Raw genomic sequence first — 144,179 nt, 5'->3', positions numbered from 1 at the left:
CTTTGAAAAGCAGACCATTTCTTTGAGAAAAAGCAAGCATAAGTAAGCTGAAAGTTCCTATTTGTTATGTGAGTCACCTGTGGCTACATATTTATTGAAAAAGAGACCTGTATCTACACAGAGATCACCCTTGATTAAATTCAATTAAAAAATCTCTTGGCAATGCTTCCTCTGTGCATTCTTATTTCAAATCCTATCAAACCTAAAGTCTTAATGAGGTCATTTATTTTTCCTGCTCTGAGAAGAATACAGTGAGTGAAAGAGGGTGAGACATGAAAGCATTGCACTCTTTTTTCCTCTAGCAAAATAGATCCAGCTAAAGGAGATGAACATTTCTCTAGTGACACTGTTCTTCAGAAGCTGTGCAGATACATCCAAGATGTTTATCCCTCTTTAAAGCAGGTTTCCTTTATGCTCGATGAGGTAGGAGCAATTATTTTTAGGTGCTGCTTCTGTTAATTACTATTACAGCTAAGCGTTTGTCTCATATCTTCTTCAAAGTCATCTGGTGGTTGCCAGTGTTTGTTTCCTGTTAGAGCAACACCCATAGTCTGTTTTTCAAGTTTCTTTAGCATAGATATGTGCAGCTGGGGACTAAATAATCTGTAACAACTTCCCTGATGACCAAAAATTTTTGACCTCCTACAATTTCTCTTCAAGTTATGTTGGCCAGTACTTTAATCCTCCCTGTGGCTGCCTTTGAACTCCTGCTAGTTTTTCTGTACATTTCATAAAATGTTATGGCAGAAATGAGAGTTGGTGCTTTCACAGAAGTTACATTGGTATGAGAAAAATAAATAATATAACTTCTCAGGTACTGCTATGTATTCCTCTGTTTCTACAGCCAAGGACTGACTGCCTGAGTCCCTTGTGCCTAGCATCATACTGGCAATTTATTTATGCTTTGATTATATGTTATTAACTGTAAATCTCTTAATAAAGCTTGTAATCAAGCTTCCCTTTCCATTCTGGTATATTTTCTCTGTTCCTCATTGCAGGACTTCATTAGAAAGCTTGTTCTTTCCTTATTCTTCCCACTTGTGCTGTGTTAGTGAAATTTTCTCTTTATTGTTTTACCATTCCACTAATTTTTCAGTTATCTGTGGTCAACCAGTCTTTCAAAGTTTTGGAGAGGGTTTTTTTTTCAGGTTATTTGTGGATGTGTGTATGTATATATTTATATAGATATCTATGGAGAGGGATGTGTTTACTCTGTTTATACACCCTCACACACACAGACACACATATACATGGACATGTGTGCAGAAAATGTATGGATAGGACAGGGCTAAAAATCAGCCCCTGCAAAACCTCAGTAGAAACAGACCTAGCTGAGAATGGGTTATTGTCCACAAATCTATTCGATGGTTTCTCTTATCTGGTTCTGTTACTCACCAACACTTTGGTATCTGCTACTGCCAATAGAGGGATCCAGATGTGTAAATTTACAGCTGTTGACGTCTCTTTGTTGACTCCACCATTATTATCTGTGCTGTACCATGAAGTGTGGTAGCTCCCAGAAAAGCTGACTCTCTTGTAGGTGAAAGGAAATGCAGTATCTACTGGCTTTGACACTTAATGGAGAAGGAGTTCTATGAAAAATATTCAGACACACATGATCAACACAAGAAAAGTCCTCTTGGACATCACATTTTCTGTTCACACTAAGATCTGCACAGTAACATTTAACAAATACTGTTCTCCTGCTCAGCTGCTGTATTATTCTTAAAAATTTATGTTAATGTGAGTAAGTTTACACCTATTGTGAAAAAATAAAGATATTTCTTCCTGTCTTAGAGACAACAAAAGGAAGCTTCTTGCTCTTTTTTTTTTTTTTTTTTTTTCAGGAGATAGAAGTAGATTTGAACTTGAATGTCTTCTGTTCCAGGACTTACATCCATTCATGTTCTTACCTAAAAGATTTTAAAAGGCTCATGCAGCAACCTTCTAATTTTCCATCACATCACTGCCCAACCCACAAGTAATGGCCTGCTCCCTTTTCTTCCAGCTGATGTTCTTTCCAAATTGTCCTCAGTGTGTTGGAGTCTAAATTGCCACTGGTCCCAACCTTTTTAATCCATATCCTGAAAGCAAAACACCAGCCTAGTATTGTGACTTTCTAATGTGCAAGCTAGAAATATAATATTCCCTCTAGCTGTACTACAAATTTGAATTTAAAATGTTGAATGAGATTGATGTTTTATAAAAGGATGAATGAAGCACCCTTTGATATTCTATTGTGAGTCTTGTAATATTTTGTGATTTACTTAAAATCTCAGATCCTAGAAAATAATTGTGATACAAGTGTTTCAACACCAAAGAAGCAGCAATAAACAACTTCTCTACCCTCCTATTTTCAGAGAGTTTCTCATGTTTATGGAGACACAGAAACCAAAAGGTATGAAAATAATTTGAGTGGGCAATATTTTTGAGTATAAATCAGTTGTGCTTTTTTAAACTAAAAATATTCTTGCTGTATCTATTATTTTTATATATTGCATTATATGAAGTGAATTATTTTGTATTCCTTGTGTTGTTAATATATGGTTTCTCAGTCACCCAAAATATTGGCACTTGTGTCATTCGGAGATGAGACATCATTTTTTAAATTACTTTCAGAGTCATATTGTTGCAACTCCTGAAAATTTTGGAATTTGGAATTGCAGTATAAAGCTGTAACCTTTCACCTGATTTTTTTTTTTCCCTCTCAGTTTCTTCTAAGAGGAGATTATTCATCTCAGGGCAAGGAATTCAGGTGGTATTGGAAAATCGCCTTACTCTTGCCCTTAAATGCATCAGGTTCACCAGAGGAACAAATCTGGTTTGTCTCCAGTTCTGAAACATGGCATGAGGTAAACTTTAGTGTTCAGAGAGTTCTAGAATGTTTCAAGGAGCACAGTGGGTTTAATATTATCTCTTAAAACTACAGAGTGTGAACACCTATTAAAGTCACGTGTTGAAGGAGACCAATGGGTTGTGATTGACATTGCAGTTAAAGGCAGGCATTAAAATGTGCAGGATAAAGCTACACCTTGACCTGAGAAAGAGCATTTTGGAGAAGCAGGGCAGGTGTCATGGGTGTGTACACCCAGATTGGCACTCAGCAATGGATGTACACCCTCTTGGTCCCCAAGCACAGGGGAGGTACCACAGACATGCAAAGCTCTTCAGATGAAGAGATAAATGAGTGTGGCAGACAAAGTTAATGAGAGTCAGAACCGTGTAGTAATTATTGTAAGATAATATTATGGAATACTGTAAACAAAGTGCTCTCTCTCATGTTTGTAAAAGGTTTGTGTTTGCAGTTTCCCATCTGACAGCTGGACTGTAACACTGTGTGTGACACTTGCAGTGCCAAACCTGCTGTCCCACAGCTCCCTCCATTTTCATGAGTACCTTCATCTGGCATTCCTAGACTCTGGATTCCTTTTTGTGTTTAGTTCTGGAAGATGAGCTCTGATAAGAACTGCCTGTCTTTGCCAGTTCCATGACCCTCACACTGCACAGAGCTGTGCTGGGATGCTTTTCTGTCTGTGCTGATGGAGTGCCATGATATGTGTGTCCCACACTGGCTTGGGTGATTATCCCTTTGGTGGACAAGCTGTATTTTTTTATTACTTTGATTTGCTACGTATTGCACTCCTTAACTTGTAGGCTCTGTATTTCTAAATTGAGTGAGCAAATAATAGTCTGAAAAAATTAAAGCTCTCAGTCTGGTTGACACAAGCAAAGGAAGCACTGGGCATATCTTCAGAAGCACTCTTGGCATTTTTTATTAGATGGTTTTATACAGATGATATATCACAATTCCTTTCTCATATAATTACATAAAAACTGTTCACTTTAGCTCTGCAGTATTTCATCCATATACATTTGCATGTGTGACCTCAGAGGGAAAGAATTCATATAGGAATTTATAGGAAAAGAAAATCAGTTTCATACATTGCAGTAGATAATAATAATAATGCTTACAACATTCAGGCAATGATTCAGTAAAGCACTTTACTACTATGATTTTTATTCATTTACTGAACAGGAGCATTACTGAATGCAGTTCTTAACAAAGGCAGAGGTATTGGAGATGGTGGAAAGACAGGCAGAAGAAAGAGCTATTTAATCCCCAGCATCTGGAGGTTCCCACTGTGAAAGAAGTACAAGTAAAATAGTTTATATTTACATATTTACGCATAACATTATGTTTTTTGGTTTTTTTTTTTTTTTTTTTTCTTTTCTTTTCTTTTTTTTTTTTTTTTTTTTTTTTGTTGGAATAGATCAGTACATCTCCAGTCACATCACTGATGCTGGACTGACTTAGATAATGATCTGGGCAACAGAATTAAATCCTTTTGACTAAATAGAGTTGAGCTTGCAAGGTGGCCAACTAAGCAAATGTTTAATAAATCCTGAAGTAGTATGTCTTAACATTCCCATATTATGTGAGTTTTGAACAAAATGCAATTTCTTTTTATCATAATAGATATTTCACTTTCATGGATAAGATCTAGCCAGTCTGTACAATTGTTTCTTTTGAAGTACAAGCTGTCTTTGTAGCTTCAGTACCAGATTCCCCAAGTTATTTACTGGGGGAGGTAGGTGCATTATCAGGTTTTGCTTCCATATGATTTAATGCAGTGACAAGAGTCTCTAAGGAAAATTCAAATACCCGATAGCAGTTTCACAAGACCATTATCTTTTGATTGCCAAACTTTAAAGTATTTCCCAGACCAACTGATGAAGTAAATAATTGCTCATCCTCTATATTATTACTGCCACCCTGGATCTCTGTGGAGGACTAAAGGGAAACAGAATTTTCTTAGGGTGAATTTTATGAACAGAAAGATATTTGTCTAGTGCTTAGCCAAAAAAAACGAATCACTGAAGGAACTATTTACTCCTAATTTTTCTGTTATTGTTCCAAAGCCTTTATTCCACTCTTTCTTCTTTCTGCCTGTTATGTCTCCTCAGGTTCTTTAAAGAAAATTAAAAAATCAATCTGAAAAAATATGCAGGCTACTGAAACATGTGCACCCTCTCAGTTATTGTAGGTCAGGATGATCTGGCAGTGTGGAGTGACATGCTGGAATCAGCATTGCTTTGGTAAGTGTTTATTCTTTTTTTATGCTTGTGGGGAAAAGACCACAAGTAGTTACTTTCATCAGCTTTTACAGAACCTGGTATTTCAAATTAAAAATAGAGCCTTCCACGACTTAATTAATTGATCCAAAGCAGACTGGGTAGCTTGACTATCATAAATTTAAAGACTTGTTAGAAGAAGAAGAACAAGTAGTAATTGTTTTTTTTTTTAAATTCTGTAATCATAGCCTCTTTTATAATGACTGTGGCAAAATGCTGGACTGTGTTTTTGTAAAATGTTATGCTCTGTGTACAGTTTTTAGCTAAGGTAGTAGGTTCACATTAATTCTAGCAATCAAAAGTCCTAATCATTGCTTCTAGACTATTTGTGAAGCATCAACTGCAAAGCAATCTCATAGTTGCTAGAAGTTTTTGAAAACTCCAGCAGAATCTCTAGCTCACTCATGTGAATGCAGCAGAGGAACAGTAGTAGCATTTCTTAGCTTTTTGTTGTCAGATCTGTTTTTCTGATATTTTGCTGTTTCTTATTATATCTATTATTCTTTATAATGTACATAGATTCAAATGGATCCGAGAGAACATCATGGAGCTGTGTCAGGGGAGGGTTAGGGTGGATATCAGGAAAAGGTTCTTCCTCCAGAGGGTGCTGGGGCAGAGAACAGGCTCTCCAGGGAATGGTCATGGCCCCAAGGCAGCCAGAGCTCTAAGAGCACTTGGACAGCACTCTCAGGGATGCACAGGATGGGATTGTTGGGGTGCCTGGGCAGCACCAGGAGCTGATGGTCCTTGTGAGTCCCTTCCAGCTCATGATATTCTGTGATTCCATGAAAATATATTCTGTGCACTACACAGACATTGCATATTTCCCTGGGCACATCTTTGACACCTCTGAATTTCCAGCTGCCTTACATGCTTTCCTTTGGAACCGTTCACCCAAGGTACAGAGAGGTTATTTGCTGAAACCCACAGGCAACACTTAGTCTGGTTTCCCTGACAGAAATAAATACTCTTTTGCTCAGTGAACTATTCCAAGAATTAACCTAAGCTGCAGTTTGCAAATCTACTACCCAGTGTAAAGAAGCTCTTCATAATTTTGAATATCAACTCTCTTTTAGGTTTGCATTAGTGTGCGAACAGACTTCATATTTAGCTTTGTCTTAGGTACTCTGGAGAGTGTTGTTGAGAGATACCAGTGTCAAGAGAGATAACAGAGACACCAAAGGAGTGCACAGGTGTCAAGAGAGATACTAAACGCACAAAAAGAAGGTTCCATTGAGCAGCCCTGAATAGTGTGCTTTGCTTTGAAATATTTAGATATTAGGAGCTGAAACAGGCTAATTTTCTACTCTGATGGCTCCAATAACAGCAACATTTGATGCAGCTGCTCAAGTCCATTCCAGCTGGTTTTTGGTAGAACCAGAACCTGGAACCAATCTAGGTCCCCAGCCAGCTAAGACAACCCAAGGGGTTTCTTGACCTCCTTCAAGGTCACCTGAAATTTTGCATAGTACAATGTTTGTTCAGATCTGCAATTAGGCTGAGACTTTTTAAATCCAAACAGGATCCTGGTTTTGTTTCTTCTCAGAACCTTCTGTTTTTAACACACCCAATTTACGCATGAAAAAACACTTTTAAACCAAGTGCTATTGCTACAGACAGATTCTAAAGCAGGTTCACTAAGCCAAATTTCATCATAATTTTCCCTTGAGCAAAGCCATTGTCTTCAAATTATGCCCTGAGTAACTTGAGTGCCACTTGCAATGCGCTCAGTCCTAGTGGGTTTTGTTTTACAGAGATGAGAGGAGGAGCAGACAGCAAAAGCTCAGTGTCCTCAGCAGTCACAGACCTGCCTCTTCAGTCACTTACAGAAGCACATCTATGAAGGGAGATGAGGGGATGATTTCCTGCAGCCTTTCCAGTCTGTTTTCAGAACAAGTATTTTCATGGGTGACTTTTGGGTCTGATGTTGCATGATGCTTTGAAATTAGTACGCTAATTTTTTGGGGGATGTTATGGTTTGATATTGGTGTAATGCCAGCGCCCCTATGAAAATATACTTTCTTAATATAAATGCTGTGAGCTGGTATCAGGAATAGAGTAGAGCAGGCTTAAGTTTAATAACAAAGGAAAAAAAAAACTTTATTAAACTACTACTACTATAAAAGACACACACACTAAATCTAGGATGAAGACTTTCTAAAACACTCTTCCTCCCACCCAATTTCTAAAACAACTACTATGAAACATTACCTGGGATTCTTGATTAAGTTGCTACTTTTTAGATAATTAACACTCAGTCTATTAAGGGAGAGAGGAGTCTCTCTTGCACCATAGATCCCCGCAGGAAACACAGTTGCTATTTCTTGTGTTTTTATGTCACACATGGCAACCAACCGGAGAAAATGTGCTAGTGGGACACTTTCTTTTCTGTGTCACAGTGCTCTCACTACTATGCACAGACTGTTTCTAGGGTTCTTTTAAGGATGCTTTGCTATGGACTAAAAGAGACAACAGTTCAACTTCTCATCTTGGGACTACAGTCCTTCTCCATTTCCCCCCCTGGGGCCAAGGGTTTAAGAACAGAGATCATCTTTTTCCTGAAGACAGAGGGCATCACTATTCTTTTTTCAGCTTTTCCCTGTTCTTGCTATTCTTGTGCTGGTGGTTGTTGAAGCAGGTCTCTGGTTCACTACTGCATCCCCCTAAAATGCAGTTTCTATTGCAGGAGAATTTGGTTCAGTTTATGGTTAACAAGAAAAGTCTAGCTAAAAGCTACTCTATCATCTCTTCCTACCTAAAATTTTTTTCTTCTAACATCTTAGGTCCCGAACTGTCTCTCTTCTACTATAAATTGAGGAGGAGTAATATTTTATAGTATTCATTTTCTAGGATAGGGTTAAAAGTTCAGTCTCTCTGGATGGAAATCTCTGAAATCTCTGCCTAGAACTCTAACTTCTCTACCGGGCATCTTCCCCCCCTTTTTTTTTCTCTTCTGCTGGCAAATCTTTATGTGTTGTCAAGCTCTCTGTCTCTTTCCCTCTGGGGAGGGCAGGGGGTGAACAAAGGCATCTCTGCTTCTCTCTACTTTTCTGTCTGTAGGAGCTGGCCCAGCTCCAGTTCTTCAGCCCCCTCGGCCTACCTCCCTCAGGCTGCATGGCTTCCCCTCCCCCACCCAGCCCGTGGCTGGGCAGGGGAGAGTTTGCACTCTTTGATGACTGGAACTAAAGAGATAGTTTTCTTGGGAGTTCTTGCTTTTAACCCCCTGTGTTCTCAGAGGCATGTTTATAATTTCAGTGGTCACTCTAGGTGCTAAAATCTAAACTTGACTACTGATTGGTTTGACTCAACTTCTTGAAAAAATTTACTTTCATGTCAAACTACGACAAGGGGGAACATAATTTTGTTTTAACTCAGACGATTTACAAATATCTTAATGGAACATATGAACTAAAGAAACCTGCCTTTCTTGTAATACTGTAAGCAAAACCCCAGGTCATTTTAAGTGTAAAATTTGTCATTTTAGTTTATTTTTCCATGTGGTAATGCTATCAAAACTACAGGAACACTTTTTTTTTTTTTCTTACCAGCATTACAAGTTGTCTTTTAGGTGGAGGAGATCCTTTCAGATGAGTTTGTGGAAAACTGGAAAGATTTTCAGAAGGTTTTGCAGTCTTGTGATCCTGAGTGTACTGGCACGATGAACAAAGTCCTACAGCTGTGTTGTCCCTCTTTGCCAGATCAACAATTTGGGAGGCAAGTTGATGGTGTGTGAGCTGTAACAGGCTTAAGGTAAGTTCTTTTCTTACCATAACTTTCTTCCTGTCTTTTAATATGGCAGGTATAGCTGAAGGTATTGAGTCTTTTGGTTTGCCTTAGGCATATCAGGAAGAGAAGATTGGTGGAAGAGACTCCCCATTCCTCATGTGATAAGCTTGTGAATTATTTAGTCTTTGAATGTTGGAAACTTGTGTGTTTGACATTATTTCAGCATTTCAGAGGTGAGACAAGCCTATTCTCAACAAAGGAAATCCATGCTGCAGATCCATGACATTATCAAATATTATTTAGCATTAACAAACACAAAGAAATCAAAATTAAATAGTCTTTCTTCAGTAGACTGGATTTGAAATTTAATATTCTCAACATAAAATGTAATTTTCAATATAAACAGGATTCTCAAAGTGAGGAGTTGTCATGGTTTGAACTGGCGCAATGCCAGCGCCCCCATGAAAATACACCTTCCCAACTAAATGCTGTGAGATGTTATCAGGAACAGAGCAGAGCAAGCCCAAGCTTAATAACAAAGGAAAAAAAAACTTTATTAAACTACTACTACAAAAGACACACGGACTAAATCCAGGATGAAGACCCTCTAAAACACCCCTCCTCCTCCCAATTTCCAAAACACCCACTATGAAACATCACCCGGGATTCCTGATCAAATTACCACCCTTCAGATAATCAATACGCAATCTATCAAGGGAGAGAGAAGTCTCTCTTGCACCACAGACCCCCCAGGAAACACAGTTGCCACCTCCTGTGTTTCCATGTCACACATGGCAACCGCCCAGAGAAAATCTGCCAGTGTGACACTCTCCTCTCCATGTCACAGTGCTCTCACCACCGTGCATGGACAGACTGCTCATAGGGCTCCTTTAAGGATGCTTTGCCACGGACCCAAAGATACAACAGTTCAGCTTCTCATCTTGGGACTACAGTCCCCCCCATTTTCCCTTGGGGCCAAGGGTCCAGGAACAGAGATCATCTTCTTTCTGAAGACAGAGGGCATCACCATTCCCTCCTCAGCTTTCCTCTGTTCTTGCCATTCCTGTGCTGTTAGCTGCTGAAGCAGGTCTCCTTGGGTCACCACTGCATTCCCCTAAAATGCAGTCTCTATTGCAGGAGAATTTGGTTCAGTCTATGGCTAACAAGAAAAGTCCAGCCAAAAGCTACTTCATCATCTCCTCCCACCTAAATATTTCTTCTTCTAAAATCTCAGGTCCCGGACTGTCTCTTTTCCACTACAAATCGAGGAGGAGTAATATTTTACAAAGCCCCCATTTCCCGGAAAGGGTTAAAAGTTCAGATTCCCTGGATGGCTGAAATCTCTGCTCAGCATTCCCGACTCCCACGCTGGGCATCATCCCCCCACTTTCTCCTTCTCCTCTGCTGGCAAATCTCCAGGTGCCGCCAGGCTCTCTGTCTCTTTCCCGCTGGTGGGGGGACAAAGGCATCTCCGCTTCTCTCCACCCTTCCGTCCGCAGGAGCTGGCTCGGTTCCAGACCTTCAGCCCCCTCGGCCTACCTTAACAAGGCTGCATGGCTTCCCCTCCCCCACCCAGCCCATGGCTGGGTAGGGGAGGTCTGCACTCTCTGAAGACCGGAACCAAAGAGACAGTTCTCCTTGGAGTTCTTGCTTTTAACCCCCTGTGTTCTCAGAGGTGTGTCCATACTTTCAGTGGTCACTCCAGGTGCCAATATCCAAACCTGACCACTGATTGGTTTGACCCAACTTCCTGAAAAAAAATTCACTTCCATGTCAAACCACGACAGGAGTCCAAAGAGCTACAAGCATGAGTAGCATGGGTCAAAATATCCATACCCCAAAGAGAGAGATTTATATTAAGCATTTTATTGCAATAATATTTCAGTTACATGATCAGGTCAGTTTATAATCAGGTCTAATCTACTCTCTCAGGAGCTCTGGTTTTCCCTGCTTACAGCCAGTGACTTTCAAAAGGATGTAGAACTCTCTCTTACCTTTGAAAACATAGTAGAAAAATCAAAGAAATAATTTCCAGTGTGACTCTTACAGCCTGGTGGCCTGCTGATCATTCTGAGTGAGGACCAAACACAACAGCATCAATAGGAAATGGTTTTTGGAAAACAATCTTTTATCCTGAAATATGAATGAGCCTGAGCGTGATCAGTGCAACCAATTCTACCACACACATTTTCCTTTCTATAAATATCTTAAGAGAAAACTTAGGGTGTAATGCACCAGGTTCATGAAAATCATGTTCCCAGCACAGTGTGCAATAACTATGTGCTTTCACCATTTGTCAGTTTTATAGCTCTGTGTTGTGTAGTATATAATTAGTCATTGATCATGAACAAGTAATTATCCTTTGAATTACCTGAGATTCGACAGTTATACAATTTTCTAAATAATGTTTCTACCATTATTTGTGTCAATGAGAGATCTGTACTGTAAGAAAAGTCAGGAATTGGAGCCACTTTGAATCGGAAAGCAGCCCTTCGAAACATTACCTCTAAGAAAATAATATACAGTAAAGAACTAAGAGGCAAACTGTTATGGTTTAATTCATTCATCACTGTGGTCAATGGCTGTTCTGCTTTTGTTTTAACAGGATGAACCAGAAGCCTTATGAGATCCTTCTAGGAAAACGCTGGGCATGGAGACTGCTCCAGCAAACTGCAGGGAGGTGTGGGTATGACAAGATTCAAGATGATCAAGATTCTGTTGGGGTGAACATGGAGCACATTTACATATTTGCATTATTAAATAGTGGCATTGCTGAAAAGTGCAGGTATTCTCCCATGTGCAGCGTCGTAGATGGGATGAGTTTGGAATCCTCCTATAGGAACAGCCTCTGAATTACACACCTGAAAGACAGGGCTTGTGCTCTGTTGCCAGGGGCATTCAGGGACATACAGTCTTCTACTGGCCATGTTTAGAAAACAGGGTCTCCTTCACACCATATCATTAATTTTTCTGTAGTAAACATCTCTTAAGGCACCCGCTCATAGCAATATTGTTCATCAGGGTCATGGTCTAGGCAGCTGATGACTGCTCTGGAGAAGAGATGTAGTTCTTAGAATAAGATGAGAGAATTCACACTCAGCAAGATAAAAATTACCTACTTGATTGGAGTAGTATTTGGTATAGCTAATTAGGTTAGAATGGCTCACCCACGGGTGAGGAGATATTTCATAAAATCCCCTTTGTTTAATCTCCTTTTAGACTTCTCACTCTATATTTAGCCTGACCTCTTAAACATGCATTTTGCCTCATACCTTTTTATCAATCTTAGTTCCAAGTGTGGCATTAATTTTTATGTTAAATCTTATTTAAGACATCCTAGGAAAATGTTGTGGATTATGTAGAGAAACAGTGGATGGCACTGTTCATTCGCTACTCTAATGTGGTAAGAAATACCAGATTTAAAAAGGGTGTATTTTAAAATAATAAGGAGAAAGAAAAAAAAGAAAAGTAATTGACTCCTCTAAATGCATACACACTGGCTTAAGACTATCACATTTGTGCTGGGAATGCTGTAACCAGATTGGGGATTTAGCACGGGTGCTTTAAGGGATGCAGGGGTTTTGAGCAAAAGGTGATGCAGTGACTGAATTACATTCTGAATTCCAGTGGTTCAGCTACATCAGTCTTATTTATTTGAAATTATACTTCTGCTTTGGGTGGCTCCTGCTATAATTGGACTTTTGCATTGATGTGACTCATCCGGAGGCACTTGAGGACAATGCTGCCATCGCTACAGCAGAATAACTGGCATGCTTGTCCCAGATGGCTTCCTGGGAGATGGCATTCAGACTGGGGAAAAGAGGGAACAATTTTTAAGGGCGTTTGGAAGCCTTTTATGGATTAGAATCACAAAGCAGATGTTGCTGTGTAGTGTTCACAGCCATTTTCTGTGTGAAGGCTACACTTGTTTTAGCTAAACAGAGCTTCACAACTGCTGGAAAATGGTGATTCTTTCCCCTCCTTGTCACCCTCCTGACACTTCCTCTCCTGCAGTATATATGGTGTGGATTTGATTTCTGAAAAGAAATGAAAGCTTTGATTTCTTTTATCTTCTTATTTTTCCCCTGAAGGAATGCATAGGAAGGAGGCACTTGACATGTTCAGTTACAAGTGGGATCTTTTACCACAGGTATTTTTTTAGTGTCTTCTAAATAGAAATTGAGTAAGTGAAATGTTGAGAATGGCATATGTCCACAGGAGCCTTCTGCTTTCATTCAAGACTGCTCCAAAGCTTCATGAACGTGAATGAAATCCTGGAAGGTTAAACAGCTCAGGAAAGCAGTTACACAGTGATAACCAGGGCTCTGATCCTTGAGCACTGCTAATTTACACAGGAGTGATTTCAGAGGGTCATTTAACAGGGAATATCAGCTCCAACTCTCCATTTGAAGTTCCCCTCAGGATAACACGAGGGGCTGAGCAAACAGCGTGCCTGGTTAAAGCCAGGAGCACTGACTTAGCCTGCCAGGGATTTCAGTTTATATTCATACACCAGGCATTGAATGAAGGCAAACAAGGGCTTTCATTCATTATTTCCAACTGATTTATTTGTGCAGTGCCTGTGATCTTAGCTCCCTCTGCCACCAATGCAGCTGATTTGACAGTTCAGTGTCAGGTGAGCGAAGCTTCTTCCCAGTATCCACCACACAATTTAAGCTTTAATTATACAGGGTATTCGCAAAGGTTTGTATTCTTAGGCCCCTTCTAGAGGCAATAGAGCTCTTCCAGGTAATGATACAGTGCTTAAATTAGGTTCCTGTTATCTCTGTAGTTAACAGAAGGAGCCTGGAAAGGCAAGTTTCCAAGGATGGCTTTCTTAGTAATGCCCTTCGCATCTTATAAAAGGCATCTTTAGTCAATCAGTAGTCAAGTTTAGATTTTAGCGCCTAGAGTATTGAAAGGAAATTTATTGCTTTGATCATCTTTGCCTTAAGACATTTGTATTATATATTGTTCTCAACTTCCCAAATTATTTTATCTTCCTATTTTTCCATGTTATATAATAAATAGAAGGATAACTCTTCTTGTAGAATCTTTTATAAGATGCTTTTGGATAACTTAAAAATTGCTGTTCTTCCTGGTGACTTTAAGTGGTAGCAGCTCACATATATCAAAATAAATGCACCAAAGAGAAGAAAAAAGGCAAACATAGCTTTTAAAAGTTACTGTTATTATAGACAATTTTCTGCTTAATATAAGGAAAAAATATGTGTAGAAATGAGACTTTCAGGTAGACTGAGGATACATGTTGTTTTTCTAATGGTAAGTACTGTCCTGGGCTGATCTCTCATTTCACAGAGATGTATTCAAAATTTTACAACTCTCAAAGCATTGCAGCAGGAGAGAAAATACATATATCATTCACCAAAGACTCTGGGATTCAGGTACAAATGTTGAGCTCACTTTACAGGGCCCACAAGGATTATATCTCAGTGTCTCACTCAAAAATTGGGGTTTTGCCAATGATGACAGCTGAAGAGAAAGCTTGTGGTCTTCAGCAGAATCAGCACAGCTCATGGTTCAGGACGTGGATTTGAATGTTCTCAGAGGATCAGGAGCTGTGTCACATCTGATGGCTGTGACTGCTGCAAGCCACAGCCACACCCCCATGGCACCTGTGGCACCAATACTAGTGCCCAGGCTACACATAGGTACCACCTATTGATTTGCCTCTCTTTTAAATTTAAATATATGCAAATGCCTGCCTAATCATAGGAGAATGGGGAACAATGACACAGCAGACACCAACAAATTGTCCCTTGTTATAGGGTGACCTTCTCCTAAAAGTATTTATTCTTGTAGTTGCATGCTAACCTCCATGTGGGGTTAGAGCCAGGACACAGGCCTTTCCTTTCCCCTGACCCAGATAATGCTTTACTCTGATATGTCCTTGGAGGCACTCTCTATCTTCCCTTGGTTTTTGGTATTCCATAAACAGAATTCTATAAAACATATGGAATTCCATGAAACAGAACCCTATGCAATGCTCACTTTTCTGTCAACAGCTTTCAAGACAGGAGTATACCCTGTCTTGCCCCAGATTCTCCTAATTCTTCCTAATTTCCTCTTCAATGATGTGATCTTTTTGTGTTTCTTTAGTCCTCCAGCTCCTCTCTTGAGTGAGAATTTGTGACCAGTAATGGAAATTAACATTACATGAAGTCTCTAGAAAAGCAGATCTGGCCTCTGCTACTACAGTGGTGATTTTGGACCAATGGTCTGTGATGGGTGGAATCTTGATATTTCCACATTTTTCTACCTGTAAGTTCTTTAACAGGTTGGAGTGCTTAAAAATCCTGTTCCACATGACCTTCATTAATCCTCAAAACTTCTAGCAGGCTGCCTCTGTCTCTGAAATGCTTTCTAAGTTTGCAAGACACTAGGATATATCTAAGACCTTATGGTTGGCTCCTTCTATGTAATATTTTTGGTATTTTTGGGCACTGAGTGTTCCTGCAGATGCCTTCCAAGATTGCCTCCAATATGAGCTGTACTTTAGTCAAGAAATCAAACTTTTTTTTTTTTTTTTTTTTCAAGTGAGCTGAGTTTGTCCTTTCTGTTCTTGAGGTCAAAAGATCTTTGAGAAATTCCTCAAAGTTATTTTTAACTGAGGTCCAACACTATCCTTACTGAAAGCCTGTCAAAGCAGAGAGCTGGCAAGATACAAAAAATGCAGATGACTCACCAAGATGGAATATAGCTGCCACTAGGACCCAGTACACTAAATTCAACATAAATCACTGACCTCACTAATAAACAGCTCCATCCCCAACTTCTGCTGAGCCACCACCTGGAGCTTTATCCACAGGCTTCCTGGCACCTAGAACTGGTGTGTCAGAGCAGAGGGTTAGGCTGGGTTGCTTAGGCCTGAGAGAAGAACTCTGTGAGCCAGCCTCAGTGAGATGGGAATGTGCAGGGAGGCAGTCTGGTGCCTGACACAGCTGGGAAATGTGCTTGTGGCTTATTACTTCAAGGTGGAAAAGCAACATTCCTCTCACTGCACACTTCAAGCAGCTGGGCAAGACACAATTCTGTGGCTAGCCCAGAGGAGCACATATGCTGGTTGCTTGGCTAGATGCTAATGCATGGAAAAAATAATGGATCTGCTTTCCCAGCTAGAAGCATGAAGAGTTTCTCTTCCTTTTGTGACTGTCAATTTCACAGGACTTGTAATAACTGTGTCTGAAGGCCCCTAGCACTCTCCAGTTTGACTGAAATTGCTAAATGGACACCAAATTCAGGGGAAAGGCTGACAGATGTGAAATGAAAAAGCTGATTGTGTTGTTCTTGTTTTCCTAGGAAGGTAGGGGGAAAGTGGTGCATGTTGGAGGGGAATATAATTTAAAATATAAGCTTGCCCGAACTCAGGATAGATCTCAAGGATCCCCAGTGACTCTTGAGTTTCTTAACAAGCTTTGAACTTTTTGTGACTCTGTAATTACTGCCTGAAAGCAGGAATAAATTTCCTAGAAATATGTCAGTAACTTTCCAGTTCTTCTTCTTCCCTCTTTTTAAAGGTAGGTAGTGCCTTTGCATTTCTGCATAGATATAGGAGACAATTTTTGCTAGTTCTTTAAGAGCTAATATGAATACATAGCAATATTCTGTAATTTGTTCTTTCCCTATTTGTTATTGATATTCATTGTTCAAGAAACCTGCTGATATTTGACTTTTATTAAAATTGGATACAAAAGAGGCTCTAAGTGTTTCATACCCTTAATGCAATCTGTTGGTAGTGTACTTTCTTTGTTGGCTAGAAAGCCAAAATTTTCCTGATCCCTCTTATTTTACAAATGCTTCACTAATAAGAATTCTTATTATTCCTTTTTTTTTTTTTTTTTTTTTTTTTTAATTGAATCTCACATTGTGTTCTGGGCTTTCATATTCTGTCCATATATACTGTGCTGGTATGCTTCACTGCTGCACCTCCAGGTATCCTCAAGTTATTTTTTTTTTAGACTCATATCCCATGAGACTACAGTTCCTTGAGAAGGTAGAAATCTAAATTTTTTCCCCCATCTCCTTCTGCCTTCCATTTGTAAATGTAATAACATTTTCATTCCATCATCATTCCTGCCTAAGCTGTATTTCACCATTTCAAGTAGTTTCTCTGCGTTAACTAGACTAAAATATAGAAAGACTTACCCTTCGCTGGATTTTGTGGATCAACAGGAAGTCAACTGCCACATTCTAAGGATCTTTTGGACAACCCCTGTTCTGCTGTAATCATTACTCAACCAACTACAAACAGCTCTTTTACCCTTAGGGGAAAAATATCTCCAAATCTCCAAGAGCTTCAAATCGAAATACTATTGTCCCTGTGGCTAATGTGCAATAGTCATCCCACCACTGTAGCACTGATATTCTCATAGGTTTTTATCCATAGAACTCTAAATAAGGCTTAACTGTATGATTCCAGGATCTACCAAGAACCATAAAGACTTCCAGATCCTGCTCCTTATGCCACATTTCTTATATTCATGTGCTGAAAACCAGCATGCTTGATCTGTTCTGTCTTGTTTTGTCTCCTCTATGCCCCTGTGATACATAATCCAAGTCCAATTAATTTTAGGTCCTCAGCTAAGTGGCTGTTTAATCCCTTCTTGCGAGCTTTTCTGGCAGCTCCTTTCTTCAGTCTGGTCTAAGGCTTGCCTCCTAGGTTATAAAGCTGATGGACAAAGAGAGCTCTTCTGTGAACAAGATCCTGACAGGGAAGGTGGATTTTAGGTGACACCCTGAGTGTCACTCACTCACTTCCAGAACACAAGGCTCGGGCTTGAACTTCAGCAGGGAGAAAGGGTATAAAGGACATTTGAGTTTGTCTTCATCACCTGTCCTTTAATTACCTGTTCATTTTGCTCAGGGATATCCATGGCAAGGCCCATATTAACAGGCAGAAGCATCATAGAACAGCTGGTGATGTTTTGGCCACCTCTCCCAGTCAGTCAGGGTAGCAGATATGTCAGAAGACCAGGGGCCTCCAGCACATGAGTTCATCTGAGATCCTCGTGAGGGAGTCACCAGTCACTGTCATCTTCTGATCCCAGTTTTGGAGGCTTAATCTGCTGTGTGCTACTCAGATGAAAGCAAGACTCTTCTCATTAGCATATTTTTAGAATAAGTGTTAAAATGTTAAGATTATATTCTAATTTAGGGAATACTATAAAACACACTTAATAAATCTATAAAATGAGACTGCTGAATATTTCTGCATTTTGCTTATATGGAAATACATGCTCTAAAATTTAACAAAAATAATTGTTCTAACTTTCCTTTTCATGGGTTATAGTAAATCCACAATGGATGTAAAATAGATACAAGTGGGACACATTGCATACACTTTAATTTAATTTCATTCATTAAATATTTAATTGTTATATATTTTAATGGCTCAGTGATGCAGCTTGTGGTATTTCAGCAAGAAGGGTATATCAGCAAGAAGGTCCATATCTATGCACTTTCTTATAGGGCCCAAGAAGGAAAAGTATTATGAACATTCCTCCAGAGGGAAAAAGCGTGGAAGTGATTTACTTGGAATCCCAAAGGACAGGAAATGTCAAAAGATAATTTTTTTTTTCCTTTTAAATTCAATGGAAACACTTTCATTAACTTCTTTCATGTTAGCTTAGCCATCTCATGCTAACTGAGGAGGTATTAAAGAATCAAGATGGCTCCTTAGCTGATGGGGAAACTTGGGCTCATTAGAAACTAAGCCTGTGATTTGGGGGTCGAGTATCTCCATTAGCAAAGGAAATCATTCAGAACACTATTAGTCATTCTTTAATTTTTTTTTTCTGTAAAATAAATGTTTGCACAACACAGGCCTTGTGATCAATGTGTGTTCTAACTTGATGAACCTATCATTTTGTTTTGCATCCAGGTTTCTTCCATGGCTATGTCTTGTTTGCCATTAGAGAAGTTCTTGCTCATTATTGCTGAATCAAATGTTTGAAACTACAAAATAAGTGACGATCATGCATGATCTTTCAATTTTGTAATCAAACAGGTTGAAGACCAAACCAACAAATATGCCCAGGATACAACTGTTGATGAAATAATTAAAAGGCTGAAGGACAGAGAGATACAACAGGCAGCAACTATTAAAGACAGTAGCACCAGAAGCCACTGAACAGTGAATATTTGTGATCTATTTGTTCTTTTATTACACTGGGGATGATGCATTTCTCAAGTTTTGGCAATGCATAAAGGATAAAACGTCACCATGTACATGCAGCCAGGGATATACATCACTATTTTGTGACGTTCTTGGATTGTGCGAGCTCAGCAGAGTCCAATTCCATGGAAAACTCATAAGGTTTGGTAAGAACAATGTCAGGGCAACCCCTGGGATCAATCCAGGCTGGGGATGAGCAGAGGGAGCAGCCCTGGCAGAAGGACTTGGGGGTGCTGTGGGTGAGAGCTGGCCCTGCCCCAAGCCAGAACCCCCCTGTGCTGGGCTGCACCCAGAGCCCCAGGGCAGCAGGGCAGGGGGGATTCTGCCCCTCTGCCCCGCTCTGCTGAGACCCCCCCTACAGGGCTGCATCCAGCCCTGGGCCCAGCACAGGAAGTGACAGGGAGCTGCTGGAGCCAGGCCAGAGCAGGGACACCAAGGGGATCAGAGGGATGGAGCAGCTCTGCTGGGAGGAAAGGCTGAGGGAACTGGGATTGTTCAGGCTGGAGAGGAGAAGGCTTCGGGGTGATCTCATTGTGGCCTTGCAGTGCCTGAAGGGAGTCCACAGGCAAGGACATAGGCCTGGGGTGACAGGACAAGGGGGAATGGCTTCACACTGACAAAGAGCAGGCTTCACACTGACAGGTTTAGATTGGATACTGGGAGAAAATTCTTCCCTGTGAGGGTGGTGAGGCTCTGGCACAGGTTGCCCAGAACAGCTATGGCTGCCCCATCCCTGGCAGTGTTCCAGGCCAGGTTGGATAGGGCTCTGAATACTGTGGTCTAGTGGAAGGTGTCCCTGCCTGTGCCAAATGGGTTGGAATGCGCTGATCTTTAAAGCTCTTTCCAAACCAAATCATTCTATGATTCTAAGACTGCCCAGAAACTGTCTTCCTGCTGCTGTTTATGATCATTCAAATGGGATGTGCTTCCCTGCAATAGTCATGTTCTGCCCTGCTTGTGCTGAGTGAAATAAACCTGGAATGAATAGGGATGGGAGCTCTGTGTGAATAAAGTGGTTAAATAAGTTTCCTTGTCAGAACTGAAGTGGCAGACTACCTTATGTCTCTGGTAACTGCCTGGGCATGTATGTTTTCAGAGGAAATGCAGTCTGAAACTGATTCTCCATCACTTGTGGTCTTTAAGGATCTCTGCAACTTTGGTAAAAGAAAGGGGGCTTGCACTTCGTAGTCTAGGTAGTATTCCAGCTGTGAGTTTTTACATTCTTCCTGCTTTGATTTCCCTGACACTTCCAACAAGAGGTTCATCAATCCCTGTCCTGGCAGCACAGCTGCTTTTCATCCTGGCTCCGTAGCTGAGCAGGTGAGCCAAGGCCCTTGCCCACCTTGGTGGTATGTTTGCCACTGCTGCTCTCACCCAAAGCTTCATTTGGAGCAGCCAGGCAGCTGCTGCATGGCTGGGCAGAGCTGCTTTTCCTCAGAGGTGACACAGGTCACTCCAACAGCAATAGCCTGGTGTGACAGTGGGAAACATAATACCATACCTGTTTTCTGATTTATTATTCCAGACCAAGCCACAGAAGTGGGCAAAAGCTGTTCCCAGCATGGAACTGGGTAAGCTTTGTTTATCTGAATAACATTATGCTACAGTGGCATTGCAGGAGTGGTCAGAATGCACCCTCTGAGGGGTAATTATCTTGGCATGCCTGAACAACCCAGAAATGCAGACATAACATCGCCAGTTAGGCTTTGCAGGGTTATACTCTTGGTTCTTCCTGGGTTTTTTTTTGGGGTGGGGTTTTTTTTTGTTTTTGTTTTTGTTTTTTTGTTTTGTTTTGTTTTTTTTTTGTTTTTGTTTTTGTTTTGTTTTTTTGTTTGTTTGTTTGTTTGTTTGTTTAATGGAGGGCATCCAAGAAGGGCCCAGGCTCTGCTCCATGGGATCTAGCAATGGCACAAGAGGAACAGACAGGAACTGATGCCCAGGAAGTTCCACTTGAACACGAGGAAGCAATTCTTTCCTGAGCACTGGAACAGACTGCCCTGAGAGGGCAGTCCTGCACAGACAGCCCTGTCCTGCTGGAACAAGAGGGCTGGAGCAGAGGAAGCACTGAGATCCCTCCCAGCCTGAGCCATTATGGGATTCTGTGTGAGGCATGTTGGTGAAGGAGGATGCCAAGCTCAGCTCCTTTTCCAAAGAGCACCTTAGTATCTCTGGCTTGGCTGACCTGGCTTTTCTAGGAACTGGGCAAGTAGGTGCAGACCTTACCTTTGCACCCTTGGACTTATCTGACTTTTAATGCAGTTCAAAATCAGAAAGATGGTAACTGCAGCTGTGTTAAGGACCCTGAGATAACATCACCATTTCTATGTGTGACTTCATTCCCGTAAAGGTTTCCAGTACCTCCTCCCTGTAAGGTCGTCCTCAATCCCTTTCTTTTAAATAAACAGAAACTTTGCCTTTTGTGAGCACAGAACAATGACCTAGTCACACAGTTTAATATGAATTAATCGTGCATGCAATTTCAGCAGAGTTTTATCAGGTTTTTTTTTCTCCAGATGAAAGTGCTCATAGTTGTGACTGTTGTCACATTACTATTGTGGCTGATTCTCTCCAGCTTTGATTGGATTTGTGCAGCCAGATTTCTTTATCACTGCTATTAAGCATTTGATCTGATGGTAAATACTTGTTCAACTGAACATAAAATGTGCTTGCTTATCCAGAAGCTTTACATTCATAGAAAGGAATGATAATTTGCTAATTATTCTCAAATTTTTAGCACTCCTTATGCTGTTCAGTTATTTAGTGATTTTTTTTTCTTTTAATCTGTATAATTAAGTGAAATATGATGGCAAGAATAATCAGGAAGTTAGGACAGAGCTGTGCAGGATAGTTATAAAAAATACATCCAAATCAGGAGGTCCAAAGCAGCTGAAGGCAACAAAGAATTATGGAGAAAACCCTCAGCAGCAGGAGGGGCTGCAACTACAACATTTTGGGGAAACAGGAGGTGAGAGAAGTGCAAGAAAAACAGGGATAGGTAACACTAAGAGGGGCACAATGGGAGACTGCTACCACTCAAGACTGCCACTCCTCTTAGGTGCAGAAAGACAGAGAAAAGAAAGAGAAGGGCACATGGAAGGAAGATGAGAACGTTCCTTGCCAAAACAGTTACCTCAAATGGATCCCTAAGTCTACTTTGAAGGAATCATGCTTCCCACCTCCCTGCAGTTCTGTGTGGTTCTGGGATCTGAATCCATTCTGCAGCATTTCTTGTCCAATTAATTATTAATTATGGCTCATGAGGAACAGGGACAGCAGCAAATTCTACAAATGACACTTTTCCTCAAGTTTGCTAAATGAATTAATGTGATTTCTTCTGGCACTTGTTGCTTTCCAGGTGAAGTTTTATCTTAACCTGTCGCTCAGTGCTTTTGCTGAAAGTCTCAGAAATATAGCCAAATTTTGCTCTCTGGCTCTTCCTGGACAGATTTGAAGTTATACACAATAGAACTCTATTTAAATACCTTACTGTCGATGCAAGGAAGAGAGATAATTTTCAGTGTAATTTAAAATGGAGCCATAGTATAAAACACATAGATATTTATTACTCAAAACCAGCATATTTAGAAGAAAGTAGAGTAGTTATAGGAATTACTTAATTTCTCATCTAACATGTGTTGGAAGATCATGGCATGCCAATGGATGACAGTCAATTTAAATTACTGTTAGTTGATTGAAGTTAGGGTTACCAGATGGAGGGCTGAGTTATCTGGATTTTGTGGCAATACTGGAAGTTTAAAAAAACAGTTAACAGCAATAAAGCATGAAAAAAACCTTTCCTGAGAGATATAGAAGTTTTCTATTTCAAGTGAAGGTTATTGGTGAAATTAGGAAGAGATCAGTGATATGATTTTTAGCACACTGCTTGTATGCTTTGGCTCCTGATCCAGCTAAGCTGCAGCCAAGAGGGAGGCTGAAACCTGTGGGATGGGAATGAAGATCCACAGGTAATTGCTAAGAAGTTGTCACCACTAACAGATTGCAAAAAGTAAATGACTGATTGCTCTGCCTTGAGAAGATCCTCGTCCTCAGCATTTTGAAACTCTTACTCACAGCCATGGAATTATATTATATCCTAAATTATACTCCATGGTTTATAGTAGTGATGTTCAACAGCTTTTTCTACTCTGTGTAAAAGCCCAGAAGACAGTAACCAGTCCTTCAAGGAAAGAAAGACATTTATGCCCAGTGCTATGGGCAGTACATACAGTGAGAGCTCTGTGGTGTGGCCTGGGTTTAATTTAAAATACTGCTTTTGGATGTTTAAACTGTTAAGGAATGTTGCTACTAGAGAAAGCTGAAATGCTGTTGCCTATAATGCAATTGATGATTTTATTAGGGTATCAAGAATCCCAGTAAGAAGGTAAGGTTTGCTGTTGGTATAGGTACAGATGTGTTGTCCACCCATATAATGAGGATGTGGTCTTCATTGATTTACAGTTGCTAAAGAGTGAATAAGAGTATATTCATAGTTTGGGAGCACATTTTTTAAAATCTCAGCTGCTTGCCTTACCCCATCAGTCATTTCAATGTTTTCAAGGCACTGCAGTCAAGGGCTTTCATTTTCAGCCCTTAAAGACGAAATTCATGGAGTCTCAGCCAGTTGTTAGGAGTGGAAGCCTCAGTGTAGACTAGAGTTAGTAAGTAATTATCCATTCCTCATTTTTTTTTTTATTTATGTTTCAGGTTTAATTTTGTGGGTGAAATTCTGGTGCCACTGAAGACACTTTTGTCATTGGTTTCAAGGCCTGTTTTAGCTTATGTATTGTCCCTCTGTAATTTTTTCTCTGCATTTACTTTTTTCATGCTGTTTCTACTACATTCTGCTGTCATTATTTCTCTTTTAGGAGTAAGACAAGAGAAAGAGCTGACTTGTGGGTGGCTGACATAATATTCAGGTTTTTCCTCATTCAGATCTGGAAGTTTAGAAGTTTGTGAATATAGTTTGTGAATGCAGCCAGCTAATCAGGTATCTACCAAACCATGTGCACTTTTACATCCAGGAGCACAATAAAAGATTTTTGAAACAGGTTGACCTCAGGGAAAATGAGTGTGCCAGCTCTTCGATTTAAATCAAGGATCAACAGTGTTTTGTCTGTATTTAAAGCTTTTGCCAATTATGAGAATCACAGCTTTTCTTTCCATATGTTACTATATCACATAGTTGTAAAAGGAAGTGTGACCCACGATTAATATAAAGTAAGTCTCAGAAACCAGAAGGCAAAGGAAAAAATGCTCCTAACTTTTTTTCTTTTTTTATGATTCACTGGGGTAGAGGGTGGTCTGTAGTTACAGAAAAGGAGACCTGATCTTCTTCTTATAATCTCTAGTAGGAAGATAACATAAGTGCAAATGTTCTTGACTATATTTCAACAGAAACTCAAATTAAAAAAAAAAAAAAAAGAAAGGATAGTCAAGTCTGTAGGGGAGAACAGGGTTTAAAGGGTAAAATTAGGAGAAGTTAAAATGATGAGTGAAAACTATTTAGTGATTTTTTTTTTTTTTTTTTTGAGCAGTTGTACAGGCTCTGTATGCCAGCGTATGGAAATCTTTTAAAAAGAAATGAAACATTCCTTTATGAAAGACCATTATCTTAGTGGGTTTTTTTATCACAATCAAGAGTCAGGTGTAGTGAAATGTCAGTGTGTATATTTTTCTTTGCAAGTTTTTCCCAGTTTAAAATCTGTCATGAATTTCTTCACTCCCCTTTGTGACTCATATATTGCAGAAGACTCCTAAAATGCTCAAGAGGTTACACAAGATGCCTTTTCTCTTTTTCCCCACAGAAGCAAGGCAAAACAGGCTCCTAGAGTACCACTACACAATGAGCAGAAGGGATCAGATCTCAGTCAGTCACCAAAATATATTTTCTATGGCCAAAAAAGAACCTTAGTCCTTTAGGACTGGAAGTACATGAGTGCCCTGCTGGGAAAGTGGCTGTGGGATAATAAACTTGTGACAATGCAAAGCTGTTTGTGTGGGACTGATCCTTGCCAAAACATCAGGCAGGAGAGTTTCAGGGGTGATGCTCTGTTAAGCCAAGGGGTTTTGAGGGCAAATTCCCTGATACAGCTCACATTGGTTAGGACTGCAGCAGGGATTTCTTCAGCTTGAGATTTCCTTCTTCATCTTGTGCTGGGGAAATTACAGCAGCTGAAGCCATTACAGCAAATTGGGTGGACACCACTAATGCTGCAGGAAGCTGCTGGACTTTGTCAAGCTGTGCTGTAAAGAATTCAGTTGCAGAATTGCTTGGTTTGTTTATGCTTTATTACTGTGCTATTTATCTGTAATATACTTTCAATATTTGCTACGCTTCAATTTCATTCTTGCAGATGGGAGATTGAATGGGCCAGGAGCTACATTATGTAACAGCCCAAACCACAGAGCAAATGATACTAAATATCACTGCATGACTGCTGAGGAATATTTCAACCTCCTTAATGATATGCTGATGGATGTCTGTGGGGTAAATACATCGAGCTTTGGCTCGCTTTTGTCAGTGAAGCTGGTAGCTATTTTGAGCCAAACGTTTGTTTTAAAACTTGGTTTGGAGGAGCTGTTGGGAAAGTGGCTCTAAAAATTATGTTGGATTTCAAGGCTTCAGTGTTCTCAGAAACTTCCAGTTCAAATACATTCAGTTTTCAATGCAAAACCTTTTTTTTTATTCCTAATTGTTTTCTCTGCAGTCTCTGCCAGGAAAATACATTCCGGGTTATTTTTTCCCATCCTTTTGTGAGCATAGCTATTAAGTATTCTGCAATTAGAAAAGAGTATCTCTGCACTACTCATTCATGGAACAGCTCATCTATTCATGAGAATGGTCCTTCAAGAAGGTGTTCTTAGCCCCCAAAGTTTGCAAGATGGTGATCTTAATCAAGAGTTGATTTTCCAGCTTTTCTACATTTGGTTGTTATTTTCTGTAGGGCAAAGCTAAAAATGCTTTGCATTCTTAAACTGCATTAAAACACTTGCCTGTTGCCAGTACAAGTCGAGAGCAAACCTTTGCTATTTATGTTTAATAAATATGCAGTAGACCAGTTAAATATATTTAGTTTAATATATTTAGTTAAATATTCCTTGTTAGGACACCTATTCTGCCTTCTGTGAAGCAGACAACAACGGTGACAGTATCAGCAAGTCCTAAACAGCTTTTTGCTTGCCTTGAGGAATTCCTGTACGCACTGGGTTTGTTGGGAAGGAACCTGACCTCCACGTTACATTAGCAAGAGTTCTGTCGACTGTTTCACACCCAAGCAGCTAAGGAAGTACTTCCTTGGCTCTTGCCATCTCGCAAGCAAGAAAAAGTTGCACAGCACCTACAATAACCTGCTGTGTTTACAGAAATGAATATACAGTGTGAACACTCGTAGTGGGTATAAAGATGTGGTATTAAAATACATCTTTATCAAGCTTAAGTGGGGAACTCTACCAAGTTCTCAGTGATTTATGGCTCCATTCAATTAGTCATTGAGTCCTTTGAGTCTGGATTAAAATGGCAGAACTACCCCTGGTGGCTGTTTCAATCTGTGAGGTCATACATATAAATTGGCGCCTGAGCTGAAGCCTTAGAGCTGAGTGAGCCTCCAAACTGGACAACTTTGTTGCATCTTGGGGCTGGGAACATGGTTTGGGAATCAGCTGTCCTTTTGGAGGGAAGTGCAGGCAGGGTATTACCTGTCTGTGAGTTCTGGCACAAATATTGCTGCCAGAGTATTGCACAACAGTGGAGCCTCGTGCTCCAGAGTTTTAAGCCAGCAGAGCACCAGGAGCAGACAAGATGAGGAGAGATGTGCAGAGGCCCCATGGAGTGGGTGGAGGATAGCGAGAGTCACATCTTCCTTTCCTGTGAGAAGCAATACTGCTTAAAATGTCTGGAATTTTAAAGTTTGAGCTTAAATTCTGTGATAAACAAAATGTAATTTTTTTTATTAAAAAATCATCCTAAAAGCTCAGTGTTAAACTCTGTTTAGATATGAAAAGAGAGACAAATTCATAAAAATAATGACAAGTTACAACAGGACTGGAAAGCTCCTGATCAGCAACTCATCTCCACTGTAGCAGTGATGATGCGATATATACACATAGGCTTATTTCCCAGTTTTATTTGTCTCTTACTGCTTTACTGTTGGCTCTAATGGTAGTAATATTTACCTGCTTGGTTTGTTTTTATTTTTTGCTGAATTGGACAACTGAGTGAATCAAAGACATCAGTCTAAAGTAAGAAAGGAAACTGATGTCCACAGAATCATTAAAGCTGGGAAAAAACTTCCGAAATCATTGAATCTACCCTCTGACCCAACACCACCATGGCAACTAAACCATATCATAGTGCTACTACATTTGCTCATTTTTTGAACATTTCAAGGGACAGGGAGTCCGCCACTTCCTTGGGAAGCCTGTTCCAATGCTCAACTACCCTTTCAGTGAAGAAATTTTTCCTGTTATCCCACTTGTACCTCCCAAATGATAATTGAATCTTCCTACCAGTTGGAATCTAAGATTACTAATTACTGTTGTGCTCTTATTTCTGTTTCAGTTTATACTTAGCTAGAAATTGAAATATTTTTACTTTAGCTCCAGAACTTCCCCATTTCAAATATTCTTGCTGATTCAGAAGTTTAACAAAGAGTACACAGTAATGGGAAGCCTGAAGAGCACTTGCATTTTCACAGTTAAGTTTTCAGACTATTTTATTGGTCAATTATTTATGTTTATGGACCCTCCTCTCAAGAATTGCTTCCCAGGTGTGGCAGTCTTTGTGCAGCACATGGATTTAGTCAGATTTCTGTGCAGTGTCACAACCTGAGTCTCCTGTATTCCTCTGTGTGCTTGGATTCAATCAGAACTGCCAGCTCCAAAAATTTAGGCACTTGCAATGATGGCTGAATTTGCAAATGTTTTTTGCTTTTCTCCCCATTTCTAGCCATGTCTTGGTGACTCACAGAGATAGTTTTGGTCTACATAATTGATGTAAATCAAGGAAAATTTTCCTGGAGTCACTCCAGGATATAATTGTTTCTGAGATAATTAACATTTCCTTCTATGTGTATAAATGATCCATGCTGGCTCTTGAGTTTGAGGGAGAATTGAACAGCATTGATTTGAAAATAAATAGGGAATTACAAAATTTAAAACATCTTTGCTAACCTGCCGCCAGGGAAATAAGGCAATATTTAAAGAATTAAGTTTACACAGATGTGAAGTAACAGTCTTTAATGTGTATCTTAGAAATTAGAAAACAAAACCACTAACAACATAGAGAAAAACAAAAGGAAAGGAAACTTGTGGGGATTAAAGCTCCCACTAATGTAAAACATACTTAGTTGTTATTTTATTTTTTTTTCTTCTCTGTGAAAAAAACAGATGATAACGGATGCAGAGCTAGTTTGTGATCACGCTCATTACTATCTTGTTATCAAAGCAAGAACCAGATGGTATGACCTGGTAAGGATAAGAAGAATGTTTTCTTTAAATAAATAAGCAGCACTAATAAATTTCAGAACATCATGCAATGGTGATCTTCAGATTCTATAAATATTCAAAGAGACCTGTGAAAAATAGCTCATTAATGATAAAAACTTACTCTGTAATTAAAAAGAAATCCACTGTCTGAATAATATGCAATTTTTGCAACATCCATTACGTAGTAGATGCTATTATGGTTATTTCTAAAACTTTCTTCATGTTCTACTGTTAATTTTATTTAATGTTTCTGCTGTAAAGAGGGGTAATGGGCTACACCTGAGGCCTGACTACTGAGGCTGTACACAAACACAGCTTTCTGCTCTGCTGACACTCAGTGCTTCCCAACACAGAGAGCCATTGAGAGTCATGCTTACACCATGCAAAAAAGACTCATAAATCTATCCTATAAAAATATTCCCATCTTTTTAAACTTCTCAAATAGTTGAAATATTTGGTCAACAAGAAATATATTTCAATAGTTGAAATATTTGGTCAGCAGAAGAAAAAAATGAATATGATTTTTTCACTAACTGTGTACATTAAACAGTAGTATTGATAAACTAAGTTTACAAATTGACTGGTAAAACCACCAACAAACTCAAGCAACCACCTCAAACCTAGAGCAAAATCTAATTAGTATTAGATATAGAATGAGTTGGAGAGAAAATCTGCAGGTCTGTCATTTTTCAGCCCATTACCTGATCTACTCAAAGGTATCCCTGCTCATTGCAGGGGATTGGACTAGATGGCTTTTGAAAGTCCCTTCCAACCCAAAGTATTCTATTATTCTATTATTTTCTGTTTCTTTCTCAATTCCCATTATTTATTCAGCTCGTAGAGAGATCAGACCTTTTGCCAAACTTGTTGGTTCTTGTTAGTGATGATTTCTTTTGCATTCCAGAATTTTAAAAGGTTTGACAGTGAAGGAAATGGCATTATACAGCCAAGGGACTTGAAGAAGTTCTTGTTCCCATTTGGCATTCCGATCACCATGGAAGGATTGAAGCAGCTTTGGGCAAGGTATAACAACTCTCAATGATTAGGTCTTGCAATAATGCATCTTTTATAGGATTACAGAGCCTTTGGTAGTGCAGTGAATGACAATAGATTACTCTGCACAAGAAATCTTTATTTTGTAATTGTGACCTCAGTACATGACACTTTGTTACAGGAGGCTATGTCTTATCATACTAAGTTCAGTTAGATCCATCAGTTTCCAATGAATTCAAAGAAAGAACTTCCTCTTGGCTTCAGTATTTCTGATCCCTTTAATTGAACATGCATTTTCTTCTGAGATGGGACTATAGGTCACTGGTTAAATTAACTTATTTTCCAGCAGTTTTTCTTATACACACAAATGCCCAGCTCAGGGTGCTCTGGGTTGAAGTCAATTCCAGATATCTCAGGTCAGGTGGTAAGTGCAAACACAGCTTCCATCCAGGAGTTCTGGGGACAGTCCACATTGCACACCTGGATGAAGGCACAAAGTCTTCTTTTCAGGGCAGTACATTTACTTGCAATATTTTCAATCTAAATAAAACCAACACAGTCAAAAGAAAAATGCCACTTACCAAATACTTAACAAAAGAAAGTAAGGCAGGTTCATGCTAGGTAAAGATTTCAAGAAATATCGTGAAAGGATTTAATAGACAAGTAATTTGTTGTGAAGTGGGGGAGAGCTTGTCTGCCCTGAACAAAGAGGAGTTGCTGTATAAACTATGTTTATAGTGGGACAGATGTCAGCTGTATGTGACATTATATAAAAAGCTACCTTCATTACAGGTCTATTTTGAAAAGTAATCACTCTAATATATAGAATCTCAGTGTATTGCATTTTGGTTACAAACTGCATTAACTCTATCGATTTTTCTTAGCATTGATTCATTTATGAACTATTTTCTACTCCATTAGATTTTACTTCCCATTATTATTCCTTATTCCTATGGCACATTGAAGAGTGTCCTTTTCATGCAGTTATCTGCTGCATAGCTTCACTCCCATTAGCCACTCCTTTTAGAGAACAGCTAAAATCTCTTGCATGCCTGATATGTTTGTAACTTGAATAAAGGAATTAGAGTGAAGCTGAAGCTAAATTAGGCATTGCCATGCATCAGAGCACTGACAGAGAGAGAAACTCCAGAGGAAACAGCCTATGGAAGGATTTATACCTAAGAAAATATGAAAAGTGTTTATAAAGCTAACCTGATGTTTCTGAAGGACGATTACAACTCTGACCATCTTGTATGGCCACTTTGAGACACTTGAGAATGGATTTTTTAGAGATCTGCATCTCAAACCAGACTCTGAAAGACTGCAGCACTGAGAGCTGGAGAATACTCCCAGCAATTTGCTCCTCAGGGTAGTATTTTTAGAAGTGACTCTGTGATTACAATGCATAAGCCCCATCTTTTGAGCCTCATGTAAAGACACTCATTCATTTTCAGTGTGGTATGGCACCTCTGTGAGAGCTAAGCTGTTAAGTCAGTTAAGGACATCTGTAATGCCTTTCTATGGGGAACACATGAATATTTAAAAAGAGCATTTCTTTTTCAAGGTATGATACAGATGAAAAAGGATAACTAACTCACCAAGATTTTTTAATAAAATGGGAATAGAGTTTCCATCCACTGACACATCACAGATGACAGCCATGCACATTTACAAGCATTCATTTTGTTTATTATTAGAATAATAAACAAAAGAAGCATTTAAAGCTGAAAGAGCAGCAGGACCAGTGTCACGATCTGCTTATTGCGGGGTGTCGTGATGGTTCTTTTCACCAATCCCAAAAGTGCAAAAAGGCAAACAACAAGGGACTATCAGTTAATCACAACAAATGCACCTTTATTAGGGGCCAAAACAGTAAATGCGATAGTGGGGATCAGAAAGGAGATAAAAGGATAGAGAGAGAGAGAGAGAGAGAGAAGAGGGGTATGGGAATAGCTACCAACACAAGCGAGATCCTCAGTGGTCCGGACGATGGGGATGCGTCTGTCGTGTCGGGGAAGTCTTCGAAGTTCTGGTCGACTCGGGGGTCCAGTTATAGTCCACAGAGGAAAGAGGGGGGAACAAGTGTAACAATGAAAGTCCATTGTAATCGCCACGCGGGAACAACTGAGTCCACAGAAACCACCAAAGCAAGACGAATACAATGAAGAATAAGTCCATTAAAATTACTGAAGGGAAACAGGTCATGTCATTAGTGGTCAGACCACCAATTTCCCCTCCTCCCTGTAGTAGGGGTCTCAGTCTCAGTCCTTGGGAGGAGGGTTCTCATTCTTTGTTAACGAGGCAGATGAGGGGTCTTCAATGAAGGACCCCGGGAGTCACCCCAAAAGTTCATTTGGCTTAAGAACGGAGATTAGAAGCAGGCCGCGCATCAGGCTGTCCCGTGCTGGGTCCATGTCTGGTCTTTGCCAAGTCCTTGCCAACTCCTTGCCAAGTTCTTGCCAGGCCTTGTTTGGAACAGCTAGCATGACGGTTCAGTGGTTGCACCTGCACTGTGTCCTGTTCTAAGCCGGAACTGCAGTGGAGGAAGGGATTCTTTCTCGTGGCAATCGGAAGGCAGAATGGAAAATGAGGGGCTTCAGATGGGCTCTTACAACCAGCTGCTCTTTTTTTTCTATAAAAAAAATACATACTCAGCATGTAAAAGAAATTACAAATCAGACTAAGTAAGACTGATTTAAGTCAGACTAACTTAGTATTTAACTCTCAGTGTTTGTGTTTAGTTTGTCAAGATGACACGGTGAGCAACACAAACACAATGTTACTAAAAAAAAAAGGCTCTGAAAAAGAGTCTTGGAAGGTGCTGGACCAAGCTTAGCCGTAGTGTTATTCCCTTGATTTGCTGGAGATGAGCCTAGCTTGTGTGCACTGTTCTTTCACAGATACTCTCCATGGGCTGTATATTTTACCACACAGACTTCATCTCATGGCAGCATCTTTACTGGCAAAGCAGAACGTCCAGAGACATTCCCAGACTGCTGCTGGACTGCCACACCTCTCACTTGTGAGAGCTAATGTTCCCCCTGCTCCCTCCCAGCACTGCTTAGGAGCAAGAATGCCTCAAGAACAGCTCCTCCTGGGCAGTTTGGAGGCAGCTGCTCTCTTTGGGTGGCTGAGAAGATTCACTGGCAGAGATGTGCCAGGTGTCCTCTGTGCCTGGGCAACTCTCTGGCCTGTTGATTGGTATCAGCTCGTGGTTCTAGTCCCAGTACTGCTATCAGCTCAGACTGAAGGAGAAGAGCAAGAGCAGGTCTCTCCCCACCAGACTGCTTCAGACAACCTTGGGTTGGACCTGCTTATGCTCACCAGGGGCTTTCCTTGCAGCTGGACTGGGTGGCTGTGTAGGATGCTGTGGTCCCGTCTCACTTCCTGTCCCTTGGATGAGGGATGGGTGACAATCACAATCAGCTTCATGTACCTCTAGCAGCTCCTTAAACTGCTAGGAAATGGCTCTGGAGTGCAGCAGAACCAGGCTTGACAAGGATGGACCCTGGCTCCATGTGACAGGAACAAGCACCTTTTGTCTGAGTCTCTGTCTGAAACAAAATCAACACTCACAGTTCACTGTTAAGAGGTCACTGCTCCTGAAGAGCATTTGACAGATAAATGACAAAATGATATCCCACATGCAGTGGAGTGCTTGCCCCAGTGAGTCAGCAGTGATCAGCCTGCTGCTCCTACTCCTATAAGATCCCTGCACCTGCCAGCAGATTGAGGCAGCAGGAGAATCCTCTGCCCCACGACAGTGCTGTAAAAATTTCATCTTTCTGTGAACAAACACCACCTGGATGCTTTTCATGTTTCTTGCTTGTGCTTTCACTCTTCTCCTGAAATGTATTATATTTTTTATTTATTATTTAGGAGTATAAACCCTCAGGAGCAAAATCCATGTAAAAATATATCCCCAGGAGCATAGATTTTTTTTTTCTTTTGTGCTTGGAAAAGGTCTGGAAGTTCTAGAAACTAATCAATTATTGTTTATAAGAATGATAACTCCCGATGACATTGTTGGTAAAGTTGATGCACTCATAAACAGAGAAGAGCATCCTTGTCTTGCAGATGAAGAGCTAGCTTGGGAAATCAGCTCACAACTGCCCCACAAAAGAAAGACAGAAACCTGTAAGCTGAGACAGAAACCTGTAAGCCTTTTTTCCTTCTTTTTAAAATTCTGTTTTTCAGTATCCCAGATTGTCTGAAAGAATAAGAGCAAAACTGCCCCCTTTTTTTTCCAGCATCATGTCTCTCCCACCTGCATTGCAGCTCTCTGGCATAAACTGCATTTATGACACCCGCAGGTATCAACAAGAGTTCCACCGATAAAGAATTGTATAATATAAAGCAGAGATGGTGAGGCAGCTGCTATGTTGCAGGCATTGTTTATTATTGTGTTTGATGTGAAACTGCCTCGTACAGGGCTTTTCCACTCCATTTTTTTGTACCAGCCTGTTATCTCTAGTCTGACTTGGATGAAGAGCTCTTCTGGTCAGGAACCTTCTATTTCTTTCCTGTTAGTGCAATGCCAAGTACAAGGCAGCCCTGCCTGCATTGCTATAAATAAGATTCGGCTCTGCAAGTCAGGAAGATTCTGTGTGCTGCAAGCAGAAATTATACAGTGTGGCTCCAAGAGGCAAATACTCCTTTTGAAGCAGCTGGAGAGTAATTATATCAGTGGAGAAGACACGCCAGGTAAAAATGAATGCTGGCAGGTCTGCATCCTTCAGAGTTATTTACTGTTGTCAACCTATTGTAGCAACAACCATGGTCAGAACTGCAACAATATTCACAGATCCACATTGCTTAGTCTTTATTTGGAGAAACAGAAATTGGAGACTGGGGCACATAGACCTGGATGCAGTTATGTATTAGCAGCTGGAGCCAGATGCTCCTGGCTGAGGTTGAGCAGCATTCTAATAGATGGATGTGGAATGTTCTGATCCCTGCACTGGAGACTCCCTCATCCTGAGTGCTGACAGTTTGCAGAAGGGACTTTCATAACCCTTTCCAAAATTGCATTCTAATTATTTATTAGATTCTGCTTTTCTTGATTTTTATATATAGGATACCCAGTTCTGATTTTAATATTTTGAAATGTGTCATCTGCAGCTTTGTCTGGGAATGAGTTCACTGCTTAATCACTCATGGTCTGCAAAAGTAAGTCTTGTTATTGATTATCACCACCTTTCAGTTTTGCTGAATATTCCCTTTTTGCCTCCCACATTCCTCACCCACCTCCTGGATACTGGCAGCAGTCCTGTGCTAGCAGTGCCTGCCTGGATATCTGAATTGCAAGAGAAGTTGAATCCAGACCTCTGAACTTCTCAGATTTCATGTAAGGCTGTGGAACGCCATAAATGACTCTAGAGCTGGAGTCATTGTAAGTGGATGAAAACATCCATGTGTGTGTCAGCCTCCAGCTCCAGAAGCCCCTCAGAAAGTTGAGCTGTGAGAAGCAGAGGTGGGGACCACCCCTCTGGCTCTAAGGTGGGTGTAAGGAGATTGGCTCTTAGTCAGCAAAAGCGATGAAGGGGCTGCAAAACCCAGCCAGGGTGCTGCACATGGGCCTCAGCCCACACTTCCTTCTCAGTGTGCTGGGAAACTGATCCCTTTCACCTTCCCCATTCGGACTAGGAGGAGATCTTTGCCTGCAGTGTGGATTTGCTGTTTGCAGGACCTACTTCAGCAGCATTGGGAGCAGCACCCACTCCCCCTTCCTTGCCCAAGCCCTGGTGTTTTTCCCTGCCAGTGACTGCCTCCAGCCTGTGTTCTTCTCCTGTCTTCCTGCAAGGGCTGTGTACCTCACCCTCCCAGCTTTGGAGCAGTTTCAGGGCCCTGCGATTGCATACTGTGAGGCAGACAAAAGCTCTGGGCATCTTACAATTCAAAACATACTGCCTTGCACTTTTTTTTTTCTTTTGCTTTTGGAACAAATTGCCCAAATTAGAAACTGACATTGAACAGTGTGCAGTGGCTCTGCAGCTCTTCAAGAAAAAATATGAAACATTTGCAAGAAAATATTATTTTTTTGGCATTGCAGCTTGATCTATGGTTTTAATCCTCATTTTCCCCATGTAGATATTTATTGCTGTGAGTGGAATAATTACCACCTGGAAATCTTTTATTAGACCAAAAAATGTTGAATACTTCAATTTTCCATAAATATGAATCTCAAAATCTCAGCCTCTACTTTCATTGGGACTATTCTGTGAAGATTTAAGTGGAAGATGACAGCAGCGATGAAGAGTGGCTCTGAAAGTAAATATAGTTGAAAAGGGGTTGCTGAGTTTTCCTGCAATGAGGGTCCAACGTGGACCCAACGTATCAACCTTTCAAAACCCACCCCTACAAGATGGAAGGGGCTGTGCTGAACAGACTTTGGGGCTGGCAGAGATCAGTGTTTGGCTGAAATCACAAATTGTCCTGGCTATGGTTTTTAGGATTATGTCCTGCTTCCTTGGTGTGGCTCTCCTGGTCTCTTGCTGGGCCTCAGTCCCCATCTTCCTCTACCACTGCCCCATTGCTGTAAAGCTGTGGGATTTAAGCAGCAGCACGTCAGCTCTAAAAAAGCAAACCCTCCTCTGACAGGAGATTTTAGATTTGTTTCTTTGCTGGAAAGTCTGCAGGCTTCTGAACATAATAAAATTTGAAATTTAGAGATGTAATTAGCAGATGTTGGATCTCTAGGGCCGGGTATCTATGAGGAGGCTGAGTTAGAGCTGGTTAGTCAGTAATTAGGAACATGGAGATTGGGGAGGGCAAAGCCAGCAGGAATGCATTGCAAATGCACCTTGATTGCAGAGCTCTTCCATACTCTTCCCAACACGAGTCTTGCTGTGAGTGTAAGCCCAGTGCCACACAGTATCAGGAGCAGGATGTGAAAGAGAGGAAGGAATTACATAGAAAAAGAGAGATTTGAAAGTGGGAGAAAAAGTGAAAGCTCTTTAGGGGCTTTTAGAGCCTCTAAATCACATGGGCATTATTACAGTCTCCTTGAAAAGCCTCACATCATGCCTTGGAACTTATATCCAGTGCCCAGATTAATCATAATGAACCTCACAACTATTTTCTGGAATATTGCAGGAGTAGGAGCTATCAAAGTTTTTAATGGCATAAAACTAAGCCAGGGTGAGAGGGCAATCCATGCAGTTACAGAAAGTAAGTTGAAGGAATATTGCACTCACAAGGAAACTTGAACTTTTGAAAGACACAGATTTCATATAAGAATTCAGAGGGAGGAATCCTTTGAGGAATTTTTGGCTGATCTTAAAATAACAGATCAGTCAAGTACTTATGATATTTCAGAGATTCCATTTTAAAGGATCAAATCAAAGATCCAAAGATACAGAAAAGATCCTAGAAAAGTAGGATAAAAAATAAAGTATGCTAGAAAAATGTATTTAGTCAAGCTAGGACAGTTGTAAGGGACAATATGGAAAAAAGGAGAAGGGGAGAAGGACATACTGTCTGTCAGAAAAGGAAACAAGAAAATTTTAAAGACTCTTAGAGCTATTTGCAAATAGCCAAAGTGATATATGTGAAAATTTATAGATTCACATTATGTTCAGGAGTTTAAAAACTCTGCAGCAGCTATAGGAAATACAGTTAGGAAATACAGTTATTTTGCAGGATCTTGCCACTGAAAAAGCAGAGGCAAAAGAGAATATCCCCATATCCCCAGATCTATGTCATGCAATGCAACAAAATATTACAAAGAAATACTGTGCAAAAGCTTCAAAAGTAGGCTGCAGACTAAGAATATAAACAACCTTTAAATTTAAAACTGGTGCTCAGTCACTGCTACCTCCAAACACACTGCAAAAGATCTGACCCAGGAATCTCTCAATGTAGAGGAAACACTATTGAAACTGAGGATGTCTAGCAAGAATCTGACTTGTATCAAAGGACTGAATGATCTTAATTTGAAAAAATAAACAGAGCAATTTAAATTTATAGGCAGAAAGAGTAGTGTTTGGTTTTTTAAATATGCCTATCCCTGGGCCTGGTTAAAGCATTGAGTTGAGGAAAGATCTATAAAAAGGAGACACAAATTGCAGAGCTGTATTTTCACAACAGTGTGTGCTGCTAGGGGCATCCCTCTGGTTGTGAGAGAGAAGCTCATAAAGGCACTGCATTCTTTAGGAGTAATAGTGGGAAGTTTGAAAATGAGCTAGTGAGCAGCAGCAAGATGAAAAGAGAAGTGACTGAGATGGTTCTTGGGACCAAGTATCTGCTTCAGGACAGCCACTGTCCTGTAAAGGATGTTTTCAGGTAAAAGGGCTGCATACCTTTTTATAAATATCAGTAATTTTTTTACAAAAATTTAAAATCCAGATTGTTCTGCTGGATCTAAGCAAACTTCCTTGTGTCTGCCAAGGTGTTTAACACCTTGCATTTTTAGACCACTGGACAAGAGGTTTTGCTTTCAAAGACTTCCTTTAGGCTTAAAGTTCATTCTTGAGTTTTCACAGGGAGAGCCAATCACTTGAAGAAACTGTCCTGCTTAAACTGGAGATGTTGAGTAGTGAGAAAGCCATTAAGGAATCTGAAACAACCATCTGAAGGCCTGAGAATGTGATTAGACAAAGAATGCAAATGTAAGGGAGGAGAAATATCATAAAAGATGAACTGTCTACAATACAAGCCCAAGCCATTACATCAATGCCACCCACATGGATAACAAAGGTCTCCAGTGGCCACTTTGCACAGGAAAGTTACGTGAGAGTTCATTTCACAGGAAATCTGTGCAAGTAGCTTTTGGTTTAAGACACAAAATGGACTTACTGAGCATTAAAAGCATTAACAGAGACAACCCCTGGCCTTACATATAGTGGTACTAGAAGACACTTGAAGTCTTCAAAAGATGGCTTACAGGCAGTATTATTAAAAAAAAAAAAAAAAAAAAAAAAAAGGGAAATGTGTCGCTTGTGTTTATAGGACACCTGTCAAAACTAGGACCGAGGCCCAGACTGAGAGCAAAGCTCTGGCTCTCACTAATATGGAATATTTCTATAATCAGCAGCACTCTGGCTCTGCTCTCTGGTTATAAGGAATGTCACATATTTGCTAATCCACCTGTATGGTCAGAGCTGAGACAAACCACCCTGCAGGCAAAGGAAAGACCAGCTTCCAGAATGTAAAAATAGTGTGACTTCTGGTGGTTTGTTTTTTTTTTTTTAGGTAAAACTATTCAGCCTGATAATAAGGTTGGAGAAATACCTACTCATCAAAGACACTTTAAAGAGCATTCAAGGAGTCTCCAGACATTTTGAATACAATGCTGAGCTGAGCCAAAGCTGTTAAAATACAGTTCAAGCAAGCTGTGAAGCTGAGAAGTAATCCATACTTTTCAGCTGAACTTGAGAAAAATGTTGAAAAATGGTTTCTTGCCAGTGAAACTTGGTTAAGGAGAGAGTTAGTCCACATAACAGTGAAAGGTACAGTGGATCTGAAGCACATAATATATAAAGTGTTAACAACTCACCTAAGTCATATTATAATTCAGACTTTTTAAAGGTGGGTGATTGCTTACACAGTGGTGTTTCCTGGATCCTGAGGGCTGTGGGGAAATTGCTCTTTGTTCCTGTGAAGTGCAAACTACAAAAGTTTGGATTCTTAGGAGAAAAACTAGGCAAGGAAAAGATATTGTCCTTGTAAAGGCTAGACTGAACTTACAGCTTCTTGAAAACAAACAGAAAACCAAGGATTCTGCAAAGCTGAGAGGAAAACAGCTGAGAACAAATTGCAGAGAGGCTTTTGATTGAGTCAAGATGCAGAGAATCACATTACTTGAGTTTCCAAATTTGATCCAAATCCTTGATGTCAGTGAAATGTAAGTGACAAAATGAAGGGGGAGAAGAAGTCAAGACTTTGAGGCTGGAATTCAATCATGTGCAAGAAGTGATATCTCAGAGAGGTCTGAAGGTTCTGATCTGAAGTCCAGCACATGGACATGGACCAGGCTTTGTTCTGCTACAGGTTTTGGTCAGGTCCACAGGTTTTGTTGAAGTTGTTTTGCTGCGTCAGAGTTTCAGGAGCCTCAAGAATTGCAGACAGTTATAGTGCCAAACCCTTGTAATTTTAATAGCTGTAGTACATTTTGTAACTCTGATCAGGACAGGTTTTAAAAGAGAGAACTATGTATTGTATCTGCAGTTCTGAATGGAGAGAGGAACCAGTTCATTTCCCAAGTAACATTTCTTTATAACAAGAGGCCTGAGCTATACAATTCCATGTACAAATTAAATGGAGGGCATATTGGATTTAAAGTTTATTTCTGAACAATTTGGCAGTCTTTGAATAAATTTTATGAACTTACCACACCCAGATAAAAAAGCTCAAAATCTTCCCCTGACCCTCCACCCTTGTTTTGTGTATTTGTTTGTATCTTTTTAGCCCATTTGATAAAGGAGTGAAAATAAACTTTTGCTGTCTTTCAGGGATAAATTCATGGATTTCTTTCAAGATTTGTATAAAGCCTTTCATAAAGGATAAAAATAGAGATGGCTGTGTAAAAGCATGTGGCCTGCACAAGACATTATAAGAATTCAAGCCTCATCTTGATGATGATGATTTCAGCAGTTTTCTAAACAGATTTGTATGATTATCTCCTTAGGACCTCTTTGTTCACACCCATCAAAGCCCATAAGCTTCTACTGAGTGTTCAGTAAATGGAAAACTCTGCCAAAGCTAATGGAAATACCCACAGGTTTAAAGCTGCAGATGTGTGAAAAATATTTTTGCATAATGAATTGATTTTGCAGGCAAAAAAAAGTTAAATGGCTTCTTACTTTTTTTTCTTTTTTTTTTTTTTTTTTTTTTTTTTTAAGTATTCTTTGAGTATGTGCATTTGTTTGCTAGGTTGTTTCACTTGCTTTATTTCAGTTTAACTGAGCAAGGGTGTGCAACATCTTGTTCAAACTGGAAACACAATTAAATCAGGCTACAAGATAACATTAGCTTTCAAATGATCAAGGGCTGCTGCCATGACAAGCTATGCTTTTCATTCTCTGTATTAATATGAGAAAGAAGAAAAATCTCTATTGTAGAAGCTGAAGAACACAAAGGACTTGCTCCAACATTGAGTACTGCAGTTCTCTGCACCAAGCCAGCCCCCAGAGGTCATATGCCTGGCAGCACTGGGTTTTGTTCTTCAGTGCCTGCCACACCAGACTAATTTTTGAAATAAAATTAACAAAGTCTTTTCACAGTTCACCTTTAATTGGGTGATCAACTTTTTATGAATTGAAACCTTAATAGGAATCTGCTGCTTGTTTCTTTCTCAAAGACCTCTTGATGATAAACACCTCCATTCATTGTAATTTTGTCCAGATTATTCCTTTCTTGATCCAAAATAGTCTTTTCTAAATAATACAGAGTAGATTAGCATATGCATTTAGTTGTATTACTAAAATTTTAATGCCTACTTGGCAATTTATTTCTCCACTGAAATGGTGTTGATTATTTCCTTTTCCACACACTGTCTCCAATATTGGAGCCAGCTTGACACGGGTAGTATGTGTGAGTGCTGTGCAGCTGCAAGATGCAAAATCAGGGCTCTTGAATGTTTTTTTTTTTTTGTTTTTTTTTTTTCTTACTAGCAGATATGGGGTCTATAGTTAATTTCTTTTCCAGCTTGTTTTATAAAGCTTCATCTTTGTTTTACTGGCTCTCCCTATTAATTAGACATTCTTGTAACTGGATATTCTGGTGATTGGTAGTTGAGGCATTGGTCCCTGGTGATTTACTGTGGAAACAGATGATAAAAGTGTGTTACAGTAATTCATTTTTAAACAAGAAAATCGGGGTTGTGTGGTGGGGCCATCTCCTCTGACAAATCTTGACTCTCTAGGACTTGCCATGACCATAATTCTAAAAAAAAAGCTGAATGCAAAACTGAAAAAAAAAGAGTGCAGGCTTTCCCCTGCAGCATACACATGTGTCTGAAAAACCCATAGTTCTGATAATTGGCTATAAAATTATTAAAGTCTTTTATAAACCTCTCCAAAGATGGTAACTCTAATGTCAGTCTGGAAGAAGGAATAGTTCCATGGCAGCCAATGGATCTGTATCAAACACGCCTGGTGTAAATGGTATTCTGGAGACATTCTGGTAATCTTTTAAGAGCAGGAAATTCCAGAGTCTGGCTGCACTGGCTTAATAAAGGGAAAATGAGCCCCTGCTCCTGTACCCATTGTGGTGATGGGCTCTACAAGCTCACTGGGCTTGTTTGGAGTCCTTGTTTAAAATATATCAGGTGCCTTTTCATTAAGAAACCACAAGTCACAGGACATTGAAAGTAGCTTTTCATGTAGTGGTCAGTGCTATTCATCTTGTCTTAGTTTTTCATGCTAAATAACTTTTATAGTCACATATTTTATGTATAAGTGAAACTTGCCTGAATTCCAGTCCTTCTATAGTAAAATATGCAAATAAAAATTAATTGAGTTTGGTAACAAAGTCCTCTAAAAAAAAAAAAAGAAATCCTATTCCCCAAATCATATGCAAGATCTCACGATTCCCCTTGCTGATTATCTGATGCAAAAATATATCCAGTGTTGTTTCCTGGAGCTATCTGCAGTCAGCTCTGTGTCCTACTCCATTTCCAGTGTGACAGAACATGGAATTCTCCAGTGCCTCTGATCCAGCAGATGTTCCATGTGACAGATAGAAATTTGGGAAGCCCTGAGTGCAGCCTGCAGTGCCCATGGGATGGGTTCCCAGGTATAGGAAAGGCTCCCAGGGACAAGATGTGCTCCCAGGTATGGGATGGGCTCCCAGGTATGGGATGGGCTCCCAGGTATAGGATGGGCTCCCAGGTATGGGATGGGCTCCCAGGTATAGGATAGGCTCCCAGGTACAGGATGGGCTCAGTTCTGGCTGACCACAAGTGAACGGGAGAAAACCCTTGCTGGACACTTCCCACCACAAGGCACCAGCGGCAGGGCCAAATGCATCAGCCCTCTGTGCAGCTCACTGGGCACTCCAAAGAGGGCAGGGCCTGTGCCTGAGAAGTGAGGCTGAGCCCTGCCAAGAATGTGTTAAATTCTCTAGTGGCCATGCTAAGTGAAGTGCAGGTTGAAAAAGAAGTTAAGCCCTTTGTCATAACCATAGGCAGAAGTGTTGTATGGAATAAAGTTTGGTTACTTCCCATGTGGTAGAGAAATCACGAGGATAGATCTGTGTTGCTACATCCAGAAAACCAACCACAGAAAGGTGCTGGATATTGTAGTGCAGGTCTGGCAGCAGCTTCCAAGGCTGCCTGTGGTTCTGCTGCTTCCTCTCAGAATGATCACAATATTTAGGAGGGTTAAGCAGCACTTGAGCACCTGTGAGTCACAGGTGTTTTTGTAAAGCTGAGAGGCAAGGGCCAGTAGCAGCACTTAGCACCAAGAACATCCATTCCTCAACAGAGTCTGTTAGATTGTTTTTGCACTGTGATGTGAAAGAGAATTCCACAGACAAAGCTGGGAGACTGCATGGCCTCCAGCCACAACAGGGATGGTGAGCCCATCAGTAAATGGGGATGCAAACACTGTGCTGTGTTTAAAAAGCAAGGAGTTATTGCTGATGGACAGGAAGGTTTTGCTCTTGGGCCCAGGCTAAAGCAGGTCTCCTCCTGAGCATCTGGAGATTGGCCTGGATCTGCATCTGAGACTGTGATTGAATTTAAATGACAGGATGGGTATCTTAGACCTGATAAAAAGCTTGGGCTGGAACTAACAAGATTTATACACTGACACCACAAGCATACCCTGAAGTGCTGCTGAAGTACAAATAATGCATCATAATAATTAATCAGTTCAGATAACATGAGATAATGACTTTAAATCATTGATATCTCATTCTGTGTTTTTCCCTTAGCTTAGGAATCAGCATTCATGACAGCAAGCTCTCTTATTTTGATTTCCTGAGAGCAATTGAGGATGGCAGAGCATCTGAATACCAGCAGAAACAAAAGCAGGCTGCACCACCTGCAAGCTTTGCAGAGCTCAGCGTAGAGCAAACCTTAATAAAGATAAAGGAAACAGTTACATCATCTTAGGATTTGTTGTATAAGGTAAGTTTCATCTTACTTAATGTCTATTTTTTTCTGCCTAGCTGTGTACTACCCCAAAGGCTTCAAAACTTTTCTACTATTGAGTGCTACCAACAATCCTGGCCTTTGTAGAAATACTATCTCCTGACAACTGCAGGCTTCTTAATTGAATGTATTCTGGCAATTCCACAAAGCAAACATATCAAATCAAGCCTAGAGGTTTTGTGACAGTAAGATTTGAAAAGGAAAAAGCAAATAGCAAATTATCAGGGCCTTCCTCTCTCCCTTCCCCCCAAAAAAAACCCTTTCCTCCTCCAGCTGTCTTTAAATTGTGTCTCAAACCTGTAAATATCACATCTCCTAAATAACTCTGTTGATTTTTCTAAGCTGAGATTTGTTATAACTAGATATAATGTGCTACTGCAGGCAGGCATTATGGTTTTATCAGGCAAAAAAAAGCATGTAGCAACTGAGGATAAAGACATCTGATCAGATGTGAGCACATTATAGTGGTTGCAGAAGTTATCACCTGTCACCTGGGGCTCTGCAAGTGTGTCTGCATTTATGCTCTGGGCCACTTCTGATTCTGACACAGACAGATAAGGTGCATTAGCTGTCAAGCAGCATGTTTCCTGGTTTCCCCACCTGTAAAATGAGAACAATAAAAATAACCACTTCTCCCTAGAATTTGGAAAGCTCTGAATGAAAAAAAAAAAAAAAAAGCTGTATGCTAAGTAGTCTTAGACCATTGTGTCTCAGCCTACTGAAATGCAGCAGCCTCTAGAGGAAATAGCTCTTCCAGCCACAGCAAGATTGTTATCAAGCATGGGAAAGAATAATCAGAAAAGCCTTGAAGAAAACATTGCCATCACAAAGAACTCTAGAGCGTGTCATCTGCACCTGCAGTTTCAGGCCCAGTTTCAGCTCATGTTTTTAGAGGCAGACCCTGTATCTCCAGCAATGTGGTCCTGCCTTCTGCCTTGGTCAAAACCAGCATTTTCTCCTGGCGCTGTGACCTGGGGCAAGGAACATCAACGTTGTAAAAGCCTGACCAGCTGTGTGTGGCCACGGGAGACCTGCTGCCTGCACAGGGGAGGGGAAGGGAACAGTCCCTGGGAGGACAATGGGGATAGAAACTCCCTGTCATCAATTGATGGATTATCAATGGCTTCATTTCTGAAACCTCAGTCTGTGCAGTCAGGGATAACACAGCTTTCAACAAACACACTGCTAGTCATGTCCCTGGAAGTAGAACCCGAAGAAAAGAGTTCCAAAGAGATGCTGCTGCTTTACAGAAATTTCTTTTCACACTATCCAGAGACTCCTGGAGTGTTCATTCCAAACTTATTGGGGTCACATTGCCACAACTTTGATCCACAACAAACTGACTTTTCTAGACTTTGGTATTTCTGCCACTCTCTTGAACTGCTGTCTCCAAATTTCTTCCCTAAACTGTTTCCCCAGGGAAACCTCTGGAAAACTCCCATAAGGAATAGCCTGGGAATTTTGTGAAAGAGAGGATGAGAAGAAAGTAAGCCTTCAGGATAAGTTGAAGTTAATGAGGATGAAAGGCTACTGAGTCCTTTATAGAGCAGAAAATGGACTTGCCTCACCAACAGTCATGGGGGGGGAAGGCAAATAGCATATGCTCAAGTGAGTTTAATTAAAAAATATTTTTATGTAAATTATTAAAGGCAGCCCTCTAATATTTTTGTTTGCTTCATCTCTTGTCTTAACTACTACCTTTTTTGGAATGTCTGGATATTTGCTATGATGCCTTTTAGCCTTTACCGCAGGTTGTTGTTTAGTTCCATACTTACATTTACACGTCACAGAACTGCAAACTATTTTTGGCTCATTTCAACAATTACAACTTATTTTTAAATAAAAAGCATTTTTAAATTTTTATTTTTAAATTTTTAAATTTTTATTTTTAAAATAAAAGGACACTTCAAGTTAAATGTGGTTCTGAGAAATGTGTTTTGTTTCTTCATGCAAAAAACACCTGCAATTAAAAGGCATATGGATCTCAGGTGTTTCCATGTGAACTGCTAAAAAAGACTGCTCTTTTGGAATGTCTAGGTTTGCTTAAATAATTTTAATTCTTGCTTTTCAGGCATTTTCTCTGTTTGAAAGATGACAGTGGAGGGAGTAAGCACTGGAATTTCGGCAAGTACTTGGCCATTTCCCCTTTAAATGATGAGACAAACAGATCAGGCACCTTCTCAAGAACCTCAGCTTTTGTAAGTATTTCACAGTACACTGGAAAGTGTTCTGGGAAATATAAACTACTTCAGACATCAGAAGAGCCAACAAGCTATAACACATTTCTTTAAAAGATAGGATTGGATGTGTTAGCAATGACTGAGTAAGCATGTGATTCACATATATTCACATATTTTCAAAAAGTCACATATATTTCTGTTGACTTCTATTTAAATCCACAAAGCCCTTACCTTCTTTCAAGCTACTCTAATAAGTTAAGTTGTACACTCACTCAGATTTTGGTTTGGACATGCAGCAAGCTGGAAGCATGGCCATGGATGCAGCCAGATTGCCCCACATGGGTGATGCAGGACATGGGCTATCCAAATATGCCAAATGATCCCTGATGGACTGGCAGGGGCATAAGAAAAATGAGTGGAGTGGGAATCTCACCAGGTTCTTGGTGCCAAACTAGAATAGCAGAGCAGGTGTAGGAGGAAGGTCAAATACAGAGATGAATCAAGTACAGAGAAAATCTTGGCTGCAGTCATGGACAGGATCTTCTGATGTTTGGAATATGAGAGTTGCAACAACACAGATTAAACCAGATTTGCTGTACCTCTGTGCAGAGGTCAGTGCCAAGAGTGTCTCACTTGGTGCAGATTGCAGGAGCAGATACCGTAGTTCGTAATCACATCTTGTTATCAGTGCAGCCGTCCTTACCATGTTTACAAATAACAGGATCATTATCAAAAGTGTAAACCAAAGAAGTCTCTGTGCTGTTAATTTTCACAGTCCTTTCTTCTGTCTTCTTCCCTCTCAGTCTGCTTCATCCAGGAGGAAGCAGGTGTGAGTAGATCTGAGTTCAGGAGTCCAAATGATATTTCCTTACAGCTCATTTCTGAACCTGGCTAAGGATGTGAAAATTGGTTACTAGAAAAGCGTATTAGCTTGCATCTTATGTCCTAGGAAAGGAACCAGGTTTCATTTTTGTAAGTACATGCTCGAAGCACAAGTAAAATGAGAAAAAAATAATAATCATCATCATCCAATGGCAAGCTGTACATCTCTATTGCTATGGCAATACTGGAATGTTGTGCTAAACAGAGCTATACAGAGATTAAACCTTCTGTCATAAAGAAGATGCTGGAAAACCAGTGAGACCTGTCTCAGCCTCTCCAAATCCTGAGTCAAAGTCCATCAGGTATCAAAATTACAGGGCTTGAGTGATGCACAAGAGAAGGAAGAGGAAGAACCACAGGTTTCAAATGAAGGAAAATCCATAAACAGCTCAAAAAGTCTGTAGTGTGTTTCTAAATGTTTGTAGTGTTTTACAGGCATTTGTAGCTGGTTAGAGACTTTGTGTCAGTTGGCAATAGGCAGTTTTACCAAAGTGCTTATTGTAAGTGTAGCTTTATTAAAAATTTTATAAGGTTGCTTAAATGTATTTTATTCTCTGCAAATTCAGCATTAATATTTATAGTAGTGCAACTGTTACTTTGTCCATAATAATAGTTATTTAAAAAATAGCTGGGGACTTAAAAATATTTATGCTTTCAGCTTATTGAAATTAAAATGTAGTCTTAACAAATAGATTATATGGTTCTGATGTATGAAATAGTGGGATACCTTCTAAAGGTTGCAAATGCCACATTTCCCTTTCTTGCTTTTATGTTGGAATAAATTCAAGAAAGTTTCAACTGAATTATATCAACAGAAAGACCACTGGTATAAACTATAACGTATCTGTATAATTATTGAAATAATGTATTTTTGTCCTGTAATATTGACCCAGCAGCAAGCTCTTGGGCTACCTTTAGAACAGGCAGCTGCTTTTGTTAGGGCAGGGTTGGCTGTGATGTCTTCTCCTCCTCCAAGGAGGTGTTAAGCATCCTTAACAACTCTTCAAACTGCATAATCCATGAGGTCAAACTCTACAGGACTGTGTGTTTTTACATGAAGTCTCTTTTAACAGTCCCCTAATACTTTGCACCTCAACTAAGCAATAAAACAAAGTGCCTCCACATCTTTTAAGAGGTACTTGGTCCATGACAGGGCTGGAGCTTGAACTGCTTTTTAAAATACTGAGCATTCACCTTGAACAGCTTGTTGTGCTGTGGTAGTGGTAGAATGGATAATCCATCATTAAAATCCAAAAGTAGTCCATAAGGGAATATTTTTGAAAAGACAAAGCAAATACAAACCAGGTTTGCAGTGCTGGTTCAGCTTTCCAGGTGCTCTGAAATCTTTTGTTTTCATTTTGAGTTCAAACCAACATTTCCCACCCATACCTCTATAATTTCATCCCACCCTGGTTCACACATATCCTGGGCTCCTGTGCAGGTTGCAAGAAAAGGTTGCTTGTTAAATTATTCACTTCATCCAAACACTCTACAATTTTAGCCTGTAAAGTATGTATGTAAATTAATGAGGTATGCAACTCATTCAGGCACATTAGGAAAACTGATCATTATGCTATACAATTTGATCACTGAAGTATATTAAAAAGTAACAAGTAAAGTATGCAGCTTGATCATTAAAGTATGGAAAATTTACTGAACTAGGAAAGTATGAGCTTGGGATGACTTTTGTCTCACATGGCACCTCATAAATAAAACCCATAACCACAAAGGAAAATATTCACAAGCCCAAAAGCCATACAGGTTTAAGTTGCGGGATTTTTTTTCCCTAGAAAACAGCTGAATAAGGAGAGATGAAAAAAAATCTTGTGGAAATTATTTCTAAATGTTTCATGTGTCACGTGGATCTTCTGATGGCTTTGACATATGTTGATGAGCTTTACATTATGATTAACTGTCTAGAATAGATGTTACAGCATCTGTATACGAGCAGGGTGCCCACTGAAATACGTCCGTATAGAGCTGTAAGGCTGTGCTGTACAAAAATAGAATTAAAGAAATGTAAAACTTTTTAAGTAGTGTGACTGCAGCTCAATATTCCAGTAGGAAAGAATCATGGTCAATGGCATTTGGCTTGGATGTTGCCAGCTAACTGCAGAGGAGCTTGAGGGAGGAGACAGACAGTGCACTGGCTTAGGTGGGATTCCAGGAACCACCGGTGGATTCTCTAAGAATATTTGTAAGAACTCAGCCCCTGGAGCTATGAACACACACTTTTCTTGGCTGGTCTGCCAGTCTTGGGATTAGTAAGGCCTGAGTGGAGATCTTCTGTTTTGGCACAAGGGGCCAATGCTGTCAGAACTAATGACAGCTGCAGTCAGGATTCAGGCTTCCCCTGGAACAGAATGTCCTTCCCCAGTGTGAGCTGTTCCAGAGGTGGAAGCAGAAGAAGTAAAGTGTTAAAAGCACTAGTTCAGGGCATGCTGGTCAGGCCTAGAACAGCCAGGTGTTCATCCAGGATCAGCACAGCTGCCTGGAGAGGGGAATGCATGGGGAAAGGATGGATTATGATCAAGGCCAGATAACTTAGAATTTGGTCTTCCTGGAGCTGAGGCTGCTGAGTGATTTGCTGGAAGCAGAGCAAACCTGCCACTGTTGAGTCCAGCAGTGAGGAGAGAGAGGGCAGGTCTGGTTGAGATGACAGGCAGAAGTGACAGATAACCACTCCTGCCTGTTCAAGGGCAGGAACTGAGCTAACCAGGGGTTTGTTGACACTTGTGTCTTTCAGCTTACAAAGGGAATTGCAGGAATGAATGGAAACAGTTAAGCAATATTTTTTTTTTTTTTAAGTCTTTTCATCTAAAATGACATTTGGAAATCAGACTGAAATCCAAGACTTTGCAGAAAAATTTGCAGAATATTTCAATATCAAATCAGGCATTTGGCTTAGCTTCATCCTGAACTTCCCATTTCCACATTAAATTCTCTATTTTTGTTCATGTTTACCTTCCTTTTCTGAGTTTCTTTGCAGTCTATCTCATGCTGCCAAGTGCCTTCTTCAGCAGCTGAGTGCCTTTTGTTTTCAGCCAGTGCCATCAAATCAACCTGCCTGCAAAACTGCAGGCTTGTCTGTTCATCCATAATGCTCTTCCTGCTTCTCCTTGGACCCGTACCTGTGAGAGGATTCCTCCTGTACATTAAGTTTGCATCTCTTCTTCTAGTCTGGCACTGTGAGAACTGTACCTGCAGGTCCAAGGACTGAAGTTCCTACTATTCCTAAATCAGCACAGAGAACAGTGCAGACACACCAGCTCCACGAATGGAGAGTGGCTGTGCTGTGACTGCCCAAACACCCATTCACCTGCAAGCGATGAAATGCACAGAGTGCAACTCTACAACTGAATCTGGAGCACTCAAAACCCCCATGCAAGGGAGAAGTGACATCCTCAGTGATGCCTCAGCTTTGGGCTTTGATATTTTTCAGATTCTGTGCTGCTTTAGTGTGTAGTTCTGAGCTTCATATTAGGAGATAGTAAGCTCTCTTCACAGAGTAGGTAGACAAAACAATTCCTTCTCTAGCTGAGGACCAAGGACAAATAATCCAAATTTCAGGCCCAAGAGCATAAACAACATGGACTGAAGGGAGAAAAACAAGAAGGATGGGACTTCATAAGCTAAGGCTATAATTGTACAATTAACTCCAATATGCTAATGGACCAGAACTTATGAGAGACCCGTGACCAGTCATCCATTTTGTGATCATTTTGGGTTCATCTTGGGTGTGGGCCTGGCTGGGCTCCTGTGCTGCCCAAGGTGTATCAGTTGAGGCCTTCTAATAAATACCTACTTTGTTCTTTAGCTCTGTCTAGTCTCTGTTCTAGGTCAGCCTCCACAAGGCATTATCTGTGTTTCCACAACCTTACTTCCTAAATTCAGGTTACTATCCTATCCCAGCCCTTCTTTCAGAAGTGGGGACATGAATTTGATTTTTCTGACCTGTTCTACTGTGAAATTGCAACAGGAATACATAAAGAGCCTCACTGTAGCTTCTATTCCTTTACCCCCTTCTATATGTATTATTCAATACAAAAGTTATTTTAATTGCATTTAGAAGAATAGGGGTTTTTTTCCCAGGCAAGACAGAGGCATGTGAGCTACTTTTGACTCATTGTGTCAAATCATTTTGTCAAACCATCATATATTTTGCATATTCCAAACACTCCCAAGAATATCTTATCCTACAAGTGTGACCTCAAAACATCAATCTGTGTGTTGCAAAGACTTGGTCAAAAGGAAAATGGTCCATTACAGAATGACCCTCAATGGAGTTTTCATCTTTTTCTTGTAGGTGGGTTTATTATTGCAAGCTCCTGTTGCACAGCAGCTATCAAATCCTCAACAGGTGTAAATTAGCAATCAGGTTAATGGAGCCAGACTGATCACTGCCAGGTGAGGGTACAGCTCCAGGTGTAAACCAGGGATAAAACACAAGCTTCTCTACAGTGCTGAGACTCTGAGAGCTGCAACAGGCTGGCTGGTGAATTCCTTGTTGTATGAACATGAGAAGAAAATGCATTTCCACCCCAATCGATGCACAGGCAACTAAGCCTACTGCTTCCACACATCTTCAGGGAAGAGCATTTATATAAAATAACTTGAAGATTTGTGCTGTGAGGTTCAAGGAGGACCCATGGGCTGAGCTCAGAAACCTCTAAATCTGTGTGAGCTGTCAAAAGGGTTATTCCTTCTGGCCAAGGTCATTCTCATGTACGAAGAGGAAAATGCATTTTATTTCAGGGGAAGATACAAGGGCCTTTTATGTAAGCTGTTTCCCAAGGTCTTTGCTTTCTGAGCTTTTCCAGAAAGGGAAGGTCAGACCTGTAACAGGGCAATGAATGCAATTCTGGACAGGTCCAGAAAAATTCTAATAAATCTCGATGTACTGATTTACTAACTAATTAAGAATTCATCTTAACAGAAAATCTTCCAGAAACAGGAAGGAGCTACAAGACTGGAACTTCACTGAGCAGGTGTGGGTGGTAGAACCTTCTTTTATTACTAATCAGCACAGTTATGTCATTTATAGAAAAGGACATGAGGCTGTGCAAGGAACTTTCTAAAGAAGAAAAATACAGCCCTGCTTGAAACAACAAGCAAGCTCCCTAAGGTGCCCCATAAGGAAATCCATGGCCCTGGATTTTGAAGTGACACCAACACAGAGCTTGATGGGTGAACTGGGCACATGGCAGTGAATAGCCAAAAATCACTAGAAGCAGAATAGCCCCTTTTCTATCCTGTGGAAATTCCACTATATATGTCCTGTAAACACTGCTGGGGCAAACACTGCACAGCTTTGAAGAAGCTCATTCCTGCTGCTCCCTTTCATGCATGTGCTGAGAGACAGAGAAACCCACACAACAAGGTTAGTTTCAAATGCAGAAATGCCACTTATATATCCCGGTGCCCTGTCAAGAGTCTGAGATTTTCATCTCCAACTCTGTTATTTCAGCTAAAAGTGATTATTTTAGCTCATGGATGATGGAGTCAGGGATATACTCTGAATGTACAGGAATTTTCAATCTATGGTTTGCAAGAACAAGTGATTTATTTTTTTATTGGCTCTCCAACTATTTTAAGATCAAATTGCACTAGGGTCTCCTGAAAAGTTCTTGAGAGTAAATAAATTAGGAAAGACTGCACTTACAATATATGTTTCTTTAAAAGATTACAGAAGTAACACTTTCCCCAAGACTTCATTAAAAGAATTAAAAGCAGCAGTACAGTGCTTTTTAGTTGCAGCAATGCCAGGCAGGTTGAAGGTGCACAGTCCAGTTTCACATCTGCATGGACAATTCCCCTTCTCCTATTTCTTCTCTTCACAATCCAAAAGTAATGCCTGTCCCACATGCATGTTTTCTCTAAAATAATACTGAAATAGTGATTTTTTTTTCAGTAATACTGAAAAGTGGTACTTGTATCTCAAGATAGAGGATTTTTTTTCTGATTAGGAAGCAGGTTTCTTGCAGTTCTGTAAGAAACACATTTTCTTCTCCATCAAGCTATAATGATCATGTGAGATGTGACAAGGAAACAGGAGTGCAGGACCAAAAGCCATCTGTTTCTTTTTTGGTGTTTCATATTGCATGGAGAAAGAAGGTGGCAAAGATTCTATGCTTCAGCATGGGGGTATAAAATTTAATTGTAATATTTAACATGCTGTAAAGAAATAACTTTGAAACAAAAAGCCTTTTTTTTTTCTCGTTGCTGTTTTTACCAGGACCTCTTACCACAACTATAGTAAAACTGGCTGCTACTTGTGTTTGTGAAAACTTTGCTTTCAAGATATTTTACATATTTCATTTAGACAGCACAGTGGGTGGAAAGTCAGCTTTCATTCCCAAAAATAAGCAGCTTCTTCTTCAGAATTCTGATAGTGTTTTTTAAATTGTTATTATTCTTATTCTTCAATATTGTGCCATTCTTGAGACTTATTTTATAAGTAACACTTGGTTTAATTTTAAAAAAATGAAGTTGCTAATTCTGGAGGTTGAATGCAAATGTTGAACAGATTTCATTGATTTTTAGCTTTACAAAATGTAGCCTTTTGCATGCAGTTAGATTTTTGGCTTTTTCAGGTGTGTTCATGTCACAGCCTAGCAGTGCTTTACTCTGCAGTTTGTTACAATCAATTGCCTTTTGTCTTATTTATTTTTGCCTGCCATATGACCTTATCCTGTATTTACCCAAAGTGTGCATTTCCACCCTGCAGAATGCATAATGGGAGTTTAGTCAGTAATAAGCTCCAGGGGCAGGTTTTAAAAGCCACACACCAGTGTTAGATTTGAAAAACAGAGAACTGTGTGTATCCTGTGCTGACATTAACACACTTTCCTCCACCCCTTCTCACACATTCTCTACCTTTGCAGCCCTCAGCTGCATCATTTCGCTGCACTAACCCTAATGAGGATGACCAGATGAAAAAGTACTGCCCTAAATATACCTGACCTTAGAAAGGAAAGGGACATAATTGTCCTCTCTTTCATCTCAGGACTGAAGTGCCTTTTCAATGAAAGAGATTTCCACTGCTTGCTAAAGACTATTCAGATGAGAGGAATACGTTTGGGATTTTTTAGGATAGTTAGCACTCACTGCCCTTTTTTTTCTGCATTAACAGAATAACCCTCTTTGTAAGATCACCAAATTTTTTAGACCAATTTTTTTAGTTTAGGTCAGTCTTGGAATCCTGTGCTTTTGTTGGCCTGTCACCAGACTTATAGTCTATTTTTTCCCTTAACTGCTTGCATAGCCCCTTTTCTCTTTTATGGTGCAAGCCAGAATTCGTGGAAGCAGGTTTTACTGCAGGATCTCAGAGGCCACCTTCTCCATGGATATTTCACTCTTCAACTGGCTAAATGCCACACCAACGATTTATAATTTATTCAGTGGATCCATTAGTGATTTTCTGTGTATGTTTCTTGTCTAGACTGAGGAAGGGCAAAAAGTCATTCTGCCTAAATCTGCTTGGGAGCTGTCAGGGAGAGCCATCCCCTCCCAGATACCAGAAGTACTCACTGCTGGTTTTAACACAGTTGCACAAGCATTTCAAGATATTTACTCTTCAAAAGATAATACAGTATCAAAAAGAGGAGTACATATGCATGTAACTGACATTTCCAGTGGCTGACTGAAGGACAAGTAAGAAAACTATATTATTTCTTCTTGTTCATTTAAGTGTACAACTGGGTAAATTGGCTGTGGCTAGAGACATGTGTTTGCATACTCCTGTGTATAGGCAAGCAGTTTAAAAAATTGGATGAAATGAAAATGTTTTCAGACTATCATTCCATGAACATTTGTTGCTGCATTTGTGCGACATTACTTTTTTTCCTTATCTCTGAGTATTATTATGAAGTATAATAATCACAGGGTTTCTGAAGCAAAGTCATGGAGATGCTATTGCTAATACTGAAGGTGTGAATTTAAAGCACAGTAGTTCTCTTTCTCTAGCTCTTTATCTGTGTATTTTCTATCTTAAAAGTTTCCTTTTCTCAATTTACATTTACAATTCACTTCCAGTTGATGGAGGAAAAAAAGCCTGGGATAAAAAGTATTTCCATGGGAGCTAATGCAAATTTGTTTTTCCCAATAGCTATTTTGTCCTGCCCTCCTTGGACAAAGAAAGGGGCAAGCATTTGACACTTCCTGGCCACCTCTCAGTTACTTTTCCTGCTTAAAGATTCCACCAGATTAGCATTAATAGTTCCCAGAACCTTAAGATTACCATGACTTGCTGAAGTCAGGGCAGCACAAACCATGTGATTAGCCCAGTGCTTATCTCAGGAGAACCTTGAGAGGCCAGTTTGTCCTAAGGGTCTGCTTCTCCTGAGCTTAAAATGAAAAAAAGACGTTTGTTTATCTTTGCCACTGTTGGTTCAATGTGATTTTTTTTTTTCCTTTCACTAAGGTGAAGCAGAGGGAACCTTGACTGAAAGGTTTCAGGTTTTATTTAAAATCACTCTCACCTTCCTGCCCATGAATTCATCATTGCCATTGGGAAGCGAACTGAAGGACAGGACACAGAGCCTTCAGGCTTGTACATGACTACAAACCACTGCTCTGGTACTTTGCTTATTGCAGGTACACCCTCTGAGCTCTTGTTCCAACATTTTGGACTATAAATGGCAGGCAGTAAGTGCCTGCTTTGTAATTACAGCAGTGTGGTTGCACAGTCTGCCATGTTATCAGACACTGCTATGGAAGTGCAAAATTGCAGATGGAAGCACTGAAAACAAACTAAAAATATTTTACTTTTCCCCCTTGAAAATAGCATAAAACCCCCCTAAAACAGCCTGTGTGCTCTCGTCCCAATAGCCACACTTCTGGTGAGTTCCCAAGAGCAAGTGCTGAACAGAACCTGAAGCCTCAAGGTCAGGTGAAACAAAAGTGGCAGCGTGGTCCTGCTCTTTGCTCCTCACTCTGAAATACCAGGCAGAAATGCCAGGGTGGGCCTAAGGCTGACCTTGGCTGAGGCAGGAGAACAACTGCCTTCCTGAGCTGTGGAAGATCTCTTTGGTGCTTTCCCTTTTGGAAGCAGTGAGGCAGCTGAAGAGTCCTCCAGGCTAGATCTTGTCTACTTTACACTCAAGAAGAAGCAAAAGGACACAGGAGCTATTTTATACTAAAAAGAACTTCAGTCAAGTGAAGAAAAAAATCTTGATAGAAACTGTCATCCATAATAGTAACTAGAGGCAGGCCTGAGGAGCCTCATTTATATAAGCACCAGCCTCTGTGTGAGTGAGATTCAAGCCCTGTATTTCCAGAGATATTTTGATTTTGACAGGCCCCTCAAAGATATGCCTACATAGATCTATATGAAGATGCCCCAGGAGAGCCTTCCAATCTGGGTAGAGGTTTTGCCACAGCTAATCCAAACCCCTGCCATTCTGACTGTTCTCATGGCTCAGAGCTTTTACAGAAGCATTGCTGACAGTCATAGTCAGGGTGACTTCACAGAAAATGTCTTCTTTTATCCTTTCCTGGATGATGGCCACTTACTGTTTGCCATTAGCAAGGCTCAGCTGGAGTCTGTCTCAAGTAGTAGATGAAGAATCTCTTTCTGAATTTGGCTTCTTGGTCTTCTGAATTTGATACTGTGAAGCTAAGGACGGTAAGGATGGTAAACACACTGCAAGTGAGGTGTTGATTAATATCTCACCTAATGACATCCTTTTTTACCACAGGCAGTCTTCTTCTCTCTACTTCAGCTCCCTTGACTTGCTTGTACGATCTGCAATCCCTCAAATGGCTAAACTTCATTGAGTGTTGGAATAGCTTCCAACTGTAGCTAACCCAGTTCATTGGGGTATTGCTCTATTTAATTGAAGTTTGTAATACACTTTGAGATCCTCGTGTGAAGTGTGAAGTGCAATGACAAGCACAAAATAGAATTGTTTATAATTCATAATGTGGTAGCAGCCAGGCCAATAGGGGAAAGTTGAAAAGAAATTCAAAATGTATCCTTTGTCCTTTGAAGTCTGACGACAGCTTGGCACATGCATCAAAGAGGTGACTAGTTTCCTTTAGGGTTTAAATCTCTGCCGAAAAAGATCAAATCAAAAGCAATCTGAGGTTCCCAATTAGCTCTATATTAAAAATCAATAATGAAGACCCTAAAAAGCAATACTGATAACTCTTGAAACAGTCACGAATTGAGAACAGCTCATTTAAGGGCAGGCTGTGATAATCTTTGCTTTGATTAGTAGCTTAAGTCATGAGACCCATTTTACTCCGTACTTGTGGAATAAAGCACTGCTCAGTGGAAGATCAGCTCAGCCTCAGCCTTACAATTCCATACATGGCTCAGAAAGTGCCAGGCCAGTAGGAGCAAGAATGCCAGCTCTTCTGTAGAGATAGTGTTGTTTGGCATATACAATATACATGATCCTAAAGGCTGTGAAGATTTTCTATGTTCCTTTTTTCTTTTCTTTTCTTTTCTTTTCTTTTCTTTTCTTTTCTTTTCTTTTCTTTTCTTTTCTTTTCTTTTCTTTTCTTTTCTTTTCTTTTCTTTTCTTTTCTTTTCTTTTCTTTTCTTTTCTTTTCTTTTCTTTTCTTTTCTTTTCTTTTCTTTTCTTTTCTTTTCTTTTCTTTTCTTTTCTTTTCTTTTCTTTTCTTTTCTTTTCTTTTCTTTTCTTTTCTTTTCTTTTCTTTTCTTTTTTTTCCCTCAGGGTGAAATAATTTGTTGGAGCAAAAACAATAACTGAGGAACTTTAATGGCCTTCTGAGATGGTGGCATCACTCAGGTGCACCCCACAGCATGAGAAATTCCCCTCAATGGTACTTAGCCAGGATGTAAGTACAGCATATATTTTATTTACATCTCATGTTGAAGCATTATTCTTCTATACTGCAGCTCAATCACTATGTCTAATCACGAGGTTTAGAAGTTTAAACAGCACACTAAGGGCTCAATTCAATTAAAAATGTTCTGGATTTTCCTTTTTTCCTTGTTCTCCCAGTTTTGTGCAAGCTTCAACAGATAAACTGTACTTTTTTTTTTAATAAGATGGACCCTATATTTTTTTCTATTCCAAAGCATCCTCTCCCTTTATTTTTGATATATTTTTTCATATCATTTGGACACAAAATTTGTGTGTTCAAGCATAATCAGGTTTCTGAGAACAAAAAAACAACCCCAAATTAAAAAGACCTAATAGCTGCAAAAGCAGCATAAAAAAAAAAAATACAGGCAGCTTATCTGTGGTCATCTAAAAAAGCTAGGCAGAGCTGCCAGATGAGGTTTTCCAGTAGGTGTTTTTGGTGGCCTGTCCTAAAACATGCTGCTGAATTTTCCCACTTTCTGGTGGATGCCAAACTACAGCTGTTGGTGCCTGAGAGTCTAAGCGATAGATCTGCCATGAGAACCAGTGATCTGAGAGAGGTAAGAGGATTAGGAAAGTAGTAGTTTCATTTCATTTTGGCATGAGCACTTATAGATCCTTTCAAAAATGCATTTTGGTCCTGTCCACTGCCATGCTGGCCTCAGCCCAGTGGTAGGCTTCACAGAAAAGTAGGAAAATCATTCCAGGAAGAAAAATGAAACATCCCCCTTGCAGAGTTGCACCCATGTTCTTTAGCCCAACCAAACTTGCAACAACAACAAAAAAATATTTAGAATTTTTCATTGCCTGGAACATGCTTGAGTTTTCTGACTACTTCTACATGGAAATGCTTAGTTACTGAAAAAGAAATAACAGATTGAGCAAATTAAAGATGCAAACAAATTGCCAGGGCTGGTAAATCTAAACATTGGCCCATTGTGAGCTCAATTATTGCATTAACTGTAGGTTCTTTCTTAGAGAAGCCCAGACAATCAGCTGCATGTGTCCTTTGTGATTTGATCCAACTTTCAGAGAAAGCAACAGAAAACTCCTTGTTACTATTTGTAAATGGAAATATAGACCGGGCAGTGTGAGTCAATAGGAAGAGAACTTAAGTATCCCAGAAACTTGGGGCTGTTGGAAAGATCCCAGCCAGCCTGAACGTTGATCATGATGAATGCTCCTGCAGCATTCATTCCATGGAAATGTCTGTGAGGCCTCAGCAAGCCTGCACCAGTGAAACCCTCCAGGCAGCACTGGGAAATCTCACTAAAAAATAGAGGTTATGTATTGGATCTAGAAGCCAACATAGCATGTGTGCATATATTGTAGTGTTCTGGGCTGAGGTTTTGCTCCTACCTCTCCTCGGGTCCTGCTGAGCCAGCAATGTAAGACATGGAGTATCAGGATCCTCCCAAGCTATTCCTCCTGTGGCTCTGCACAGGATCACTGCAGAACCCCTGAGCCCTCCCAGTGACAAACCAGTCATCTCATAACTCAGTGACTTTGCACAGGTTTGTGTTTGGTCTGAGATGGCTTCAGTGCTGTTTGTGAACACGGTATCTGTTGCTTAATAACAAAGAGCTCGGGGAAACTGTAATGATTTACAGATTAAGCCAAAATAATAAAAATGGTCATGGCCCATTAAATGAATACTGTCATTGTGAATATACTAAGAATATACAATACACCTTTTTTTACTTAGAGTTTTGCAGACCAAATGCAAATCAGACCTAGAAGTGACTCAAGTGGTTGTAAGGTCCCAATCAACTCACTCAATAAGAATTCTGAAAGGGCTTACAATGGCTTATGTACTCTGAGTTGGACACACACAGGAGAATAAGTTTTTGCTCTACTAACAGGATATTTCATGACCTATTTCTATTGTCACTTTATGCAAGGATTTTCCTTCCTATTTTTTCAGTCCCATGATACTAATGATTTAGTATTTATTTGGTAAATCCTCCATCTGGAGCATTTAACTACTTGGGATCATGCTCTGTGAATCAAAGTCACATGGTAAATTTGCCACATTTGCTAAAATTTGGGAAAACACAGGGCTAATGGTTTAAGAGTTTTTGTTAAAATAAAAAGCAAGCTAGAAATAAAAAGTGCACGAGGGGTATATTAGGATGGCTTCAACTTTCAGCAAGTTTTGCCTCTGCTGCAGTGTTAGGAAAGCCCAGAGGAGGCTCTCACTTGACTGCTGCTGGTGGTTTCTAAAAGCCAGCAGCCAGGACCGGTCAGATCACACTGTGCCCAGAAATGCCCCACAGTTGTGCTCCCCAAGCTGTGATGAAGAGGCAGAGGAGCCCGAGCACAGCAGCCCCACACAAGCTGTTCCCCTCTGCCCACAGTGCTGCCCCAGGGTGCAGGAGATCAGAAGAGACACAGAAATCTGGCTCTTGTGGTCCAGAAAGGAAGGCATCAGTAATAGCATCCCAATCGAGTTCTGTAGTGGGAACAGTGCCAAGTTCCAAATCTGCTCATTCAGCGAGCATGCTACATTTTTAGGCTGTTTCTGACTGTGCCTAATTAGTTTAGATATGGTTAGTAGCAGCATTTTATAGAGAAATTACATTACTGAACTGTTTTTAGATGTAGAATGAACATATTGCTACGAAGGTATGAAGAAAGCATCATTAGGAATTATCAAGTATTCACTACCAGTAGGGAGAGTAAGGTAAAGCCATTAAGTTTTGCCTCAAAGTACCTCATTATCTTACATAAGGTTTCCTTTATACACAAACTCTGTGAATATACATCCCAATATTCTGGAGAGGATAAAGCAATAATATTTAAATCCCTATGCAGATGTTTCAATATTTTTAAAAATTTATTCTATTCAGAAAAAAATAATGAAGGTCTCAATCCATGTCTGAGCACCTTTATATAAGGTAATATTCTGAGTTAAATTTCCTCATGGATTTCTCAGTCCTTTCCACCTAAGTACACAGATACACATCAAAAGGAATAATAAAAAGCCCAAATAAAGCCCTCTTCTTTTGGTGGCATGCACAATTCCTTCTCTTTCTCAAAAGCCTGAGAGAATAAACAGCCTAAGGCTTCATGGAAGCATCCAGACTCTGAGCAATGAAAATATCCCAAGCTGCAGTCACCATAAATTGCTTTCTCCCTCCGTTCAGTCTGCAGGGGTACTCAGTACTTTGGGCTGGAAACTGCATTATTTGTGTACCTGCTCATTCCTTTGCCTGTGACAGCTCCACTGACATGTACAGCTGGCACCCAATTACAACAATAAATACCAGGAGAATGGGAGAAGCTGAGATGGAGATGTATTTTTTAAAGAAAGAAACAGGTGATAGATGAGATCCATAGCCTGCCAGAGGACCGGAGCTTGCTTTGGGAAAAGCCCCTTACTCATCACTCCAGTGTTAAGGTTGTGGAATTAATTTTGCAGTTCAGGGTAAAGCAATGTAACAAGTTGAGCCAGATTAAAACAACAGGTTACAACATGTCCCAAGGGAAAATAACCCCAGCAGTGGAAAGGTTCCAAAACTGCTAACACAGGAAGAAGTGTAGGAAGGGGTGGGTTTTTTTTTTTAAATGCCTTACCACTCCCACTGTTGGCTTATGCATTCAGTCACTTTAAAGCAAAACTTCAGTCTGAAAAATGAACACTGATGAGAATTAAAAGTGACTGAAAAAAGAGTTGAAACAAGGCAAGCGTAACACATGTGAAAACACTGAGCAGAAGTAACACTGACTTCAGAATCAGTTTAAAATAATAAAAAGTTAGGGCTTTGACAGTGATTAAGTAAATATACCATCTGCACTTCCCAAGAATATCAAAATGTTATAGGTTAAAATAATCTTGTGTAAACAGAATCTTGCAATAATTTGTAAACAAGTATTCAGCAGCCAGTCACAGACTAAGGCATTATTACAAGCCAGCATCTTTTCATTCTGCATTACAGTTCTGCCCAGTTGTGTTCATGATGCTGTCAGTAAATGCCAGTCATTTTCATCCATCTTTGTTGGCCCACAAAGTCCTGGACCACAAGCCAATTCAGACCCAAATGCTGCACTGATGGACACAAATGAAGAATTTTTTAAAATTCTATGATAAAGCTGTATGAAATGTTAAATATTGAAGATTTCAGACAAGTCAGTTGCATTTATAAATAATAGCCTAAAAATTATAGCTGTCTAATCTAAGCTTCCTGATGGAAAATTTTCATTATTTTCTACTAGGTAAGGGTTCTGTCTCCTCTGCAAATATTCAGGTACCTTATATCTCCTCAAACAACAAATACACACCCACATATTCTGAATATCAGTGATTCTCCATCTAGATCCATGAGACCTTTGATTTTCACTTAACTTTATTAATTCCACAATTTTAATAGACTAATAATAATAATCACTATCTGTTTAGGAATAATTCTGAATATTTGCTATTCAATTGCAAGAAAAAGAAATCGAGTGGGGTCCTGAAGCTATTTAATGCTGTGCATGCTAGGACACCTCCAGGACGTGAAGATTACCATTTGTGGTTAAAGCAATGCCAACAGCTTTCAAGCCAAGCTCTCTAACATGACATAAGCTAGGGAGAAAAAAAAAATCAAAAAAACCCAAAATCAACACTAAATCTTCATGGATCTATATCAACAAGCAATCTCTGATTCTAAAATCCTACCAGACAGGTATGAACCTGCTGTTTGACAAAAAGCAAGTGATTTGGGGCTGTAGAGATCCCTTTATCTCCTAGGTAACTTAATTTACTGAATCAGGGAAATTAGCTTTCTACTAACTTCTTCTACTAACACTGCTGTTTATGGCTGTTCTATCTGCAAGAGGTAATCAGTGATTTCTGATGCTGAGTTTGAACAGGGAAAAGGGCAGACTAATTTGAGTTTACCAGGAAACTAAATACAACCAGCATAGGTACACAAGGACACATCGGGTTGCTGGCCAGTTGCCTGGTTTAAATTCCTCAGTGTAACCCAGAAGTAACCCTCAGAAATTAATGCAATATAGTCTTTCATGTGAGGGCACTGAGAATATATAAAACTGCTGAAGTGCTGAAAGATGTACCAGGTGAAATACCTGAAAGATGTCAGGCACATGCACCTGTGTTTTAGCATCAGGTGAACCAGGTGAACCCTGTTCCAGCTGGGTTCTCACTTAGGAAGGCTGAGCATTTTTTCCCATGAAAAATGCTAAAATTAAAATTAAAATTGCATCATGGACACTGTGATATGTATCTGGGGCTTTGCACAGTTTGGGTGATTGGATTATTTTTTCTGTTCTCTGAATGCAGATCATCACCCAAGGAGGATAGAGAGGAAGATAATTCACCTTTTCATCACCTCATATCCAGACAATAATGAAAGCCCTCTAAACATTTCATTTTTGTAAATTAGCTTCTCTGCACGGGGTGCTGCCCACTCCCAGTGGAAAGTGGACAAAACCACTCCATATCCTGGTGTTCTTATGTCCATTCAGGGAGACAGTATTAGCATGGCAAGAGTAAGAGATAATAAAGGAAGGTTTGATTCTCTAATAGTTTGGGAAAATTAAGAGTGAACCTAGATCATCAAGTTATTTTTTAAAAGAAATTTTAGTGAAGTAAACTAATGATTTTACTTCTTTCTCACTTAAAGCACTGGAATAAGTTTTTAAGTTGTCTCTGTGTTTTGTAGGTTCTTCATGAGCAAAGAACTGATATAATAGAAGGGGAGTCACCCAATTAATAGAATACTATGATAGAACTTCAAAAATATCCCATAATTATTTTCTCTGGGCATTTGTACAGTAGGATTTGGCCAAATGCAGGAAACTCTAGATAAAGACGGTGACTGATTTATAATTTCAAACTAATAAATTAATTGAGTATGGGTTTTTTTGTATCTATTCATAAGAAAATTCAAAATAGTTTTAAATTCTTACAGTGGTCCTGTATTGTGGATTCAATCTACACAGCGAGGGAATTAATTTTGCATAATCCATTTATCAAAAAAGAAAAAGACAACAATTAACATTGTCAAAATAATGCTTCCTAAGACATTTCCAAAAGCAATTAATTTGAGGAAATTATTTTTAAATTTTATGCATTTTATTACTGACACACAACTTCACTAAAAATGTTTACAAGACATATTATTGAATTTTCTCATTTGCCATTTTCCAATTGTACTACTTCTAATATATTTGCCTTCATTATTAAAAAAAAAAGGATCCTATTTCTCAGTGCATCTTTTTCCCCTGCTTGCAGTGCCATATATGTATTCCTAAGTCCATGTTTATATGGACCAAGCACTGAAATCTGGGCAGATGCCAGCTGTGTGTGGACACCACACCTTTCTCTATGTTGCAAATGAGTGGTCTGGCTGCTTTAAGACATCGTCAAAGGTATTGGCAAAAGCAAGGTTTAATATGAATTGGTGGAAATGTGACTTTACAAAACTCAGTGGCAAGGTCCACTCCATTACTTGTTGTACAGATTAAAACATCCACAGGAAGATCAAATTAGAAGCAATTTGGAATGAATTACAAGGAAGCTGGGAATGCAAGAGAGTGTCAGGGCACAAAGGATATGGATGCAAAGATACGGGTACAAAAGGTTTTAGCAGCATTTAATCGCTTCAACATTTGCAAAGCAATTCAGTAAGATTCACAAGAATTATAACAGTGCCTTAGCTATGGATTTGAGGCAGTAACATTCATATCAGGATCAGCTCACACACACACACAGGTAAAACCTGTGTATCCAAAGGCACCTTCCCAAAGTTCCCCCTGGAATGGGTGAAATACTCACATCAAATCTCCAGAGTTTCCCAAAGGGAAGGGTTGCACCTCAAGGCCTGTGGAGGTGTGGGCTGGGGGGATATTCTTGTTGTCACTAGCAATCCTTTGTGTATCACAAGCTTGAGGGTTTGGAGCCGCACAAAGGGTCCCACTCAGAGGGAGGTGCTGGCACAGCCACTGCAATCCAGGAGATCTCAGAAGGCCTCACTCAGGACTGAATGCAGTTTATAGGGTCTCCAGATGATAACTTTGGTCACCACTAATTTTCCATCCTGGTAGTAACCCAGGCTGGTAACTATTGCACTTCTCCTGCCCAAAGTGCAGCATCAATTGTAACATTTCATTCAGGCTATAACTCCCAGTGGTGCTATTTCATTCAGGACACAATTCAGGTAGGAAAAAAAAATTGCTTATCCTTTCTTTCCCACTTTGGGTGGGCAGCTGATGGGCCAACCTCTGCCATTCAGGAGCTCCTGGTACAATCAGTGAATGCCTCATGGCCCCGTTGGTTTCCTCAAGGCATCATTCACCAGTTTGGTCAAGGCTTATCAGGATCTTCTGAGATCACAGAGCAGGTCCAATGATGGGGAAGGGAGGAGAACAGGGTAGGGATGTACCCACCACAGTCTATTGAATATATAAATAGACATACACACACATATATGTATTTACACAATAAACAGTAAATTGAATTGCAGACAAAAAACTCTGGTTAGATTACCAGTTCTAGAAAGAAATCCTCTTTGAATACCTCATAAGGTACTTCGATCTTGGCAAGGAAAAGATAATTGTTTGACCATTGAACTCTTGTGATAATTAAAGGCTAACATGATCATCAACAATTAAACACCCACTCTGAAGAATTACTTGATAAATATTTTACTGTCTGGTTCCTAAATCAGTTTTCATCAGAGCACCAAAGGGCCCTTGTCAGCTGTGCTAATTTGGTATCTTTCTTTCTTCCAGGTACAACACAAAGAGAAGTCAACAGATATCATGAGGAGGGAAAATGGAGCAAGTTGTGGGTGTACAAACACACATAAAAATATATATTTATATCTCAAAGAAAGTCTTTGGAATGGGGAAGGGTAGAGGAATATAATCTTGTTTTTCTTATTATTTCTAGTGACTGTATGAACTATTGCATGAATCTGAAAGATTGTCAGTGCAGAACAATGTTACACATAGGGGTTTATTTTCTGGGAAAATGTTTATTTGCATTTGGAACTTTTCAGGAAATACTGTGAAGATTTTAAATAAAAAGCTTCAAGAAGGCCTATGGTTGGGTGTTTTCTATTCTTCCTCTTTTAGCTTCTAAAATTTGTGTAATTAGTACTCTACTACAAAATATATACATTTGGAATTGGAAGTATTTGGAAAATAAACATTAAAAATTGCTTGCTAGACTTTTTTCCCAAAATTGATGCCTATCTGTACGTCCCTGAAATTGCTGCTTAGATAGCTGATTACCAGAGGAAACTGAAACTGACGTTATTTAGGGATGTTCTCCCACAATAGATCATTACAAAAAATTTCATTAGTTCCATTAATAAAAAATAGTTTCTGTTATTACTCCATGCAGTATATATAGTGAATTTATCATTCATATTAATTAAACAATGAATTGCTACTTTGATACCCAAGATTAACACAAATACCGCATTAATTATTTTTACAATAGTGCATATAACCAAGGAGAAAAAATTAACTACTCAAGGTTATTGGGTATAATTGCTTGGGTGTGCCTTTTCTTTGTTTGCTTTTTGTCTTCCCCAAATCTCCTGTAGTTCCTGTTTGATAACTGGTTTTAATTTTGTATCAAATACAGTAAGATTTCCATCCCTGCAGTGGTTTCTGGCATGGAGTGCGGCTACTTGGAGGGATGCAGGAGTTTTGTCCCTTGCTCTGCAGTTTTCCACCATCTTCAGGACAGGCAATGCAGCAAGGGGATGGATGGCTCTGAGCTTCCACACACACCCTGCCAGAGGATTTTTCATTAGTTCGACTGGCAGGAGTATCAAATCCAACAACTCCAAAGGGATTAAAGAACAATCTTTTCACTGTAAAAACAAATCAAATCATGCTGGGTTCTCTTACTGAGTTCTTAAAGGCAGAGATGTCACTTACCAACTGTTTATACAACCTCCAAAAAATAAACCCCAACAAAACCCCAGCAAACTGAATTTCATTTGCCAGCATTTTGAGACAACCAAGGCAATTTTTCATATTAAAATTGCAAACTGCTGGATGGATAAGCTCTGTAATACAAGAGGTGTTGGGGATTTTTTGGCAGCTGCTCCTGTTTTCCAAGGGTCAGCCATGCAGCCAGGAGGGGCTGGAGAGAACCCTTGTGCTTCCATCCTGAGATTCATGTGAGCCATCTTCTGCATGGACAACTGGCATGGGGTCTGCAAGGCTAAAAATAGAGTGTGCTTCAGGAAAAAAGATCAAACTTCCTCCAAATGCAGTCATTTGTTTGATTGAGACATTACTATGTGAAGTGCTTGTATCTTTGTGCAATTACTGTTTTTATCAGAATGATGTGCAGCAGGTCATGAGCAGTAAGGGATGCTCCAAACATGGGAAAATGAAAATCAGATTTTTTAAAAAAGATCAATTTTCCAGAAAATCATTTCCTTCTATTTTTGAATTTTTCTAAGCTTAAGGCTGTCATGCAGTGGAAAGAGCATTATTATGCTGTGAAAAGAGTCATAAAGAGAATTTTGTATTATATCAATACTTAAAATATGCAAATATGATACCTTCACAACACCCCAAAATTATGCTTGGCATGAATTCTTAGCAACAATACAAATATCATCATCTTCAAATAAGCAGGTATAACATGCTGCTGAAATAGCTGTAAAAGCAACCTCATCACAGCTCTGGGAGAATCCAGATTTCATCTTTGATGTAGGTAGATTTTAAGTAGGAAAGGGAAGAAAGTTGTCTTAAGCATCAGGGTGTATTGGAATGAGCCTTAATGGGATGAGCAACTACATATTTAATGTGGAAAGGAGACCTGCTGGTTGTCAGTGTAAAAACAGAGTTGTAGTGCTGTGCAGGCAGAGACATGGAGGCTGAGTGCAGCCTCCTCCTTCCCTCCCAAATCCTCATTGAAACAAGGTGGCCTCCAGTGCCTCAGGTTAGCTGGAGCCTGTTTTGGACACTAAACCTAAATTGGCTGTGTTTTATAAAAAGGAGAGGAGGAAAACAGAAAAACGAGATCTTACACAGATGTTTAATTGTGGGGTAGATATCTTTTTTTCACCAGTGTAAGTAATTTCACAGGACTCCTGATCTCCTTAAATCAACAACCACTCCTCTGGCTTTGGTAGATTTATGCCAGTATTTGAAATCAGGATCAGATCTCAGCACTCCATTTTCTTTTTTTTTTTTTTCCCTGCAGGTTTAAAAAAAAAAATAGCAGCTCTTTCTGCTCACTCCAGAGCAAGAGTGGCAGGAGGGTTTTGCCTAAGGAACAATGCATCTTTCTTGGTACACTGTACAGAATTCCCATCTCGTGCATTAGAATAGATGTTGAAACAGTTCTAATTAACATTTTTAATTTGCATTTTAATTGCCTGCTGGGGTGTGAAATGACATGCCTAGGTAAAGGAACATTTTCCTTCTTTGCAGGGGTGTGCAAAGGCCCAGTGAGGCTGAAGCACTCTGGCCACTGGTCATTTTGCAACATTTATCACAGCTAAGGCAGGACCTGATCCAAATCAAAATCACTTTAGTTGAAAGGATTCACATGGATGTTTGTTTTCTTGTTTAATTTTAATGAATGGGACTCCCATAACTATTTTCTGTCTGAAGATACACATCGGACCTTGATTTTAAAATGGCCAGTTGCAAAGATTCAGTGCAATCATTTAAAGGTTGATTTGGTGGCTAAACTTTGTAAAGAAAGTGCCATATCCATACATATGAATACATAAGTTTTTAAGATGGTGTCCTTGTCTCAGATATGAATTTGCCTCTGTGCAGCTTCCAGCTGGTGCACCCTGCAGTTACATAAAGGTCACAGCAAAATCAACTTAAACCTCTTCTGTTTTCAGCAAGACAGAGTGATTTTTACCTCTTAGGATAAATTTTCTGTCTCTTTCCTCATTTCCACAGGCTTTCCTGGAGTCAATTTCAGCTCCTCAAATTCATGCTGAAGTCAGGGATGTCTGAACTGGGCATTTTCAAATCTCAGGTATGGGGATACCAAAGGCAGAGGACGTGCAGCCTCCCTCTGCCAGCTTTGCCCAGTCAACTGCTGCATTTGCTCTTCTGGGCACACTTTATACCAGCCAGACACACAACAAAGGCCTCTTTTTTTAGAGCTCTTCCTCCCGAGGCAAGTCACTCCATGTCCTTGTGATGAGGGATTCAGGTTTATACATGTCCATGCTGAAATGTAGAACCAATTTGCTGTACCTGATTTTCTAAAACACTCTGGACTAGAGTGTCTCTGTGAGACATCCCATTCAGTATTTCCTGCAGTCCAACACTTAGTTCATTTTGAAAGCTTCATTGACACCTTTTGGGGTGGGGGAGGCAGGTTTCCTGATCAAGATGTAGCACGTAATTCATGTCAGGGCAGGAACCCGTACCTGGATGACCCTGCAAAAAATAAGGAATCATCTTCAAGATGATTCCTTATTTAATTACATCCTTTGGGGTGGGTTTTAATTCATTTATTGTGTGCCATGTCTAAATTATATCATTCTTCTCTCCTTCTCAAAATACCAAACAGAGGTGCCAAGTCATGTACTTTACAGAAGTCTATTACCAAGTCTATTACCTTAACACTAATTCATTTGTCATCCAACCTCGTAATCTCATAAAAAGATATCAAATTAGTTTGAGAAGATCCATCTACCTTAAACCCACCTTGATTAGCATTTAATTTTATTAGTCTCTTTTAATTCTTTATTGCTAAAGCCTTGCACAATCAATCCTATCACTGCTTTTTTTCCCAGAGATCAAAGTCTGGGTAATGCTCTCTTGCTTTGGCTATTCTCTCTCCCTTTTAAAGATACTGGCACAATTTCAGCCTTCTCTGCATTGCTGAGACTTCTCTCATGTCCTAGTGTGTCTGAACATTCATTCATTATTAGCAGCTTAAAAAACCTACCTTCTCAGATAATATTCTGAATCGAGACATTTGGCAATTGCCATTTAACACGCTCTTTCAGGACTGCTAGGCTTAGAAGTAACTGTTTGCAATGTCCCACCAGCACCACATTCCATTTTGTCTGCAATAGCGATACTTCCAATGCCACCATTTTAATAATACCTCCCATTTCCATTTGCTTTTGTATTCTTATTATTACTGGTTCAAGCTATTGATAGCCCCTTTGTGTGTTTGCTTTACTTGTTCCTTTTTAACAAAAATTCCTCCCATCATATATCTTTTTTCCGAGTCTGCTTTTATTTACCCTCCCAAGCAGGGTGGGGTTTTTTTGAAACTAATTTCAGTCTCTTTTTATTCTGGGACTGTTCTTTGGCAAACTTGATTAAACAGTTTGCAAATACCATCTCTATTTTCCTGCTTAAATGTTTTTCCTCCTGTCCTAGGTTGACTGTATGATGCTTTTATCCCCAATCGTCTGTTCTGTTTATGCTGAATAATAAGTTTTGCACCTTTAAGACTTGTTCCAGGAGTGAAGGGAGGGAGAAGAAGCACGGAGTTTGTTTTCAGAAACTGCACTCACTCCTCCACATTCCTTCTCCTGGACTGTGTTGTCTGCAGATGGACAGACAGCGAGACACAGTTCTCCTTTGCTTTTTAGTTAGTTTCAGCTAGCTGAGGCAAAGAAGTTCCCTGGACTGTGGTTTTTTCCTTTTCTTTGGACCTGCTCAAACCTGCTCTGGACTGAACACCAAGAAGAGCACCGGCAGCTCGCACCTGTGGCCCAGCGGGCCAGGCCTGGGCCGCGGCATTTCCAGCGCTGCAGGGACTGATAAGAGACTGAGTGAGCCGAGCTGCGACCCGGGCAGGGGGGGATTTTTCTGAGTTTGTCTCTATTTTAAAGTGGCAAGAAATTTCATTGTTTAATATTGTTTAGGTTTTCTTATTTAATAAACAGTTTTTTCCACTTTTCTCCAGGGAAGTATTTTTCCCCGAACTGGTTGCGGGGGAGGGGCCAATTGAATCTGCCTTCTAGAGGAACCCCTTTGGGGATTCTCTCCCAAATTTACCTTGAACCAGGACATCTCCTCACTGGTGTGTTAACATTTGGCTTTGTGAAATTTCCCTTTTGAAAGACAAAGAGTTTATCTGACATGGTTTATCTCCTTATTTTATGTTCACACAGTGGATGTGACCAAAGTCGTGCTGCTGATACCTCAAGCTGCTTCAGCACCGTCATTCTGTGAACAAGTTCTCCCTTGTCCTCCAAGATGAGACATGATGTAGATGTCCCTGCTGGAAGTAGCCTTTCTGTCAGAAAATTGCCATCTGGAGACTTCAGAAATTCTGGCGGACTGAAATTTCCACTTTTTACCGTTCAGAACAAGCTGCCTCACAATGACAAGTGCGGGGTATGCTGCAAACAATTTTGATAGGTGGTTAAGTAGTGGTCTTCCTCTATAGGGATAAAAGATCAATTTAATTTCTTTTTATGCCAAGGTAACCCACCTGGTTGACCAAGTGAAGCTGGTTGATGTAACTTTTTTGGACCTCAGCAAAGCTTTCAGTACTGCCTCTCCTAGGATCCTTCTGGACAAGCTTTCCAGCCCACAGCTGAATAAACACATCCTGTGATGGGTGAGCAGCTGGCTCAGGGGTCTGGCACACAGGGTGACAGTGCCTGGGGTGACACTGAGCTGGCAGCAGTCACTGGTGGGGTCCCACAGGGCTCCATCCTCGGCCCTGTGCTGTTCAATATACTCATTAATGACTTGAAGGAATATTAAGTAATTTTGCCAATGACACCAAACTGGGAGGAGTTGTTGACTCCCTCGAGGGCAGAGAGGCCCTGCAGAGGGCTCTGGAGAGGCTCTGGACAAATGATGGGGCTGGGCAGTCCCCACCCTGTGGGATTCCATAGGGGATTCTGCCCCTGAGATGGGGCACCCCTGGCTGCATAGACAGACTGGGAAAGAGAGGCTGCAGAGCAGCTGCAGGAAGGGACCTGGGGGCTCCAGGCTGTGTCCAGCTGGACATGGGCCAGCAGTGACCTGGAGCCAGGAGGGAGAGCCCTGTCCTGGGGCACCGGGTCCAGCATGGCCAGCCGGGCCAGGGAGGGGATTGTCTCCCACTCCGCTCTGGGTTGGGGCAGCCTCACCTCCAGTCCTGGGGGGCAGTTTGGGTGCCACAACATAAAAATCATAAAAAACACATAAAGCTTTTGGAGAGTGTCCAAAGGAGGCCACAAGGATGAGGCAGGGTCTGGAAGGCAGCCTTATGAGGAGTGGCTGAGGGCACTTGGTCTGTTCAGCTGGAGAAGAGACTGAGGGGAGACTCCTCGCAGTCTGCAGCTTCCTCACGAGGGAAGCAGGGGATCGGGAGTTGATCTCTTCTTACTGGTGACCAGTGACAGTACCTGAGAGAATGACATGAGGCTGTGTCAGGGGAGGGTTAGGCTGGATATTTGGAAAAGGTTCTTCCCTAGAGGGTGGCTGGGCTCTAGTACAGGCTCCCCAGGGCAGTGGTCACAGCAACAAATCTGCCAGAGTTGAAACATTTGGACAACATCTCACACACATGGTGGGATTCTTGGGGTTGTCTTTGTCATGTGCAGGGCCAGGAGTTGGACTTTGATGATCCCTGCAAGTCCCTTCCAACCCAGGATATTCTATGATTCAATTGAGTGTTGTAATGGTGTGAAGTGTGTATCACCTGGAGGGACACCACAAGCTTTGCTTTGTAGGTGGAATAAATATTCCAGCTGACTAACTTCATAGTTGCCAGCATCAACATTTTATAGTGTGAACCAGTTTCATTTCCCTTTTGCCCAGTTGATCTTTTCTAAAGAGTTTATAAACAACTTAATCAACATTCCTGTCATGTATCATCCTATTAGGTTTCATTAATGTCAGCTAGTTTCTAATGCATGGTTCTAAACAGGCAATTGCTATTCCTTGCATTTATTACCTGGGCTTTTAATCTTGATACATAATCAATTTAGGAGTTTCTGCACAGCACAGTCTGTCTCTATTATATGCTGCCAACACCGAGAGTTTGAACAGTCTGAGGGTTTGGTGGTCCCTTCTTTTCAGACATTTCTGTTAATTGAAACCTCCCCTTGCATTTCCAGACAGCCCTATCTTCTGCAGAAGTGGAGCTCTTCCAAGCCATACAGTTTTTCTTGTGCCCTAAGAAGCAAAAATTACTTGACTTATACCTTCCAGTTAAGCAGCATTTTCACTATCAGGTCCTTGCATCTTCTCATTTCCTTCATTTTCCTCCAAGCAGACATCCCTCTCCCTCAGTCCCATTCAGAGTGTAAATTTTATACAGTTAGATCATGAATCAGTGCAGCAATGTCTTCTGTTTTCAGGAGGTATTGTCCTTTGTGCTGTGGTTCCAGCTGTCAGTTTATCATTTTGGTGCCAGCCTGTCCTTTGTTGGATATTTTCCCTCCTATTCTCCAAGCAACAGGAGCTGATCTTCCTCCCTGGTTTTGTCTTTTCCTGCTTCTTCCAGGTACCCACTGAGGGGATGCTATCTGCCTTTCACTGTCCCAGTATACAAAATTCCTTAGACTTCACTTGGGGAAATAGCGAGAAGGCTGTGCACCATATTTACTTATCAATCATCAATTGAACAACTTCTAAAGCAAAACCCTTCCCCAGTGAATGGATCTTTTTGCTTGCCATATGTCCAGTTCCTGCATTTGAAGTCTCATATCCCAGCTAAAGCTTCCCCAGGGAAAGGAGGCTGCTCTCAAGCAGCCCAGCAAAGGAAAGGTTCAAGGTTCAGCACAGTGGGTGTCACTCTTGGCTTCTTCAGCTCAGCCAGAAAAGAGCACAGTGCAAAGATGAACATGGCTTCTCTTGAAAACATGTTGAAAAGTTTCATAAACCTTAGGGGTTTTTTTGTTGTTGTTGTTGTTTTTTGTTTTGTTTTGTTTTTTTTTTTACTTATACTTATTTAGATACTCATTTTACTGAGCTCAGTGCTCATTCTTCTGCTGAATTGAGAGGGACCAAGACCAGCACCTGCTTCTTCAGAGTGGGTTTTCTTTTTGCTCTCCTAAAACAACCAAAGTAAATCAAGCTATTGCACTGAAGACATCAGAGCAGCAGGAATAGAACTGGCAGACCCCAGGGTTTTGCTGTGGCTCTCCTTGTGCATTAAGTGGCTGGGGTAGCCAGATGAATGTAGTGGCTGCCTGGCATTGGCCACCACTCTGGACATCACCCTGAAGGATGCCACTGTGTCGCCACATGGGCTGGGGAGCAGGGCAGGTGGCTTCCCTCAGGAATGCAGGGCTTGAGCTTCCCATTCCACAGGACAGAGCATTTTACACCTGAGGGAGGTCAAACGCCAGCACGGATGCCCAGAGGGGTGATGAGATCTGCACCTTTGCAAATCATCAAAGCTTAGCTGGAGCAGCGCTGAGCAGCTGACACTGCTGAAAGCAAGAGGTTAGACAGGGTATTTCCAGAGGCGCTCTGACCTGAGCAACTTGGAAAAGAGACTTGGGTCATTTAGCACCTCACAGCTGCTCCCCAGATTCAATGGGCCCTGGGCTTCTGACAGGGCCACTCCCACTGGTACCAGCACCCTCTTCTTGTGGGAACAGCTTTGCAGCTCTCTGAAGTCATGTACACCGGAAAGGAAAAGCCTCTGAAATCATCAAGGAGTCAGGAGAAGTAACTGCCTCTTACAACTACAAGGACCTTTTAAAGAATAAAAAGTCTTTATTTTCTCTTTATTAAAAAAAAAATTAAAAACCACATACCACCCTCCTATTTCAACTCTCCGTGTGGGCTGTGAGTTCCTGATGATTTTTAGACCAACATCACAACTGCAGAATATAACCACTGTTATTAATGCCAAGCAGAGACGACTAATACAAGGCTGTTCTTTAAAGCTCTCCTTTTTCACTCAGAAACAGAAACAAAGCCAATAGGGAGTACAAAACATCACCATCACTTCTGAGAGCCCCATTCAAGTAATTTGCTTTCATACATTTTGTTGCTTTCTATCTCCCAGCTTTGAGTTCCTTTTGTTGTTTCTAATAGATAACACCAGCTTCAAAGTTTAGAGGAACTGTTCTTTTTCTGCCAGTGTTGTCCTTTTTTTCCTTTATTCCTTTAGAAAATGTTGATTTTTAATTTTTTTTTTTTTTTGCAAGTTAAAAGGGACTGCTTTAACAAAGCACATCCAGGATCCAAGAGAGACAAGTGTCTTGCGCTGTGGCATCCTGAGTCCATGGAGAGAGGGAAGGACCCTGTCCTGACCAGCAAATGCACACAGCCTTGTGGATGGCAGAGAAAGTCCCACTATTCTGATTAAAATCTGTGCACCAGAAGCTCTTGTACCTTTATTTTAAGGGATGGCATAACCTTGGTAGCAGTTGGATTAAAAGCAGTTAAGAAATCCCCTACTTTTAACTCGGAAGAGGGCACAAAATTTTGGAGTTTGTTGCAGTGTTTGTGAGTGCTTGGTGGCTTCAGCTGTCATGCAACCAGCTCAGTGTTGACTGCAGTGCAAACACACTGATACAGAGCTGCAGCCAGCTGATGAAGTGTCTTCATCATAGTTTGCTGAGTGCTTTGTCTATATTTTCATGATTTATTGCTTCCCTGACTTTCTTAGGTGTTAGAAAGAACAATGAATCAATCCAAGCATTTTCAGAGTGGGGACTGCTAATTGCATGAGCTCTGTTTACCACTTGAGAGCTGCAGTTTTGACAAGTCTCTTGACCCCATGTTAATACACATGATTAATTATTGTTAAGGGTGTCTGCAGAAACGAACTGGATAGGTAACTCTTCAGAGCTTTTCTTTCTTTCTGAACAAGCAATAAACATAATTATGTTTACACTGCTGGAACAGGTGGGGAAAGAAGATGCTTTTGAAAGCTTGGGGGTAAACCATCGCTGCTCAGAGATGGGCATCCAGAGAGCACAGGCTGAGGTGATGGGGAAGCAGGTTGGAAGCAGTTCCTTCTCAGGACTCCTTGGTGGCTCCATGGCAGCTTTCCCTTTCCTGTGTGTGTCACTACAGAGGACTGCAAGCAAGGGCAGAGGTGCTGCAACCCATGGTGTGGGAATGAGGGGTGGGAAGCACACAGGCAGGCCACCAGGTTATTGGGGTGCCAGATGTTTGTACCATTTCACAAACTGATGGAACAAGCTCTGATGCCTTGAACCCCGCTGGGCCATTTCTCTGGAGAGTTGCCCTGCCCTGCCATTCTTTACCTTGCTGTCCTGCTCTGCCTTTGCTCTGTCTGGTATTGGAACTCATTCCCCCCAGAAAAGGGCTCTTCCTTCCCCATGGAGGGGATCTACCCCATATGCAGCTACTGGCTCACTTGGAGAGGCTTGGGGTGATGCCAGGAGTTGTCCCCAGGCTCATCCCAAACAGAAGGACCTGTCTCCTTTTCCTACACCACTCCTGGCTTGTTGCAGGTCTTTGGAGCTAATGCTGCTGGGGAAGGTGTTGAGTTTTGCCTGTGGGCTCAAAAATAAGGCCAGGATGGGTTGACCCTCACCCTTGGGAACCCCCAAAGAGATATCCAGCGTGGGGGTGTCCATGGCAAGATGTTTGTCAGGGAACCCCAATGTGAGTGTTGTGAAATGGCAGGGACCACCAGGAGTGACCATGGGAAGCACAGGAGCTGGTGACAAAGGCAACATAATCAGCAGCTGACACAGTGAAGCAGCACTTTAAAATACCACATAACAGATGCAACCAGAATGGCTGTGCCATTAAACAGCCTTAGAAAAGAGTAGAAAAAAAAGTAGAAATACAGGTTTAATTGCCTGTTTTGAACTGATTTATCCTGCATAATTTTATGATTTCTAGAAAATTTGGCCCAGGTGATCATGGTGGGAGGTAAAGTTGGCAGGAGACCCTGAAATTTGCCACTGTGGGTTACTAAACAGCACAGAGGACAGAATCTCTGTCTGCACAAAGGCCTTCTCAGCAAACTGGAGGTGCAGGGCCACGCAGGACCTGACCTTGTTGCTTCCTGTCCCTTGTGTTTCAGCACGGCAGCAGCACCAGGCTGAAAGAGAAACCCAGGACAAGCCTCTCTGAAGTTCACAGCACACAACACCGTGGCCACCTGGCTCTGTGCCCTGCAGGGGTACAGATGGAGTCCCCTAGTCGCCTCTATCAGCTTCAGCCCCACTTGCCCCAGGCAGCATCCCCACCAGGACACATGCAGCCATTCCTTTGTGGACAAGGGGGCATTCGTTGTGAGAGGGCACCTCAGCACCCTTTGAGACCCCTTCTCACCTTTCCTCTGTGGAATGGTTTATACCACCAATCTTGATATCTTCCGGTATTCCCAATTTGCACTTGTCAGTGAGCAGGGCTAGCCCTAGCCCCACAGCCAGGCTCTAACTGCAGCGGGGAAGGGGCACTTGGGGCTGCACTGGGAGGAGGGTGCACCTTTGACATCACCCAGCCTTTCCTGGGTGTTGGGCAGCTCATGTGGTTGGGCAAAGCTTCTTCCTTACTCTGATTTTGAAACTTCATTCTACCACAAGCCACTGCAACATGTTTATAGCAAGCAGCATTTTCCCATCTGGCCCTGCTCAAGTTGCTCACCCCATTCAGAACACAGAAAGAATGATGGGATAAATGTAATGAGACTGCTGGAAACAGCCAACCTGTCTGCATAGTTGTTTCCCATGGCTGTCCCCCTGTCCCCAAGGCCATGCAGAGGAAAGACTAGAGCTCTGAGGGAGAGAATGGGCTCTTCTCCCACGGCAGGAAGCATCTGTCTTCTAACCAGGTCCACATGGCCTGGGTGAGAGCAAAGAGCACAAGGACTTGGTGTGCACAGACCCAGTGACATGTGGTGAGGTTAATTGCTCTGCTCAGTTTTAGTCCATTGTGCTCTGGAGAGGGAATACACTTCACTGGGCGAGGGGAAAGAATGCTGACTGATTTGTGCAGAAGAAAAGCCTGTTCCTTTAATCTATTTGAAAGCTTTTGTACATCAAAGTCCTGGCCAGAAGAGCTATCGCTGATATAATTGGTGTAGGCAATTGTGAAGATTTTGATAAAGACCTTTGTGGAAGAGCTATTCATGGGGGACAAAGAAAGGTCATGGTTTGGGGAGCAGCTAAGAAACAAAAACCCCACAAGCAGGATGAAGGCTGCACAAATGTCACACAGCTCCTTATCCCAGACAGCAGTACCCTCAGCTCCCCACACGTGGTGGATGAGGTACCCTTGAGCAGCAAAGCCCAGTCAGGGATGATGAGGACTTCCAAGGGCATCACCAAAGCCAGGGGAACAGGCCAGAGAGGGGGAAGATCCCCACCACAGACACAGCCTGGGTAAGGCTCCCTGAGAGGAAGGGATGGTGGTTGTGGTAAGTCCAAATCAGTTCTCACCTCTTGAAGAGAAAACCGAGCTAGGGCCATGGGCAGCTCACTGCAGTGGTCCATTGGGGATTACAAATATATGCTACTATCCCCAAAACTCCTAAAAATAATGAAGATATTGGATAAAACTCAGGGGAGAAAGTTGCAGAGAACTGTGTCTAAATGGTCAGATAGGAAGGAAGAGGAGGTCCTCTCCTGGCACTGCTGCCTCTCACCAACTCCCAAATGACACATCAAAAAGAGAGGAAGGGAGCATTTCTGAGATAGGAAAGAAAGCAAGTTAGAAACAGAGTCTAGCCAGAATTGAAATGATTTTAATTTCACTTTTCACATAAAGGGACAGTCAATAAACCCAAGCAGCAGCAGCACACGTACAAGGATAAGCAAAATAATGTTGTTCTAATGCACTGTGCATAATCATCCAGGGTGCTCCCTGTTCCAAATTATCACTAAAATTGCAGATGCAGAGAGACTTGCAAGAAAGGGACAGGAATGTACCTGAAAGGAAAGACCATTTGCAGTTATATTTGCTCTGTGTGAGTTACTTGAGCAGAGAGCAATAATATAGCTTTTAAGAGAGAAATTTTCACACAAACAGCAATAAATGGGATGGGGGCAAAGATCCCCTGGGCAGATTATTCCAAAAATTGCCTTCTAAGTGATGTCTCATTCCTCCTTCCTCTGAAGTATTTGCCTTCGCTGTAGGCAGCAGTCAGTGACTGGAAAAGACAAACCACTTCTTATCTCCTCTGCTCCCTCCTGCAGCAAGACCAGAGCACCTTCCCACCTGCTGTGTCCCCAGCATGACCCTGAGACAAGGTTTTTGATCCTTCCTGGGGCAACAAAAACAGCTGCTTGGGTGGGTGCTGAGTTCCAGCCTTCTCCTTCCTTCTAGTCAAGGAACATTTCACATCCTCAGACATATGTGACTGAGAGAGGTAAAAATAATCTTGTCATATTTTTTTTTTCCATTGACATGCAGTGATATCTCCCCTATTCATTGCTGAAATGAACCAGAATTAATCTCAGCCAACAATTCTGCCTGGTGATGGGAGTGCACATATTAGTGATACACACCAGCACACCTTCCTTCAGGAGTGCTGCTACCTGGATAAATATCAGAGAAGGTCAGCAAAGGGGAGGTGGGGCAGGAAATTACTCAAGAGGTCATCCCAAATTTAAATAGAGCTGAAAACTGCACAGCTGGATTTGTGGAAATTGTCCTTTTCATGGCCTCCCTTATCTGAGGTAGATCAGAAACTCAGGTCTTTCTGTGCCCACAAAATTATTCACCTGGCCTTAACCTCCCTCTCAGTGAAGATGTGTCCTGATACCAAACTCAGAGCAGGAACTCTCCTTCCCTCAAACGCTGCCCACTCCCAAAAGTTGGCATCCCAGTTCCCAACCTCTCCAGAGCTGTGCTGCAGCACTCCCACAGTAGCTTTTCCCTGCCTCCCAGGCACATCTGGTACACTCTCCCACCAAAATACATCCATTACAGGCAGTGATTCCTGTTTTCCCCTCTCTTTGCAACACCAACCTTGAGCTCATTACCCTCTGCAGGAGATGTGGTGGCTGGAAGCTGGGGGACAAAGCAGGGCACCCTCTGCTGACTGCCCTCCATAACAACTTTAATGTCCCACAGCCTGCCTTCTACCCCTGGAGAAGAGGGCAGTCATTCCAACATGGAGCTGATCACATGAGCTTCACATAAAGAGACCTTATTTTTTGTTGTGTGTTGTTTTGTTCTTTTAAGACTTTATTCATCTAACATGCTTGACCAAAAATTACAACACTCAAGTTATACCAAAATGATTAAATAATCTTTAAGCTTTCATACCTCAAGTACTTTAAATGATATTCTGAAGTAACAGTTGCTTTCATATCCTTTCCACATAAAAATACACAGTATTTGGAAGATACCTTAAGAAAAATTATTTTAAAGAGAATATTTTATGGTTGACATAGAAATTTTGCTGAGGCTAATAAAAGGACCTCTTCCCTTCACTTTAACATTTAAGTGCTGTGAGTGAACGTAAATATTTCAGACTTTAACATACAGCCAATTTCCTGCCACATTTGTTGCAAACCACTTGAATTGTGACTAGACAAGCCACTTTTATTCTAACTACATGCTATTGTTCATCTTCCCAATGATGACAAGAGTTCACATTCAACTATGAATTGCAGTTCTTACTATTTAGGAGCTGATCCTGAAATTTCTGCACCAGTAGCTCTGGCAAAAGTGGCCCCATCTGAATTAATGGCAGACTGCCCACCTTGCTCAGAATTGAAGTTCACATGGCCTGGTTTTGCAACACAGATATTTTAAATTGTTTATTTGTGTAATGTACATGCAGCTGCTACGTAAAACTGACATTTACATCCATGTAACACACACAATTCTCCAATGCCTGTGTGCAGGTGTGGGCTATGCACAGACCTGCAACCAGCTCTGAGCTGGCAGTGCTGTGGTGTGCCCAATGTATGTGAACAAGATTAATGTCTAGATGCTGTCAGCCCCAAATTCAGGATGCCCATGTTCAGAATACAGCAGTTAAATTATCTCCATCAAGTCAGAAGGACGTGTTTGTTAGTTCAAGGCAGAAATCTATTTCTTGCAGGACATGTCTGAAGCCCTGGGTTTTTTTTGGTGGCTTTGTAACCAATTCTTAAGCTTCTGCCGAGGACAGGACTAAAATTCCAGCAGCTTCAATACCTCTGCTAGCACTGCAGGAGAGCTGCACAGGCAATACCATGGCTGTGGACCATCTCAACCAGCTCCTGACACGTCCCCTGCTTTGTCTGGTGACAAAAGCAACACTACTGGGTTTGTGCTGGGCCTCTCTCAGCAGTGTCCATGAGTGGGCAAACAGCAGTACCAGGTCCCCTGAGGTGACCTCTGCTCTGCACACTTTGGTGTGTACCCATCACTCACAGCCACCCAAGAGCGAGTGCCTGAACTACACCTTGGGTTGATGCCTTCCCCTTGACATCCATGTTTCCCAAGGACAAAATGATCACAATAACATTTAACCACTCCTGCCAGGGCCAAATTCAAACCAGTAATCTCATCATTGGCTGCATGTCCCATTAGCAGTTTTTAAACCAATGGTCCCAGTGGCTTTTATTTAAAATACCATTACTAATCATTGGGTGGGCTCTTTGCAGGTTCTTTCTCTTTCTTTTTTCCTTAAATACAATAACATACCGCTTTACCACATGAAAACACAGTTATATTTTTCTTCTTTTTTTTTTTTTTTTAAGGGAAATGTCATCCTTTTTCTTTTTTTTTTTTTTTCACAGGCAAGGCTAGGTTACAAATTCCTGAGTTTATACTGCACTTAACAGTCTCCCTTCTTGAGTGTTGAGCTGTTTACAGCATGCTGGCAATATGCACCATTTCCCTTGCCATCTGTAATGCCAGATGTAGTAAAACTTCATTTCAGTACAGTGAATTAGGGCCTGTATTGCATTGGTTTTGAATAGATGCAAAGACTTAGACCTGGAGGACTTGGAGAAATAGCTTTCCTCCTGTGACTGTCATTTGTGCACCATCTTTTATATTTGCCATGTTGATTAAGGGAAAACATCTTTACCATCATTTTTATTTTACCAAGAGCTCACTGAAAAACATCTGAAATGCAGAAGTCCTAGTCTAAACACTTACATTTAAACTGCAAACTTTCTTAAAGAAACACTCCCTTGAAAGACATCGTTCTTTTAATAAGTCCAGTATATGGTATGTACAAAAGCCCCTACTAGATATATATATACATATACATATATATATATCTAGATCTATATCTATATCTAGATATAGATATAGATATAGATATGTAGAATGCACTCACTTTTCTGTGTTCACAAACATTTTAATGGTGAAATGTTAGTATTTAATCTGTTTCTGGCACCAAAATGTCTTTGTTCCTTGTCCACTTTTGTTACTCTAAATTTATCTGTGAAGAACTAGCAGGGAAAAAAAGAAGGATTTTGCTTTTTTTGTTGAATGGTTCCCTATTGGGATTTTCAGCCAGCATTATAAAGTTGCTTATGTGTTGGGTACAACTTTAAATCCTCATTATAATCATGTGTTCCTTGGAGTAGGTAAGTCAATAACTATAGGCGGATTAAGTGGCTGGTAATTCACAGTGCACACAGAAGCATTCACATAGGTGGTGGTTCCATCTGCCATGACACCATAACCTAAAAAGGAAGAAAAATTCCGGTTACTCTCATTATTCCTTAATGTCTTCTTTCATTTTTAATTACCTTTATCATACAATAATAAGTGCCACATTTTTTATTACTCAGAAGAAATTTAAAAATTATCTTTGTGCAAAACATAAATGTTCCCTGAATCAATACCATCTTTGTCCTACAGAAGAACTTTTAAAATTTGATAAGAAAAGCAAAATGGGCCCTCAGTAGCTGGTGGCTATTATCTCTGGCAGCCAGCACACTAAACCTCCTTAGAGAGATACTTTTCTCTGCAAAGATTTTTCTCTTAAAACCTTTTTAGTTTTGGAAAGGATGCTTCTGATCATTTAGTCTTGCTGTCATCAGTGCAGCAAACTTTCGCCAATTTTAATCTTCCCACCTTTTTTTTTCCTGCCCTGTGTTGAACATTGTTTAAGCAACCAATGAAGAAAAAGCATTGCTTGACTGAGGCAAGTACGTGTGCATGTGCATCTGGGCAGGATTTGCCTAGTAGGAACCTCTTCTTGCTATGTCTTTGAACATGTTAGCCAAACTTGATGGAAAGGCACTAAAATGCCTGCGGAGGCTGAGAAAAAATGGCTTTATTATTGAATGCATTGTCTAACAGACAAGGTGAATTCACACCCTAAAACCAGAACATTTCCACAGGAGAACACACACATCTGTGTGTCGCACCAGCAATGAAAAAGCTTCAGCTACATCTCATGTCTGGCTAGACATCCAAGGCAAACAATTACAGAGTTAAATCTGCAGAAAACCAAACTTTCAGCTCTAATTCCTGTAGAAGTACAGTGAAATGCTGTTTCCAAAAGTGAAGAAGAAGCCCTTTGACAGCCTTGGTGTTATGAAAGAGAAGACACACTCTCTGTTATCAAAAATCTTTAAGTGAATCACTAGGAGAATCATAAGCTTGATTATATGAAGGCTAAAAGCTTAATGTTGGAAACTTTCACTGAAATATTATGATCAATATGAAGAACTGCATTCATCATCAGAAATACGTGATTTTGGGGAAATCACCTGGCAGAAAGCATTTGTACTAAGATTCAATCTCACCTTTCATAAAGTTAATAGTGAAATGTATTCATTGCTATTCAAACCCTAGGTACTTAGGACCCTATGTGTTTTCTGAATGCAATTTTTTGTCTTTCAGAGCACTGAAAATTGCATAAATTGCAAACAAAGAAACAGTAGCCAAATCCCTTCCTCTTTGGTTTCTTAAAACACCCTGAATAATGCAGGGCCTTCTGCACCTCCCATGAAAAAAACACACTATAATTAGGGCCCAGGGAGGGAAGAAAACTCTGTCAGGTTCCTGTCACAGGCATTTCTTTAAATCCCTTTCTGTTTGCCACAGAACGACTGTTCTGAGGAAAACACAAAATGCATGCAGGACAGTCAGCACCGTGACTGGGATTTTCTGTCTCCTCAGCTACACATTTGGAGAGAGCAGACACTCTCCTTTTGCTGGAAGATTCCTAATGCTGCAGCTTTCACTCCTGTCCCACTGCCAGCAGAGTTTCCTTGGCCATGACCTCAGTGGAGTACTGGCTATACTGGGAAAACCAGAATTTTAGCCAGAGCCCCTGCCATGCTGCTTGTCCCTTCCATGGGTGGATCAGCAGCAAGTCCATGTGCAGAGGTATTTTCTGGCAGACATGATAGTGAAGAGAGGGAATAGGGAAGAAACATTTTTTAGAAGCATCTCTTCCCCCTAGATGTTCCGTAAATGACTGCTGCGTATGTAGCTATGCTCACTCTGAGGAAGAACTCATCTGTTCAAATCATGCATTCGCTCTACAAAGTGCAGCTTCATTTGCACAGGCTTCCTGCAATGGAAATTCTCCTCTGCAGAGATTTAGCATCCCACTGAAAAACAGGCTCTGCAGTTCCCCATTTGTTTTCTCTAAATTATGATAGTTAACAAGAAGAGTACCTTGTTTCTGTGTTTTGATACCTACTGTGCCAACTACATTAATTCACAGGATTTACTATTCTATGGAGGTGCCATTCTGTTCCCTCAAGAGAAAAGTTGGACTTGGTTTTAGCAGATGTGATTTTGTTTACCTGCTTGAAGCTTCATGGCTTGCTCTTTGCTTATATCCCCTGCAACTCTCTTGGCTTATAATTTCTGAAATGACAATGAGTTTGAACTGTATTCACCAGCTCTCTTGGTTGGAATATCAAAGACTGCTCCAGCAGCATTATTTGTTTATTCTGTGGTTTAACAGCACTTTGGACATTAACCAGGCATTAACAGGTCACCGCAGATGAGACACACGAGGAGAATGGACCTAGTCCTTGAGCTATGAAATAATGATCTGAACATCTTATCCATTAATTTTACACCACCAGCCATGTCACTTCTAATGTGCTGTGGTGAAAGCCCCCAGCAGCAAGTCAGAGAGGGATATCTTGGGAAGGGTTCTTCACAAAACCAGAAGTAATTAATGCCAGCTCCTCCAGTTTTTTCATCTCTACACTGCTGAGACCCACAGAGATCCTATAGCAAAGGCTGGAGCAGACCCAGAAGCAGAAAACTGGCAGTTGTGGAGTACATTTTCCTTCCAGTAAGTTAACACTGCCAAAGATGGAGCAGCTGATACACACATACATGCCAACGGATCACTCCTGCACAGCCCACTGCTTTCTGCTTGGGGCGCTGCTTGAAGCCTTGCTGCCTTGCTTTGTGAACAGGACAGACAGCATCTACCTTTCCCTTTGCCTGGAGATGAACTCCTGCTGTCACTGACTTCAGCACAGCATATCTGCCACCATTTACTGGCTTGTGCAAAGGGAACTAATTTTTTATCCCAGTTAAATATCAAAAAGTCAATAGAACCACTTGTTTTGTCTGAGCACAAAATGTTTCCCTTGTTAAAGCAACTAAATGCATTCCATAAATATCTTGGAACTTCTACACCAGTCAGTGGTGATATCCCTCTTGATTTCAACTTCATATACACTCTGATGGGGAGAGACAACAGTTATTGATCAAGCCTTAGAAGCACCCCTCAAAACATTCCTACCCCTTTTACAAGCACAGAAGCTGACACACAGAGATCTTACATGAATTATTGTGAAGCACAGATTCTGCTGAGGAAAATAAATCCCTCCATCCTAATATTTAGTCACTTCCTGTAACTGCTGGACTTGTGTTCTTATTTTAAAATTCACAGTACTCATCCCTGTGAAGCAAACATCAACCTGTTTTATAGATGCAGAAAATGAAAGATAAGCTCAAGTACAAGTATGAAAATGTGGATATCAGCCAATCTCACCTCTATATATACAGCTAAATATTGTATCTGAATTCCAAAAATGCTTCAGTTCAGACATTCAAGTTTGAAAATGCTGGTTAAGCCTTCTCTGTTTGCCGTTTCTAAATACATATATATAAAAAGACATATGCTCTGACCTTCATGGATATGTCCAAAAACATGAAGCCTTGGCTGTATTCGTCGCTGGACTGTGTTCAGCAGCTCAACACATCCTACCCGTTGCATTTTCTTAGGAACCCAGTCTAGAAAACCTTGGGAAAAGAAAGGAAAGCTTTAAGAGAAGACAGGTAATCCACAAAGCTGTGCTGTTATACAGCATTTTTGAGATTTCATGTCTCATGGCTTTTTATAAACAGCCACAGAAGAATTGAAATGGCAGAAAAACTGTGTCTGCCTTAGTATGCAGAAGAGGAAGGAAGGAAAAATACTGGCTGAAAACCATAAAAACTCATCTGGATAAAAAGGACTATGATAACTCTTTCCAGTTTTTTTCAAAGAATAAAAATAATCACAGCAATCAAAGCATTTTTTGCACTGTTATTACTGGGATAACTAAATGCTTTACCCCTTTTTCTTCCTGAAGAGAATGAGGTGTAAAGTGCAGTAAATCCAAAGGGAGCCTCTCAGGAATTTAAAAGAACATTTAAAATTTAACAATTTAAAATCAGTCCTGGGACCCACTTTTTTTAGATTGGACACTTGAACCAATGTAATGGAATCTGTGCTGCCAATACTACAACTATATTGTTATCACTATTGTTATCACTACTACAGTAGTGGAGCTCAGGTGAGGAATCCACTACATGCCCAAAAAGTTACATCCTCGAGTTAAACCACTTCATGGCACAGCAAGCCCCACTTCCCTAAACTGATGGATCTCAGATGGGATGAGAAACTCAGGCCTTTTGCAAAAAATATATTTAAGTGCTGCATTTACTTGCACAAAAATTGTGTAAAAATGTATTTCTTATGAAAATAGACAGAAATGTTACATCAACTTGCCTCTTTGTCTAAAAATACTGCAGGGGGAAGTTTACTGCCAACTGAAGTCCATGTTTCTTTCCAAGTAGTAGTATAAGGAGGATGTTGTATTGGAGTGTTTGGAACAATCAATCTGTTTTCTCTCTATTGTTCAGTCTCATTTTCATCAGGCTCAGATTTGGAAACCTAGAAGATAAAATCTTCCTGGTTTTATTTTGTTGTTCTGACATTTTCCCTGTATGCCTGTCATAGCTTTGCATCTCTTGGATTTTCTGCAGTAGTGTGAATATATTGTGCTTTTAGCCAGAGGTACAGATCCTGGACCTGGTTTTTATACATTTACTTTTGATGTCCACTCAAGCATGACTAAGCAGCCAACCAACTGATTTAAAAGACCAGAAGTGTGGTATTCAAGTTCTTGGAAAAGCTCTGATTTGCTAGAGCTTCAGGGTAGGTTCACACATTGAGAAATACCTCTTTAGCTGCCAGTGCTTGAAAACTGGGCTTGGTAAACTGTGAAGTTTTACCAAAATGCCAAAAGTTTGCACTTGTTTCATAGCTACTCAGAGAGCTAAGTTCAATTTTCAGAAAAAAAAAAAGTCTGGGAATGGGGCATCCTAAGTGCCAAAAAGAGGAAGTTCTGATCATGGTCAAAGACCTGAAGGTGCTGTTTGGCACCTGTCAGGGAATGTAGAAGGCCCTGCTGATCTACAGCCAGGGTGAGAAATGCTCACTCCTGCTGAATTCACATGCGCCATCGAAGGGAGGTCAAAATTCACCAGAGAAAAACATTATTTATGATGTCAAAGTGAAGCCAGCAATTCCTCTGGAATAAAGTCATGTGGGGTTTTTTTGTGGGTTTGTTTTTTTTTTTTTTTCAGAATAAACATATTATAGCCATAGGTTTTATTACTCCAATGATTTGAAACAGTTAATTGTCAAAATGTCTGCAGTGAACATAAAGCCAAAAGTATTTCCACTTCAAAAACTTCACAAACAAAAATCCATAAAATTAACTTCTCCATTAAATTAAGCATTATTTATGTTGAAAATGTTTTTGTTTACATGCATTATCACCCTTCTGAAGCCTTTCCATATGTTTGCAGCTTATTATGTACACCTGACTACACAGACTAAGAATAATTAATTACACCTAGCTAACAATTAGAGTTCATCTTAGGGATTTTTTAATGTTTGATTACTTGAAACAGGGTTCTGCAGCTGTCAGGAAAGTATAAATCTTTGTCACAGACTATCAAGCAGACACCTGCAAATGGAGACTTAAAGGTGAAATTAAAATTAAAATCAAAGAAAAGAAAGTGAACTTTTGGAAGAGAAATAAAAGAATCATAAATGGAGTTCTTTAGGAAAGAAAAATATGCTGATATGGAAATGAGCATTAACACTGATGTCATAATCACAAATTCTATATTTCATAAGCTATGAAATACGTGGCATATCTCTGTTAATAACAATAAACAGGTTACTAATAAAATGGTCAGAAATAGCCGTTTTAACCTTTTTTTTTTCCCATCCTGTGTGAACCTCCCATCTATCTCTGCCCTGATTTCATCCCAAAGCACTACTGTAAAACAGAAGAGAAAAATTACTTGGATTTTTGTTACATGGCTAAATGAAAAACAAAGTTCATTGACTCTTAAAGGTGCTTCTGCATCTAAATCAGACCATTTCAAATCTATGTAATAATTTAGTATTAATTAGTTCAGGAGGATGCACACTCTTGAAGTGAGGGAATCAGAGAGCAGCACAGAAAACGGATGATGGGCAGAATTTAGGCAGCCATGCTGGAGAAAAAAAACCCAGAATTTGAAAGTGGACTGATTGCTATTTGTGATCATCAGCAACAACTCTAGTGAGGTTGTGAGTTCCAAGATCAGAACAACAGGAATCAGCTTTCTGGTTAAAATAATTGGCTGGGAGGCTCAAGAAGTATCTTGTCTCCCAAAGGGTCTGTGGACAGAGCTGCACAATGAGGTGGTTCTGTAAGTTAAGCAGGGTGTTAAGTTCTTCGAAACGTCATATATTTGTTGCCATGGGTGTCAGGGAGACCAACAGCTCCTGCCCTCAGGCAGAGGGTTCTGTGCTTGAGCTATCTATTAATGCATCAATAAGAGAGAGACAAAGAAACAGGAACTTCTAAAAAAAAATTCTTGGGGGATGATTGAAGATAAAGAATTAAAAGAAAAAAAAAAGAACACATACTGAGCCATGGAGATGGGGGGAATTCACATTACTCCATTACAATCACTGGAGATGGGTGGCCCTTCCTCAGAATTACTACAATTATTAATTTACTTTTCAATTATTAAATTAGCTATTAAATTTATTACTAAAGTCTGTCTGTTGAGTGCCAGCTCTGCAGTGCTTTTTAGGGGTCCTCCTCCCTCTGCTGATGCGGGGCTACTGGAGAGGCCTGGTGGCTAAAGCAGCAAGGTGGTTGAATCTCTCCACTTTCCAACATTAGATTTCAAGTGAATCTTCAGTCAGCTGAAGGTTGGATTGTTTAACAGCTGGCCAGCTGGCTTTAAAAGGGGTGTTCAAAGTGCTGGAAAAGCTTCTGAAAAAGTTTTAAATATGACTTATAAATAAAACTACATGAAAGACACAGCATTGTGCCTTGGACCCTAGCAGGGATTACCCCCATACCAATGGCTTGGAACAGATATCTTGGGGCTGAAACACTTAATTTCTGACATCCACTTTTACAATACAGGCTCATATTAAAATCAGTCCATGGCATGGCATGAGACTCCACTTAGGTGAAGAATCAAAACACACACCCCTAATTGTGAGAAACTCTGCTCACAAAGAACTACTTTCCCCGAGGATTAGTGAGCAGTGGAATGCAAACATGTCTTCCTAAAGAAAACAAAACACAAACCCTTTAGATACTTTCTCCTCCAACCTCTGAAAGAGAAGAAAGGGTGGAAGATGAGGGGCTTAGCTTCAGGAAATTGGGGAATCTAAAGGTTTAAAGAAACCAACTGCCTTCATTTCACGCAAAGCACAGTAACGCTCAGCAGAACACTTGAGTAAATGCTTCTCGTTCATGTCCATTTATTAAATTAGTGAGAGTCAAACACACAGTCACATCAAATACAGACTGCTATATGTTAAATGCATTGAAAAAAAGCTTAAAAGCCTTAAGCTTTTACTGAATCTGGGCAAGTTTGTGTGATTGTATTATTTCTGTAGCAAAGGTAATGTCAAAATTTTCTAGGAATATGAGAAATCTCTTATAGATAGATAGCTTTTATATTGCCTATATTAATAATAATTGGAAAATGCACATGTGAAACTGTTTCTTTTTGATCTGTTCATGTTGCCAAATTGTATTAAAGAAAAGCAATTCAACCATCCTGTCCAAAGAACAGGCAAACAATGGGGAGCATCTGGGTTGTGAGGCAGAAGGCACACCAAGTCAGCATGATGAGGGGAAAAAGAGATTCTGGGTACTTGTTGGTAGGAGAATGCAGCAGCAAGTCAGGTAGAAAGTGATAAAAAATAAAATCCTAATCCTGCATTTCTCTTCAAATAGGCTCCATGCTTTCAATCTAGTAATTTCACCAATGGCAGATTGGAGATGTGCATAGGAAAACTAGACTCTGCTTATTTGTAAAGCTCATTATGGCTTTATGTGTTAACATTTTATTTTTAAAGCCATTATTTAATTCCCTGTCATTGAGCAGAGATATCATAAGTAATCATGAGCTGAAGTCCTGATGCTGCTGAAATCAGTATGCATGTTGCTTTTGACTTTTGCAAGTCAGGACTGCACTCTTTTTCTAAGGAAAGCCATCAGTTACCATATAATCATCTGAAATACACAGCGAAGAGCACTATTATTTTCTTACCAAGAGGTGGTCCATGTGTTATAAGAATATCTATTCCATCTGGAATAAGGTTCCATTTCTCTAGTAGTGCTTGGCCTCGTGGAAGATTAAAGCCCCAGCCATAAAACCAAGGTTGCCTGCCAAGAGAGGAGAAGAATGTCTTCAGTGCTACTTCCATGTACCGGTCATCTAATTAAAATACTGAGGTTGACTCTTTACTACCATGGAATTTGAAGACACAAATAGCATTCATTTTCTTCTTTGTGTGCACAGTAATCCCCTCTTTCCATACAAGCAGTGCAGTTTAACTTGTATGGCAAACACAAGCAGTCCTCCCCGCTTTCAGTAGACAGCAGAGAGTAAAATATTCACAGTGTTGCTGCAACTATTTGCAAGCCCTGGATACCAAGATCTCCATGTGTGGATTATCACGGTGACTCTCACAACATTTAGAAGAACAGCTGTCCCAGACACCTCCATGTGATTTATATTTCACATTGGCTCCCAGCACGTTTGGCCCTTAGCCTATGACCAGCTGGGCAAGGACAGACCCCGGCACCATGACAGATCCTGCTCCAAAGTCAGAGAATTCATCTCTGCTGCTGTATTTCCCTAATTGGATACATCCCATCAGAACAAGAATGCTGCTGCTTCTCTTACACACAAATTTCTTCTGTCCTCTGGTGTGTTGACTTGCTTTTAAGTAAGACTTTCCATATTCGGGATTCCTTATCAGACAGGCATTTACATTTTTTAAAACGTATTCATGGAGCAGCTCATCATGGAGCAGCGGGACTGTAACACTGCCAGTCAGAACATAATTTATCTGTATCTTGCTATCGCATTGATTAAAGAACTATATTTCACAGCAGTTATATCACAGTGTTAAATTATGTTTTGCTGACTAGGCTCCAATTCTAGGTCATAAAATTGAGGCTGGAAGTTTCAATAATTTCTTGACTGACGTCCTGTGGCCATACCCATATTTGAAGAGCAATGAACAAAAAGGTTTTTCTTGCACAGACAACAAGAGGCTCAACTACTGATGACTGAAAGGCTTTCTTTCTCATCCCCTGCCTCTTCATCACATGCCCTGGATAACCAGGGTCTTGAGAAACAGGTGACCCAGGGGAAAAAAAACTTTGAACATCTGCTTTTGGGACCAGAAATATATATCCCAGCCTCCAGAAGCTGTGAAGAGGGAGGTGAAGAAGGTGTGTGAAGGAGAGATGCCAACAGTACAAGCAGTGAAGCACAAATCTTATTCTGAGTAACATTGCTCAGGCCAAGGCAGCTGGCTAAGAAAAAGACACATCCCTACATCAGGCCACAAACACACTTTTCTGGTTACCTGTTCGGCATTCCAAGCAGCCTTTTCTCACCTTCCTCCTGCCAGGGTCTAGAAGGAAGCTCAGGGGAGACCTTATCTGTCCAAAGCTTCCAGAGAGGAGGTTTTAGAAAGGTGGTGATTTGGTCTCTTCTCTCAGGTAATAATAAATAGAAGAAGAGGAAATGGCCTAAATTGCACCAGGGGAGGTTTAGATTCAATATTGGGAAAAATTCTTCACTGATAGGTCAAGTGGCTAAGTCACCATGTCTGGAAGCATTTAAAAGATGATGTGGCACTTGCAGACATGGATTAATGGCATCAGGTTTATGGCTGGACTCGATCATCTCAGAGGTCTTTTCCTAAACAATTATGTGATTCTCCTGACTGGCTCATTGTGCAGCAAGGTACCAGCAATGTTACCATGTGACATTGCCACACAGCAACCACACAAATTCTGTGGAGCTGGATCTATCCCTCCTTACATTCAGCTCACCACTGAGATAAGGAAATTATTTTTACCACACAGGAATACCTCAAAAATAAAAAACCTGAAGTTTGTGAGGTGCTTGGATATTACAGAAGTAGGAGGCTTCATAAAAATATACAGTGGTTGGCTTTTTCTAAACTCTTCATCCTTTCCTGCCTTGGGATTGCCTTCCACACTTAACATGCCACGTATTATTCTTCACCAAGATGAAAATATACAATTGTTGGGCAAATTGTCCATAAGCCCAGGGCACGTTTTCCAGAAGCAAGATCTCACTGTCAAAATATTTGCAAGGGCAAATAGGTGGCAAAGAAGTGTCACCACAGTAACTCATGTGTTTTAAGTCACTGACAGTTTCAATGGATATGCCTGGGGTAGACAGGGACAAGACTGTCCCCGGGTCCCTGATGGGAAGCGAGGGGAGGCACCATCCCACAGGTGTGCCAGACACAGAAAAGAAACTAAGGGGGAAGACCAGTGTTTGCCCAAAAAGCACAGGTGAAAAACTCACAGAATAATTATTTCAAGACTATAATGAAGCATTTTTCAAGAGAAATAATCACGACTGCCACAGGTCTCACCAGAAGTCAGCTCAATCCTGCTGAAATCCAGACAACCACAAACCACATAGGCAGCTGTGAGAGCCTCTGCCTGCCTCTACCAGGGCTGGACTACACATGGCCACTTTCTAAAATATCCCATTTCCCCTTATGAATAGGCATGACCTGCTTATTAAGACAAGAAGCACTTTCCCCCGTCCCTCCTTCCTCCCTCCCTCCCTCGCTCCCTTTGTGGTGACTGTAGCAAGGCTGGTAAGTTATGCATGCTGGAGCTGTTCTTTTGTGAAGGGGAGATGTTAGAACTTGTGTGATTTGCCATTATGCTGTCTTTTTTGACAATCCTGAGATGGAAGGAAATGTCTGGAATATTTCTGGCAAAAAAAAAAAAAGGAAAAAAATATCCTAGGTCCAAGAAAGGATTCAGCAGAGAATGTTGGCATGCTTTACATTGGAGAGAAGAAAGACAAATCACACACTTCAGTCCCCCCACCCCCAAAGCAAAAACTATCTTTATAAGCATATAGGGATTTTATAAATCCCCAAGCCCCTTCTTCTGAAAATTTATTACAAAACAGCTATCAAAGTTTCTGAGTAGGAAAAAAGCCTACTTCTCTAATACCCACTAACAAGACCTGGATATCATGCAAAGGCAAATTTGTCTAAAATTTGCATTTATGATAGAACCTGAAAACAAAGTTAAATTCTTTATATCGAGTACTGAATTTCTGTATTCCCAGTTAGTGCTTACTCAGGAAAAGTGTAATTATTTTTATAATGTATTTTTCAATAATATTACATTTGACAAGGAAGATATTGTCATGTATGTTCTACAAGAGAAAAATCTACTATCATCAGAAAAAAAAAAGAAACCAACCGAAGAAAAATTTATTTGGCAATTAAAGACATACATCATTAATGTATTTCACCTTTGAAGTGAAGCACTCATCTGTAGAAATGTACTTTGATTTAGGTCTTACCTTTTCCAAGCGAACAGTTTGACTGTCTCCAGCACTCTACTGAAATTCAACTGGTTTATTATTTTGATAAGAATAATGATTGTCTACATGTAAGATTCAAGGGGGAAAATATATCAGAGATGAATTTGTTTACAGCAAAATTAACCTTATGTTTAAAACATTTGAACAAGTTTTGCAGGCCAAATAATCTGCCACACAAAAAGGGCTGAATTATCAGAGTTTGTGCTAGAATCGGATGTTGCTTCATGTACTGAATTTCTGTCTTTCTGTTCTAAAGTAACCATTGGAATAATTTTCTTACAGAATGATAGTTGCTATGACAACCATAGCAAATTTTCCTTTTCTGAAACAGATGTCTCATTTAGTTGAAAATTAGAATGTGAAAAACCCATGGGAAAAATTAATTCAAACTTTAACAGAACACTGACTACAATGTAATCTCTTATAGGTTAACCCCTTAACATCTTTCTGCACTCCCATAGTAACCTTCTCATAAATTCTAATTAAACCAGTTTAACCTCCTAGAAATGACCTTCTTAGTTATCATTAGCACTTTAGTTGTCTTTGAAACGATCATTTCTGTTATAATAGTAACAGAAAAAAGTCATACTAAAAAAATAATGGTCAAACATATTACCACCCTAATTATTTATTAGGGTTTTTTTTTTTTTTCTTTTATTCTGCTACTACGGGAAAGTGCTAACATGCAGTCCAAGAATTCTTTTGTCATTTAAATGGAGCTTTACTTAGTTTTACATGTGATCTACTGCAAAAGGTCGGGATGCACCACACATATCTGACCTGCCCTTTATGTGAAAACTAAAGGTTTTTCATTTTCAAACCAGTAGTGACCATCTGAATCTGACAGGCAGCCCTACAAACAAGGGACACTTGACTGGGGAGAACTATCAATGCACATGGATTTTTCTATTACAAGCAATGAAAGACTGAAATATGATTCTTCTTTTCCTTGATTCAATTTAAACCTTTTAACTCAAAGAATGGCTTCCTTCCTTTCCAGCTCAAGGGGACTCCTCACAGTACCTGGACAACCCTGCAAATAAACAGGGCAGAAAACCAGTGGCACTCTCAGAAACATCCCCCCCTTGGCACTGCCTGCAGGGCTGGGAGGTGTCAGCTTAGCACAAGAGCTGCAAGATTTACTGCAGCAGCTGCCTCTAGGCTGCCCAGCTGAGTAACACAAATCTTGCCACCAGTAGGCACCAATTACCCTCTTCGACTTCAATGGGAAAGCCCAGGAGCCACAAGGAGCTATGGGTGGTTTGACTGAACAGCAGTGGTGTTTCAATGGGATTGGTGGCAGCATCTTGCAAACACCGTGGTAGCAAAAAGTGCAGAACTGAAACACATTGTACCTCCTAATTTCTATTTTTTCTATAAAAATATTTTATTTTTCTGCAGCTGAAAGGCAAGTTCTCTCACTAGAATTCCTTTGCTTACCAAATAAATTTCAAAGGTTCACAAACACATGCAACTTGCTCCAGTCTTTTCTCCACAACAGTTGTCATTTTTCTCCTACAGGAAAATAAACAGATATTGGTTGGTGACTGTCAAGAAGCTCAGTGGGAAAAGAATGGACCAAATCACCTTTCTCAATCCTGCTCCTCTTCCTGAAAGAAGCAAATATTCCATATTTAGAAGACTGGACTGAAAGCCATATTGGCACGAGTGACTGGTTAAAGGCCATGGAGTATGAAAAGCAGATTCCACAGTGGCAAACACAAGCAGAACATCAACACATCCTGATTCCCAGCCCAAGAAAACTCCCTGTTGGACATTTAAGTCTAATTTTTCCTGGTCTTGATATCCTCTTACTATCATAACTAGCTACAGTCCTGTGAACATGGGTGTACAGCACTATACACACTGCTTACCTTCCCTGGTATGCAAGTTCTTCAGGTGTTAATATTTTTACATTCCCCACCACTGCATAAGCTGAATTTAACCAATCACTGCATTTGTCTTTTTAGCCTTTCCTCAGTAAGTAATTAACTATGTTACTGAGCATTTATATGATTTTTAACTCTACTTTCTCTCCAAGTAAGCATTCGCAAAAGTTCATATTTTTGGGGTTTTTTGGTATTGGCCATTTCGTCTAAAGTAGTTATGAAATAACACAGACCTTTTTATCTTTTCTTCCTTGCATGCAAAAGGGCCATCCAAAGCAGGAAGGGAAAGGACAAAAGCAGCTATCAGGTCATTGGTGCTAAGAATGACTGGCAGGGCACTGTTTGTTTATAGGCTTTGAAATTTCATTCAGCACCTGGGCATCTGAGCCAAACATAACTGAGATCTAAGGAAAAACATGTTTCAGAAATCTTCAGGAGCATGAGAAGATTTATATTATGAGTAACTTCCATGTAAGAGATGCAAGGGTGGTGTGATTTTTAGAGAACAGCAGTGTGCAAAAAGAATTAAACTATGCAAAAAAGAAATTTAATTTTTTTCATTCTTAATATTGAAGCCAGATATTTTTAATGAAAGGTAAGGCCTAGTACTTATAACTAATAAATGGAAATGATGCAACTCAGATCTTCTACTGGCCATAACACACAACTCTGCTTCCATGGGGAAGTTTGCCTTACTTGCTTTGCATCCAAGGTTGTCATTCTTGAAACTCTGAATCAAATTAAATTATTGTTTTCACAAAAGGAAAGAAGGATAAAAATCTGAGTATGGTCCTTTGTCAGTAATTATTTCTCTTGCAATTCGAGTTACACATGAAATCATTCATCTTTTGTTTAGTAAAGGATTTCATACAGCTCTGACTGTAAAAAAGAATGAGCTATGACTAATAGGAACTGATCATTTCTAAATATTAATCTGTTATAAAACATTGAAAAATAAAATTAAATCTACTTTATCTTCATAATAAGAAAACAAGAAGGTAACAGGTAAGGAGGGAAATTAATGAAAGACTGAATTTAAAATATGGCAGTACCAAATGCAGATAGTTTATCTCATTCTTCTGGAAGGCAAATAATTATACACCATCTGATATTTTTTAAAAATAATAAAGCAAACAAAGGTAGAAGCTAATTCAGAATAATTAGTCAAAAGATTCAATGCTGAAAGTGCAGATGTAGAACTGTACAGATTTTCAGAACAGTCTTAGGGATTTAATGCAGAGATAAGTTCTTGAATTCCTGATGTCTCAGAGCCTGTTCCTCCAGTCTCTTGAATTCTCAGGATGTAAAGCTACAGATACAGCCAGGTTATCCAGCCCATATTTGAGATACTGATAGCTGGCAGTAACAGAAAGAAGGGTTCGGAGAGGAGTCAGCAGCCCCTCTGTTATTAGTACAGTCACCATCTCATTTTAAATGTAAAATCTACCAAGAAGGGGCCAGCCTAGAAGGAAAAAAAAATTGAGGCCCATCTATGCATGACATCTTTATGGTTATTCACTGTCAGATGCCCATACAGTTAAGAAAAATAATGTTCTTCCACACTTCCAGCTAGCTGGTGTTTGTTGTAGTCCCCTAAGACACTGCGGGTGTTTGCCACCTGAGGAGAAGGAATGCCCCTTTTAGGGGCTCTCCCAGATGAAACATGAGTAAAATATGTAGGATATGTAATATGTGCCTTGAGAAACAATAAAAAAGGCTCTCACAGTAGCCACTGAATTGCTGAGCCCCCCAGTTACAGTTGGGCCCAAGAGTTACTCCATTTAGTAATTCACCACGTTTACATTCTTGTCTCAAAACACCAGGAGTGATCACGCCATATGGACTAACTATCTGCCAGTTCTCTGATTTCCCTCCCTTTTTATTTTTTTTATCTTCTTTTACTTAGAAAATTCAAATTTTGATTTAAACAAGCATGAAAACTCTTCCAAAACGAATAAATTAATGCAACGTATGCATATATGCATGAAGTGCATTATTATTAATGTTTCCAATCTAGCAACAGATGAACTTACTTCTTGTTTAAAAAAGCACATACTCATACTTCATATGCCATGTGTCTACTTGAAGTAAATAAAATCCAAGCAATCTTAAATTGCATGTTTACATTTTTCCACAGTCCTAAATTCACTCCACAGTGCAGTGGTAGAAACAAACTGCTGCAATATAGCTTTCTATACCAAAATGAACATGTTTAACAGCTATCCTTCAGCTATCTAGGAATCTGAGACACCTTAAAATGTACTTATCTGATGTAGCTTACACAATTAGAAATATTTGACATGCACAGGTGCAACCCTGTGTTGTAATATTCAGAGAGATTTGTCTGAACTCAGGGAAAAAAAAAAAAAGGAATTTAGGACCGCCTGAAGAAGGACAAGAAATTCAAGAGGACTACAAGGATGTTGTGGGTTATGCAGGGAAAAAAGTAGAAAGGCCAATTCCCAGATAGAGCCTAATATGCCTATTGATGTAAAAGACAGTAAAAAAAAAAAAAAAAAATCAGCAACAAAAGGATGGCCAAGGAGAATCTCCATCTTTTATTGGATGCAGGGGGAAACATGGTGACAAGAATTGAGGAAAAGGCTGAGGTACTCAGTACTTTCTCTGCCTCACTCTTTAACAGCCAGACTGGTTGTTCCCATTGTACTGAGCCCCTGAGCTGGAAGATAGGGACAGGGAGCAGAATGGAGCCCCATAATCCAGGGGGAAAGAGTCAGTGACTGCTTCAGCACTGAGACACACCCAAGTCAGCAGGGATGGATGAGATCCACCCAAGAGCTGAGTGTCTTCACATGCAGGACAACCAGCCCCAGCCAAGGCAGGTTTGAGACAGGCAGCTCCTGCTTGCCCCACCCGAGCTCCATCTGTGACAGGGTGGCCCCCTCAGCCGGTGAAGGAAAGGCCGTGGATGTGTTTCCCTGGTCTTTAGAAAGCCTTTGACACTGTGTCCCACACTTCTCCTGGGGACACCAGCTGCTCACAACCTGGGTGGGCCCTGCTTTGCTGGCTGTAAAACTGGGCTGCTGGGGAATGGAGCCACAGCCAGGTGGGGCCGGCATCAGTGGGGTCACCAGGGCTCAGCACTGGGGCCAGTCCTGTTTCATGTCTTTATTGATGATCTGGACAAGGGGATTGAGGGCACACCCAGTCAGTTCATGGACAGCACCCAGTGGGTGGGACTGTGGATCTGCTGGAGGGCAGGAAGGCTCTGCAGAGGGATCTGGACAGGCTGGATCCATGGGCCCAGGCCAGTGCTCTGAGGGTCAACATGGCCGAGGGCCCAGTCCTGCCTTAGCTCACACCAACCCCCTGCAGCTCCAGGCTGGGCAGAGGGGCTGGAAAGCTGGGAAAGGCCCTGGGGGTGCTGGGGACAGCAGCTGGACAGGAGCCAGGTGTGCCCAGCAGGGCAGGAGGCTAACGGCACCTGGGCTGTGCCAGCCATGGTGTGGCAGCAGGACCAGGGCAGTGACTGTCCCCTGTGCTGGCACTGCTGGGGCCACACCTCAGATCTTGGGGCACTTCTGGGAACCTCAGGACAAGAAAGACATGTAGAGGCTGGAGCATGTCCAGAGAAGGGAATGGAGCTGGGGAAAGGGCTGGAGCACCAGGAGGGGCTGAGGGAGCTGGGGGGGCTCAGCCTGGAGAAAAGGAGATCACGGGGGATCTTCTGTCTCTGCACAACTTCCTGACAGAAGGGGACAGTTGGGGGGGGGGGGGTTGGCTCTGCCCCCAGGGAACAGGGACAGGACAAGAGGAAATGGACTTAAGCTGTGCCAGGGGAGGGTCAAGTTGGACATCAGGAGGAATTTTGTCATGGAAAGGGTGCTCAGGCATTGGAGAGGGGCTGCCTAGGGAGGTGGTTGAGTCACCAGCCCTGGAGGGTCAGAAGATGAGATCTTCTGGGATCTTAGGGACAGAGTTTAGTGTTGGCCCTGGCAGTGCTTGTTTTATGTTTGGACTTGATCTTAGAGGCCTTTCCCAACCTAAACAATTCTATGATTGCTTCCAATTTTCTCTACTTTCTTAGAGGTGAAGAACAATCCTCATTTTAATTCATTTTGAACAATGCTAATTTATTAAATGAAATAATTTATGAACAGCAATTCCAAAGGAAGTGTTCTGATGTTAAAGCAATTTCACAAGTGGTAAATTACTTTTCCCCTTAAAATTCTGTCAGGGAAAAAAGAAAGAACTCAAACAGCTTTGTTTACAATTCATTCCTGTGCCAGTGGCTCTATTTACAGTTCTTCATGTAGAGCCACCATTCCCTTCTTGAAGTAGTAACACCTTTACTGTGTCAAAACCTGGGGAAAATGCACACATACCAGCTACAACAGAGTAGGGAGGCTGATTCTCACCAGGTGTAAATGGCTCAAAAGCTGGCGGAGCACTGCCAGCTACTCCAGCTGAGAATCAGCTCCACACAGACCCACTCCAAACTAGCTGGCTATTTGTGTTTCTCTTGGAATATTGCCAAAGGCCTCATCACAGTGCCCAACTGTGTTTACATCTTTGAAACATCCTGAAATTGCTGCTGTCTGGGACTACAGCTCAGACTACAGATAGAGCTGGTAGTCCTTTTGTTCAAGGAGAAAAAAAAAAGGAGGGGGGGGAAGCAGCAAAACAACCACAAAAAAAGGCACTTTAAAATCAGCTCCGTCTCATAAAATTAAACTTTCAAGCAAATGTGAAAAATAAAGAGAAAACTGCTGTAGGGGATAGCAATTTCAGTCTTGTGGTTTATGAACTGCGGGAAAGTGAAGCCAATTCCCCACAGTGAGATTACAGGTCTCCTCATCTACAGGTCTTAAATTAAAAACCAGCTGAATCCAAAGTGAGCTAGTTTACTGGATCAGAAGATTCAATTATTTCTGCTAAGTAACTGAATGTGAATTACTTCCTTTTAATAATATACAACTAATAATTACTGCCCAAGAAAGGACTTTTTCCTACCAAGCTAATTAAACTAAAGCAATATATTTTTCAACTGCTCTCAAATTTAACTAAAGTGAGGAACATCGAAACGCAAGTAAATGCAAATCTCCACTCACATGAAGAAATCCAAAGCCACACAAACTGTTCAGACATTACAAGAAATAGGATTTGCCCAATATTGTTATGTTGAAATCAACACAATTTCTGGTCTATATTCAGCATATATGCACGTGTGTGTCCTGCACACTTGTACAGACAAGGTGGAAGAGCTTTACTGCAAAGTGCATGCAAAGCACTTTTGGCTTCATTAACTGCTTAAACTCCCCCTGCAAGAGGTCACAGTGAAATTTGTTAAGGAACTGATCCATATCCCTAATACACAACATGCAAGAGGTGTCTAAAGTACTGATTTTCCTCTGTTGTGATGCTCTGGGATTGAACTGTTCTAGACTCCTCAGCCCCAGGCAATGCTGAGAAGAAATTTTATTTGAGAGAAAATATTTTCTGGAATGTTCATCAACAAGAAAATAAAATTAAAAAAAAGTGATATTCTAAACTGCTGTGACTCAGGAATACCTAATAACTAAAATTTATTGCATTGGTTTGACTGTGATGGTATTAATGGACTACAATAAGTGTAGTTCAGTCTACATTTTCATTTGTTCACATACCTATTGCAGAGTTTATATAGTTAATAACAACTATGCTTGTTCAACATGATATAGAAAATTCACTTGGAGTTAGCAAATTTTAATTTTCTTCCATGCACTTTTTTGAGAAATGTTAACAATTCTTGCTAATTCATTTCAGTCACTTAATTTATATGGAAGCATTCATTAAAAAGACCTCTCCTGAATTCAGTATGATTGCTCACACAAGCAATAGCACTTCTATACTCAGAGCCTGCTGAATGACATTCACATCTCCTATATTTTCAAGTCATGCAGAAAATGAAATGCTTTCCAAGACAAATTTATCACATCAAATGCACCAATTTAAGTGCTTTTTTTTTTTAACAAAAGGAAAAATAAGGAGAAAAATAATCTAGTGATTCATTCCTGATGCTAAAACAGCCAGAATGTTAAATCTCACTTTCTGCCACTGGAAGACCTTTCACACTCCAGAAGTTCAGTATCGTTCAGTTCTCCACACCACCTTCCCTGAACAGCTGAGCTTAACAATCAAAATATTTTTTCAGGAAAAACCATGCTTATGATCTTCCATATGCTGCAGACTAAACTACAAATGCATTGTGGCTTTAAGTAGTTTTAGAAGCACCACTTCCAAAATGAAAAATGGCTTCTTGTAAGTATGAAAGAGGAAAAAAATATATTCCTCCAGCATTCTGTTAAAATACAATTAAACCTATATCTATGTGTCTCAGATTGATAATATATTTTAACAGGATGATGAACTTTTCTTTCTCTCTTCTGAACATGTTGCTATTTCTTACACATCTGTCATGTCTTACCTAGCTTATACTGAATGCCTGAAATAAAATATCTTCAGCAATCTCACCACAGTAAAACAGCCACATCAGGTAGGCTTAGATGCCAAACTTCTCTCAAAAATTTCTGAAACCTGAGATGCCTCATTTCTAAATAGTGAGTAGAGTCTACTATTCCCACTGACTACATTCATTTTTTTCAAGAACCACGTCAAGTTTACCTAAATTACTCACTTCTGTTGCCTGCCTCAAAGTCACTAAAACAACTCCAAATAGTTCCCAATTTTAACAATCAGGGAACATCTACCACTTCTAAAACATATTTCTGAGCAGGCAAAACCCAGCAGTCTATAATTCATCCACATCCAGGATTTCTGCATCCATCCAAACAAAACTGTAGCACAGACATGCAAACAAGCCACCTGCTCAGAAATCTACTTAATCTGAAGTTTGGAAGAGTTTCAGAGGGAATTTTCCTCAAGAAACAGTACAGAAGCAAGTGCATTTCAGTTATGTGTATTTTCATCTTTTGACCAAGTGAGGGTGCAGCATGAAAAGAACATAAAAGGATCAGGTATTTTACTAAGAAAAACATCTAGTATGGTTTTGTCCAGTAATAAGAAATTTTATTCCCTATATATTTTTGTTATGTGGAAGATGCTAAATAGGTTTTTTGATTTGAAAGGGGACATAAGAACTAAGAATTGGAATGGTCACTTTGAGGCAGAAGTTCTTACTCTCTGTGAATTCTGGCGCGTGAAACCCACAGTGCAACACCTTGAGCTGCTGCTGCTGTTCTATATGGAAGACACACTCCCAGCTTGGGAGGTTTATTATGTTAAATGTAGTCAATATTTTATTTTAATACAGTTTCATTTTAATTGATATTCACCTCAATGACTAAAAATTTGTACAAGGTCCCAGAAAGTAAACATTAGGTGATTCATCACTGGCAAAATGAAAGCGTGTACCTCTCATGAAATGAATCTAAATCTTCGCTGATGGAAACTGAGTTCAGTGAGGAATGAAAGAGCTGTTCTTGAAAAGATGGAGGAAGAAGGCACTGAAATAGAGACCTAGGCCTGGAGTCTGCATGGAACCAAAATAAGGTTGCCTCAGTTTGGCTCTTTGAATGCTCTTTGAAACAGTTTTGATTACACATGGAAGTTACCAGCCTTTCTATGCAAAGTGCACATGCATACGTGCACACACACACAGAAGGAAGAGAACATTTGACAAGGAGTCAAATAACAAAGTCACCTATTCTGTGGTAAAACACAAATCAGACAAGAAGATAACAACTGAGACAAGAGTTACACACCTATGGCTAAGCATGACCACACTAGATGCACAACTTAAGTAAAGACACTTGGCTGGAATAGTCCAGACAACTGCAGTGGACCAAGAAAGGGACAACAGGTTGGCACCAATTTCCAGCTCTCCAGCCAAAGGGGAATGATGATTTGGAGAATAAGGCCCCTGTTGAGGCTGCTTTGGACTGATACTCACTAATGCAACCTACATGTTGATGTCCTTTAGACTGGAAGGAATTCATCCGTCTTCTCTGACGAAGCCAGAGCTCACAGGATGGGCCTCACCCAGTTTGCTAAACTCAATAAAAACAAGGTTTGAACAGAAAGAAACTGCTCCCCACATACTTTAACTTTCTTCCCTCAGTTCCCAATTTTGGAAAAATATTGTGGCACCAGAGCTGTTGGTCCATGTGTAAACATGCCAGGCCAAATCTAATCGATGTTCCTTTGGAGGGAAGCTAAAAAACCCCAGGAGTCCAGCCCAGGCATCTGTCACTGCAGGACAAATGGTCACAAATACCTTTCTATCACAAATACCTTTCTAGACTGACATTAATATTTGCTCTCACATCTTCTCTGACTGGGAAATTAAGAGTTTCTGGAGTTCAGAAGGCCTTTAAGAAAAGAATGAAGGAGGAAATGAGAATACATAGACACCAGAAAAAATATTTACTTCTGCAAAAAGAAAAATGAGGTTCTGTTTCACAGGAATAGATGCCTCCAGAAAATTGAAGCCAAGTAAAAATCCACTCTAGATAATGAGTCTGGAGGCAATCTCATCCAAAGGGGCTTCTTTAAGTTATCCAGACCAATATGTCATTTAGAATAATGAAACTGTCATATGTTTGCAAGAGAGTTCTGATTGTCCCTTCCTTTCCCACATGGTGGAAAATGGAAAAAAGTGCTGAAAGAGATAAAATGCTCTCCGCCACCTTCCATGCCTGTTTGAAAGCAGGAGGACCAAAGTTTCTCCTGCAGCTGTGTGCATCTGCTTAAAACTATTATGGAAAGCTAGGAAAAAGATCTCCTTCTGCTACTTGAATTTCTTTTGCACTATCAAATAAAATGTGTACTCGTATCCTGTCACTAATGCACAATCATCCACTTATTAATAGAAAGGCCACTTGTTATTTTCCACCAGATCAGAGTATACACACAGAATACTTGTCCTTTAGCAGATGCACATCTTTTCTACAAACCTCAGAGACCTGTTCTCATGTCAATACATAAATTCACAAGCAAATTTATAGGCATTTGTTTTTCCAGGGCATTTCTGAATAACAACTGCAAAAGGATTAATATACAGTGGACTCATTCAGCAAGCACAGCACTGAATGCATCAGGTCTTTTTGTGCAAACACAGCGTGCAATTGTGCAATTAAAATCTTTGGCAATTACAGAAACAAGAGTGGATGGTATAGTTTATCTTCAAGCTGTGGCTAGTACTAAAACTCTTACCTGCAAAATAGTACTGGGCGGTGATGAACTACAACAGAAGGCTGAAAATCTGTAACTCAAATACTAATAAATTATTAGTATTTTTCCATGAATGATGTCATCATAGTGTTAATACCTTGTCTGATAACACAGAACACTGTCTGATGACAAAGACTTTCTGCTTCAAATCCAAATTCAAACTTCCTTTGTTATCTCAGTTTCCTGACTTCTGAACCACCTGTTGGGACCATCTACTGCTTGTAGTGAGTGTGATAACAACAGCAAACTCCCTGTTGCAAGGCCTTTGTTGATACCTGCCCATTTCAGGTGTCTGCTCACACACAGTTCTAGCTCCATAGTGGGACTGACAGAATCAAAAAAAGATGGCTCAAAAAGGACTTCTGGAGATCTCCTGTCCAACCTACCACTCACTACCTCTCACTACCACTAGATCTGGTCAGCCATGACTGTCTAGCCAAGTCTTGGAAACACCTAAGGGTGTTTTCTCTGCCACCTAGCTGGTGTTGCCGCTTACTATATTTTTTCTTCTATTACATGATTTTTTTTTTGTTACTGAAAAATAAATTAAAACCCTCTAGAAAATGGCTTCATCCTTGGGAATTCTTAGCAGTCCCAAGTACATTATATGGAATTATTACACAGAATCATTTGAGTTATTCTATCTGACAGTTTGTCTAGCTTCATAACAGTTCAGAACAAAAGGGGAGTTTAAAAGTACTTTTCAACTAGAAGCTTTCCATTTTACAGTAAATGTTATTGAGGAACTAAAGTCTTCTCTTTTACATTCACAGCAACTATGGCTGCTGTCTGCACAAGATTGTTTCCAAGTCTGTGAATATGTTCTGGCCATGCCCATGGCATAAACCATGCCCTGGTTTTTGCTGGGATGAAACCAGAGTGCTTTTTCCTTTGACTAGTTTTTGCAAAAAAAAAAAATATCAGGGTGTCCAGCCTTTATGCAGAAGAAGACCCAACACTTCCCAGCATCTGGGCTGTACTGAAGGAAGTGCATTAAGAGCAGTGCCAACAGGTCAGATAGTGATCCTGCCCCTCTGCCCAGCCCTGTGAGGTGCATCTGCAGAGCTGTGTCCAGCTCTGGGCTCCTCAGCACAGGAGGGACAGGAAGCTCCTGGACTGGGGCCAGCAGAGGATAAAGAGACGATTTAGGGCCTGGATCATCTCTGGCAGGGAAAGGCTGAGGGAGCTGGGGCTGTCCAGCCTCAAGAGGAGCCCCAGCTGAGAGGGGCCCTCAGCCCTGGGTGTCCCTGTCTGCAGGGAGGGCTCCAAGTAGGGCCCAGGCTCTGCCCTGGGGGCCCAGCAATGGCACCAGAGGAACAGGCAGGGACTGATCCCAGGAGGTTCCACCTGGGCAGGAGACAGAACTTCTTCCCCGGGCAGTGACCAAGCACTGAACAGATTGTCCAGAGTGGGTGTGGGGTCTCCTCACTGGAGATATTCCAGAACCATCTGGGCACAGTCCTGTGCTCTGTGCTCTGGGATGGCCCTGCTGGAGCAGGGAGGTGAGACCAGCTGCCCCACTGGGGTCCCTTCCAGCCTGAGCTATCCTGGGATTCTGTGAAGCACATTGCATTCCTACTGGTGCCCTGCTCATCCAGATCTGGCAGCCAGCCCCATATGCACTGTGAAAAGCATCATGCCCCTAGGCCAAACAGCTACCCATTGCATTCAGCATTGCTCTGGACACATTTAAACTCTTGGTATTCTTGAGTTTCTCATGAAACTTCTAATGTTTTCACACTTCTCCTTATCATCTATCCTGATAATCCATGGTCCAAGATATGGCTTTTGCAAGTACTAATTCCTAAGTAGCTGCTTTTGTGCATTGCAAGTGGCATTTCAAAATGGCTGCTCCCTGCTTAATGATAATACTTATGTAATTAACAATTAAGACAGTTAAATTTTTGTTAGTGAGTAGAGGCTCGATCTGGCACTTGAATTCTTGCCCTTGGAGCCCAGGAGAGTTAGAGCATTGGTTTCTGAGACAAAACACTGTCCCATTTCTTCTGTGTGATTAAAAATAACCACTTGGTTTTAGATAATAATAGAGGACAAAATACCAAGTGCTATTAAAAGTATTTACCCACACTCAAGTGGTACATATTTAAAAGACCTTAGAGGCTGGCATGTTATACACACTAATCAAGCTCTTATGGTTTAATTTGCAACTAAAACATTTCAAATATAAGTAAAATCCAATGTGTGCAGGTTATATATAAAAATGCAGATGGCTACAGGTAAAAGACACTAAGTTAATGCCACTTGGCTTTCCCTCAGACCTTACTCCAGTGTTCTCAAAGCACTTTGCAACTACTGATCAACACATTTTATGAATGAGGGATCTTTCTAGCTTCTAATTATTTCTACAAAAGGTGATGTAAGTCAGAAGGTCAGCGCTGCAATTAGAAATGGCAAGTTTAAGTGCATATTTTCAAAACAGAAAAAGAAAATTATTTTAGGATATTAGACAAGCAACTGCATGAAATTTGAGTTTCTTATGGAGTTCTGAGACCTTAAAGAACTTTAAATTTTGAAGTCTTGACTATGTTCATAAATATTTTCTAGTGGACTAGCTTTTTAATGCTAGGTCAAGTAAAGTTCAACAAATTTCTGTATCTTTTTAGAGATTACATTACTATAATGAAGAAAGAAACTGAGATTGATTTCCCAGAGAGGCTACAACAAACCTGTCCTTTTAGGGCAAACAAAGTATAGCAGCAGAAATATCAAAGAGGAGTGGTGCTCATTAGGCACAGGAGTGTACCACAGCCTTGAAATCCAGCAGCAGCTAGTCATACCCCCATACAAGAGCTGTTTGTCTTCCCAAGCTTTCTGACTGGTGGCCTGGCTGATGGGACTCTGCATCTGCTGCCCTGATAGATTGATGAAGGGCTCTAAGTGCTACTGTTGATGTTTCCACTGGACATGTCATCAATTGGCGTGGAAACTTCATTCAGCATTGCTGAATAGCGAGCAAAAAAACTCAGTTTGGCTGGAAGACTCTCATCAAGACTCTCTCCCAGATGGAGAAAGCAAATATCTTCAGGAAACCTCGCAACACTCAACTTCCTGGACCATAATGGGGTGGGAGATGATTTAGCAGCATTGTAAAAGATGGAGTGTGGAAGTGTAGCTGTGACCTGGAGTTGCAGAAAAGATGGAAAACATTCTTTTTACTTGAAGGATAGATCATGGCAGATAGCTCAGGCAACTTGTACAGAGTGACATGATTTGTGAACAAAGGGAATGTGGTAGAGCTGATTTTACAGAAACATTATTTATGGGTTAGTGGCTAGACAAAAGGTTTTCTCAACAGGTTTTTGCAGATCTAATCACACACAGGAAGTTCAAGTGGTTCTCTTTGGCCTGTACATAGTGCTACTTTATAGATAGTGTTTTGTTTAATTTAATTTCTCTAGACTTCCATGCGACTTTTTGTACTTCACTGCCTGGAAAATTATTACTGACACTGGAAATATGGTGCCTGGTTATGAACACGGCAATGAAGATATGAGGTTGCCAGACATATTGTAAACAGAACATAATTACAGTATTTACAGTTGAACATCAAAATGGAAAAGATGCCAAGTGGCATTTCTCAGAAGTTAATATTGGGACTGATGCCATCTAACATCTTCCCAAATAATTTGGAAAATTAAGTAAACTGCACATTGACTGCATATATTGTACACACAAGAGGAAGATGAACTACAACACAGCATGTTGGTAGGTTGAAAAAATCCCAGAAAGATCTGGAAGTCTGAGAGGGAGAAAGAGAAGGGTGCATTTAAGAGGGAAAAACTAATCTAGACAAATGTAGAATAATAAGCTTAGACAAAATTAACAACCATCTCAAGTAACCAAATGGGAAAAAGCCAATTTTCATTAAAAAAGAAAAAAATCCAAGAGATTTCACAGTTTATTCACACTGAAAATTCACGTCCGGGTATATGCATCAGGTTTGACAACTTGTTTGCTACATTTCAGCCTGATGTGATGTTAAAAGGAAGAATAATATAGTCCCTTAAAACCCTGCCTTTTAAAATACATTTTTTTCTTTTTTTAAACATATACCAAATGCTCACAAAAGATCCAATTTACAGGCGTATCAGCAGAAATAATAAACAGCAATGGGACATAAGTAAGAGACACAGAAGCAGCACATACAAGGAAGTTGGGAACTAAAGTCCATCTGCCCCGATACTGTCAAGGATTCTAAGTGTTCACTATGCAGTAGAACAAAGTTCTTCAAATATTAAGCTGCCACTGAGTTGTTGACTTTAGAAGCTCAGCTAGACCTTGAGGAAAGCTATTACTTTATAAAAGAAAGTAAGATTCTGAGGGATATGCAATAAAAGACCCTCAGAGTTGCTGAAATAAGCTCACTGAGTTAAATGACTACTGTATACACTAATGAACTTCCAATATTATCTGCAGGATGGAAATTCTCAAAAGAATGTACCCTTGCAATAAGATTAACCTGTGAATAAATAAACTCACCAAGGATAGAAAACATATTTTATGACACAAAAGTCCCCTGCATGGACTGTTAAACAACTGCTCCTGGCTGAGAGTTTGAAGAGCATGCCATCTTTTTCCCCATCATTATTTGGTTAACCATACCCACAGTACAGTACATTATTTTGTCACAGGAATGATTCATTGCAAGAAAATATAAAAACTTTATCAAAGTGTGTGTTACTTTTCTTCCTAGCACAGCAATCCAAATACAGCTGATGCAGACAAAATGGCTGATGTGATAGCAATCAACAATATTTTTTTTATGTATGCTTAAAAACCTGCTTACCAAGGGGAGCCATATATTCTGAATCCCCTCACTGTCACTTCAGAGTCTTGAAGATAGATGCAGTTTGTTAGAAGAGACTGTACATTTTCATAGCTCTCTGGCTTCAGCTTAGAAACAGAGGGGAAATAGTAAAAGTCCTGCTTGATTAAGTCAGCCATGAATTCCTGGTCAAAGGTCAATTCATGATTTCCTGCTATCACAATCTTGTATTCATAGGGCAGGCTACCTAAAACAGTAAAAAACAAACAAATTATTTGTTTCATGAAAAATCTGACAAAAGCAAACAGATAGACAAAGTGTTATTGGTTCCTGTATTATGCTCACATATTTGAAACAATCAAGCCTACCCCTAATACATGTTGTTGTAACTCCTGCTGATTTCAGGTAAATGACATTACTGTCTTTTTCATGACACACTATGATTTAGCATGCTTAGCATTAATGTGTTGAAATTACTTTCAACTCATCAACCTTAAAAACCAGTCTGCAGACTTCTGCTCTACTATTTACTTCTAGTTAATTGCCATTTGTGCTGTAAGTATCATTTACTGTGACAGTGATGATAACTCTTTGACAGAAATTAGGGTTCAAAGAAGATCAGCTGTAATGCTTCATAAAATCATGTCAGCTCTCTTCTCCCAGAGCTGAGGTCTTTGTCAGCCTGTACTGACACTCAGAACTTGGGTCAGCCAGAGGGGTCTTTGCCCTGACATTAATATCAAGCCTTCAAGCAAGGCATGGATTCAGTTAGGCTGTCAAAAATCCACATCCCACAGTGAAATCTCACTCTTTGCCTCTATCCCATGGTTTTTTTTTTCCTGCTCCATTTTCTCAGTGACTCCCTTAGCTCCGTGGACTATAATTTAAAGTGGCTCATGTTCAAGAATATTTTACAACCCGTATTTAGTGAAAAACCTTAGAACAACCTCCTGATGAAGGCAAGAATATATATGCCCACACACATGGGCTCTTCCTGAGAGCAGCACTGAAACAGAAACTTTTCACCTGACTCCACATTTGGTTATTCACTGGATTCAGCTCCTGAGAGCTGGCAATGCCTGTCTCAAACAGCTCAGCACAAACTTCCTAAGCACATCTGGGAGGAAACAAAGATGGAAACTGTGCAAAGCTGCATTCGTTAGCTTTGTTTCTGCACTGTTAATTTGTATCAGGATGAAGACTGTCAGAAGAGGGGATTGGGACCAGAAAGAAATATTTTATTGAAAATTGAACCCACCTTGCATAACAGCAATTTTGTGGGGTTTAATTTTAGAAATGCACTGTTGATAACATAAAAATCCTTAGCGATGGCCCAACCTTTACCTGGAGGCAGACTATTTAGAGAATATAAAAAAACAGTTAATATGCAATGGCAAAAGTTGGCATGAGTAGGACTTCAGAATGAAATGCAACAGTGTGATTCAGAGTTATGGAAACAAAAGACAGAACAGTGCTAGCCTAAGAGAGGTGACACAGGGCTGAACTTTGCCAAATGAAGATGTAGGTGATTCTGAAGTACAAATTTCAGACACTTGGAACACCTGTATTAGGAAATCTGATGGTACAGGTTCCAGTCTTTCCTATGGACCAAATACATATGTACCTTTAGAATATTTAACAAAAACTCTTTTCAGATATTTATAATTACATGTTAAATGTTCAAGAGTCAATAATTTACCTGAAAGGCTTCTCCTTTTTGCTTCTGAAACACTTAGCATTTAGCAGATGCGTACTCCACCTGTACAAGTTTTCCAGGTGTGTGCACACATACACACACAAGTTAAAAATGTTATTTACATGCTGCAGTATGTATGGGCATTAGGAATAAAGAAAGCTTAAAGGAGTAAAGAAATCCTGTATCCCACAATGTTGTTACCAGCTCCATTTCTGTTCTGTTTGTTAAATCTTTTCCAGCTCATCTGATCCATCCATCTAGCAGCCAAGAACCTGTATGAGCTGGTTATAGTTGTTGCTTCCACTAATGTATTTATGTCATGTCGCTGTCTGTGGGTGTTACTTAGGCAAATTAGCAAATTACTCTAAATGCACAGTTACATTTATTATAGTGGCGGCCAGAGGCACTGCTGTAGTTACAGGTCTGTCAGCTTTTCAATTAACAACTGTGTTTTTCATGAGTATGCATCTCAGTTGTTTGTTTTATTCTTTCATTCCACACCAGGCTTTGATAAAACTATTTCCTTTTCTTTGTCTCTTTAACTATACTTTTTCCCCTTAAAATCTTAATTTTTTTTTACTAACAGGGTATTTTCTACTGCTTGTTCATAGATTTAGCAATATTTTGTTCAAACTTTGTTCCTTGGAAGACTTTAGAACATGCTTTGCTTTTTACTCTGAGTGCTCTTGAAATACAGACTTAGGTATAAATCTTTGAAATGTTGTTCCCTACTAGGCACTGCTGTTGTGAAGTTATGTGTAAGGAAGAGATTCCTGTACAATTTGTAGCCCCAGCTTCCTTGGTTAGGAGCAGGACATCCCCAAGGGTACATAATCTAGGAACTGTTGTATGGCTATGTTCCTATGCACAGCCCTAGAACAAACACCTTCCCATTTTTTATCCCAACAGCTCTTGATCACAGATAATTAAAACACTTCCAGATTCATTAGTTATTCCCAGAGCTGCACCCAGGATGGAGTAACTTCATTCAAAAAGACTCTGCAGGGAGTCTTTGTGGCCATGGCACCCTGGCTGTGTTAATCACCAGCGAAACCAGCTGAACAAAGAAAGTGATCTTTCTCCTCCATGTAGCACTTGTGAGACCTCCTCTGGAGTGTGGGGTCCCATCCTGGGTTCTTCAGTGGCATTAAAACTTCTAAGAAACTGAGGCACGTCCATCAGAGAGCTGCCAAGATGGTTGGGATGAGGGGAGAGACTGAGATCTGAGGCTGTTCAGAGCCAGAGAAGATGAAAGGCAGACCCTGCTGCTGGTCTGCCACCACCTGAGCCCAGGAAAACGCAAGAGCAAGTCCTTCTCAGAGGTGCACGACAAGCAGCAACAGGCACAAGCAAGAACATGCTACAAGGAAAGAATTTTACCATGAGGATGGTAAAAAAGTGAAACAGGTGCCCTGAGCAACTGGGAAATCTCCCTCAAAGGCACTCAAAGTTCAGTGGGCCAAGGTCCTGTCTCTAACCACACCTACTTTGAGGAGGAGGCTGGACTCAATGTCTTCCAGAGGTCCCCTCCATCCTCCATGATTCTCTAGATTCCTGTCAATCCACACTGGAAAACAAACCAGAATTTTAAAGAGCCTGCAATGCTAAAACAAATGCAAACCTCAATTTGTGTTGTGATTGTAATGGAACAAATCTATGGTAGACAGGCAATTTAACAGGACTGGAGGGTATGTTCCATTGACTCTGGTGGAAGTTTCTAATACTATCCATCTAGCAGATAAGTAGGACTAAATCCCCAACTGATAACCAATTAACATTTGATTCTAGTATATGGCTTTGCTGGTGGGCAGGTAGCAAACTCAGTATTAATACAGAAACTCTGTGTATACAATGATATTAAAGAAAAATTATGGCTATCACAGGAATTCTGCACACATATCCAGGACAAAATTAATTCCCCAGAAAAAAAGTAATGCAGGAAGCATGTAAGAAACAGATCTGGCCTTCAGGAGTGCCAAGAAACACATACAAGAACATATGCTATGGGAGTCAAAGATGTAATTTCAAACAAAGGAAAAAAAGAAGAAAAATTATGAATTTGGGGGAAGTTACATTTTTTTGTCTGATCTCTTCTTTTGAGCAGCCAAAACAAGCCAAGTGTTTTTGTCCAAAGTCCAGGGATCCTTCTGTTCTTGGCACCTGAGAAGATTCTGCTAAAATATGCCTCTAATCTGGACATAAACTGCATGGAAAAATTTTACCTAAATATTTTTCTGTATTAAAATGCCACTTGGATGGAATGGGTTATATTTGGAAATTCACACAGTCTTTCTGACATTACCAAGGAAAAAAAAAAATTAAGCAAAATGTCCCTTTAAAATATTTTGGGGTGAATAAAAATTTCATTTATAGGCAATTTTTTTTTTCCTAAAGTAAGTGCTGGGTTTTTCTCCTCTCATGTTTAATTTGCAAGAAACTAAAATTATTTTCCTCCAAAATCAACCTCTATCCACTTCATCCTATTTGGATTTGGAACGAAACATTTACAAATCAAAACCCTATCAGAAGCACACTGGCTCAGATTCAGCCCTGGGCTTCTGAGCTTTCTCTTTCAGGCCACATTCAACTTTTGCCATCTGCCAATTTGGAATAGGGGTCCAAGCCACCATCCACTCTGTCAGCCTCTGTCTTAATGTGGGATAAGAGATTTCTCCCATCCTTTTCCTTCTTCTCAGCCACGACTCTTTATCTCTCCTGCCGTATTTTCCCCTTTCCATTTTGTAATCTCCCCTTATATGCAGTAAAACGATGGAGACACATTATCTTGTCCTTAATTTAGCACTTTTAGCAAAAGATACCTTTTTTCTTAGGGAAAACAAAGAACTTGTAGAAGTACAATGCTTTAGATGTCTGTCTGCTTGTCACTCCATATCTGTCTGAAACTGCCCAGCAGTTTGCAAAGCCACTTACTATATAAAGACCTCAGAGGTAATTATGTTCCCTTGAATTTCCTGAAAATGTCTAAGGTAAATAATTCCCAGTCTGAAGGAGAGGTTTCAAAGGAATGAGGTAACTTGGAACCCACAGCGGATCTACAAGACAGGATCCAAGAAGTCAGGCAGCAGTGGCTCTGCTCCCAGACCAACTCATCACACAAAAAATAGGCCCTAAATTTCCTCCATTGATATAATTTCTTATAATTTGAGATTATTTTACTATCAGCAAGCTCAGGTTATTATATTTAACTCATATATAGTCAGCTGTGTTATCGTCTTACAAACTTCTTCACTTCATCCATGGAGTTTTTGCCAGTTTACAGCAAACCTTCCTCAGAAAGTTTCTTAGCTTTTTCATTTGTTCAGGATAAGAATGTGACAGCAGTTCTGGTAATAGAATATGTATAGGAACATATATATTTCTTTAGCTAGGATTATCTTTGTTTATTCCTTTCATTACTGCAGATTACTAATTAAGAAAATCAACCAAACGTCTAATTTTTGCATGTTTATGCACCAATTACAGAATTATTGGAGTAATTTTTAACTTCCAAACTCCAGTAGGTTCTTTTTATGGCAAACATAATTTTTACAAAATAACTTGAACTGCTGGGGAGCCATTATTTGGACTACAGGCTGCATAATGCAGCCTGCTGAGAAACACTGTTTGCTATTTCTCTGCAGCTGAGCTTGTTCAAAGCAGAATTCTGTGTGTTTAAGGGTTCATCCTGTTCTATCAGCAACCCAGTAAACCAGATCAACACTGCAAATAATCCAAGTGCAAACTCATGGTGTCCATACTTCAGGCTCCCCTTGTACCAAGTGAGGCATCTTTATCAACTTTGGACCTCCTCTGAAGCTCACAGTTGTTATCAGCTCCCAACTTTGCCAAGCTAAATGCAAACCTGGACAGGCAGATGTGTTTTGCTTCTTTCCTGGTATTTTGTACTGAGCAGAAATTTTAATATTCATTAAAAGCAGACAATAGTGTAAGTGCCCACTAAGTGTGTCTTCCCTCTCATTTCAACCTTTTGGAATACAGCAGTGAGTGATACAGTGGAAAGACTGCATAACTGTCTCAGATTGCTTTTTAGCATTTTAGCATTGCTTTTTGACAGTTCTGTGTTTAAACACTGGGGCTGATGTCTGGGAAATTCACATTAACATACTTTTTGTATGGTGTGTAATCTGGAATAATACTGTAAATTAACACTCCCTCCCAAGTCATCTGTAACCTTCCAGCTCTAGCCATTCTTGCATTGAAAAAGCCAGTAATTATAGCAAACACTAAAACAGCAAACACATAAAACACTGCTCATATTGATAAAACAGGATTCCTTAAAATAGACGAAGGCAAATCAAACTAAAAAAACACCTGATAATAATCCAACTTAGGCTCTTTGATATACTGTGCTTTATACCCACCCACATACATATAATAATTGGTCAAAATTACTTCTAAGGGAAAAGTGGCTTCCTTTTAGCCCCGTTTATTTAATTGCCCTGCAATTATGCAGAACCAGCCCAATGCATAACTAGGCCATTAGAGTAGCTGCACTGAATCAAGACAAAAGGTTACATGGATCTGCACCTTCTGTTCACCTGTGGTCTGTAAGAGATGTTATAATTCCTACCACGTCTTTTCTGCCCCCAGAAATATTCTAGTTTTGGTTACAATTTGTATCTGGGGTCCACAAAAGGAAAAGAGCTGGGAAAACTGAGTTAAAAAGTAACAATTAAAAAACATCTTACACTTCCTACATGGATCTGTGTGCACACTGATAGAGATTTGTATTCAGATCTTCAGATCCCACGGCTAAGCACCACGGAGGTGCTTTCAGCATCTCCCACTTGTCACCTTCTGGAAGAGAAGACTACAAAGAGCCGTGTGTCATGTCAGCGTACGAGGTGCACAGCACTAATAACCATGTTTAATGTTTGTGTACAGTGCTGTACAATAGGTATTCAAAGTGCTGTACTGAGAATAATTAATCCTCCAACACATTCATGTGGTAGGTGGATCAAGCATCATTTTCACAATTTCACAAGAGGGAACAATAAAGAGGCTGTCAAATCTGAAGATGACTAACTAGAATTTGGTTGCCTGTCTTCCTCAGGCTCTTTCAAATATCTCTGCCAGAGGCAATGACAGTTCACAGACTCACATCCCACACCTTTCCAGTTCTGTGGTTGTTCTCTTCACTTCTGGGCCACACTGCCTTCTTAAAGCTACCCTTGTCTGCTAGTCTGGAATAAGACTGGGTATTTTTATTCACTTGCTCCTTTGAAGGGTCAGGGATCTCATTATTTATGAAACCTCTGACTCAGAATCCTGGAGTTTGGCTACTTTGCAATGCATTAGTGGAAAGAGGCAAGCACAGAATTAGTACAAAGTTCAAGAAATCCCCCAGAAGCTCATGGGTTTGGAAGAAGGAAATGAAGGAACATTTAGCATCCATCACCTCTACAACTTCTCACCACTGGCACAGGAGGTGTACCTGGGAAATAGTTACTTTGGATCATCTTCTCAATACAGGGATGCAACTTAAAAATTCCTCACAGAAGCCAGTTAAATATTCTGAAGTTCCTAGGACATCCTAATTCCCGAGAACTGGAGAAATACTGGGAGAGTGTGTTGCAGTGCAATTTTCTGTGTCTGAGCCTTGGATGTATAAATGCATCAAGCCACCATACATTTAAGAACAGCAGTAAAAAACAACACTTTTTTTTAGTATGCCCAGTCATTTAAAATTGACATCTGTTCTAAATCCCTACACAGCTCAGTGTTTTTCACTGCATTTCCAAAGCCACTCTTTTGTAAATAGATAATTAATGCTTAAATACTTCTTTCAAGGGGTTTCTACATGAACATAAAAATAGTGTAATTACTGATGGTCAAAATGGCATGGCTACAATATATAAATTCTAATTCCTTTTGCTGCTCTGAAGCTGTTTTTTTTCATCTTCAACATGATTTTAATCTGGTTTAAATGTGAATATTACTGAACTTAAAAATATACCTGTTAAGAGAGGAAGAAAAATAATTACTATCATTTTGCAAAGCTGACCAGTAAAGCAAAAGTAAAGCTAAGCCTAGTGACCACAAGTTTTTCTGAAGATCTTTTATCAAGAACTTTAAAAAGTAGAGATGATGTCCATTGAAAAAATCTCTGAGTCTGTCTACAGAATCTAATATTACAGGATTAGATAAAATACAATCTAATTCTAGAAACAGGTATTTCTAGTAGTGCTAGTTACTACAGTTCGTAGACATCTTCCCTCTAAAATACTTTTTAGTCTGAAATAAAAATCTTATCCTTTGTGCTGAATTTGCCTAGGTCAACTTCTGAAATGCATGTCAAATAATGTAATACTTTTTTTGTTTGTGTTTGTGTGTGTACAACATGCTTGTAATAATATTTTCAGGAAAATACTCTGAAGAGCTAATTATTGTTTTCCATAACTCCAAGCCACCTTCTATTTTGTTATTTGCAATTTACCTTGAACTTGAATTTCAAGTAGAAAGTCTGTCTTAGAAACTGGAAAATCTCAAGCAAACACAATGAAACAATATATATTACAAAATGTGTTAGTTTAAGTAATCTTCCCAATCCATGCACAGAAGAGAATTCTTAGAGAAAAGATGGATGTGTTACAGCTTATACCACAGATCATCTATTTAGTTAAATTTCCAGGAAAGTAACCCACAAGCTCAAAGTGACAGCAGGTCTTGGAGCATACACAATTTGGAAATGATATTATAGGCTTGAGCAAAGGGAATTACATGAGCAACTGAGCCAAGCAGGCAATTTCCAGTGCCAACAATATGGGAGATAAAAAATAGAGGTTTTGGAGTCAGTATTTGATGAGTGTACTAAGGTAGGACATATATCTTTGTATTTGTCCTACAACACATTTGATTGACATGCAGGTAGGGAAGAAGGGAATGAATAACAAAATCCAAAATAATGAAATAGCTGCAGATTATTTTTGTCTGTTTGAAGTGTTATCATTAAAATCTCCTCATCATACTGGAAAATTAGCACACGTTTGAAGTCATACCATGCATTCTTATAAATTATCAGAAAGTTTCCCTGGATTTTTGGCCTTCTGTTCAGTCCTACCATAAAACATACCTTGTGTACTTAATCTTCTTCTGATTCTTCAAAACTGAATTTTTTAATTTGGAAGAAAAATACAGTAAGAGAACAAACTAGATGAAACAAACACAGAGAACAAACACAGATGAAAAAAGGAAAACACTGAGATATGATAACAGGAGAAGGGTCAGTTCAGAAAAAAAAAAAAGAAGGGAGGGCAGTGAGCAGGTTGGCACTGTTTGTATGCTTTGTAAACTGACTATTCATTCCTTCATTTTCTAAGTTACCCTGAAAAACATCAGCAAAATAGTAATCTCACTTGCAAAAGTGCATCATGATATTTTATGACTGGGCAATAAGATGACAGATGAAACTGAACATAAATTTATGCAGAATAATTTTAAAAATTTGGACAAAAATACACAAACTATAGATGCAGTGATGGGTTCTGAACTAGCTATTACCATTCAGGAAAGACTTCATGGAATTGTATTAGGAAATTTTATGACAATGCCATCTCATTGTTCTATTAAAAACAGAATAATCCTCAACACCAGAAAGGAAAAGAGAACGAGGAAATTTCATTGTGCCAGGGAATAAATCTGTAGTGTTCTCAGAACATGTTCACAGAACTGTTCTCACTCTTTTTAGAAGGATGTGGAACAAAGAGGTACAAAGAGTGACACAGATGATCAAAGACATTTAAAGACTTCTGAACAATCTTCAGCCAGAAAAATATCTTAAGGGCAGATACGGAAAGAGCCTAAAAATTCTTAAGCAGAATAAAAAGTGATAAATTTTTCATTGGCCTCTTCCAGTATTAGGAATTACCAAATGAAGCTAGTAGGTGACAGGTTCAGAATAAGCACAGTTCATCTCACCATTCCTGTCATATTATGGAACTCTGTTGCCAAACTGTGTCTGTGCTCAAACTTTGCATAGATCCAAAAGGCAATTTAAAAATTCAGAGAAGAAAAATCTATATATTAAATTAAAAGTAATGCTGGACTGCCTACCATAGAAGGCTAAGAAAATAAGCATATCCAGTGATCACCAACATTTTATTTCTTCCACAGAGTTAGACACCAAGCCAGCCCTAGCGAAACCTCAACTCTCTCCCTGAGAAAGGGCTTAGAGAAAAAGACACATGACAGAAAGCAATTAATCACCAGAAAGAACAAACTGAAATGAACTAGAGGGCTTTAGGGGTCAGAAGTATAAAACTTGGTGACTAAAGGGCAGCCAAAACAGAGCACCTGAGCTACCAGCCCCAGCCAGGGATCATACTGGGATCGTAAGCGCCGTTAGCTGAGCTGGTGGCCCTCCGGGGTACCAGGGAAAGACAGAAAAAGAGAACAGATTTTAGGGGATGACTCATCCAACCGATGTGCCTCTATTAGCACAACACTTGAGCATGTGCTTGAAAGAACCATAAGGCCCATGGAAGTTAATGATGGTAATGTAAAATAAATTTTCCATCAGACAGGCGCAGGAGTTTTGTGTAAAGTGCAAAGATAAAATCTGAAATTGCTGAAGGGCGAGTTCATCTGGAAAGATGAAACAGAGACCAGAGTGGCACAGACCCAAGAGGGCATGGCAAAACTGAAAAATGAAAGGTGGGAATCAATGCTGCACATAAAGACTTGGAGCAAGAGCAGGAGGAGTGTTTGTATCTTGTGCTTGAGGGAAAGCTGAGATCAAGGGAAGGTGTACCAAACTTAGTGTTTATTACAAGGCAAAACAAAGTCATAATCTAAGGACAGCAGGAGACATGGATTAGACAAAGAACAAAATAAGTGGGAAAGTGAGCCCTGTGCATGAGGAATAAACAGGGAGATCTGGCAGCAGCAAGGAAGAATGTCAGTGGAGGAAAAGTTGGTGCCAGAGTCTGTCAGTTACTTTCTCAAGAAACCAGTAAAATATTAAGGAAGGAGAAGGTTGGGTTGGCTGTGGAGCTGCAAAATTATGGAAGGTACTGGAAGCAGCTATCTAGAAAAATCAAAGCTGTTGGAGACTGATGCCTTCACAAAAAAATGGACAACCAGCAAAACCTTCTGAAATTCCTTCTCAATGGGGATGCTTTTAACCACTCTGCCATTTATTGCAGATTTTGTGAACGCTCAGTATATTCAAGAGTTGAATTAAACTGCTCATTTAAAACAACCAAATAAAAACTTTATTAAAAATTTAAATCTTTATTTTAAATTGCCATGAAACTAAACAAAAACCTTTTAACTTGCTAACTTCCTGTATCTCAAATCTTTTGCTCTTGCAAAAATAGAACTCCAACCACCAAGATCACCTTTTCCCATGCGCACACTACCATGAAATTGGAAGCATGCCTGAAAAGTCAGAAAATTAAGCCTTTTTTTTTGAATAAAAATGGTGAAGAGAACATCACAGAAATGCCTTGGGAAATCTCCCTACCATTTTGAGAGGATTTCAGCTTACAGACATCTTCAGAACACCGTACAGCTGTGACCAGCAGGGAGGCAGATGGAGAACTGGAGATAAAAACTGTGCAGCAAGCAATGTGCACAGCCCCATCCTTGCTCACCAGCAATATCCGAAAGCACTTCCCTTCCCACACCAGCAGATAAATAAAATCAGGATTACTTAGAAGGGGTAACCATATGGTTTGAATAATTTGTAAATGCTATTTTCAGCACATTACTATAATACTTGGTAGAGACCTACAGAATAGGGTTAAAACTTGCTGTTTTATAACCAACCTGTTCCATTTGGGTGCAGAGAGTTGATGGCTCTATATCAATTATTCCACATGCTGTTCCTACCTTCATAGTCACAGAAAAAAAACAATTGTTCTGTGTGGGGCATATTATTGGGTTCCTGAGCTCAAATAAATATTTATCAGCCTTGCTGATAATTATTTTCTAGTAAATATTTGTTTAAATTGTGAAGTCCTGACTTTCCTTTCTAAATTCCATTTCCGTTTCAGCCTACATGCATCTGTCTTCTTTGTGCCTTCCTAGTGTGGAATGCTGCAATTTGTAGCAAAAAAAAAAAATAAAAATAAAAAAGCAAATATATTAACTACAAGAAAGAAAATTAACACAAAACCTTGAAATCCGTTACCCTTAAACTGGGTCCTTTCTCTCCCCAACTCCTTCATTCCCTCTCACCTTTTTTTAATTAATGAAGTCTCAGAATCCAGAAGCCACTTTTATTCTAAATTAAGGTATCTGCAATGCTGCAAGAACAGCACTGATGAGGGTTTTTGACTGGATACAGTGCATGCTTTCCAATTTTCACTGTCTTTTTTTTTTTTTTTTTTTAGCATATACAAAACATTGCAGAAGCACATGTAAATCATCACACTCTTGCCCAGTGGAACAGAATTTCAGTTAGCAATGCCAAAAGTTGCCTGCAGAAGGCATCTATCTACATCTGGTCTGCTACATCCAAGGCAGCAACCACATGCACACAGGGTTTGCTTTGTTCAGAATTCATCTCTGTGGCGCAGCTGAGCCTCAGATATAAAAAAACCCCAAACCTATGAGCCCTCTGGGGTTAAACAGAAAAATGTTTTCAGTCACAACAACCTTTTGAGGGAGGCAGCAAAGCTGTAACAATGTATACAAGAGGTTTTATGTAAATCATTAAAGTCCTCCTGACTTCAATTGTTGCTAACACCAAGAAGTTACTTAATGTACACTTGAGAGTGTGAAGGCAGAACAGATGAATAGTCTCACAAATCCTATTTGCTCAGCTGGAAAAATGCAAAAATATTTGTCGAATCTAAGGAAAAAAAAATCTGATTCCCACTCACTGCCATTCAAACTTAAAAGTCAAATTAATATTCATTATTTTTGAGTGCATGATGGTTTTTAACTGGGAGGCAGAAGGGGCAGATACAACAAGTAAACAAATTTACTGTCGAATCCACACAGAATTCAATACCTACCTAGCCACTCGTTGAATTTTTTTACTTCACTAGGAAGTCCCAGCTCAGTAAAATCACCAGCATGTATTAACACATCTCCATATGGCATTTGGATGGGATCAGTTCTTGAGTGAGTATCAGAAATACAGACAAATCTTGTATATCCTGGAGGCTTCGGAGCATCATGGGGCACCGGATCAACCCTGGAGGAAATGCATCATAACAAGGTTATAAAGTATTTACGTACTCCTTAGTGTCTGCTTTGCAATTCTGGCACTACTATTTTACCTTTACAAAAGATTGCACAGACTTCTAAATCTGCCTGATGGAAGGATTTATTAAAACAAACCTAACACTAATGGGAGGTGTAAAAATTCTTGATGTTCACATCACAACATTTTCAGTATTTGTTGGGTAGATAGATTAATTTAAAGAGATTAAGGAAAAGAGATTGGACTATGGCACTAACTCTGACACAAATACTTACAAATAAATCAAAGGCATTCCCATTTTCAAAGGAAAAGTACTATCCCATTCCATTGTTTAAATATAATTACACTGTACACAGGGAAAAGATTTATTTTAGATATATAAATACATTTAGATGCTTTTTTTATTTCTAATTATAACTTCTTTTCTGCAAGTTACTCAATCTGAGCAAATTTAATTAACGCGTTCTGGAGATACATTTCAGTGTGTTAATGCAAAGCAACATTAAAACTCTCCTAACAGCTGTAAATATATGTTAAAGCCTGACTGTTGTCAGGACAAAGTGATGACTTTCTGGGCCTAATTACACTAAATGAAATCAGATGCTGTGAGGGGTGAGGCTGCATTGTTCAGAACCCAATCTCTACATTCAAAACTGAAGAAACAAAAAGATCTGACCCAGTTTGATTAGACTCACTTATAATTTACAAGAGGAAATCAGAGAACACGTCTCTGCTATGGAAGGAATACTTGTTTTCAAATCAATCTTTTTAACCTCAATTCATATTTTGTTTGAATACATAGAAGCAAATCTACGTATATGCAGCTATACTGTATCTGCTACTCCAGTTAGAGAATTCTCATGGAAAAAAATCAAAAAGCATGAGATGCAAGAGTTATGTTAGTGTCACTAGAAACCAGAGAGATATACAGAATTGTTATGAACTATTTTACTTTTTCAACATTTCTTTTGAAAGGGCAAATAAAATTTGTTTTGCTCACTGTTGCAGTATACAGTACATATTTCTATCCTTTGCTGGTTGTGCTTCAATTCCAGAGCTTACTTGTACATAGACAAACTCAGGGAAAAAAAAAATCATAAAGATCTTTGCTTTTAATAATACTACTTCTGTTTACTAGGTATATTTTCAAAAAGCATTTTACTGCTTAAAAAGCATAAGATAATAATCTTTAATCACTCAACCTTTTCTCTGTGTCAAAAAATTATATGAAATTTATAGGCAGATAACTGAGGTGGTTTTGACAACTTCACAGGATTAGTGAGAGGGTGAGGAACAAATCTAAAACATTGAAATATTGTTAAATAAAGAAAAAGGTCTTAGCAATTTCTACAATGTAACTACAAAACCAGAGTATGAACCAATTATTTTGTATCTATCTTTGCCATATCGGAAGAAGAAATATTGGGTTTTTTTCAGCAAAACTGGAGGAGCAGCCTTTTAATACAAACACCTTAGGGTTGTCTTTCTGAAGTTCCAGGTTTTGAGCAGAAAGTAGCTAAATATGAGCTGAGGGGTAAACCCAGCTGTGATCAAATCCTACCTGATGAACTACATGCCAGGGGCATATGTAAGCAGGGATGTAGTGGGAACTCCAAAATTTGGGTGGCAAAGAGTGCAGTGCTTGGACTCCAAGCAGCTGGAAACAGCTCATGTAGGACATGTGGGGAAGGGCAGATGAAGGAGAAGGATTGAGATGCTAAAAATGCCTCTGTTTTGGAGAAGGAGAAAGCTACACAGGGCAAGATCCAGGGTAGGCAGCAGGGGTGCAGAGGAATGTGGGTGGTGAATGGTGGGGCTCAGACTGGGGGGGTAAGGATTTGCCCCCAGGTGGGAGCCGTATGAAGGAAGATGCAGTCATTTCACAAAATGAACTGGGATGGTTGGATAAAAATGATGAGGGACTGACCTAAGCTATCACTGTAGCTGTTCAAGCTAAAAGAATTAAACATCAGTCCAGTAAACTGAATTATTCCTCTCCCTGCCCAACACTTCCCAAAGCTAGTTACAGATGGCATTACTGAGACAGCTTTAAATCATGGATAATGCCTTGGCAAACATAAGAATATGGACTTGTCTAAAACACTACTTTTTGACTTTTCATGGTAGGGTAGCCTTTAAAGCAGGTACAGCTTCTCCTTCAGAAGTCTTTTAAAGCCCAGCAAAGCAGTGAGGTGGGTGTTAGGGAGCAGTGTACGTTTCACATAGGAAGCTTTGTGGAAAGAATAGCAGACTTACCATGGCAACCCCATACAGCACATAATGCACAAGCTTTGGATGGGGATGGGGACAGCATTTTCCTGGTTGCTGAGGTATGTGTAACTTTTAAATTCTCTGCAATAGGCCAGAGAATTTTCATGGGAAAAAGGCATCAATACAAAAAACCCACCCAAATAAATGAGATGCAGATTTCTCATGTTGAAGTGATATGCACGCACTGAGACCATATATAGATAAAAGCATATGTCAGGTTTCACAAGCTCATCTAAGTTGTATTACTGGAAATAATTTCTGAAGGCTCAATCCCCATATTCTTGTGTAATGCGTTCCCACAGCAGCTGTCACACCAACACCCAATACACATCTTGCAGCATGAACAGAGGAATACAAATCTGTTGATTATTTCTGTGCAAATGCTTTTGTTTTTCTTTACATCAGTAGGAAAACTTGCAGAGAAACTGAAAAGCGAAGTTGGAACATCTCAGAGCAAAAACTTCCAGAGGTTAGTTTATACACTAGATTTCAGTACTACTTTAGGAAGGAGTGAGACAGGCACTTTCCAGAAATGACTGATGGACTTGAAAACACGGGCAGAATTTACCATCCTCCTTGTCAGAGGCGACCCAGTCATCTCACAAGCACAGGGATGCCCGACTATGACAGGTCTAGAAAGGGCTGTCAGCATGTTCTGGGAGCTAAAACATCAAATAAGTAATCCAAACCTGCACAGAGGACCAAGGAAGAGCTGCAACAAGACTGAATCCAGAAGAAAAGGAGCATACAACCCTCCTCCTACCCCGTGGTGAAAGTAGTTTACTGAGAGTTCAGATGTTAACAGGTCTGTGTGAAATGTTTATGATTGCCTGCAACATCACTAATGGAGGTATTTTGAACCATGCACAAAGCCTCGAGTTAAGGACAAAACTTACATGCACAGAAGCAGGGCTAGGATTTCACCCACAACAATCATGTGAATAAAAGGTGCTTTTGTCACCCTTTTTATGTCTACTTCTCCCTTCTTTGTTACTATTCTATTCACTGGTAGGAAGAAAAAGCAATCCTACTGGTATTCAGAAACATTATTTACTATTTCTGTACAAAGAAAAAGCGTAGGTCAGATTGTGGTATATGTTTCAATTGATTTGGCCTGTTTTTCTATATGCATAAGCTTCTTCAATAGTATTAATCATTCATGAGAGATTACTGAACTCTTCTGAGGAACTGTTTTCTAAGGATATCTTATTTTCAACTCCTTGCTTGGGTGCTGGGTTTCAATCATGTAGTTGACTGCCTAAGATTCCAGTACTACAATTTCTTACTGGTTAGAAGTTTAAGCAGTATATTGTTGAGAACCAAGTAAATACTACTAAATAACTTATTTTCAGCCCAGTAAAAACATTTAGTTTTTAAGATCAGGAAACAAATTCCTGAGTGCCCAGGAGCTGTCTGAAAATTCAGAAAGAATAGCTAAGCCTCAACAAATCAGGCAACCTGCATTTGGCATTTTCATTTGTAAAAGTATTTCTGAACCCACATTTGTTTTTTTTTGTACTTTTTCTACCATTTACCAGCTCTATAAACAAAAGATGTTTCCCAGTACTAACACTCAACTCATTTTACTGTTTGCATTTCAGTAGGATCTAAAAAACCCCAACACAGACCATAATATACTGCCCCCAAAAACCGAGTGTTTGCTCACCATCTTGATATACACGTTAGTCATCAGATTTTTTAATATAATATGATTTATGCCAAAGAAGCATTCACTAAATAGATACACAGCATTCAACCAGTCACAAGTGCTGAGGTTTTTAACTGCAGAAATAATGACCTATGTTTTTAAGTTATCAAATCATATTAAATACCAAAAATGTAAACTAAGTGACTATTTGTTCAGTCTTCCTAAAGGAAAAGGGTTCTCTTTAAACAATGAAAACCAGCCATCTGATCTAAAGATAAGGCTGCTTCTCTCTTTAATAAACACAATAAAATGGTGCAGACATTTTTATTCCCTATAAAAATATTTTACAGTAGAATTTTATACTTAATTTATTTGTAATAGCTTTACTGTTTTGCTCTTCCTTCTGGCTTTAAACTTTATGGTTAAACTTTAAGGTTTAATTTCGTAATTATAATTCTCCAGTTTACGTTACAAGTAAATCATCTAGAGGAGTCAATTTTACTGATGTTGTCGTTATATAAAAAGTCAGAAACAAACACATTATTTTAATTACTCTTTAAGCACTTGGCACTTTTGGAAAGTAAGTTTTCGGATGGGTGCCCACAGTATTTTATGCATTGATATGATTTTTCCCTTGTATGCAGCTGTAATAGAACCAACCAAACAGAATGTGTGCTACACACATCCCGGCTTGGTATTTTCAGTAGCCATGTACATCAATATGCAAGAGCAAAAAGCAAACAAATGTTATTAAGATTGCAGAAAGTATCATCCTTGTAGCATCTCGTGTTTTATTGCCACCGCTTGTTTTTTATTCCTCTTTTTAATACCTAAGTACTATGTATTACACTTACATCAGTGAGGGAATCTATCTCCCATCTTTTAACAAAGTACTTTTCAAATGGACTGATTTCTTGTCATTATAGTAAATATTATTAGAAAGGCAGCAGAACAGTGTTCCTTGAATTCTTTTTGACTGATCCATCAAATACCACATTGACAAGGCAATAACTATTCCAAAGGCTGTGCCGGAGCAATAACAGCACTGTAATACTTACATTTGCACATGCGGGGGCTGGAAGCGTCCCTGGTTAATGTTGTAGAACGTGAAAGCCTGTGTGGGGTTGGAGCTGTACTCATCCACCTCGATGATGAGCCGGCTGTGCTGGTGCCTCCTGGCTGCCATGATGTGGGACTGGGCGAAGGCCATGTCTGCGTGTGAGGCCAGCGCCCTCAGGCCACCATCTCTGCTATCTCCCTGCTGCGGGGGCCAGCACCATGACAGCCCCCGGCCTGGCCAGCACGCTCCCCTTCCAAACACCTGCAGCACAGGGGAGACACGCAGCGTGACTCTCGGACACCTCCTCGGCTCACAATTTGCTTTATGGAACGTGAGGTGAAGGCAGAGGGATGAAAACAGACTGCTCAAAGTACATGAACTTTTTCAGCTCAGCAACCTGATGAACATGCTTTAATTAGGGACGGGAAGCACAGAGTGAAAGTAAACTTGCTACAGAACATAGCTCAAGTATTTCAGACTTTCAATCCAAACCCAAAAGACAAGACCGTCACTCAGAAAGCCACATAAAATCACAATGTTTTTCCAGCACAATCATTTACTTTCTTTTTTTTTTCATAGAACTGATGAAGTTTTATTCCCCATCCTCCCTCAGAAAACCCCCACCAAACCTGTAATGGAATACATTACTATGCACAACTCAAATGCAAGTTAATTGAACAAGAACTAATTTAACTAAATTTTCCCAAACTCTGTGAATTTTACTATGGAGCAGTATTGCAAGTGCCTGTTCCTTACATGAGCAGAGGAGTGAATGGCTTTCCGTGCGCTCGATCCTGGTTCTATAGAATCACTGAAGGAACTTCTTGAGGAGCACACAATTCCTTGAGTGAAGGACATAAATATGAAGGGCTCCCCACTTCAAACACTTTTCAGTCAGTACTACCCCAGCATTCTGGGTTCACAGGAAAACAGACGGATGCCAAGGCAACACAGTTAAGTGTTACTAAATATTAAAAAAATGTAAAATCCATACAGGTTTTATGTTTGAGAATAAATTTTTCCCCGAAGGTTATGCAAGTCTAGAACAGCAGTACCGAAAATGGGTAGGGGAAGAACATGAGACCAACTGGAATGCAAAGAGCATCCCCTAGAAACAGCAGAAAGTAATTTAAATGTGAATTTTACTCTTATTTCCCAGTTTTAATAAAAAATGGATTATAAGATATAAAGGTGGATAATTTTACAGTATAACTTTGCATCCTTTTTAAAAGTTGTCTGACTTAAATATTGACTTTCATGCAAGCAGGGGCTCTTCTAGGGAATACAAGCAATCTGATTCAAAGATGTATTTCATAAAAACCCATGCTAGAATGCAACAATTCACTTAATAAGCAGAGTTTTGGACAGCAGGACTAGAAGTATTTTCTGTGACCCTGCTGATGTGCCCTTCTGCCATTCTGAAGGGACCACTACTGAGAGTGATGGATGAGGGAGACTTTCCAGCCACTCAGATTTTTAAGCTATTTACAAGTACTTTGGTCCAATTCAGTTTAGTGGCAGTCAAGCACTTAAGCATCTTTAAAAATCTGGGCTGCAGCCCTCTGCTTAACTACCACAGTTGTTAAGCGCTCCAAGAAGTGGCAGAGTATTTTTGTTTGGGGAAATCTTGATCTCAGGAAGCTGAAATGACTCAGCTTGGTTTTTGTCACTGGCTGAATGGCTGTGAGATGATGACAACTTGCTGTCACTAACAAGCCACAGCAAAACAGCCTCGGAATAAAGGAGCAGATTCCTACATGCCCTCCCCTAGAAAGGAGTGGTAAGGAAATGCTAGAATAACAACAAAGAAAATTTGGGATTTCAAACACTCTTAGATGCTGAGTTCAGGCTACAGAAGTAGCAGCAGCACAAAGGAATGTGCCAGAGCAGGGGGAGGGAAGGGAGACACAATCCTTGTAAGAATAATCAAGTATAAATTGATGCATTTAAGAAATAAGAAATTATGACAGCAGATGTGAAGAACCTTCCCTAAGGAGCTTCCTGTAATAAATGATGCATTTGTAAAGAAGTCTGAATAGTCAAGGTCAGAGATTTTATAAGGGGCAAACTGTTCTAAGTGAACCTACTTCTGTTTGAAAGAAACTATTAGAACTGGTGACCTCTAGAAATATTCTCTAGTAAGATAAATAATTTATGATTCCACACCTCTACATAAGGACTTCAAACTACCTGAAAAACGGCCTTTTTTTACAATTTGGGGATTGTGCCCACTTTACACACAACTGAACTGGGATTTCAAAGGAGTAAAGGCACTGCCTTAGGGACTAGAATCTCTCTTTAGCCTTGGGAAGCTCTTAGGAGCTCACAGTAGCTGAGGAAACAGCTTCTGTCAGTCTCCTCTTTGGGTTCTGTCCTTTACAACTTACCACAAATCAGATGTCAAATCTGCTTCAGAAACAGCAGATAAATGTGCATGTACCCCAATATCTACCCTTTGGCTCTCTTCCTCTTTCTGTGTTAGTGGAATAGCACTTACCAACACAATCTAACTCAAAAGACAAACTTGTTTGGGAACAGAAATACATCCAGTACACCACTTGACATACCCTTTAGTGCTGAAGAGCTCTTTCAGGCAGGGAATCAACCCTTGCACTCGGGAAAGTGAGTGAACCACACCATTAGGCAGCCTGAGAGAATGCCAGAAAACACCCAGCAAAAAGTTCACCCTATATACAGGTGAAAAATTAAAAGACAACCTATTTCCTTTGATGTTAAAAAAAAAAAAAAAGGAAGGGGAAAAAATATGCAACAGCATATTGAGCCTTCTGCTCAGTGACAGTCACTCACTGCCAACCCTGGACACATAAAAACCGGGAAGGGAAGGGAAGGGAAGGGAAGGGAAGGGAAGGGAAGGGAAGGGAAGGGAAGGGAAGGGAAGGGAAGGGAAGGGAAGGGAAGGGAAGGGAAGGGAAGGGAAGGGAAGGGAAGGGAAGGGAAGGGAAGGGAAGGGAAGGGAAGGGAGGGAAGGGAAGGGAAGGGAAGGGAAGGGAAGGGAAGGGAAGGGAAGGGAAGGGAAGGGAAGGGAAGGGAAGGGAAGGGAAGGGAAGGGAAGGGAAGGGAAGGGAAGGGAAGGGAAGGGAAGGGAAGGGAAGGGAAGGGAAGGGAAGGGAAGGGAAGGGAAGGGAAGGGAAGGGAAGGGAAGGGAAGGGAAGGGAAGGGAAGGGAAGGGAAGGGAAGGGAAGGGAAGGGAAGGAAGGGAAGGGAAGGGAAGGGAAGGGAAGGGAGAGCCTGCCAAAAAAAAAAAAAAAAAAAAAAAAAAGAACAGCAGTCATAGAAATGTGCTGTGCTAAACAGAAATATATGTAACACACAGGATCAGTAAGCATAAGTCAATAGCAAGCTGATTTCAAGCTCATTTCAGAAACATAAACAGATGTCTTTGAACCTTACCTTTCAGTCTATGGTTTTCATCCTGCATAAGTGATTGGCTGACTACTGACATTCTTGGTGTTTGACAGAACAAGCTGTCTCCTTCCAGCTTGACTGATAACCAGACTGACACCCATTACTCCCCTCTTTCTGCTTCTATTTCCAATAGTTCCCCAAATCGTAACTTTTCGTTTCTTTTAATATTCTGGAATGTTTCTTTTAATATTCTGGAATTCTGGAATGGAGATATTGCTTTCCCAAACCACAGTATAAAATGCAGCAGGGAAATAATGACCTGTTTCTGCAGCATGCAAGTTTTAAAATTATATGCCCAGCATTACCAACACAGAGAGTTAAGACTCAAATCCCCACAGCAACAACATGCTAACCATCCTCTTCCCCCAGGCTTATGGAGCTGCGGGATGTCTGCCAGGGAAAAACAGAGAAATGTAAAAAGGACTGCAAGAACATGAATACTAAAATAAATATCACAAACCTGGCTGTTGGAATCACAGACTGAGAAAAAGCTATTAAATCAACTAAGCCATCTTCTCACAGAAGGCAGGAATGTTCTCTGTACATTAATTTCCTGCTGTTTTCTCCAGCATGTGTTCAAATGGGCCCCAAATTCCACTGTGTGCAATGGACACTGCTCCAGCCTTCAGAAGGCTTCACATGAGACCATAAACTGTGAGGATTGAAACACCTCTCCTAAAGAATTACTGGACTAGGCAGGTAGGAGTACCCAGATAGATTTAAGTACTTTTTGAGGTCCTCAAGTAAATATTTGTATTAAGTTTGGGGTTTTTTGTTTTTTTGGGTTTTTTTTAACTTTTTCAGCCTGAAATTTTGGTGTTATATCTCACCAGCATAAATATTTCCCCATCTACTTAAACTTCCCAGCCTTTTTATGCATCCTATTTATCTTTCTTTTTTTCATTTCAAGCCAATGTTTTATTTTGATCCCACTTCTCCATTCACAGATTTTGCTTTATTCTAGGTTCACTCTCATGTCCACCATCTCTCCCCCATCTCACTCCACTGACCTCACTGTTGTCTCCGTCATCCACCCTTTGTCTCAAATCTAAAAACACCACTGACACTTCTCGAAAATAATTCCAGCAGCACACAATATGAATCCAGACTTGAAGCAACATGGCTCATGCAGATGTCACTGAAATAATAATTAGAAAGCAAGATAAAATATTGATGCTGATAATTATAATAATAATTTTAAGAAGTCAGTAATTGGGAGAAAACTATAAAGATGTCCTCTGTTGAGGAATGAACTCTGCTGAGTTGCAAACATCTGAAGGTCAGGAAGCACAATGTGACTGTAGCACATCACAGCAAAAAGCTGAACAGGGGTAGTTGCCAGATTTTCCACCACCACTGCGACAAAGAAAGAAGAGAATTGTGGGACTCTAGGCAGTACCAAGGTCAGGGGCAAAGAGGCAGCTACAGAAAACATGTTCATTTTGCTCAGCCAGCCTGACAAGCTGAGGTTTGGGGAGGCAATGAAAGAACAAAATGCAGTATAAAAAAAAAAAAAAAACAAAAAAAAACAAAACAAAACAAAACAAAAAAAAACAAAAACAACAACAAAAAAGACATTTCCATGCAGCTATAAAACATCAAAGCTGTAAAGCACTTTAAAGAAGAGCATGAGAGTTTTTGATAGACTACATGGTGACATACTTGTTTCTCATGCAACTCTTGGACACTGCTAACCAGAAACTCTTTCAAGAGCTTCTACAAGGGCACAGGTCTTCCCTAGACTACAGTGCCCCTCATAAACTGTCAGATCATCCCTTACATGGGGAAGTAGACCTTTTATTTAAACCCCCAAAAATCACTGCAGAGTACTCTGCATCAATGGTCCGAATCGTCCCAGTAACATTTTTATAACCACCACCTTCACTACCACAAATTCCTGCTTTTGCTTTAACCTCCTGAAAAATGCCTGTTACAAACTGATCACCAGTAAGTGAACTTGCTGAGACTAGAAAAGCAACCACTTACTCTGAGAAATAGGCTGAAAATATTAAGGGTTTTTTGCTAAAATACCCATTTCAGACAGTTCAGATAGAGGCCAATCAATGGAATCAGTCTGATATCTTCAGTTCTGCCACCAGAAAATGAATATTGAAATAATCCTAAGAGGGAATTATTCTGTGGGAAAGGATAAGCCAGGGAAATCATCACACTGCTGTTAAAATCTTTCCAGACAGATACACTCTCCTCTTCCTCCTCTTCATCTTCTGAAAAAGAATGCAGGTCCTGGGAAAGCAAAACCACCAAGCCTCCTCTTGGGAGCCTCATGTGCTCACCTGACAAATGAGGGCTTTAAAGGGAAGGCAGCACAGTCAAATGTCATGGAGACACTTGAGGATTTTAAGTTTGATCATGCACACTTCTGATGGAATCATTAGGCTTCCTAAATTAATAGGATTTGTCAGAGATTGAAACATTTCCCACTGCATTTAAAAAAATAAAACTAAATATGCACTTCTAAGCCTTTTTAGAAAATATCTGAGGTGGTTTTCTGTGCCAGCAAATCTAAATTTGATAACTGTTATCAGTCAAATAATACTCAGTTCTGTGAGTGTATCTTTTCCCTGGAAGTCATAGCTATTTCCACCCATATAAGCAAAACCAGGGAATGTAATTCTGAATTACCTGTAAGCCTCAAAACCCTACTCTTTTTGTCCTCTTCTGTTTAGAATCTCGTATTTCACATATCAATTAATACTTCAGTGCCTCATCATATATCTCACATATTTGTTAACTGCAGATCTGTGGGGCACTGAGCAATCTGGTTTCTAACATGGAAAAAAAAAACCCAGTGCCTTAAATAAAACCTCTTATTTCTCTGTAATTCAAATCACCTTAACCTACATTAGGAAAATAAAAAAAGGCAACAAAATCCCCCAAGTTATTTCTCACCATTCTAAAACAGACATCATTGCTCTCCATTGCAGGTTATAATGACCTGTCACAGACAGTATGAAAAAATTCCTGACTGATTTTTTTTTCCTTCAAATTAGTTACTTCCTTTGCTTTCAAACATAAATATTGCACATTTCTATCATTATTTTCTTTATAAAGAACACTAACATACTTGTGAGCTTTAACTGAAAAAAAAAATATTATATGGACACAGCAAGTAGGAAATGAGATAAATTATCTGGGTTTTGGGACTATGTGGTAACATCCCCTTCTATGAAGTTTCATCCAAAAATATACTGTACCTATGGCACACCAAAGTTCTGACAAGGCATCCAGGAAAGAATATAGACTGAGTTCAGAAAATACAAAAATGGCATATTTACCTAAGAAATCCAATTCTGTATTTATTTAAAGCAGCTACAACTTAGAAATCTTCTTGTTTGGTCTTATTTTGAATGATTGTATGATTTTCAAATTACTTTTTCTCATTTCCTTCCTTGGTTCCCAAAACTTTACAGTAAATGAATATTCTATTTATAAAAATTTAGTTTTATTTTGGCTCTTTAGCAGTATCATTTTCTGAATTAATTTCTCATCTGTACAAATAAACTGTTCATTTATTCAATTTGAAAAATCAGCAAAACCTAATAATATTGCTTTGTTTCAACCTTAAAATTCTGCTTTACCATATATCCAGTATATTTTAGATACTGGAGTGCTCTAAGATTTACAAATAGACTGAATATTTGTCAAGGCTAAACATATTATTGTAATCCTACATACAATAGTGCCCGAATGTATAAAAACATTGTAATATTTCAATGAAATATTTAAATTGATACTTTTTTTAAGTAAAACCGAATCTTTTTCCTGAAAAATATACTATTTTCACTCAATACTACCTACCTTTAGTTAGATAAAAATACCTGCAGAGGTAGCTAATCTATGTAAGTAATTACCTCTAGGGAAGGAATAAAATCTAAGAGCCACAAAAATCATTCCTCACTCTAAAAAATTTGCCTTAGTCTCTGGCAGTAATACATAATCTGCTATGTTACTGTAAACCATGTGTATATGTTCATATAGGGAAAATTAGAAGTCCCCAAATGAGAATACTCATTCTAAAGGAAAATAGCCAAAAATACAAGTTATGTGGGGAAATTTAAAAAATTGACATTCCAACAGGAATAAATTAGGGTTGAGGGGGTTTGAATCTACATTTCAGTTTGCAATTTGGGCATGTAATCTGGTTGAACTCCTGAATCTTTCAAAATATTACTAACTGAGAAGAAGACTATGTAAGTACTGAAACATACTTAAGACACAGTTTGGTTTAATTTTAAATTGAAGAATGTTCTTTTTCTTTACTCTTTTGTGACAACTGGCCACATCCTCATTTCCTAGCCTAGTACAAGTCCTGCTGGGTGTAAGCCACTTGCCTGTGACACTCACTTTATCCTAATTGATTTCAGTGGAATTTGTGTGTAATAAATTGACAGGGTCTTCCCTTTTTGTGCAGCAGCACCGCTCGGCTGTGGATTCATTTCTACTGCCAATATTCTCATCTGATTTCAGAAAGAAATCTGATGCTAACAACTCTTGAAAGGACAAGAGCACAAAAGAGAAGTGGCTTATCCATCCCTGTAGTTCAAGATGAATGAAATGCCAAAGTACCAGCACATATGTCAAAGGTGGGATGTTGAACACAGCTCACATGTAAATATATGTATAGTGATACTGCTTCTGACATCAGTGTCTCTTTTTCTACTAAGGTCTGGAGATAAATTATAAAATTAAACAAGCAAATCCTTCACAGCTACATTTTTTTCTCTCACACACATAACTTTGAAAATTAACTATGCTGTCATATTACTTCTGCTGTTTCCACTTCTCCCTCATTTAGCTGCATCTATCCCATTGAAACCCTTCCTGTCATCTGATTCATGTCCAGGGAGGGAGTCACTGGGTTTGTTACCTTTATTTTTCCAGGTATTGCCTCCAGGATGTAAGGAAAAAACAGTCAACAGCCACTCCTCCTACCCTGAAGTTATGTCCACAAAGAGCCCCCCTACATAGTCCATGTGAGATAAATAAAGGTTGCCCCTGAACTGTGCACTGTCCATCAGCTGATTCACTTGCTGCTTGAAATACTCACTTGAAAAATTTTATTTGCACTGGTGAAAAGATTTTCATGGGACACAAAAAAAAAAGCTAAAATAAAAATACACAGTTTAGAGGTGGAAAGTAAACAGAGATCAAAATGTAAGAATATCTGGGAAGAAAATAACCAAGTTCTGAAACAAACTCACTGAACTTTTTTTTGTTTGTTTGTTTTCCTTTCTGTTTTATTTGATCAACACGGTGAAATCTGAACATTTTTTGATGTTGACAAACCTGAGGTTTCCATTAATATGTGTTGAAATTGACATTTATTGTTGTTCTTGTTGAAGGTACAAGACAGTTAACCTCTGTCAGTAGCTAAATCTAATCTAATCTAATATAATCTAATCTACCCCGTCCCCACTACATTAGGTAAGGTGTCTTGAACTTTTACCAAAATCCTCTCAACACAGTGTTGAGGGACAAAACTCAGAACAGCAATACAGTAGAGAAAACCTCCAAGTAGAAATTTTTTGCTTTTCTACCAAAGAACCAGAAGAAAGGCTATCCCACAAAGCCAAAATAATCCTTTTATTATTATACATTATGAGTGTCCACAGACCAGGTGAAGTCCAGCAGCAAATGATGCTGGACATTGCACAGCCCTACAGTAAAGCAGTCTCTGCCCCAGATTACAGCCTCCAGAAACTCAACAATGGATATAGGAGGAAAACAATTTAGCACAGGAATTATCAGTGCAATGGCAGCACACTGTGTTCCTCCCATTTTCTTTTACGGAGAAGGAAAAAATAATGCAAGATTAGCATCACAAAAGACAGAAGTGGGAAGAAGATGGGATCTGATAAGAGTCGGTGAGAGGAGGGAAAAGGTGATAAGGAATCAATGGGCATGCGGGGTGCTGGAGTTCCACAGCGCATCAAGTGCAGCAATGCAATTCCGAGAGCAGGCAAAAAAGGAGGCTTGTGCAAAACAGCCAATTAGGAAAACATGGGAAAAACAATCCAAAATATCAGTCACCATCAGCCTCCTTCATATGCCACTTGTGCAGCTGCCCTGCTGGCTTCAGTCTTTGGTTCAGTGACAAGACCCTCGATGCCGTAAGGGAAGCTAGGCTGACTGCATGGCAGAGGAATTCAATTTAAAAGATGAAAAGGACACACCACATACAAAGTAAGCTTGCAAATAAAAGTGATACACTCCTGGTTTAGCAGAAATGTACAAATTAAACACATGTAACAAGTGAGGGCTAATGCTTGCAGTTGAAATGTATTTCTGCATTGCACCTCTCAATCAGTAAAGCTGAGCCCTTACTACATTGACATTAGTCTGACACAGAATACAGCATATTTAAATAATATGATGAATTCAACCTCTACTCCTGTAGTAAATCATAGTATTTTAAATTGTGACTGAATGGAAGATGCTAAGCATTTTGTGTTTAGGTTACTATAATGAATCTCAAATTAGTTATGACTGCAAGTTGTCTCATATATACCATGATGGCTAATTGTTGTTACTAATACAATTCCCACTGCCTTGTCAAAACATGGCAAAACTGCCACACTTGCTGACAGTTTCAACAGCGAGGTCAAGCAACGAGCAGCACCCCAGAATTAAATGCTTTACCTCCAGAGGTGGTTGCTGCAGAAGCAGGGCAACAACCAGTGCTGCAACAGCTCTGCCACTTTTTGCAATGGATCTCATCAGGGACTGTCACTCTGCAACCTTGCCTGAGCATCACATTCTCACGTTATTTTATTTGTAATTACATTGACTGAAAAGATTATTTTCTAATACGAAGTTAAAGGATAACAATCCAGCGACCTTAAAGAACTCTCTTACATTACCAATTTTGCTTATATTTTGAAACATAACCTAGAATAGCCAGGATTTAAAACAAAGGATTTAAGTTAGAAATAATAATTAGAAGCTTTGCTCTCAGACAGATGAAATTGACCTATGGAAAATGATCACAGAACCCAAACCGATGTATGATCCAGAACACCCAAATTAAAGTTTCCAGTGCTATACTGAGTCTTATTTTGAAAGCTCCTACTGTGTGTTGCAATATTCTAATATTCCTTCATGAAACTGAACATGTGAAAAGGCTCTTCCTTCAGCTTACTTTGCACATCCCATATGAATTCTTCAAAACAAGATTCAGCAAGGATCAAATGGACTGCACGGAATTATTTTTATTATGTTTATTAACCAACTGAGATGAAAACTGTTCTCATGGATGAAAAGCTTTAAAATTCTCAATTATGAATGCACTTTCTAATTACTGTTTGATATTGTTTCCATATGTCTGAAAAAAAGAAACTGACTGGGTAATTGACTGAGCAGTTACCTGGTTTCAGGGGATTTGAATCTCCTTCCTTGTAATTCAGTGTCAGAACTCTAGATGACTTAAAAACCAATGATCCCTTTATACACTTCTACTCGTTCTATTAAATAGGAAAGTCCACTTCCGTGTAACTCTTCAGGTGAAGAGGACTGCACCTGAGGCAGCAGATCTGAACATGTTTGGTTCTTAACAGGACATTAATCTAGAGGGGTTTTTTTTTCTGATTTCATATAGTACATTCAATTAAATAAATATGATCACAAACTACAGTATATTCTATGAACCATTAACTGAAGAAGCAGAAACATCAATGTCAGATTCATCTATGAATATATGCCAGATCAGAACTCCTGTCTGCTTTACATTCCTGCTGACAGTTCCCATAATGAGCATGAAGCATTAAATAAAAACCATGACCTGTTTAAACAAAGATCAGAGAACCAGCTTTATCTTTGCATTCTCTAATGTTTGTTGTTTGGCATCACAAACTAACACCACAGCAAGTCTCTTGTTAATAGCAGCCCAGAAGGTTTTCATACAGGGCATGAGGGCATGGCTACTGTCCACCAAGAACATTTGTATATCTTTAAAATGGGTGTTTTATTTCACACGAACATACACAGGTATTCTCTGCAGCTACTCTGCTTTGAATTATACCACAGGAGATCAGGAAGAGAAGAAAGGAGATAGACAGGATAATATACAAGCGAGAAATTTTAAAGATTTGTTATGTCTCGGATAGCTTGAGACAATGAAACAAACCCCGAGAGCCAAGCTAAGACTGTTTAAACGTGCCATTGAAATTTTATGGGTAGTAACTGATATTAATCAGTTCATATACATATAATTCACAGGAAAACTACTACATTTAATCATTTCAAAAAAATCTATATACAAATAGAAATCAGCCCTCCCCTTATTTTTGTAGTACACTACCAGACAATTTACAGTGTCTGGCATCACAAAACTGTTTATTATGAAGAGGTGCAACACAGATTGCCATTTTACAATTACTCCATAACTGGTCTTCTCAAAAGATGCATGATTTTTTGGTAGTCACATTTCAGACATACACTTTTAAAATGTAGCCTTGCATTTTAAATATCTACCTAAGAAAAACTGAGAGTTCATCACAAGCTAATCGCAAAGTTTAGTAATCATTAGTTATGAATTTATCCAGAATATCCAGAGTTCCTTTACACTAGTCTAAACTAACCACAAAATTCATTAAACTGAGGCTGAAATGGCTATCAATATATCAAAGATCTGCTGATAATATATGGATATTATCAGCAGATCTCTTAATGATAATATTGTCAAGGTACAGACTGTGCAAGCAAGAATCTTCAGCTATTGATCTTCTGCCAACAAGAATGGAACGTTTAAAATCTGCCCAGTTTCTTCACATTTCCCTCCATACCCTCTGTGCTACCCACGAACAAGCACACCCATTTCTAAATGTATTCCACACTACCGATTTGAAAGTGCAAGACAGAAACCACTAATCCTAAGAAAGAAATGAAAAGAACTGAAATATCTATCTGAACGTCCTCTTTTTTGTGGATTTTTTTTGTTTGTTTGGGGTTTTTGGGGAGTTTTTAGTTTTTCTGGTTTGTTTTTGGGTTTTTTTTTTTGGTTTTTTTTTTTTTTTGTTTTGGTCTGCTATGCTGCTTTGAGCGTGCTGGATACCAAATAACAGCGCAATAAATCACATGCAAATCGGCATGAATCCTACCAAACTTATTCGAGCAGTTTCCTCCCGGAACAAAACTTTGGAGGTCACTCAGTCCTCTCCTACGACAAAGGGAAGTTCTTCCTCTTCTATCACCCCTTCCCCCGGCTGTGCGAGGGGAAGCTATCGAGGAAGGCGCGCACAGCTTTTCCACGGGGGCTTCCTTCGCGGTGTTGGCCGGTGACGCTGAGCACGGCGGGGGGAATGCGAGAGACGAGCGGCCGGGGCGCCCGGGGGTACCAGCCCGGCCTCCGCGGCAACTCTGCGAACAAAGTAACTTCGCGGCTGGGCGGCGGCGGGGCACGGCGAGGCAGCGGCCGCTCTGCCCTCTCCAGCGAGCGCTCGCACGGCCGGGGCGAGCAGCCCCCGAGGGGCAGGGAGGCTCCCCGGAGCGCGGTGCCAGCCCTTACCTTGCTCCGTAGCCCGCTCCGCACGGCCGGCGGCAGCAGCGCCGCGGGGCCAGGGCACGGGATGCTGCGAGGCTCCCGGCGCCTCTCCCTCCGCCTCTCTCCCGATCCTCAGAAAAGCCCTTCCCCCCCCTCGCTCCCCCCCCCCCGCCCCGCACCCGCCTCACTCTCTCTAGCTTTGGGGCATAGATATTATGTGTGTGTGTATATATATATATATATATATATATATATGTGTGTGTGTGTGTCTGTGTGTGTGCGTTTTTTTAATTATTTTTTTTTAAGAAGCCAAGAGGAACCATGGTTGGGAGAAGCAAAACCCTGACGAGCTTAGGGGTGGGTAGGTGGGGGGTGCGGCTGGGGGTGTTTCAGACCCTCGCACGGCAACACAGGCGGACCCATCCCCCCCGTCTCCTCGGTCCCCAGCCGGGGAAGGCGGTCGAACCGCACCGCCTTCCACCGATCCCGCATCGGGAACGGGCCCTCCGCGCGATTCTCCCGCCGGGGCAGCCGCCCAGACCCCAGCCCCGACCCCCATTCCTGCGGAGGCAGCGGGACCGGTGGGCCTCCCAAATACGTACCCTGCCCGCCGGGGCCGGCTTGAAGACGCAGGATTTTGTGCGAGCGATCGTCTCCTTCTCCGAGAGCTCAGCCTCCCCTCCCCCGCGTCTCCCCTCCCCCGCCTCCCCCACCTCCTTTGGGGGGCCAGGAATCCCCCACTGCCGGCCCTGCCTCCTCCCCGCCCGGCCGGAGCGGTGATGCGCCGGGGCCGCGGCGCTGCATGGCCCCGGAGCTCGGTGCCCGCGGCCGGGCTGCGCCGCGACGGAGCGCGGGCTGTCCCCTCCCGCCGCGGGCGCGGGTCAGCGGGGGCGGCGCGGGGCCGCCTCCGGCGGGAGGGGAGGCTGCGTGCCCCGGCCCCGCCGAGGGGCTGCGCGGCCGGGGCACAGCATCTTTGGGGAGCGTGTGTGCGCGGTCGGGAGGCAGGAACTCCGCGCCGGCCTTTCGGGGGGTGGGAGGTGCCGGTCGTCCCCCTCCTTCCCGCAACGGCCAGAGGGAAGTTTGGCGCCGGGGCTGCGGGGGGGTTCTGTGGGCAGCGCCCCGGGGCCAAGAGAGCCGTTGCCTGTCCCTTCGGCAGCGCAGGTAGGGGTGGACGAAAAGGGCGCCGGGGGGACTCCGGAGGTCCGGTCCTGGAGGGATGCAGAGCGACGCGGGGATGGCCGAGGGAAGGTCTCTTCACTGACAGTGCCTGGTGTATTTCTCAGAGGCACCGAGCACGCACAGCTTCCCTTTGCTTCGAAATCAGGCCATCGTAGATTCATAAATATATAATATTTCACTCCTATGATATTATGAATAGAGAGCAGGAGAGTTAAATGCATGCATTGAGGAGAGGCAAATTACATGTAAAGGGCTTTACTGCACAACTGCAGAGCGAATCTCAAATGAAAAAAATACAAATACTTACAAGAATAAATTTAATTCCTGCTCGCATGTTCCCATAACGCTTGCTAGGCAAGAAAGCGTGCTGGATATCGAATAATGATTAGTGGAGTTACATCTGGGTTTGGTACACATGGTGACTTACTGCTGATCAAACAGCAGTGTGAAAATCCCGAGCTGGAAAAGACCCATTCTGGACAGAATAAGTCCACCTTGAGCATTTCTTCCAGGTCAGGGTGAACCAGACAGCCCTGGGAAGTGAGTGTTCTGGAGGAAAGAAAAGAAGCCATCGAGCTCCACACACGGTCCTATATGACCGAGCAGAGCCAAACTCGCACACTGGCTCTGCCTGGGGCACGGGGACCCTTTGGCTGCCCCCCAGGAAGTTCCTGTGCTCTGGGCAGAGGCTTGGAACCCCAAAACTGGAGCTGAAAACCTTCCTCCACAGCTTCTATTGCTGGCAAAACATACGTACTTATCTTGAAAGTTTGCATTTTGACATGTCAGGGTTCTGCAACAATATAAATGTGCTTGAGAAATTTTTGATTGACCTAATGGTTAGGACCTATTAGAAGCTGCAGAACATATTCACAATCATTTCACTTATCTAGATGCATGAATACAAGCTTATAAAAGTAATTACAGGCACCTTTTGTTGGAAATCTTGAGGCTGTGTGGTTTCCCCACAGGAAATATGAGTAATAAATTCCTACTTAAAAAAAAAAAACAAAAGAAGAAGCAAATGTGCTAAGCATTGTTCTATTTATTTTTGTCTTTAATATTAAAAATTGTTGATTAAATGTTCCAGGTGATGCAAGGCTGGCTGGATGCAAATCCTTAATTTTCACAGAAAAATTAAAATCCTCAATTTCAACTATTCTTTAAAAGAACAAGCAGATATTTGATATCAGTAATTTAGATCTTCTTTTCACTTTTTAAATTTTAGTTGTCTTTTGTAAGAGAAATGGATTTTTCTTTTTTGGTGAACATGTAAACAGAAATCAGCTGATCAGTATTAGCAGATCTGGCTATTTTTCTTTTTCAACTGAGAGTTAATCTTGTATCTATAGAGTTAACATATTTATACACATTAAATACATCTGGTTTAGACTTGAAATATTTTATTAAAAATTTAATTTTTTACCCTCTATTGTTACAAAATGGTGAATAGTACTTGACATTTTTAGTTATTTATGATTTGCATCAAGTTCTCTTTGTATGAAAACTGACATTCAACTAAAATTTATTTGAGGTAATTTAAAATTATTCATTAAAACTATCTTAAAAATGCTTGATGCATTTCAAAAATATCTTTGCATTTTAAAATATTTTATGAAATAACTGAAATAACGGCCCCTAGAAGGGGAATTAAATTGGAGGCTTCTGGTAGCCATGGTTTTGACAATCTTAAAGAACACAGATCTTATCCTCTCACACTTGGGTTTAGCTGTAGATTGACAGAGGAAAATAGGCAATCTTACTTTTTCTTCTGTAATGTTGATTTTTCAGCTTTATTAGTCCTTAACTGAACTACTCAAATGGATTGAAACAAAGAAGATATTCACCCTGCCTGCAGAAAAAACTGCAGCTCTCCAAAATTGCTTTCCTGCATCAGTTACCTCCTGTTCCATCTGCTTAGCCAAGGCACTCAGGCTGGTGGTGTCACCTTCTGAAGCTCAGGAACAGCAAATATCTCTTTGTGTCAATTGAAGAGATGAAGACAAAATTTCAACAAAATGTTACTTGATTTTTTTTTTGTTTTAAATAAAAAAAAAATGGGGGAAGATACTATGGAATTGTGTTGTCCAGCAAGGACAGTATTTGTAGAGATTTTGATCAAATTCTGGCATAATGAAGCAAGGGACCCCTAAATAGGTTACCTTTGGTTGTATAGATTGTTACTTCAAGGTGGAAGGGCTTATATATCTCATTTTTTAATTATTAGTTTTGAAGGTGGAAAATGCTCTATGTGAGCACTTAGGTAGCAATAGACAAAAATTAATTTCAACTGATAGGGGAGGAAATGATCCTCTTATCAAAAGTGAAAAGCAGAAGTTCAGATGATCACTGGGGAAGGCAGAAATGGATAATAAACATAAACCTGTGTAACAGTGCATCATTTCAGCTGAATTTTTGTACTTGATTTGGCTTCTTTGTGGTTGGCAATTATTTATTTAAATTAAATTTAAATTAAACCTGTGATTTAAATTAAACCTGTGCTTCAAAACCACCTGTTAAATGAACAAATCCAGCCTAGTTTAGGATTTTTTTAACATTTCTTGAGCAGTTTGATTTTTCCAGATAAGAGTTAGTGCAGACTTCTGTCAGCACAGAGTCACAGCAGAAGAGGAGCAGTAGACCACTGCTGAGTGACAGCCTACAGCTCTGAAATGTGCCATCCGTCCCCTCGCAGGTTCTGTGTTCCCCATCACTTCTGGGACATGTCAGACTTCCTGCACATGCCCTGCAGAGCTCATCTGTGCCTGTGCACTCCAGCCTGCACCTCCCAGGTGGTTTCCTGAGGCATCAGATGGAATCCATGTGCGCAAGGAGCAGCTGATC

At 40.2% G+C, this 144,179-nt stretch overlaps 1 protein-coding gene across 7 annotated transcripts; it reads right to left on the bottom strand.

Annotated features, from left to right (window-relative positions):
* Positions 1 to 78,096: 78,096 nt before the first annotated feature.
* Positions 78,097 to 140,823, bottom strand: MPPED1 (metallophosphoesterase domain containing 1). 7 transcript variants are annotated; one of them, XM_053943514.1, is made up of 9 exons: positions 140,759 to 140,813; positions 139,774 to 140,032; positions 127,230 to 127,492; positions 122,062 to 122,243; positions 109,405 to 109,630; positions 90,163 to 90,278; positions 85,444 to 85,557; positions 84,093 to 84,156; positions 78,097 to 82,010 (listed from the first exon to the last, which is right to left on the bottom strand). In XM_053943514.1, exons 3-9 carry the CDS (start codon positions 127,379 to 127,381, stop codon positions 81,935 to 81,937), a joined length of 930 nt encoding a protein of 309 aa, XP_053799489.1. In that variant the 5' UTR covers positions 127,382 to 127,492; positions 139,774 to 140,032; positions 140,759 to 140,813; the 3' UTR covers positions 78,097 to 81,934. The 7 variants fall into 7 exon arrangements, with proteins under 7 accessions (XP_053799489.1, XP_053799491.1, XP_053799494.1 ...); XM_053943516.1 differs by lacking the exon at positions 139,774 to 140,032 and having other exon boundaries at positions 140,759 to 140,823; XM_053943519.1 differs by lacking the exon at positions 84,093 to 84,156.
* Between the last annotated feature and the right edge of the window lie 3,356 nt (positions 140,824 to 144,179).

The sequence above is a fragment of the Vidua chalybeata genome, chromosome 5, assembly GCF_026979565.1.
Source record: "Vidua chalybeata isolate OUT-0048 chromosome 5, bVidCha1 merged haplotype, whole genome shotgun sequence".
NCBI lineage: Eukaryota > Metazoa > Chordata > Aves > Passeriformes > Viduidae > Vidua > Vidua chalybeata.
This window is presented reverse-complemented; position numbering and strand designations above follow the sequence as displayed.

What these genes read in the sequence shown, in the direction of transcription:
- MPPED1 (XM_053943516.1), bottom strand. Translation starts at nt 127,381, where the DNA reads ATGGCCTTCGCCCAGTCCCACATCATGGCAGCCAGGAGGCACCAGCAC. An exon ending in AAAATTCAACGAGTGGCTAG is followed by an intron (nt 109,631 to 122,061) that starts GTAGGTATTGAA and finishes TTACTGTTTTAG; the next exon opens with GTAGCCTGCCCTATGAATAC. An exon ending in AACACATGGACCACCTCTTG is followed by an intron (nt 85,558 to 90,162) that starts GTAAGAAAATAA and finishes TCTTTTCCCAAG; the next exon opens with GTTTTCTAGACTGGGTTCCT.